Source organism: Microcebus murinus, chromosome 18, assembly GCF_040939455.1.
Source record: "Microcebus murinus isolate Inina chromosome 18, M.murinus_Inina_mat1.0, whole genome shotgun sequence".
NCBI classification, from domain to species: Eukaryota; Metazoa; Chordata; class Mammalia; order Primates; family Cheirogaleidae; genus Microcebus; species Microcebus murinus.
The window spans coordinates 38236548-38375003 of record NC_134121.1 but is presented as its reverse complement, the minus strand read 5'-3'; the positions used below and the strand labels follow the sequence as shown (position 1 = coordinate 38375003).

Genomic DNA, 138456 nt, shown 5'->3' with positions numbered 1-138456 from the left:
CATTGCCCTCTATGCTGGATTTCTGTCACTTGCAATCAAAAGAATCCTGACCATTCTGGAAGCATTGTGGGGGGAAAGAAATCATCTTTGCATTTTATTTTCATATCCATGTGCTTTACCATAAATGCTTTTAAGAATTCTAAACTATTTTAAGGTATGGCTTTTCCCCAAATTTTTGCTGGTTAATTCTTAATTAGGACATGCATTTAAAGATATACTTTCATCAGATGGTATACTTGTCAAATAGAGACAGAAAAATCAAGTAAATAAAAATTAACAAAAAAGTTTTTAAAAATACACTTTCGGTGGTTTATCATATTTTCTCTTTTCCACATAAAATGTCTGAATTGCTTATTGGTTAACGTGACTTGTTTAAAGAGTTAATTTTATGTTTTGTTCAGGTGATGTGTGGAGCATGACAGCCTGCCCACAGAAGCCAACTTCATACTGAATGGGGAAAACTTGAAAGCATTCCCCCTAAGAACTAGAGCAAGACAAGAGTGCCCATTGTCACCACTTCTATTCAACATAGTGCCGGAAGTCTTAGCCAGAGCAATCAGGCAAGAGAAAGGAATAAAGGGTATCCAAATAGGGAAAGAAGAGGTCAAACTACTGCTTTTCGTTGACGTGATGGTCTTGTATCTAGATCCCAGAAACTCCACCGAGAGACTTCTGGAATTGATAAATAAATTCAGCAAAGTCTCAGATTATAAAATCAATGTACACAAATCGGTAGCATTCCTATACACCACCAACAGCCAAGCTGAGAGTCAAATCAAAGACTCAATACCATTCACAATCGCTACAAAGAAAATAAAATACCTAGGAGTATACTTGCCCAAGGAGGTGAAAGATCTCCACAAGGAGAACTATGAAACACTGAGGAAATAAATGGCAGATGACACACAGCCTGGGCAACATACTAAGACCCTGTCTCTTAAAAAAAAAAAGAAAGAAAGAAAAAAGAAATATTGGCCACCTGTAGAATTTATGTCCTTGCCACTCGGACAAGCATGGGCTGCCCCAGTTCCCACAAGGAAAACTTCTTGCTTCGTCTGATGAACTTGCTTCTATAGTTTCATTTTAGCTTCAAGTATTTGTCTGAGCAAGCCTGTTTTTTCATGGATGGCTGGAAACACTTTACAAAGAGGTATACTTCACAAGCGTTAATAACAGAAAGCACTGTGTCAAAACCCACGACATAAATATAATTTAAATCATATTGTATTTCCTGTTGGTTGCCGAAGCAGACATTAAAAAAGTCTTATCTTCAATAGTACATTTAGAATTCCCTGTCATAGAAAATTATCTTTAAATGATAGCTCAGAAAAGAAATATAAAAAGCTCTCGTGTCATTTATTATTAATGTGATTTATGTAAAGTCTCTTGGCGGAATGCTGAAAATGTGCCAATAAATTAGTTCAAGAAATGATACAAAATTAAATATTAATGAAGCACTCAAACAAGCACCAGTTATACTGCAGTATAAGCTTGTAAATATTTCCATAAGTAATTCCCACTCCATATTCAGGTAGCACTGTGGACCAAGAAAAGAGCCATCATTAATGTATACAGAAATCTGTTTTACTAATAAATTTTCCAATTCACAAATTTAACCTTAGGTTCTGATTTTTAAAAAGGCAATAAACTGTTAGTGTTTGTACGTGGATACATGGATGTTCTTTATGTTGCAAGTGATAGAAGGCCAAGTCACACAGTTTAAACCAGGAGGAGAATTTGTCTGTATGCTTAAATGAAAAATGCAAATAAAAGCAGCTTTAGGTAAGGTTTCATCCAGCAGCAGAAAGCCCAACTCACATAGCTGAAACAAGGAGAATTTACCTACATGCTTAACTGAAAAGTACAATTGAAATGTGACTTCAGGCAAGGTTTTATCTAGCAGCTTAAAGGATGTCACCAAGAAACTAGTATCCTTCTGCCCTTCCTCTCGGGCTTATGCTGGGTCAGCCTCTTCCTCGGGGCAGTGGATACAGGAGTGCACTACCTCTCTCTCCCCTTTGGGACCAGCACTCATTCCTCCAGCTGTAGGGAGGATTGGCTGCTGATGGCTCACAGCTGAGCCTCCAGGCACAGTTTCATGTTCATAAATGCCCAGGCTTTATTTATTCTCATCCAGATACTATCCTCTGCCTGGCCTGGGGTTCCGCGGCCTCCCATGATTGGTCAGTGCAGGAGGATAAAGGACCACCTGAGCCCCAGCGCTGCCGGTAGGATCAGCTGAGGCCTTTGGTGCAACTGCTCAATCTGCTTCATGTGCACCTGCTAGGTATTGTTTCCGAGACCATTCATTTCCCAATACACTTCCAGCCTCTCCAACACAGAATCTGTTTCCCTGGCCTCAGGCCCAAGACAGTGGGGCCAGGAGGGATTTTAGGAAGCAGACGCTAAAATCTGGGTTTGGGGCTGGAAGGTGGAGCACCAGCAGCCCCTGGCATTCCAAAGTGGCGCGATTGTTGGAACTGTCACTGGGGGTGCACAGGAATGGGAAAGGTACAGGAATGGGAAAGGTACTGAGAGGTCTGAGGGAGCTAATAATATAAGGGCTGTGGGATCAGATGGCTGGAGGGCTGGCAATGCTAATTGCTAATTGCTAATGAAATGGCGATGCTCTCATCTCTGCAGCTGGAGGGCGGAAAAAGCTAAGGATCCAGCCTGAGACTTACTTCTAAGAGTCACAGCTCTGGAGAGGTTGGATTCTCAACCCATGGGAGTCTGCTCTGCCATCGTCATGTCCCCATTGCACACTCTTTTACCGCAGCAATAAAGAATGTTCTAGCGGAGGAGCTCTGGCATCATGAGAAGTTCACTGTCAGCTGTCCTCTGCAGGCCATGAGCTAGGGAGACACTGTCATGGAAGTGGGCTCCCCAGTAGTAACGGGGATAAGAGGACCCCAGACACCATTGGCCAAGTGGTGGCACCTCACTGTCAGAGGTGGACATGGTTCCCATGGTGAGTGGCAAGGTCGGGGAGGCAGCCAGAGCTCCTGAATGCAGACAGCTGGAGAAGTCTTCCCAGAACACGGCGTTTTGGGGAGCAAGAGAGATGGCAGCCAAAAGAGCATTGCTTAACCTATTTTTTTTTAATTAGCCACTCATCTTTTTATTTGGGGGAAGATGATAAAAAAATATTTTTTTTTTTTGAGACAGAGTCTCGCTTTGTTGCCCAGGCTAGAGTGAGTGCCATGGCATCAGCCTGGCTCACAGCAACCTCAAACTCCTGGGCTCGACCAATCCTACCGCCTCAGCCTCCTGAGTAGCTGGGACTACAGGCATGCACCGCCATGCCCGGCTAATTTTTCTATATATATTAGTTGGGCAATTAATTTCTTTCTATTTATAGTAGGGACGGGGGTCTTGCTCTTGCTCAGGCTGGTTTGGAACTCCTGACCTTGAGCAATCCTCCCGCCTCGGCCTCCCAGAGTGCTAGGATTACAGGCGTGAGCCACCGCGTCTGGCCAAAAAATAAAAATTTTTAAAAAATCAGCTACCCTAATAAAAAGTGACGGGCGCTTGTCCAGTTCCCAGCCTAAGGTAAGACCTAGCACCTACTGAGTAAAGAAGACCCTGCACCACCTGGCAAATGGATAGGGTCAGTCCCTCCAGCCCTTCCATGAGAAGAACGTGGGTGATGACTTGAGTAGCCATACGTTGGGGAAGGTGACCAGCCAGGCACTTTGAGAACTGTTGGACAGAGTCCAAGTCGACACTGATACCCAGGAACCTGCAGCGTTGTCACGGCCCCTTCCAGCGTGGGGGCCCATGGGGCCAAATAGCAAGTATAGTCCTAGCCCGTGACCAGCTTTACTGCTGGTCCACTAGGTCCACAGACCCCCACAGCAGTCATTTGGTCTCTTGATATAGAACTGGAATCAACACAGAGTGGGCAGAACCTCCCACTGGTCCCTTGGCCTGTGGGTTAAGAGCCATCACAGTGAGGCAGGTGAAGCAGAAGCTTCGCAAACTGCCTCCCAACCTGGCTAATCGAAAACCACATGGCATCCTGGGGCTGGCAGAGATGAATGCCACTGTAAAAACCTAAAGGATAGTCTCCATTGTTTCCTCTGTTTAATTCCCCAGTCTGGCTCCTACAAAAACCAGACAGATCCTAGAGGGTGACAGTAGACAGTCACCTAGAGGGTGACAGTAGACCACCACAAACTCAGTGAAGCAGTGGCCCGGGGCCATGGCCATGCTGGGTATCATCTTTGCTAGAGCAGATTAACGCTGACTCAGGTACACGGCACGTGGCTACTGATCTGGCAAGTGCTTTCTTTCTGTCCCTATCAACAAGGAGGATCAGGAGCTGTTTCATATTGCAGGGGACGGTCAATAGTACAGTCGTCCCTTGGCATACATGAGGGGTTGGTTCCAGAACCCCCCACGCCAAAATCCAAGGATGCTCAAGTCCCTTGTATAAAATGGTAGTATTTGCGTACAGCCTACACATCCTCCCATGTACTTTCCACCGTCTCTAGAGTACGTATACTACCTAATACAACGTAAATGCTATGTAAATAGCTATTATACTGTACATTTTTTTTTTTTTGAGACAGAGTCTCACTTGTTGCCCAGGCTAGAGTGAGTGCCGTGGCGTCAGCCTCGCTCACAGCAACCTCAAACTCCTGGGCTCAAGCGATCCTCCTGCCTCAGCCTCCCTAGTAGCTGGGACTACAGGCATGTGCCACCATGCCCGGCTAATTTTTTCTATATATATTAGTTGGCCAATTAATTTCTTTCTATTTTTAGTAGAGACGAGGTCTCACTCTTGCTCAGGCTGGTTTCGAACTCCTGACCTTGAGCAATCCGCCCGTCTCAGCCTCCCAGAGAGCTAGGATTACAGGCGTGAGCCACCGTGCCCGGCTCTGTACATTTTTTAATTGATGTTATTTTTGTTGTTGTTTTCTTTCTTGGGATTTTTTTCTGAATAACTTCAATCCTCAGATGCAGAACCTGCAGATATGGAGAGCCAACTGTATGCATTTACAGTCTTGTTCTAGGCCAGGTTAACTCTCCTACCATCTGGTTGTTTGTGTGTTTGTTTGTGTTTTGAGACTGGGTCTCACTCTGTTGCCCAGGACAGAGTGCAGTGGCGTCATCACAGCTCACTGCAGCCTGAAACTCCCGGGCTCAAGCGATCCTCCACCTTGGCCTCCCAGAGTGCTAGGATTATAGGTGTGAGCCACCATGCCCAGCCCCTCTGTTCTAATATAGTTCAAAGGGACCAGTATCTCTTGGACATTCTGCACATTGTATATACTCTACTATAGTGATCACATCATGTTAATCAAATAAAATGAATAAAATGTGGCAAATGTGTTCAAGCCCTGGGTAAAATATATGCTCTGGAGGGTGGGAGATGAACCCTACAAAGATTCAGGAAACTATGGCATCAGGGAAGCTCTTAGGGGTCCAGTGGGGCTATCCCTGTAAAGTAAAGGGGAACTTATTTCATCTTACACCTCCCATCATTAAGAAGGAAGCCCAGGGCCTGGTAGCCCTCTGCAAGTTCTGGCAGGACTTGGAATCAATCCTGTTCCAATCCAATTATTGAGTGAAATGGAAGAGTTCCCTCCGTCTTTGAGCAGGGCGCAAGGGGGAGGATGGTTTACAGCAAGTCCAGGCTGCAGTACGAGCAGCTTTGCCATTTGGGCCATAGGCCCCAAAGTACTCTGTGGTCCTGGAGGTATCTGTGGTAGGAAAAGATTCTGTGTGATGTTTATAGAAAGGACTAGTGGGACAATCACAACATAGGGATCCCTAGGGCTCTGGAGCAAGGCTATCCCTCCACAGTGGAGGATGCAACACCATCTAAAACCCAGCTCCCAGGACGCTGCTGGGCCTGGAGGCAGAGCCTCAGTATTAGCCGAGGCTCTCCAGAGAAAGAAACCAATAGGATATATAGACACAGGAGAGGAGATGTATTATGGGAACGGCTCATGCAGTTACGAAGGCTGAGAAGTCCCATGATATGCTGTCTGCAAGCTGGAGAACCAGGAAAGCTGGTGGTATAATTCAGTCCAGGTCCAAAGGCCTGAGAGCCAGGGGGCCCTGTGGTAGAACTCCTGCTGCAAGGCCACAGGACTGAGAACCAGGCAGGCCACTGCTGTGAGTCCTGGAATCCAAAGGCCCACGAGCCAGGAGCTGCAATCTTCAAGAGCAGAAGAAGACAGATGTCCCGGCTCTAGGAGAGAGAGAATTCCCCCTTCTCCCACCTTTTTGTTCTATTCAGGCCCTCAAAGAATTGGATGAGGGCCCCCCCCACACTGGGAAGGGTGGATCTATACTCAGCCTGCTGATTCAAATGCTAATCTCTTCTGGAAACACCCTCACAGAAAAAATGTTTTACCAGCTCCATGGGCATCCCTTAGCCCAGTCAATTTGACACATAAAATGAACCATCACAGCATCTGACCATGGGACGCTGAGTGACCATATGGCCAGAGCTGTCCTTGCGAGCTAGGTATGTCATGATAGCTACTGGCAGCCCAAGAGCAATCCGTTATACAGATGTAGTGCCCCCTCCAGGATGGGACATAGCAGGGCCAGCGGGCTCAAGTAGGCTGTGTGAGCAGGTGTCTAAGCCCCTCTGTCAGCCACCACTGTTGAATCTGTGCCTCCCCCTCAGATCACATCTGTAGCCACCTTGGAGTGGAGGGTGGGGGCCTAGAACCAGCTGACGGAGGAAGGAGACAAACCAAGTTTGGTTCATAGATGACTTGGCTGGGTAGGTGGGTGGAAGCCACCAGTGGGCTTCTGCGGTTCTACAGCTCCACTCCGGCCAGCCCTGAAGGTGCAGGAGGACGCCTCCCACAGGCAGGCACCTGGGCACCCACCTAGTGAGCAGAGAAGTGGCCTGAGATGAGAATGGACATGGACTCAGGGACAGTGGCACATGGCATGGCAGGGACCAAGAGGGAGACACATGGGACGATTAGAGAAGTCTGGCACAGGCCAGTGGATGGGCCCACAGTGATTTTGTGTCACATGTTCATGTGATCAGTGAGGACCACCTGGGGGCTGGAGTGAAGCCAACCCCACCCGGGCCAGAGAGAAATAAACAGTTTTGACAGAGGGATAAAGCGTGCTGGGAGTGAAAAGAGCAGATGTCCACTACAGTGACAAATTCATTCTTGGAACAAATGGGCAAGAAAAAATGTCCCTAGACCCTTACTTCCAGATAGAGTGAATCGGTCCAGTCTTTCACCGAAACGGAAATTAACCAGCCTCCATTCGAACACCTTCAAAACAGGATGCTCCTTGCCTGTCAAGACAACCTGTGTCCCTTTTAGGACATTTGCCATCGTTCCGTTCGGCAGCTTTTCCTTCTGTGGCAGGTTGGGGCTCTCTCTTCCTACCCCAGGGGATGCTCTTACCCCTGCCTGTCTCTGCGCTCATGCCTAGTGAGGACGGAGAAGAAGGTGTTCTGGGAAGATGAAAAGTGACAGACGCTCTGTTAGCAGAATAATCTAGTGCGTTATACTGCAACAAATGATCCACTTTTGTAAGAGAAAGAGTGGTTTGACTGGCGACTGTTTCATTCAGAGGGAGCTAAAATGTGCAGGACACCTCCACTTCCACTGAGAGAAAAAACAGAAAGAAGCCCTTGGCTGAGAGCCTGGGACAGGGAAGCAAAGGGATAAAATGCCGCAGGGACTGGGATGTGGGTGTGGTGTGGTGGGGCCCAGGGGAGGGGAGAAAACAAGGAGAAACGGGAGAGGGGATGCCCCATGCCCACCCAGTGGGGGTGATGACCCCCCCCCCCCCGCTTGAGGCAATGACCGCATGGCTGATTGTAGAGCCTTTGCTTTCCTATTCTTTTAAATGATAAGGGTTATACTTACCTTTGGCTTAAACCAGTCCTAATGACCTCTGAGCATAGCCCGGAGGTCTCTTGGGGCAGCCAGACTGAGAGGCGGGCCAGCACGGCTGCTGCCTGGGGTGCGTCCTTGGGATTAATCAGGAAGGTGACATCGGTTAACTCAGGTTTCCACCTGGGCTTCCTCTCATAACGGGCATGACGTGCACTGTCCCCACTCCTGCCAGAGTGGGCAATGCCCTCGAGTGAAAATCTTAAAATACTGCTTACCAGCCTCAAAAGATTTCTGCTGAGTGTTTTCACAGATGACATGTAAATCACAAAGAGCGGCGTGGACCTGGCAGCAACTTCCACCCAGCCAGTGTCGCTGCTGCGCTTCCCTGAAGTCAGCAGCTGCCGTCAGCTGAAATTACGAAACCAAATCACACAAGGGGAATACTGCTCACCCAGGAGGAGAGATTTATTTTGTTGTCTGATATTTAAACAGTTTAATATGCCTCCCAATAAATTGTCTGGTTCAGAGAAGCGCGTGTATCCAATACATGCAATAAATCCCTCGTTTTTAATGTAAGGGAACATATTTACAGTTTTTATTAACAGAGCATCTGTTTCTCTCCGTCTCCATTTAGTGTTTAAAGAATGTCGGTTTGAAGGGGCGGCCACGTCTCTCAGTCCCTCAGCCCGAGCCTCGGTGGCCTGTGGGTGCCAACGAGGCCACGTTGCCATTAATGCCCAAACCACAAAGCTCTTTGCAGCACCTCAGGTGCTGAGCTGTCCCCTCCCCTGCATCTCTGCATGGGCTTCCTTGTGCCCAACACCCTTCCCCGGCTGAGCCCCTCCCCAGCGGCCACAGCCACATGCTCCCCACAGGCAGCCCCGCCCTCTCCTGTGTTGCCCGGGCCAGCCTGCCCCTGCTGGTGGCACCCAGAGCCCTTGGACCACGGGAGCCGCCCTGGGCTGTGGAGGCCTGGAGGTGGAGGGGCAGAGGGAAACCGTCCTTGCAGCAGCTTCACACACACACCCCCCCCCCCCCCCCCCGTCACCTGGACTTCAAGGGACAAAGAGGTGTCCCGCATCCTCCAGCTTCCAGCCAGACACCTGTGCCCATGAAGGTTCTCAACCCATTGTTCAGGCTGGGCCAGGAGACCGCCCCTCCATTCCCTCCCGCCTCCTCTCCTGGATTTTCCTTCTTGCTAGCATGTGTGTGTGTGTGTGTGTGTGTGTGTGTGTTTGTATGTGCACACGCGTGAACACACACACACTAATGTAAGCTCCATGAGGTCAGGGGTTTTTTTGCACATTTTATTCACCGTTATTTCTTAGCACCCACAAGTGCCTAGCTCATAATAGATGCTCAATAAGGTTCGTAGAAGGATTGGGAAAAAAATAAAAGAAATCCTCGTGCCTCCTAGGCCAAGTCCCTACATGTATCATGTCAGACAAATAACCCACAGGGTGCCCAGCCCGCAGGCCTACAGGTTGGGCTCAGCTGGAAGCCCAGCTGCATGTGGTGTGGACACTGCTGTCACAGTCATGTTGTCGGCACGCCCTGGCCTCACCGGCCTGGGCCCACCCAGCCGGCATGAGTCCTGGGGCTCCAGTTCCTGTTCCACTATAGGGAGTCCTGCCTGCCTTCCCAGGTACTCCTGGGGCTCCCTGCGGACTGCTGACATGTTCCCTTATGTCGTCCTTGTGCCCACAGCTGCCTCACCCAGCATCATGACCCTGCCACTCCCTGCTCTGTCACAGCCCATGCCAGCCTCCTACGGGCCATTCCTCTCCGCCCTGGCGCTGGTTCAGACCCTTCCTGCAGTTCGCCACGATGGTAGGAGACGAGATTCCAACTGCTAAAGACACTGACGGTTTGAGGCGAGCGAAATAAATCAGAAGATGAACACTTCCCACTGCCTCTCAGTGAAACTGGGCTTGTTGTCCAGGGCCACCGACCCCTCCTGACCACGCCAGGCAGCCACATGGGCAGCGAGACTACCCCCAACTGCAGGAATTGACCTTTGCCCCCTTTCCCACCACCCTCCATGCCCATCAGTCTGCTGTCCCCTGAGCCCTTCTGCTCTGAGGATGCGCCAGCTCTCTCCCGCTGCAGGACTCGTGCTTGTTCTGGGACACACACCCCAGGACCTGTGCCTGGCTGGCTTCTTCTGGTCGTCACTTCCTGTCACACTGTTGCCCCAGGCAGCCTTGTCTGAGCACACTGTTGACAAAACCCACCAAGCCCTTCTCTATCGCCTCAGCCTGTTTTATTATCCTATATCCTCGTAGCACCTGTCACCAGCTGAATCGCTCTCATTCATTTACTTTTGCTCATTTATCATCAGTCTCTCTTCTGTAACCTCTTCTGTTCACCGCTGCATCCCAATGCTTAGATTGGTGCCTGGCACGTAGTACGTGCTCAGTTAAAATCCTCTGGGTGTGGAATGTTGAATATCCTCCCTACTTGGAGTCCTGGTCCAACAACTGTCAAGCCCAGAGAAAGGAAAGGTTTTCCCTCCTCCCAGCTTCAGGCTCACCTCCCAGGCTCCGATATTTCATGATGAGGTCTAGCTCTCCCCGGTGTGCCTGATGGTGGAACAGTTGATCCTTCCCGAGGGTTGACAGGGATGTGGCCCTTGGCCCCAGTCAACTCAACAGAATTCCCCAATGTCAGAACATTTCCTGGGGACGGTCATTTAGGGTCGAAGCCCACTCTGCAGAGGGCAGAGGTAGTCCAGTAAAAGCTAAGCCCTGCCAAATCCAGGCTAGTCTCTCTGTAGTGAGTCAAAGTGAAAACAGTCAGGTCCGTGTGGGCTTCTTCGAAGCCTCAGCGCCCCGATCTGTGAGTGTGTGAACAGAACACACACAGGAGACACAGACAATGGAAATCCATTCAGAGAGGCCGCTAAGTGTGTAGACTGGGGTCCATCCCCCACAAACGTGGCCCCATTAACATTTGGGAGCAGACTACTTACTTTGTCCCAGGATGACACAGGATGGTTGTGACTCGACCCAGGGGTCCTCCCCAGAGAAGACAGATGGGAACTTGCTTGCCGTCCTCGTAACTTGTCCCCTCCTGGTGTTTTGCCCAGAAAAGGAATCAACCCAGGCACAAAGACGAATTCAAAAGCCCACCACAACTGCTTTCACTTTTCACAAGGATTTTTCCCTGATGTACCTCAGACCCTCATGACACCCCGTTCCAGCACTGCCCTGGGCTTTCTGTCCTCTAAGAGCTTCCACCTGCGTCATCTCCGCTAATGCACGAGCGCTGGGGAGGCTTGATTAACTGGGAACGGCTTTCGCTGTGTTAGCCTCTTTATGGTAATTTTCAAAACGTTAAAAGCACAGAAGATGACTCTTTAAGTGTTTCACAGTCAGCAATCGAAGTGGAGGTAACCTTTTAAAATCAGAACAGACCAAGAGAGGAACACGTGCCCCAGGGGGTGGGGACACCTGGGCGGGAAGTGGGGGGCGGTAACGCACGGTCAGCCCTGCCCGGAGGAGCCGAGGGACCGCGAGCTGCACTCAAACGATGAGGTTGTGCTCACCAGGCAACAGCAGGCGAGCAGTTCAGAGGTTGCCCAGGTCTCTGACACCCGACATTATTTTTATGTAAAAGCCTCTGTCTTCACAGCCTTTCATCATCTAAAAATCATGTTACAGTAGCCAGGAAAAAAAAGAATCCAAAATTCGCAGAATGTAGTTAAGAATAGGAAGGGATTGAGTTTTCCTGTTTTCAAAGGTTCAAGTAGATGTGGTAATTGTGAACATGCGAGTCACATTTGGCTGGGCATTGTTTTAGGTCTCTACCCCGATTCCTGTTCCAACAAAACACCCCAGAAATGACCATCAGGAAAAGGGGAAGACTTGCAACACACTGTAAACTAGACATCCTCACTGAGGAAATGAGGAATTTCGGCCAGACTGTGCCTGCGGGGCCAAACAGAAGACATCATCAAGGGAAGGCAAGCCATCACCCCGTAGGACAGGACCACGCGCTCTGGACAAAGCCAGAGATGCCAGCCACCCAGGGGAGCCCCCCTCAGGGACTGGAAGCCAGGTGGCTCCAGGGATGATGGGCGAGGGTGTACCCCTAAGCTTCCCCACACCTCTGCATCCCTGCAGTTTCGAGACCACCCCAAGTGCACTGTGGGTGTCTGACTGGTCACACCTGCCCACAGCCACAGAAAAGTCCTGAGAAGTGGCTGGTGGCTCCATGCAACAGAAAAGCAATCCACCATCCAACCAGGCAGTCCCCCGAACCTTTTATTAACTTATTTGCAATTGTTATGTCTTCTTGAGAATTTAAAAATAATAAAATTCTATTTTTTTCCTTTTCTAAAAATGCCTCCATGGAGGAGGCGCTAAATCTCCCAGCAGTAGCTGCTCAGCTCCTGCTTTCTTCTCCTCCAGGGCTGTGCGAAGTCTGAAATGCTCACTGCCTGCTTTCTTTCCTGTCAATCGTCCTTGATCCCTTTGGTCTGAACCAGAATGACCCTCTGAGAAAGTTTCAGGCGGGAACTCTTCACAACCCCCCACTGAATGTAGCTCAGTTCCTTCTTGACTTGAAGTCCTTGTTAGACCAGCAACAAATGCTATCCCTTTCTTCCCCTCCCAAGTGCAAGGTCATTTGAGAAATAGGTCACAGGAATTAGGCAGCTGGAGATCAACCTGTCAGGTTTATCACTGATGAGGGAAATTGGAGAATGTGGCTTTAGCTCCTTAGACAAATGGGCTCCCTAAAGGTTTCACACCCAAATTAGGCAGACTTTTCCAGCAGCCCCTTGTATACTGCCTCCTGCTGGGCCAAGCCATATATTGCCAGTCAAAGCGCAGTCCAGAAAACACCCTTTTGGAAGAGAAGCTCAGCCATGTTCACCAATCAGATAAGACATGCATCTGAAGAGTGGGCGACAAAGAAGCCTGGAGAGTTTCTGTGGCCTCAGCCAGCACCCACTCTATCCCAGATCTCACCCCCGTGTGGAAAAATGAAACCAAAGAAATAAAGCTCTCGCTGGACACAGTGGCTCATGCCTGTAATCCTAGCACTCTGGGAGGCCAAGGCGGGAGGATTGCTCAAGATCAGGAGTTTGAGACCAGCTGCCTGAGCATCAGCAAGACCTCGTCTCTACTAAAAATAGAAAGAAATTACTTGGACAGCTAAAAAACACACGCATACATACATATACATATATACATATATACATATATACATATATATATATATATATATATATATATATATATATATTAGCCGGGCATGATGGCGCATGCCTATAGTCCCAGCTACTCAGGAGGCTGAGGCAGAAGGATTGCTCAAGCCCAGGAGTTGGTGGTTGCTGTGAGCTAGGCAGATGCCACAGCATTGTAGCCTGGGCAACAGACTGAGACTCTTGTCTCAAAAAAAAAAAAGGAAGGAAGGAAGGAAGGAAGAAGGAAGGAAGGAAGGAAGGAAGGAAGGAAGGAAGGAAGGAAGGAAGGAAGGAAGGAAGGAAGGAAGGAAGGAAGGAGGAAGGAGGGAGGGAGGGAAGGAAGGAAGGAAGGAAGGAAGGAAGGAAGGAAGGAAGGAAGGAAGGAAGGAAGGAAGGAAGGAAGGAAGGAAGGAAGGAAGGAAGGAAGGAAGGCAGGCAGGCAGGCAGGCAGGCAGGCAGGCAGGCAGGCTTCTATCCCAACAGCCATCTTCAGCAGGTTTAGACTTTTCTCTGTGAGGATGAATCAAAGCAAAGCTCACAGGCTCTGGGGGAAGATAAACATCCCCTGAAGGTTTTAAGGAAGCTGCCTGGAGGTGGGGGGCAGAGGAGATTTACTGCCGCACAAGTTTGTTTTCTTTTTTTTTTTAATCTGAATATCTGATTCAAATTCTCAATAAGATTCCATGGGGTGCTGGAAAAGATCTAGAAACTAGAAAAGATCATAATAAAGAGGGAGACATCTGAAAGCAGGAAGTGTAGCAAGGAGACAGAAACCATAATAGCCTGGCGAGAAACCATGACGTGGGCCGTAAATAGCAGGCCAGACGCTGGAGAAAATAAAATTAACATGGTCAAGGGTGAGATGATAAAAAGATGAAAAGGGAAGAGTCAGGCAGTCAGACACAGGGGATATAACCTGGGAATAATAGGAATTCTGGAGTGAACAAAATAGATACAGGAAAGCTGTAATCAAAGAAATAGGAGGGGGAAGAAAAAGAAAGAACTCAGTTGGAGACTGAGAGTCTGTTCTGACTTCCAAGCAAAGTTAATAAAAAGAAGGCCCCACTTGGACACACTGTGATGGAATTCTCAAAGTTAAAAAAGTAAAGAAAAATTCTGGAACACATATACTCACCCTTGGTACAGGAAACTGAAGGAGGAGAGAACTTTTACTTTTCTTTTTATACCTTCTGCTCTGTTGTTGTTGTGTTTTTTTTAATATCATGTACATATATTTCTTTTATAATTTTTAAAACAAGTTTAAATTGGGGGGTGGTAATAAATAAGGATCTAATGGACAAATGGGAAAAAAATAACCAAGAGCCTAAATTAAAATGATCTTATACTTCTCACAACATCCAAAAGAAGTAAACGTCAATTTTTTTTTACTTCAACTCATCATTAAAAATACATTTTACGTTGTAGACCATTTTATATATTTTCTTAAACAGGGTAAAGCATATAAAAAGAAAATTTAAATCTCCCTCTTACTGGATCTTCAGATATTCATGATATAATAATTGCCCTTTAATGCACTCTAATATTTTCTATTCTGGTCTATACCATTTTATGTTTTTAAAAATGCAATCATAGTCCATTAAATTGAATGGGTTGTGACCTGCAGTTTGAAATACATTGATCTAGAAAAACTGAAAAGAAAAGCCATGTTATCATTCATGAATGGAGACAAAAGACCTCAGGTGTGGAAGTTACTTAAAAAATAATCCCTCCTGAGTCATCTTCTTGAATAAATCACTTGAAGATGTATACTATACCAGGACACTAGAAAAAATCAGATGCAAAAACCCAAGAATGAGAAAAAAATCCAGCTTGAAGCACCTACTTGGAGATTTAGGGGAAGGAGAGTCTTCATGTGTTCTCAAAAAAATGTGAACTGCTAGCGCCCTTTTGCAAACCCATCTCACTCTAGGAAATCTGTTATACAAAAATAAAGATACTAGTATGGCAGACAATGGAACTAAGGTGCTTCTTGCAACCACATGTTTTGTGGCAAAATAAGTAGCAATGATCTAAATGTCCAATGACAGGTTTAATACATTATGGTGCATCTATAGTAAAGTAATAAACATCATGTAGCTATTTTTAAGAAATTAGCTATATATGTATTAACTTGAAAGAGTGTCCATGATAAAATAAACCTGGAAGAATGTCCACAATAAAATGGTGATTAAAAAAAGTAAGTGTGGGCCGGGCGCTGTGGCTCACGCCTGTAATCCTAGCACTCTGGGAGGCAGAGGCGGGAGGATGGCTCAAGGTCAGGAGTTCAAAACCAGCCTGAGCAAGAGCGAGACCCCATCTCTACTAAAAATAGAAAGAAATCAATTGGACAACTAAAAATATATAGAAAAAATTAGCTGGGCATGGTAGCACATGCCTGTAGTCCCAGCTACTCGGGAAGCTGAGGCAGAAGGATTGCTCAAGCCCAGGAGCTGGTGGTTGCTGTGAGCTAGGCTGACGCCACGCACTCTAACTCAGGCAATAAAGTGAGACGCTGTCTCAAAAAAAAAAAGAAATCAAGAAGGCTGGGTGCGGTGGCTCATGCCTGTAATCCTAGCACTCTGGGAGGCTGAGGTGAGAGGATCTCTGAGCCCAGGAGTTTAGGTTGCTGTGAGCTAAGCTGACACCACATACAGAGAGAGACACTGTCTAAAAAAAAAAAAAAAATAGCAACAATTTCTGTATGATTCTCCTTCTATAAAACATAGAGGAGGAACCTATTAATATTAAAGGATTTACATCTGCATATATTTAAATGAGCAAAGAGAAAATTGTGGAAGGAATAAAGCAAACTGTTAATGCCTGTTAATTCTAAGATGAGGAACAGAAGGGAAAGACAGGGAGAGGATTGGCTGTTCTGAAACACCTTTGAATGAAACACTTTTGAAAGAATTTGTTGCCTTATTTTTGAAATTTAAAATTACCTACTTGGCAAAGGGCATTAAGCAAGTTACTAGACATGCATTACTCTAAACGTTTGTTTTTAAAAAATAGTTTCAAAATTGAAGATTCAAAAAATGTATTTATTCCTTTAAAAGAGATTAGCTACGTTGCAAACAAAAATGGCGAAGTTCATAACCTCAGATGAAATTTTAAAAAGTGGGAATGAATGGGGAGAAACTAAATTTCTATGATGGGAAATAAAAATTCTAGTTCTACATGGCCTGTGATCATTGAATATCTTATCAAAAACATCCAAAAATCTTTAAAAAGATATTCTAATTCTTGCCCTCTAAATTATTGGGGAAACAGTCTATACAGCACTAAAAAGAAAATTAACAACAAAATGTGTGTAAGGCCTAAAACTCGACATTATATGCTCCCTTGACACGTGGTGAAATTGGGAGGGCCTTGAATGGCCTAACCACACGTTTTCTCCCCACTGTGCTCCCTCATAAGGTCCCCCGGCCAAACAACCCCTCTTATTACAGGGCCCGGGAACAACACTTCCTGCTTATTCCCCAGTCGCCGGTTTCAGTTTCCTGCTAGCTTGCAGCCTGCATAATTATTGAAATAAGCCAATCATATACCCCTGCACAAACTAAGGGACACCCTGTCCTCTTGATACTACAAAACCTGCCTCCACAGCCCTAGTTGTTCACTCTGTTCCTGAGTATAACCCTTCTGTGGCCCTACATGGTATGTGGTGTCCTCACTGCGCTGTAAGTATGTGTGACGAATAAACTGTCACCAATCTCATCCACCCAGAGTCAAATGTTGTGTGTTCACCCTTCTCCATAACCCTCCCTCACCAATGGGGTATGTAGGAGGTGATTAAAGCACAAGAAAATATTAAGCAGAAGGCATCAAATAAGTTAATAAAAGCAGTACCAATCCTGGTACTGCTGAGAGAAGGAAAACATATTTTATAAATTGAACAGAACATAGGAAAGGAGAAAAAGAGTGAAAAAAAAAAAAAAAGAATGATGAGCAGAAAATATAGAATAAGAGTAATAAATGTCCAAATAAAATCCAAACAAATCATTAATGGCAAGTGTAACTGATTAAATACACTTAGTAAGACATAGAGTATTAGACTGGGTAAAAAAAATCAAAATCCTATTGTATGTTACTTTTTTTTTTGAGACAGAGTCTCACTCTGTTGCCCAGGCTAGAGTGCCATGGCATCAGCCTAGCTCACAGCAACCTCTAACACCTGGGTTCAGGAGAGCCTCCTGCTTCAGCCTCCCAAGTAGCTATGACTACAAGCATGCACCACAATGCCTGGCTAATTTCTTTCTATTTTTTTTTAGTAGAAATGGAGTCTCACTCTTGCTCAGGCTGGTCTCAAATTCCTGAGCTCAAACAATCTGCCTGCCTTGGCCTCCCATAGTGCTAGGATTATAGGCATGAGCCACAGCGCCCAGCCCATATTGTATGTTACTTATGTTTTCCTTCAATTCTGAAATAATCTCAGCTATTCAGTTATCATGCCTTCAATATTATTTCCCTGCCATTTTATTTATTTTCTTCATCTGCAAATCCTATTAGACATATTTTGGAGTCTCTCAATCTATTCTCCTACTCTTCAAACTGTTCTCTTTTATTTTTTTATTTTTATTTTTTTTTTGTTCTCTTTTATTTTTAATATTTGCCTTGCTGTGCTGCCTTCTGTATAGATTCTTCAGCACTATCTTCCAATACGTTAATTTTATCTTCAACTACATCCAGTCTAAAGTTCAGCCAATCTTTTGAGATATTTTTTATTGCATGGCTATATTTTCATTTCTGAGATATACAACTGTTACATTTCATATCTATATGTTCATTTCATTTTCATCTGCATCTGTTTCACAATTTCTTGTTTGTCAAGCAGTTTCTTCATTTATCTCTTTGAGCATTTTTATTTTCAAGTCTTTGCCAAATGAGTCCAAGAAATGAATTTCATCTGGAATGAGTTCATATTCCAGCTGTTGAATTGGTTGGCTGCCATATTTAGCATTCAATTTCTTAATGTGCTTTGGAATTTTGGTTTACAGGCTCATTATGGCTGGGAGTTTTTGTTTTTGCTTTGTGCCTTGTTTTTTCTCTCTTCTTTTTTGTATGGTGGATTTAGTTTTGTGGTTGCATCCACTGTGCCCTCATCCAGAACTGGTCTTGTGATGATGGTTGGGAACTTCTGTTCTTCTTTAACGTTGGTAAACTGGCAGACCCAGCCTGCAAGTTAGAGAATGGCTTGACCCAATTCTTGGTTGTGAGGCTGTTTCTGTTCTGCTGCCTCCCCACAGTTTTGGCCATAGCTCCTGAGATCTGGTCAGCTGCCATTTTTTTTTCCAGCCTCCTTTCACAAGTAAGGTGGCTTCACTCCAGTCCATGGCTTCAGCCTGAGAGTCTGGTTCTATCCTCCATCCCCTCCACAATCTTTTAGTTCCCATTACCCCCAGGCCCTTGGCTTTGGTCCTACTCCCCACTTTTCTTTCCAGTTAATTCTTGTCCACTGAGATGTTTATCCCATTTTTTAGCCTGAATGTATCTTATTAATGCCTTTAAAGACATTATCTCTCATTGTTATGTGTTTGGAACATAGAAGGTATGTCAATACATGAACTTTCCAGCCTTCTTCTCATTAATGTGTAAGTCTCTTGGAGATGGAGTTTCTACTTCTCACAGTGGAATCTACTAGCCATTAGAGTCTGGGAGTGGAAGAGCTGAACATTGAGCTGCAACCCTGAGAGTCCAAGTGACAGGCATTTTGTCTGGGCTTGGCAGGCTGGTCAGGTAGGTGGATCAGACCAGTGAAAGCCCACCTGAGCAACTTCTAATTATGGCCCTGCTTCCTGTAGCGACCCCATGTGGGAGTAAGATGCTTTGCAGGAGCAGAATGTTCCACCCCTAGTGCTATTCTGCTTGGGGAATGGAAGCCCAGCTTGTTTATACAGCTCTTCTGAATTGCATGTGCCCATGACAGGCTTTTAGACAACTCAGAAGACCAAAAGAGGAAGCTAATACTGCATGTGGGCTCTCTGCTGGCTATATAGGAAAACAAAAGATATGTGACCCTTTCATTTTTGGAACAATTCATACTGTTGACATCCAATACAACAAAATAAATGCAAAAGAAAAATAAGAGAGATGGAATAGTGTTAAATTTTTCTCCAGAAAAACTAATAAATGACAATGTTGACTATGTTAAAAATTATAGGAGGCCATTGTTTTGGTTTTGTTGTTGTTTATGTTTTTGTTTTGTTTTTTCAGACAGGGTCTCACTCTTGTCACTCTGTGTAGAGTGCAGTGGCATCATCCTAGATCACTGCAACCTTAAATTCCTGGGCTCAAGGGATCCTCCTGCCTCAGCCTCCCGAATAGTTGGGACTAAAGGCCGCACCATGAAGCCAGGCTAATTTTTCTATTTTTAGTAGAGATAGGGTCTTGCTCTTGCTCAGGCTGGTCTTGAACTCCTGACCTCAATCCTCCCACCTTGGCCTCACAGAGTGCTAGGATTACAGACGTGAGCCACCATGCCCAGCCCAGAAATGTTTTAATATGTGGAAATTATTTTTGAAATAATTCATTATCTCAATAGAAAAACCACTTTAGAAAGCCACATTAGGAAACCCACATGATCTTTGCAATAGATGTCAGAACGTCCTGACAAACGGGCACCAGGAGATGGCTTGGGTGTGGGCAGGCAGAGTGCCCTGAAAGGTAGCATTCAGGGGTAAAGCCAGGATGAGGCCAGCAGACAGCCAAGTGTCACCTGGAAGGAACTGGCCAGATAAGCAGAAACCACATAAAGGCAGCAAGACAGAGCCCGAGGAGCCGCTTGGAGGCGCAGCCTGGAGCGTTCCTGCAGCGGCCTCCATGTCCTCTGGGGCTGAGCCAAGCTAGGACTCTTGCTGCTGAAGATGCATTTGAAAACATTCAGCGTCCTTGCCTCATAAAATAGCTCAGAAAGGAGAATTCCCTCACATGAGGAGGAATATATCATACAAGCAACCGACTTAACACTAAAGAATGCTTTCTTGGCTGGACGCGGTGGCTCAAGCCTGTAATCCTAGCACTCTGGGAGACCGAGGCGAGTGGATTGTTTGAACTCAGGAGTTCGAGACCAGCCTGAGCAAGAGCGAGACCCCATCTCTACTAAAAAATAGAAAGAAATTAGCTGGACAACTAAAAATACATAGAAAAAATTAGCAGGGCATGGTGGCGCATGCTTGTAGTCCCAGCTACTCAGGAGGCTGAGGCAGAAGGATCACTTGAGCCCAGAAGTTTGAGGTTGCTGTGAGCTAGGCTGATGCCACGGCACTCTAGCCCGGGTAACAGAGTGAGACTCTGTCTCAAAAAAAAAAAAAGAATGTTTTACCATTTTGATTTTCTGAGGAACCATTTTGTATTTTCAAGTTTTACAATGAAAGAAAAAAGCAGAATGGAAGTTAGAGGGGAATCTGAAAAGGGCACTGAGGGGACCAGCGAACCTTGCATTTTTATATAGTCAAATCTAAATTGATCTGTGCATGTTATACCTCAATAACAAATCTGTTGTGTAAAAATAATAAAATCCAAGTATTAACAGATACTGAGAGAAGCTTTATTTAGATACAAGCTAAATAAAGATTTCCAATACACGTTGTATGCCTACACATCACATGTACCCCATAATATGTACTAGTAAAGACTCCTGAACCCCTACTTCATACCATATGTAAAAGCAAATTCCAGATGGATTAAAGAGTTACATGAAAAAAAATACAAAATAAAAATTATAGGATAAAATATATGAAACCATATACATCATCAAGAACTAGGGAGATCTACTAAATTAAAACAGATAATGAAAAGCCATAAAACAAAAAGGAACATATTTGATTAGAAAAAAGTTAAAAATTTTAGAATGGCCTTAAGTCAAAGTGCAATGATAAATTGAGGAAAATTTTAAATAGATAAATACTCTTAAAAATTGATAAGAAAAAGACAATGCAATAGCCATAGGTTATTTGCAGAGAACATGAAGAGGCAACTGCCAAAGAGCAACCCAGTCAATAAAACTTTCCCTCACAAGGAGTTTGAGATAAAAAACAACAACAACAAAGCAAACAACAACAACAACAAGTCAATAAACCAATTACCAGACACTGCCCAGCAGAGGACTGTAAATTAAAAAACAATGAGGTCACTTCTCACCTATCAGATTAGCAAAAATTAAAAACAGAATAACACCTGCTACTGGAAAGGCTGCAGGAGAACAATAGCCTCACACACTGTTGGAAATGTGAATTGTCACAGCATCTTGGGAAAGCAATCTGGTAAATCTCTTCCTTTTTTTTTTTTAAGAGGGTCTCACTCTGTCACTTTTTTTAAGAGGCTCTCACTGTAGCCTTGAACTTCTGGGCTCAAGCGATCCTCCCACCTCAGCCTCAGAGTAGCTGGGACTACAGGTGCACCACCTCACCCAGCTCTTTTTTTTTTTTTCTTTCTTTCCTATCAAAATGAGTCTTACTATGTTGCCTAGGCCAGTCTCAAACTCCTGGCCTTAAGTGATCCTCCCACTTTGGCCTTCCAAAGTCCTAGGATTACAGGTGTGAGCCATCGTGCCCAGCTGGTGGCAGTACCTATTAAAACTAAAAATTCCCTTTCCCCCAGTAATCCCATTCCTGGGAAACTCTAACATAGAAGTAAAAGCATCAGTACACAGGGACAGGCATGGAAGCATGTTCATCATAGCTGTGTGGCAGTGGCAAAACCCTGGAAACCAAGCAAATACCCATTCCAGAAGGAAGCAGAATATTATACGGCCATTAAAAAGAATGAGTTACACCTGTCAGATCCAACTTGGGGAATTTCTACTATGTATTTATGGTTAAGGGAGAAAAGCAAGATACAGAAAAGTATATGTAATATTATTCAACATTTTAAATATAATAATACCCCCAATAGAAAAAAATTAAATTTAATATAGTGACTCCCTCCAAAAATAAAATGTGTGTGTGTGTGTTTAAGAATTGTTATGGAGAAAGGTGGAAGGTTGGTTAGGAAGGAAGCAAGCAAGCCAGACTCTTTTTTTTTTTTTTTTTTTTTGAGACAGAGTCTCGCTTTGTTGCCCAGGCTAGAGTGAGTGCCGTGGCGTCAGCCTAGCTCACAGCAACCTCAAACTCCTGGGCACGAGTGATCCTCCTGCCTCAGCCTCCCGAGTAGCTGGGACTACAGGCATGCGCCACCATGCCCAGCTAATTTTTTATATATATATCAGTTGGCCAATTAATTTCTTTCTATTTATAGTAGAGACGGGGTCTCGCTCTTGCTCAGGCTGGTTTTGAACTCCTGACCTTGAGCAATCCGCCCGCCTCGGCCTCCCAAGAGCTAGGATTACAGGCGTGAGCCACAGCGCCCGGCCTAAGCCAGACTCTTAACATGGAGTGGGAGGAGACAGAAATACTTAATAAGTTTCTATGTTTGCTGGGCGCGGCGGCTCATGCCTGTAATCCTAGCTCTCTGGGAGGCTGAGGCAGGCGGATCGTTTGAACTCAGGAGTTCGAAACCAACCTGAACAAGAGCGAGACCCCGTCTTTACTATAAATAGAAAGAAATTAATTGGCCAACTAATATATATAGAAAAAATGAGCTGGGCATGGTGGCGCATGCCTGTAGTCCCAGCTACTCGGGAGGCTGAGGCAGGAGGATTGCTTGAGCCCAGGAGTTTGAGGTTGCTGTGAGCTAGGCTGACGCCACGGCACTCACTCTAGCCTGGGCAACAAAGCGAGACTCTGTCTCAAAAAAAAAAAAAAAAAAAAAAATGATGTATATGATGTGACCCCATCCATGCAAAATTATGTACACATAAAGAGATAGGGGAAAGGACAGTCACCAAAATGTTGATTATCTCAGGGGGTGGGATTGCAGGTGACCTTTACTTTTTCCTCATTTTTTTAGGGTTTAAATGTTATATGAAAATATATTATATATATATATATATACATATATCAGTGAAAAATAAAGCTATTTTCATTGTTGGGGAGTAAGCATTGGCAGGTAGAGGTCCCTTGGGCACCTGATCTAATGAGCACATAAGATCAATATGTAATTATTAATAACATCAATTGCTTGCATGTCAACTGATGTTTTCCAAAATCCTTGAAGTGTAGGGTCTCTTAAGTAGCCAAACTGTCATCGGAAACATTGTTTACAATTCTCCCACTTAACAAACGCTGAGGAATGGAATGATTGCAAATGCCAAAGCCTCAGGAGATGATTAAAGCAGGTTTTATTTAAGTGCCATCAAATGACTGCATCTCCTGTACTCATCACAGTTTAGAATTTCCTCACCAACCTAATCTCCTGCCAACTTCCAAAATCCTCCATCACTGCCTTCAAACTTTCAAACTTTTTAAACCCATCTTGGTTTTGCTATTTTTATTACTTCCTTCCCACAGTGCTTGGCTTCACTGGCTGATAATTCGCCCTGCTCTAGTGGGCACTGCTCTACCTCTTCTCTCCTTCCTTCACTCCGTGGACCTGCCAGGTTCAGGGGAGGGTCACAGGTACTCAGACCTTGTCTAACGCGGTGCTTGACCATGCCAGGCTCTCAAAAAATGTTAGGGACGCGGGTTAGACAGGAAGTTGGGTTTCACTTGCTAAGCATTCAAAAGTGATTAAGGCATGATCCTAGAGAAATCACGACCAGATTAGTCATCAGTGCTCACTGTACTGGGCTGGGGAAGCACAGAAGATGCCATTGATGGGAGTGGGGGAGGGGGACCGCCATTAGGGCGCTGGGCCCCATAGGGGGATAGCATGCGCCAAAGTCCAGTGGTTCTCTGCAGCATCAGCATCACCTGGGAACTTGCTGAAAATGCTAATTCTGAGGCCCCACTCACGATCTACCAAAGCAGAAACTCTGGGGGGTGGGGACTAGAACCTGTTTCATCAAGCCCTCCATGTGATTCTGAAGCACGTTAGAGTTTGAAAACCACGACTCTGGCAGAGGCCTGAAGATGCTTAGGATGAGAGGGAGAGAGGAAAGGATTTGTGCAGGGCCTCGAATGCCAGTCAAGGGCTTAAGCTTTGCCCCATGGGCGCGGCCTTCAGGTTTTAAGCAGGGGCTATGCCACTCACACACCTCTCCCAACTCGTTTCGGGGCTCTAGCATTCCTGGGTCCCTGGAGCCGAGAGCATACCCCGCGCGGGGCGGAGTTCCCCGAGACTCTCGACACCAGGCAAGAGAGGTCGGGCCGCAGACCCTCCGCACCGCAGTGCAATGGGTTTGCCGTCCAGGAAGAGATGAGCACACCCGGGAGACCCGCTCGGACTGAGCCGCGGCCGGGGAGGCGAGTGCAGGAAGCGTGCGCGCAGCCCGGCGTCGGCGTCGGGGCGGGAGGCTCCGCCGGCCCAGCTCCGCCCCTAGCCGGCGGGGCGCGGCAGACCCCGCCCCGGAGGCCCCGCCCCGGCGCGCGCCCGGCCCTCCTCCCCGGCGGGGGGCTCGGCTGCGCGCCCGTGCGCGCGCCCGCGGCCGGGTTGCAGAGCTGGGCGCGCGCCCCGCGTCCCGGGCAGGAAGATGGTGGCGAGCGCGCGAGTGCAGAAGCTGGTGCGGCGCTACAAGCTGGCGATCGCCACGGCGCTGGCCATCCTGCTGCTGCAGGGCCTGGTGGTGTGGAGCTTCAGCGGCCTGGAGGAGGACGAGGCGGGCGAGGTGCTCCGACTGCCGGGCGGGCGGGCAGGCCGGGCGCGGGGGCGCGCGGGGTCCTGGCGGGGCTGCGGACGGCCCCGGCCAGGGAAGTGGGGCACGGGCCGCGTGCGTGCCCGGCGCTGGCGGTCACCTGAAGCGGGGCATCTGTCCCCCGGTGCCCTCTTCCCAGGCAGGCCTAGAGGGCTGCGCGCGGGGGCGGTGTGTGATCCGGAGACCCGGGCCGCGGGCAGACTGGGGGCTGGGGAGGGAGGAGCAGGTCATGGTGGGGTGGTCTCTGGTCCGGGAGCGATGAAGGTCAGGCGCGGGGAGCCAGGCTAGGAGGCGGGGCTGGGCCCGGGCCTGCACGGAGCTGGGGAGCCCCAGGCCAAACTTTCTGAAGTTGGGAAGGGGCGGGAGTGTGCGCGCCGTGGGCAGAGGAGTGGGGCCAAGGGACCCTGGGCATCCTTGCCCAGCTATGCCTGAGGGGCAGCGGCCAGTGAGGAAGTGGAGCTCTGTGGGGGAATACAAGCCTGGGACAAAGTGTGTACCCGGGAACTGAGGGAACAGGGAGTGACCCCGAGGGAGAGAACTGGAGGTGTGGCTTCTTCAGCCAGGGGTTTGAAGAACCTGGGTGGGTCTTCAGAAGGGGAGGAGAGGGGAAGTGAGCTGGTGAGTTGGCCTCAGGACATTAGGGAATTGGGGAGGGGGTCCCTCTGGCTCTAAGGGAATGAGGACAGCAGCAGCTGGTTTAGCAGAGCAACCACCATCCTGCTCAGTCCTAGGTCCTACCTAGCCTCAGTCCCCAAGTCCCAGTCTTGGCTGATGTGGTTTCTCCCAGAGGCCCAGATACTTTCTCCTCAATGTGGTTATGAAGGGTCCAGTGGGGTCCGAGTTCATCCTGGAAGGGCAGAGAGGACAGGCCAAACCATAAACCTAAGCCAGAGGCCAGAGTTTCCCTGGCTCCACCCCCTTGTTCTGGTGTCTTCAGGGCTCTGGGGCAGAGGTTCTGCTTGCCTTGTCCTCCTGGGCTTCTCACCTGGCAGGGTGAGGGCCAAGGGAGCCCCGATCCACTTCCGCTTCCTGCATCTTGGCAGTCTGGAAGGCCTAGTGTGGAGACTGGAAGAACTACCCTTGCCTTTTTTGGGAGAACCAAGAGGGTGGGATGGTGAGGGAAGCTGGAACGGAGTCACATGAGACCATAACTCCAAAAGGAGGTAGGGGCCAGGGAGGCTTGCTCTGTGACATCTGCTGGGAATGAGCTTGTTCTGTGTGGACCTAAGTAGGAGGAAGAGGAGGAGAGGGTTTCAGGCCTGGTTTAAGGAGATTCTTTGGGCAGATGGGACATTCTAAGACGGTACAGGCTGCCAAGGCGGTTTGGGAGCCCTCTGACCCTAGGGTATGTGAGTAGAGGCTGGTGACCACTCTAGGGAGGGGCACATCAAAGCGTCTGAGTCTTCTCCAAAATGAATGACCCTGTGTGGGATGGGTCTGTGAGTCTCTGAATGAACTGAGGTCCCTGCCGCCCTGCCCACAGCCTGGGTGGAGAACTGGGGCGGTGGAGTGGTTGGGATACTGTCCCCGACCCCCACCTCCTTCTGCAGCTGCCTGGCTGAAGCTGACAGGGGAATCCTGGAGTGGGATGGGAAAAGACTCCTGATGAACTGAAGGTTGTGCAGTCCAGGCAACCATTGATGCTTGGACCCCCTCAGCAACCATCTCACCAGGCAGCTTAACATAGTGCTTGGAAGGTGAGCACTGAATTGGACAGCCCACACACCATCCTCTTCTGCCTCTGCTACTGAGTAGACCACCAGCAAACGACCTCACCTCTTTCTGTATCCTCATGTGTCCTCCTCAAGACGGGGATAATAATAGCACCTCTCATGTTGGGTGATTATAGAGATAAAATGAAAGCAATGCCTGCGAAGCACTTGCAGGAGCTCCTGGCACATGCTAAGCTGTCAGTAAATGACTCTCATTATTATCTCAGCACTGCACATTGGGAATATGGATTCATTCATTCAATCATTCATTCAACAAATATTAAGTCCTACTTTGTATCTGGCACTGTGCTAACTCTGGGGATATAGAAATAAAATAGATGACAGCCCTGGCCTCGTGGGCAGGCAGTGTACAGGGAGAGCCAGACAGTGGAAAGGAAATGCAATAGGATAACAAGGGGCTGGTTGGGATCAGCTGGTGGGGAAGGCTTCTCGCAGGAAGAGGTGGGCAGCAGAGTGCAGGCAGAAGGCCCCGAAGAGTATGGGCTTAGCTGGGCACCCTTGAGGAATGGCCAGGAGGGTGTGGTGCTTTCCTTGGAAGAAGGTTGGATCCTGTGTGGCTGAAAGGACCACAGTGAGGGGCTCAGGTTTTACTCTAAGTGCAGTGGGAGAGAACAGACGTGTTTAAGCAGCAACAGGATCCAATGTGCTTTTAAGACGTGCACTCTGGAGGGGGCCACAGTGGATACCAGGGATGATCACTAACCTCCAAAGGGCCACTTGATAGTTTTCAAAGCTTTCACAAACACTGTCTGACCATTTATTTTAAATGCAGTCTGAGACGTCCAAAGAAGGTGGGGTGTGGGGTGAGCATTTCTGTGTTCACTGCGTGGCTCAAAGAAGGATTTCAAGAGCTACAGAGCCAGGAAGTGCAGAGGACTTGAAATGCCTCCTTAGTGGGGAGGAGGGGGCCTGTAAAGCCAGAATGTATCCAGGCTGGAGGCCTAGTCCCCACCCTCAGTAATCAGCCGGGTCCCTCATCTTGGGAGCTACTGGGGGCAGCTGTCAGGGGCACAAGCCTGGGGCCTGCTGGTGCCTGGGAGGATGAGGGGCAGAGGATGACCGCCCTCCAGAGCCTCTCTGATCCCTCCCTGCTGTCTCCTGGGCCCCCAGCCTCCTCTGGGATCGTCCTTCTCAGGGTCAGCCAGTTCCCTGCTGCAGTGCAGGGCACCACCATGCCCGTCTCCTCCCATATCCTGTCCCCTACCACAGCCAGCCTGGCCCTGTGCCCTGTGTCCTGCCCTCTCGACCAGCTTCCTGACTCACTGACACTGGCTTCCACCCTGAGAGCCCACAGCTCTCAGCCATCTCTACCCACCTAAGCTTGGGCATGTCCTTCTTTGCTTCCTGTGTGGCCAGGTCGGATGTTACCAGGCTGATACACACTTAGTCAGTGGGCTGCATTCACCCTTCCCAGGGGCTGTCCAGCCAAGGTGCCCTTCCCAGTGTGGGTACAGAATAGGGCCTGCTGCCACCTCTTGCAGGTATCTCTTCTCAGATGTGGTTGGACACCCTAGCTCTCTCTGGCCACCTCTCAAGAGATCAAAGGGCTAGCTGGGTGCTGGGCACAGAGGGGCTGGGGTCTAGGGTGTGGGGCTGGGACTCTGGCTGTAGGTGACTGTCAGCCTGCCAATGTGAGGTTCCTGCCATGCTGAGACAGGGGAGGGAAGGAAGGTCTTAGGGAGTGAGGAGCAGAGAGAGCCCAGTCCCCAGTGACGTCCATGGTATGAGGGTCTAGGACCTCTCTCTTGACTTCATAGTTGACTGTTTCCTCCTCCCCTTCCAGTAGTAATAATGACAAGGACAGCAGCATTTATTGAATGCTGCACCTATGCCAAGAGCTCTACATGCATTCATTCAGCAAACACTTACTGAGTGTCTACTATTGCCAGACACTCTCCCGAGCTGCAGGAACATTAATATGTCAGTGAGCAAAACAACAAAAATCCCTGCCCTTGTGCAGCGTACGATCTTGTGAGGGGACAGCACCAGAATAACACTGTATAGAATAAATGATAGAAGGCATAAAGTGCTACAGGGAAGATGAAGCAGAGGATGAGGGAGGGCTGGAGCTTTCACTGCAGTGGTCGGGGTGGGCTGACTGAGAAGGTGCCATCTGAACAAAGAACTGAAGGCGGTGAGGAATGAGCTGGGGTGGGGAGGGGATGCCAGGCACAGGGGCAGCGAGTGCAAAGGCCAGAGCCAAGAGTGCCAGTGGGATAGAGGGACATGGAGAAGGCCACTGCTGGTAGAGAAGAGTGACCATGAAAGGGTTCGTAGGAGATGAGGTTAGAAAGGACCAAGAGGCGAGAGGGGACAGGCAGACACAGCTCAGCTAGCCTCTGCAGGCTCTTGTAAGGGCTTTGGTTTTTATCCTAAAAGGCTGGGGAGATGGGACCTAAGTTTCAGCAGGACGCTGGAGGCTCCGATGAGAACAGACTGCAGCAGAAGGAGTAGGAGCTGGAAGTCCAGGAGTGCAGGCAGGAGCCAGCAAGGGGCAGTGAGGAGGGAGCAGAGTCCGAGTGTGTTCTGAAGGTCGCCCCCACAGGATGGCCTGATGGAGTGGAGGTGGGTATGAGGGAAGAAGAGTCAGAGATGACTCCCAGAAGTGTCTGGCCTGAGCAGCCTGTGGGGCAGCCTGAAGCAGGGGCAGGCTGGAGAGGAGGCACGGGAGTTGAGTGTTGGAGAGGGGATTGGAGGGGGCTGTGAGGTTCCCGAGGGGGCTGTCAGGGAGGCTGGTGGAAGCCAAATGCCTGGAGGTTCAAGGGAGCAACCCAAGCCAGAGGTGAATCTGGGAGTGTGGATGGAGCTTAGACAGAGAGACTGAAGAAGTCACTCAGGAAGCGAAGGAGCTGGGACAGGGAAAGGCCCCAGGGCATGCTGTGGGGGATGAGGAGGTACCAGGAAGACTGGCAGGGAGTGGAAGTAGAGACAGGTGAGAAGCCAGGCCGGTATCCCGGAAACCAAGTGAGAAGGGGGCTTCAAGGAAGACAGCGTGATCATTAAGTCATGCTGCTGAAAGGCCAAGAAAGGAGAGGACCTGGCATCGGAGAGCTTGTGGCGTGGTGGAGGGGAAGGCCCGTGGGAGAGGGTTTAGGGTGAACAGAGAGAAAGGAGTGAGGACGGCGGGCGGAGACGGCTCTGGGCCGCATTATCTCATGCTGTATCTCATGTGATACTCACAGCTGGGGGACTGTGCTCAGACAAGCTAGGGACTGCTAGTGAGTTGGCAGAGCTAGGCTTAGCACCCGCCCCAGAAACTCCAGTGCGTTCACTCGTGCCTCTTGCTTCTCCATCCCTTCCACATCTAACCCACAAGACACAGCCAGACGTCCCCTGTGTGCCAGCTGCTCTGCCAGGCCCTGGGAGACAGAGCTGACGTGCCTCTCCTCAAGGAGTTCACTGTCTGCTAGAGGAACATCCGGGTCCCCGGAGCTCAGCACACCCCACTGGGGCAGACGGGGTAGCTGCACACCAAAGGACTGGGAGCTGGACTGAAAGCATGGATGGGATTTGGTCAGGCAGGGAGAGCAAGGGAGGAGGTGGGTGGACATGCCGTTCAAGCCAGAGCAGGCCATCTAGGGAAGCAGGGGCCAAGGCTCGTACAGCCAGGAAGCAGGGGCATGGCAGCCAAGGAGCACATCACTGCAGAGTTCCCTTCAAAGGAGAACCTGTTGCAAGTGCGGTGAGGTGACAGCCTCCAGCTGCCGGCACCTTCAGGCCCTGTCTTGGTTGCAGCTGAGCATGGAGGCAGCACGAGGGCTCGAGTCTGCAGGCCGTGCTGTGCTGTCTTCCCACTGAGCTGGCCAGGACTTCCTCCGCGCTGCGCTGCAGGCTGAAGTTCCCCTGCCCCTCTCCTGGCATGGCTGTCTCCTTAGTGTTCTGAAGCCTTTCCCTGCCAGCTCCCGCCCTGCTCCCCCGTCATCCACAGGTGTACCCCAACAAATCTCTTGTCTTGATCTCTGCTTCCCAGAGGACCCAACCAATACTGAAGTCTCAGGTTTCACCTCTAGTCCTCCCTGCTGGACTAGAGGGCACCTCTAGTCCTCCCTCTTCACTCTGTTGTGGCCTCAGTATCCCCACATGGAAATGCCTTAGTCGATAGAATGCTTTGGCTTCATTTGGAAATTAGAGTCTACTGAGGAGCACTGTCTCTTCCCAGCCCCTGGTAGGAGTTCTGGGTCTTAGGTAGACACTCCTGTGTCCTCTGCAAGGGGGTCTCCACTCCCTTCCCTTGGGACACATGTGGATGTTCATTTTAACATCTGCTGAAAAAGAAAGTGGTATCTGAGTCCACAGCAAAAATAGAAGCACAGTGCCGTGTGATCTGAGAGCTGGTGGGGCACAGGAGGTGAGATGGCACAGTGGAGGGAAGGCCGATGCTTCCTCAGCTGCTGGTCAGGCAGGTGTCCCAGTGGCAGTGCTGTTTGCACAGAGTCCTCAGGTGAACAGAACTTGTCTCGGTAAAGGGTGGGCAGGAGCCTCTAGGTCTGAGGGTGCCCCTAGCCGAGATGGAGCTCAAGGAGCAGGAGGAGGTACGTGACTGCCCCAGTGATCTGTGTCTGCGCGTCTTTTACAGAAAGGAAGGCAGAAGAAGCCACGGCCGCTGGACCCTGGCGAGGGCTCCAAAGACACCGACAGTTCGGCAGGGCGGCGGGGCAGTGCGAGCAGAAGGCATGGGCGCTGGCGGGGCCGTGCTGAGAGCCCAGGCGTGCCCGTGGCCAAGGTGGTACGGGCAGTAACGAGCCGGCAGAGAGCCAGCCGACGTGTCCCGCCCGCCCCACCCCCGGAGGCCCCAGGCCGGCAGAACCTGAGTGGGGCAGCAGCTGGGGAGGCGCTGGTAGGGGCAGCTGGTTTCCCGCTACATGGAGATACAGGAAGTGTGGAGGGCGCCCCCCAGCCCACGGACAACGGCTTCACCCCTAAGTGCGAGATTGTGGGCAAGGATGCGCTGTCTGCACTGGCCCGGGCCAGCACCAAGCAGTGCCAGCAGGAGATTGCCAACGTGGTGTGCCTGCACCAGGCTGGAAGCCTCATGCCCAAGGCTGTGCCCCGGTACTGCCAGCTGTCTGGTGAGGGACAGGGATGCTCCAGTCCTTCCGAGGCCTGGGTGGGGAGGTGGCATGGCCCAGATCATCACCCCCATTTCTCAGAGAAGAAAGCTCAGAGTTTTCATGCCGTGTACCTAATAAGTGGCAGAGGTGAAGCAGGGACCCAGGAGCATCGGGCTCCAGTCCAGGCTTCTTCCTCTGGAAGGCAGGCAGCCCCCTCTTCCCTTCCCACCCCACCCTGTGACTTAGGCAGGGCCTCACCGATGCCCCTGTTGCCTATTCTCAGGGAAGATGAGTCCCGGCATCCAATGGGACGAGATGCGGGCCCAGCAGCCCGTGGATGGCCCCCCAATTCGGATTGCCTACATGCTGGTGGTCCACGGCCGCGCTATCCGCCAGCTGAAACGTCTCCTCAAGGCTGTCTACCATGAGCAGCACTTCTTTTATATCCATGTGGACAAGGTACTGTGGGTGGGGGAGGCCAGGGATCTGGGGTGAGCAGAGACAAGACACAGAAGGGCACAGACAGAGTCTCTGACCTGGCTTGGGTACCCTAGATATAGGGAGACTGAAGCCCAGAATCGGGGAGGGGCCAGTGTGGCTGGCACAGTGGTTAGGAGCTTTATCCATTTCATGTCACTTATACTCTGTCCTGGGGTGTGAGTGGGGGCAGTTACAATGCCCAGCTGCATCTGCCGAGTGTCTCCTCTCCCCAGCGTTCCAACTACCTGCACCGTGAGGTGGTGGAGCTAGCCCAGCTGTATGACAACGTGCGAGTGACACCCTGGCGCATGGTCACCATCTGGGGCGGGGCCAGCCTCCTGAGGATGTACCTGCGGAGCATGCAGGACCTGCTAGAGGTGCCTGGTTGGGCCTGGGACTTCTTCATCAACCTCAGTGCCACCGACTACCCAACCAGGTATGGAGTTGGGGCTCGGAATCCTCTGGATGGGAGGGGAGGCCTGTCTGGGCATTGGGTTAGAGGACCCTGATGGACTCCCTCCCCTACCCCAAGTCCATTCTGGGACCTGTACTGCCCAGACATGGCCCCAGCCATGTTCTAGGGAAGGGGTTGCTGCAGGATGATCTGAGAACTGAGAATGACAGGAGAAGGGCAGAAGGAGGAGCCAGAGGTCAGTACCTGGGGTGCCGGGTCAGGCGGCAGGGGGTAGAGGAAAGATGGGATGGTCTTCCTTAGGGGCCTCCAGTGCCCACCACCCCAGAGCAGCAGCTGGGGGTAGGCCACATGGCCAGACAGCTCTGAGGAAGGAAGGGCCAGGGTGGAGGTAGAGAGTACTGGGGTCTGCCCTGGGCCAGTGACTGAGCATCCCTCACACATGGCTGCCGGCCACCCATTCCTCACCAGGACCAATGAGGAGCTGGTGGCATTCCTGTCCAAGAACCGGGACAAGAATTTCCTCAAGTCCCATGGCCGGGACAATTCCAGGTGAGGGGGATGGGGAAGGAGGCCTTGGTGCTGGGGTCTCATCCCAACCTCTCCCACACAGTGGGGCTGAGGGGGGCTCTGTGGCCCCAGCCCTGGGTTACAGAGCCTCCAGCCAATCACAGATTGAGGAGTGCTGGTTGCCAGGTGGGTGAAAACTGAGGCCCCACCCTGCAGGACCCTCAGCTATTGCTCTTCTGCCACCCACAGGTTCATCAAGAAACAGGGCCTGGACCGGCTCTTCCATGAGTGTGACTCACACATGTGGCGCCTGGGTGAGCGGCAGATCCCAGCGGGCATCGTGGTGGATGGTGGCTCTGACTGGTTTGTGCTGACACGCAGCTTCGTAGAGTACGTGGTGTACACAGACGACCCGCTGGTGGCCCAGCTACGCCAGTTCTATACATACACACTGCTCCCAGCTGAGGTGGGTGATCAGACAGGCACGAAGGCCAGGGAGGGCATGGGCTGGGCGGCCCACAGCTCACCTTCCGCCCTCCCTTGCTACCTGCAGTCCTTCTTCCACACGGTGCTGGAGAACAGCCTGGCCTGTGAGACCCTCGTGGACAACAACCTGCGGGTCACCAACTGGAACCGCAAGCTGGGCTGCAAGTGCCAGTACAAGCACATCGTGGACTGGTGCGGCTGCTCCCCAAATGACTTCAAGCCACAGGACTTCCTACGGCTGCAGGTGCTTGTCTGTGGCCAGAGAGGCTGCCCTTTGCTAGGCCTACACCCAGCTTTCACTCTGAACTTCCCGAGGTCAGGAGGGCAGGGTAGGCCAGTCAGAGAATCAGGGGGGGCCTCCATCTGGGGCAGCCCTCGGGGATCTGGGGCTACAGCAGCAGCAGGAAAAGCTGCAGGAGGCTGATCTCCAGGCAGTGCTGTGAGGGGCCAGCCCCTGCTGTGCTCTCTGGCACCTCCAGAGCCCTTCACCTTCCTTGCCTCTCCCGCTCCAGCAAGTCTCCAGACCCACTTTCTTCGCCCGCAAGTTTGAGTCAACTGTGAACCAGGAGGTACTAGAAATCCTGGACTTCCACCTGTATGGCAGCTACCCCCCTGGCACGCCAGCCCTCAAGGCCTACTGGGAGAACATCTACGATGCGGCTGATGGCCCCAGTGGGCTCAGTGATGTCATGCTCACTGCTTACACTGCCTTCGCCCGCCTCAGCCTGCGCCATGCTGCCACTGCCACGCCCCCACTGGCTACCCAGCTCTGCAGGTGAGACCCCCCTCTGACATACAGCAGGTCCTCAAGGTTTGGTGCCCTATGGGAAAGCCAATCAGAGACCGACAACCCCAGCCCACAGTGAGCCCCCAGTCCGAGGTAGGGAAAAATGCAAATACAAAAAAAGAAGGCAAGAGCCAGGCACGTAGGTGCTGTGGGGTGTGAGATTTGGGGCAAAGGAAGTGGCTGGGGATGGGACTCCCCAGAGCCCCCTCTCTGGGACTCCAGGTCAAGTTGAGTGTGCTGATGGCATCTCCCTTTCTCCCTGCTGGAACCTTCTTAGGTTTGAGCCCAGGGGCTTGCCGTCCAGCGTGCACCTGTATTTCTATGACGACCATTTCCAGGGCTACCTGGTGACGCAGACGGTGCAGCCCTCAGCCCAGGGGCCAGCAGAGACGCTTGAGATGTGGCTGATGCCCCAGGGGTCGCTGAAGCTGTTGGGGCACAGTGACCAGGCCAGCCGGCTCCAGAGTTTGGAGGTGGGACAGGTCCCCCCCCCTTGTTTTCTCTTGACCCCTAGCAAGACTCAGGTTAGTGGGATGAAAGGGACAGACACCAAGGGAGGGGTAAGAACTTGGTTAGGCCTTTATGGACTGGGTTCACTGGGCTTTTTCCCAGCAATGGCAGCCTTGGTGATGCTCCATGTAGACATCCTGTGTCACCCCTGCATGTGCACTTTGAGGAGCAGCTCCCAGTTGGGAGGCCCAGACTATGCAGTAAGGAGGGAGGGAGGGTTCGTTCCACTACAGTACAAGCCTGGTTCACTGGGCTCTCCTAAACTATAGAGATTTCTTCTAGAGGGACTTGGACATTCAAGTTGGGCCAGATAATTAAGCTTTTGGGTGGCTCCCCAGTCTCTCTTAGAGGCTTTGGCTTCACGTGGAATGGTCTCTGGGTAGGGCCCATCTCTACCTTATGTCTGCACCACTGTGGAGCAATTCAGAATGGAAACTTAGATCTCAGAGTTGGCAGAGATATTAAAGATCTCCTAGTCTGACCCCTTCATTTTACAGATGGGGAAAGAAACTGAGGCCAAGAAAGAGACAGTGACTGTCCTGAGGTTACACAGTGAGAGGCAGCATCAGAGTAGAGAGAAAGACCTCTTCCCGGGCTCTTGCCCAGCTGCCTCCTTCCCTACAGGTTGGCACCGAGTGGGACCCCAAAGAACGTCTTTTCCGGAACTTTGGGGGGTTGCTGGGGCCGCTGGATGAGCCCGTGGCCATGCAGCGCTGGGCCCGGGGCCCCAACCTCACAGCTACCGTGGTCTGGATTGACCCAACTTATGTGGTAGCCATATCTTACGACATCACAGTAGATGCAGAGACTGAAGTCACGCAATACAAGCCTCCACTGAGCCGGCCCCTGCGGCCAGGGGCCTGGACTGTTCGACTGCTTCAGTTCTGGGAACCTCTGGGTGAGACCCGTTTCCTTGTGCTGCCCTTGACCTTCAACCGCAAACTACCTCTCAGGAAAGGTAAGGATGTAGTTCCCAAATGATGCCCCAAAGCCAGACAGAATAGGATTTGCCAGGGAGCTTACTCCCTAGAGTAAGGGACGGGGGAAAGGATGGGCCTTGAGCTTCTATCCCTTAGCATGCCAGGGTCCTGCCCTGTGTTATGGTAGAAAGGGAAGTTTTAGGGTCAGGCAGACCTGGGTCTGGAACATAGCTCCGACAGTTTAATTGGCCTTTTGTCCTTGGAAACCATTTGGCTTTCCTGGGCCTCTGTCTCATCACATGTAAAGTAGGAGTGGTACAATTAACGGAGACCTGGGTGCATGCAGCACAAATCCACCCAACCTAGCTCAAGTTAAAAAAGGGAAATTATTGGAAGAATGCAGAGCTCCCCTTCATAGAACCCAGGAAAGGTCTCAGGTCTCACCAGGAACCAGAGGTGCTTTCTCCATCTCTCTGGGGCCATCTTGTCCCTCATGCTGTCCTGTCTCTGCATATTGGCCTCAGGCTCTGGCTCTTTTTGCTTCTCCATATGTGGCTTATTAGTGCAACAGAGACTGGGCAGGGCCTCTTGGTCTCTAGGTTCCACATTCTTGGGATACCAACCTGATTGGCCATCCTAGTCCACTATGTGGCAGGTGGGCAGGGTCACGTGGCTCTCCACTCATTTGGCTAAGGCTATGGGAACAGGCTCTAAACAGAGGCATGGGCCGGGCAGACTCCTGCAAGGGAAGGCCTGATACAGGTAACCGTCCCTGGGAGATGTTAGGGACAAGTGTGTGGGGAGGAGTGGCTAGGTTGCAGCAGGTGCTCAATCAGTAGATGTTTCCTTCCAGCACATCCTATCACAAGAAGGTGTGTAAGAGCAGGGGTAGCCTAGAGGAGGGGGTGCTGGGGCTGCAGCAGATCCAGGGTGGGCAGGCTATGTCCTCTGTGCTCCTGGATCTCCCGGTCTAGGGAAGGACACAGAGGAAGGCCAGCTGCACAGCAGGTGGGGACTGGGGCTGAGCCTCAGAGAAGGAGAGGCATGCTCTAAGCCAAGGGGACAAAGTTGGCTGATGTCTGTGCATGAGGGGCCGAGGGCCTGAGTACAGGCTTCTGAGGGTTCTGGGAGCCACTGATGATGGTCCGGAAGGGGTACAGGTGACACAATCAGACTGTTACCTTATTTTCTACAGTGCCTTGGACCTACTGTTTTACTTAATCCTAAAGTTGGGAATCCAGGGATTACTGCCTTGGTTTTATAAAACTAACAGTTTTACAGGCACAGAAAATTCCTTGGGTTAGCCCAAGGCTGCTCAGCAAGCAGTGGCTTGGTGGTAGAACTGGGACAAGAACCAGGGTGCCCAGACCTGACTCCTGGGTCTGGCTCTGTGGAATCTGTTGGGTGGGGTGTGCTTACTACCTGATCTGCCCCCCAGATGATGCCAGCTGGATGCATGCAGGGCCACCCCACAATGAGTACACAGAGCAGAGTTTCCAGGGCCTGAGTGGGATCCTGAACCTGCCTCAGCCAGAGCTCATGGAGGAGGCCGCCCGGCAGCACGCGGAGCTCACTGGCCATGCACTCGAGGCCTGGACAGATGGGGAACTGAAGGGCTTCTGGTCTGTGGCTGGACTGTGTGCCATGGGCCCCTCTGCCTGCCCATCCCTGGAGCCCTGCAGACTGACCAGCTGGAGTTCTCTGTCCCCCGACCCCAAATCGGAGCTGGGGCCTGTCAAAGCAGATGGGCGACTCAGGTAGCAGGGCCCCAGCCAGCACCCCTGGAGGACCCGGGGAATTGCACCTTATGGACAACAGAGGGCTGTCCCCTCTCACAGGCAAGAACCAGAGGCCCAAGCAGCACATCCATTTCAGCCATCAAGAACCCACACAGACGGCAGGGAAGGTGGGCACAGCGTAACTATGGCGGCTGTCTCTGCTAGGGACCAGAGGGTTGGCGCGAACATGAGAAGGGCTCCAGCAGCGTTCCATGCCCAGCTCTTCCTCACCTTCCTCTCTAGTACTTTTTTTTTTTTTTAATTTAAAAAGGAAAGTGGGTGGTGGGGGCAGGAACTAGAAACAGAAGATGTGCAATAGGGCTCCGAGCAGCCCCAGGAAGTGGGCCATGGCTGTGGGAGCGGGGGCCTGCTGCACCCACGTGTTGTTGCTCTGAATGAGGCTGGGCCCGCTTTGCTCTCCAGGGCCTTATCCCCAGCCTGGGCCTGTGGTGCTCTTGGCTGAGGCTCTGCAGGGGTGCAGGTGCCCTGCCAGGCTCTCAGGCCCTGAGAACAGGTGATATGGGGGGCACTGCAGAGCTGGGCTCTAACAGGACAGTCTCTCCTCTTATGGCCAGGGGACCTAGAAGAGGGCTGAGGCTGGCTCCAGGACTTTCAAGCATACCCTGCCCTTTGATGGGACAGGAGGGCATGAAGGCCTGAGACCAGTGCAGAGTTTCCTGGGCCCTGGAAGGGTGAGCCCTCATGAGCAGCGTGCGAGAAGACCCTATCAGGGCTCTCAGGAGAACCTGGAGTAGCACTGTGCCTGAAGCTCAGCGTGAAGTCTGAAATATGCAACAGAAGAAATATATCTCTATCTCTCTAAGCTGAGCCTCTGTGTTTTTCCTCCTGGATGTCAGGGAAGCATCATAATTTGTTGGGTATTCTCCTAGAAGACTTAGCTGGTACTTTGGTACCATCCTCAAGAAGGCAAAGGTATCTTTCCTCCAGAGTGGGAACAGGTTAGAATCCATTCAAGAGCCAGAAGGGACTCAAGAACTCATCTAATCCAGCTCCCTGGTTTTCTGAAGTGCTAACAGGCCCAGAGAGGCTCAGAGACTTGCTTATTGCCACCCAGCAGGCCAGTGGACCAGCAGGACTCAAGCTTAGTTTGAGAGCCCTGACCTAGCACTCCTGCCCCCACCACCAGGCCCCGAGTCATGGTGGATGCTGGCTTCTCTGTGTTCACTGTCACCAGGGCCCATCCTAGAAGCCCAGCCCTGCCTTATGGAACACCCTCAAGAAGAAAGGCAATGCCAGGCATGGCCCCATGGTCACCATTGGAATTTTCCCTATAGGGGCAGGAACAGCAGAGACTTGGGTCCCTGGCCACTGCCCTAGGACCTGGGAGGGCCATTTGGAAAGGTCTGTTCATCCTCCCTGTTTCCCAAGCCCCCCTCTCCCTCCCCTTTCTTTGATAGCCAGGGCTCTGTCAGTCCTTCACACCTTATTTAATGTGGGAGGAGCAAGGGCGAAGGCTTCTAGACCTCTAAAATCACCCTATCAGCCAGCCACACTGATCTCATTAGTTCAGCTCAGGGACAAATTCCTGCCCAGGCTGCCACATGTCATGTTTCCTAGTTGCCAGGAGAGGGCACTCCTGACCAACAATAACAGCGTTTGGGTGGATTTGTTTTGTTTTCTTTTTTAGCCACGGTGCTGACCTTACATGCAGTTAGTTCTCCCACTTAATCCTCACAACCCTTGTAGGCAGGCACTTTTATTATCTTCATTTAACAGATCAGGACACTGAGGCTCAGAGCTGTGAAATGAAGAGCCCAGCTAGACTCATAGCTAGCTATTAGATGGTGGCAAGCAGGCTTCAGAGTGCTCAGTTGCAACAGTCTCCGCTCTCAGGAGAGCCTGGCTGGACAGGTAACTAGGAAGGAGCTAACAGCAAAAACTCAAAAGAAATGGTGTTTGGGTTCAGAGACTAAGATGATTATTTCTTCTGGCTCCTGTTTCTTTCTTTCTTTCTTTTTTTTTTGAGACAGAGTCTCACTGTGTTGCCCGGGCTAGAGTGCCATGGTGTCAGTCTAGCTCACAGCAACCTCAAACTCCTGGGCTCAAGCGATCCTCCTGCCTCAGCCTCCCGAGCATCTGGGACTACAGGCATGTGCCACCATGCCTGGCTAATTTTTTCTATATATTTTTAGTTGGCCAATTAATTTCTTTCTATTTTTAGTAGAGATGGACTCTCGATCTTGCTCAGGCTGGTTTGAATTCCTGACCTTGAGCGATCCGCCTGCTTCCCCCTCCCAGAGTGCTAAGGATTATCTGGCTCCTGTTTTAGTGAACATCTGAAGCTGTACTCTGGTTCTCTAGAATGTCGGGGTTTTTATTTCCCAACATCAAAAAATTAAGTTAGTTCAGCATATTAGGCACAGGCAGTAAATATCAGAATATTTAAACTCTGCTGGCCAAGAACTCACAAACCATCCTGTGGGTTTAACTCGGGCTGTGGCTGTTGAGTCCCCTGCCATTCTCCATCATATTATACGAGGTCCTAGTTATCATTGTCACCTGCTGTAAACATTTTGAGTTTGTGTTCCTTTTTAGCCCAGCAAATCCTCAGATCCTGGCTGAGGCTTCTGATTTAACTGGTCTGAGGTGGCAACCCAGCAATGGTATGCTTTTAAGGCTCCCCAGGTGGTTCTAACGCAGGCAGGCATGAGAACTGGGGAAGTCTAGCCCCACCCTAGCTGCTCTGATGGGCTTGTCTTGGCCCCACCGAGTTAGAAGCACAGCAGGACAAAGCAGCCAGGACTCCTGACAGGTTCAGAGGGCACCCTTGGGGACGCAGGCACATTCTCTTCCTTGTTCAGGTCACTGAGGCAAGTGTAAGCCGGCTTCTCCACCTGAGTTCCTGGCAGTGTTCCCCACCCCTCACCTTTCTGTAGGGGTAGCTTGGCCTGGAGGCTTGGGTTTTTTTAGGTTTCTTTGAAATCTTCCCCTGGCTGAGCCCCTGGGGTCAAGATTAGGATTCAGCCCAGGCAGGACATGGGGGTGGGGGCGGGGAGCAGGCTCAGGCAGGCTGGGCCCCCAGAGCTGCACAATAACTGCCTCGGAGGGAAGAGAGCCTGGGCAGAGAGGCTTTTGTATTTTGTGGCCCGCGTGCCCGGTTTCCAGGGCAACCGCGGACACCAGGGGAACCTTAGAGGTGGAAGCCAAGTCCAGAGGACAGCCAATTGGCACCCAGAGCCCAGTTACCTGGGCCAATGGGAAGTGGAGGTGGGCAGTCGGGCTGGGAGGGATCTGGGCGACTTGGAGCTTCCCTGTCAGGTTCAGCAGAAGCCAGGCCTGTTCCCGCCAACCTCTTCTCCAGAAGGTTGGAGAGGGACTCTCACAGCTAACAGGCATGCAGAGAGGACTGCCATCTACGGAACACTAGGCCATGGCACAGCATCAACCAGGACAAGGAGGGGCAAGAGAGGCTGAGAACCTGGAGAGCTGCTCACAGATGTCCCTGCTCTGAATGAAGTTAGTCCTCTGTGCCTGGGTTCCTCGGGAGGGGTGTGGCACCAGGGGGAAGGGCCAGCTCTGTGGCCCTGCTGGCTGCCCTCAAAGCCAATGCCATTTCTTGGCACCCTCTGCCACCGCTTCTCCATGTGCAGAGATCACCATGGACAACAGCCTCCTAGCCATAGTCGTGGCCACTGGTGAGTACTCACTGCCGTTCTGAGTCCCAGGGATGCGGCAGAAGCACTCTTCCATAAACTGGAAGCCCAGCCTTTTCTTCTATAGGGTAACCTAGAGCAATATCCCTCCCCGAGCCACTTGGGAAGAAGATCGTGTATGGTTTGTGTTTGATCCCTGAGGTCCCTTCCCTGTCAGTGCCAAGTTCTACCATATTCCACAGACTTTGATAAACAGGAGAGAGTCTGGGCACAAGGGAGTTCAGGCTCTTGGGTCCTCTCCTGCCATCTCAATCCACTGTTTCTAAGGGAATCTGCTCCTCCTTCCCTGAGTTTGTCCCTTTGTAAAACCTCCCTTACACACATCACTCCTTCCCTGGGCTGAAGGTGGAGACGGGATAAAGCTACTCTGCTCTCCCTCACAAATCTCTGCCCCAGGGAGGTGATGCGGTGGCAAAAAGGGAGCTGCCTGCAACTGAGTTTGCCTTGCGTGTTGAGCTGACACCAGACCAAGTGGGTCATTCCTGCACCAACTTCTGGAGCGGAATTCCAATCTGGGGAAGAGCTGGACCCATGCTTGCGGGGTCCAGGCTGCCCCCTGACTGTGCCTCTGGGGGGAGGGTAGTTTCATCCCTGGTGTTCATCATGGCCATCCTGCTGCTACTGCTGCATCAGCGCGACCTCCAGTGCTGCCAGGTCCTCTGCTCCTGCCACTTCTTTCGGAGTCCCAACCAACACGTAAGCACCCCTACCCACCAACCTCTTGCCGGTGCCCCTCCACCCCAATCCTAACCAAAGGGCACCTGTGCTCTGGCCAAGGAGAAGCAACTGTTTGTTCAGTATGGAAGGGGCCTTCGGAATCTCTTCTCTGATGAACTCAATTGCATCCGGCCTGGGTTTCAGGGCAGCAGTGTGGAAAGGGTTAATAAGATCCTGGCTAGGCCCCTCCCTAGCCATTGTCATAACAGGACTCAGTACAGGGAGCTGCTCAGTAAAGATAAGGGTCTTTTTCCAGCTCCCCAGGGAAAGCACAGAGCCCCGACTTCTGTGGGATGGGATAAATGGCAACTGCAGCACTGTCAGTCCTTTCCCCAGGGACAGGGAACCATATGGCATCATGCATAGAAAGCAAAAGAAATCTGAGCTGCACCCATCCCAGGCTCTGACACCCCAACTCTGGGGACCAGCCTGGGATGGAGAGAGAGGGCCAGGAGGCGGCTTTCTGACTCTCCCTCTAAAGGTCATCAGAGCTGACTACCAGATGATGAGAGTGAGCCAGTGCCCAGAAAGCAGAGGAACCTCTTTATACCCAAGTGCATTTCAGAAATGCCGAGGGTCCGTGCTTTGTGCCTTGGCCTCAGTGGAGAGGACTAAAGAGATGGAGAAAGGGACATGGGGGACAAGAAGGGGTTTGGGCTCTGCTCTCTTGCATGCTGACCTAAATCCTGAGCTTCACTGGAGCTGCCCTTCATGATCCTCAGGGCTTCCCCCCTCTGTACTTGAGCACCATGGGATGCTCCACCGTGGTCCAGCCAGTGGAAAGCAGCGGAGAGGCCCTGGGGATGCAGGTAAGGATCTTTGGGGCTGCCACCTGGGAGATGGAGAAAGGATATGCCTGGGTCCTGAAGGCAGGCAAGGAACCTAGTGTGGTTAGGTGGACTAAAAAGAATGCAGGGGAGGCGGGCGCGGTGGCTCACGCCTGTAATCCTAGCACTCTGGGAGGCTGAGGCGGGCGGATTGCTCGAGGTCAGGAGTTCGAAACCAGCCTGACCAAGAGCGAGACCCCGTCTCTACTATAAATAGGAAGAAATTAATTGGCCAACTAATATATATATAAAATTAGCCGGGTATGGTGGCGCATGCCTGTAGTCCCAGCTACTCGGGAGGCTGAGGCAGCAGGATTGCTTGAGCCCAGGAGTTTGAGGTTGCTGTGAGCTAGGCTGATGCCACAGCACTCACTCTAGCCTGGGCAACAAGCGAGACCTGTCTCAAAAAAAAAAAAAAAAAAAAAAAAAAGAATGCAGGGGAAAGGCTGGGGTGAAGCTTCAAGTGGCTTGTTGAAGAGGAGGAGACAGTGCAGTACACCTGAACTTAGGCTTAGTCTGGGAAAGAGGATCCAGATAAAAGCTGGATAATGGTGGTGCATTCCTCCCTGACTCCCTTGGCTTTTCTTGGTCACAGGGCCATCCTCAGAGGAACGAGATATTCTGTGTAGGGCTGCTCAGCAGCCACCAGCTACCCCTGTGGCAGCCAGCTCGCCTGCCCAGCTATGAGAGTGTTCGGAAGAAGGATCGGCAGCAGCAAATTCACCAGCTGATTGCACAGCGCTTCGGGCTCTGGGCCTGCAGAGAGGTGAAATTCCAGCCCTCCCAGCCTTGGGTGCCCTGGGTAACTGAGCTGTTCCCATAATATTCTTTTATACAAAATGCCCAATTAGAGCCCCTTGGGTCAAGACAAGGAAAGGGCCACTAGTGGAGAATCCCAAGATTTGGCTGGAGGCCCCACTGTACCTCTTTGTATAGAGGGAACAATGGCAGACCCCAGCCCAGGGAGGCCTTCCCAAAGGGGTTTCCATGAAGCCAACAGCTCTAGACCCATCCTGTTTCCTGGAAGGATCAGTCATTAGGGGAGAGGAGATATAGGAAGCAGCAGCCAAAAAAAGGGCAGTATGTATCTGGGGGGAGGGCACGGGAATAGCTAATGCCTTTGCTTTCCCATCCCTCCAGCCACCACCAAGCTATGAGGAAGCCCTAGGGTCACTGCCTGCAGCACCACCCAACCTTGGCTCTGCTCACCCTTCCCAGGAAGCAGCCATCTGCCTTGCTCAGGGAAACACCACTGTGTAGGAGGGAGCAACCACCCTTGTCATGCCTCTTCCCATTTCTCCAGGGGACTGGAAGGGACAGCACTGAGCTTATGGAGGCAGCCCCCAATCTCCCCTGCCTAAGAACTACCCCAGCTGGGCCGTGGTACCTGAGGCCCCCACACTGGATGCCAAAGTGAACCCCCACAAAGCCCAGGTCACCTTTGCCAAGGATCTGCAAGAGGTGAAGAATCTAGGGTCGTGCCCTGAGAGAATGAGGTAACAAGTTCAAGGCAGAATTTCAGCATTTGGAGGCTCTGTCCACAATCCCTGAGCTCCTGGGCAGAGGAGAGTCCCTGAAAGGAAGCCATGGGACTGCAGTCAACACCACCTACCTCCAACAGCCAGCAATGACTGTCCCCCTCAGCAAGATTTCCTTCCTGGGCCCTCTACTCAAAGCTAAGCCTCTAAAGATCATGGTTGGTATGACAATGAAGGTCTATCCCCAGCCCACTCTAGGCCCTCACTGAGATTCCTAAAGCCAGAGTCTTTGCTGCTGTTTATGGCTGGAAATAAATCAAGAACCAGAAAAAAATGTGGGCTTAGCGTGTCTAGCTCTTTGGGTGAGCAGGAAGAAGCCATTTGTTACCTACTCTGCCTTGCCACTAGAAGGTCCTAGGGATTTCAGGACAGATGGGGCCTGAATGAACCTCTGAGGAGGATCTCCTGCCATCCCACAAGCTCCCTCCCTACCCTGGACCTGCAGAATCAGGCAGGGGGCTACCACGTGGCCATCTCTGGGGCTACAGCCCGAGCTCCCTTTGCGTGTAGCTCCAAGAGAGGAAGATGACTGTGTTGTTTTGACTCCCTCCCACCCCTCCTCCTCCCAGGGCCCAGGCACTGGACTTTTATGGGATCCAAGAGGGGAAGTAGTAGTGACACCCTCAAGCACAAGCTCTCCTCTTCCTTCCTCTCTGGGGGATGGTACTGAAGCACTCCCCTCCTCCAAAGTCCTCTCTTTCTCATTTCTTCACTCTGATGGGCCTCTTGCCTGCTTTGAGGTCCCCTCTTGGTGTGCACTAGAGAAAGTAGGTAAGGGCCAATGAATCAGTAAGCAATTCCATCCAGATTTGTCCCCAAGTAGCACAGGCTCATGACTCCGGCTAACTTTATTTTTGGCCCCAGGTCAGGTCTCCCAAAGGGTTTCTCAGCAGTCACTTCACAGAGTCTCCCGCAAAGACTCCTTCACCAAGCACACATCTTCCTCGGGAGGCCTTATCATTACCTCAACCCTTGACTTCTGTCACCTGGGCTCCAGTATCTGTCCAATGGCCTCAAAGCATAGCGACCAGTTTGAAGGTGCCCTCAGGCTTGGTAGGAACTACGTGGACAAAAGTCTTATAGAGCACAGCGCCCTTGGGCAGCCTCGTAACCAGATCCACGGCTTCAGCGTTGCGGGGATGGGGCACGTAGGGCTCCTTAGTGTAGCGGACTATCCCCTCTTCCAGGGCGTACAGGCACTTCCTCTTCCCCAGCCCCACCTGCAACACACAGACCTGGTCAGCTGGACGGAGAGCCAGGTGGCCCATTGCAGGGCTTCAGACAGACTTCTCACATGGTTTCAGGCCCTGGGGCTGACGGGGAGGGTTCAGAGAGCTCTACCTCAAGTTCCCTTTCCCACTGCTTAGCTCTTCCTTGCTTTCTGCTTCTTTACTGACACATAACAAAGGATGGAAAAGAACACTCCAACAGCCAATCCTGGTCACTGCTCAGTCCCAGAGGGCTGATACTTGGAGCTATGTCTTTGCAAGTGGTCAGAGGTCACACTAAATAGATCCCAAAACCAGGCAGAGGAAGATGCCCCAAATCAAGGCCCCTTGAGCTTCACTTAGACTTCAAAAACACTAGAGTTAAAATATTAAACGCTAGTTTGATGTGCATTTTCATCTGTATAGTGATCTATAAAGTTTAGGCTCTATGGAGAGTATAGACCAAAGCTATATAGATAAAGCATATGCTAAAAAAATAATCGTACTGACATGAGCTAATACTGAAGCAAGCCCTTTTATCTGATCTCATTTAATCTTCACCTTGTGAAATAGGTATTATTTCCGACACTGTTTTTCAGATGAGAAATATGAAGCAAAGAGGTTAAATAAACTGTGTGTTGTATATACAGTTTTTAACCATATTGTTTTTTTGGTTTTTTTTTTAGCTTTTTTCTTTTAGAACTTCAGATAGGATGTGGGGTGATTTTTACCTAGGCAGTCTAGCACTATTCTCTGTCTCTCTAATTAAAAGAAAAGACTCTGGAGCCAGGATGCTTGCTTTAAATCCCAGCAATACTACTTATTCGTGTGGTCTTGGGCAAGCTACTTCACTGTGCCTCAGTATTTTTTCATCTGCAAAATGGGGATAATATTAACTACTTTACAGCGTCATCTTGAGGATTAAATGAGTTAATAATCATAACAAGCTTAGAACACTGCCCAGCTCAAAGCATGTTAGTTTTTATTGTTGTTATTGAGTTAACATAGCCACACACCCAATGTCTTAAGTTCTAAAAGATAAAGCTACTACATCTATTTTCAATTCACATAAAAAGTAGCATCTTTGAAATAAATATAGGTTATTATTAGCCTTTCTGTGTCCATTAAAATTATCAGAAAAGGGGTGAGGAGGGGAGAAATTGATTACAAAGGAAACTAAACTAATATTTAAAATAATGTGAAGGGTATAGTACAGTTCTGTCTTAACAAAGAACTTTCCTACCTCATAAAGTCATCCCAACTTGCTGACATGAAATCTCCATCTGTTAGAGACCTAACGTCTAACACACACTGAATTACATTTTATTAAATTCAAGCTATCTTTCAACCACCTACTAATAAGCTTATACAAAGGAAGAATTCTTAGAAATCATGAAAAATGAATAAATTAAAATTAGTTTCCCAAGACTCAAAAAATATCTTAAATCACTAGGCAGCTCATGCGCCAAGAACTAAGGGTTAGAAAGGAGAACCAAGAATACCAGCCTAACGCTATGCCAAGGCAAAACGTAAGTGATTTGGGAATTAGGCAGACCTGGTTCAAATCCTACCAGTCACTTGGTCTATAAGTTTCTGGCCTTTCACCTATAAAATGGAGATGATACTTACAACACAGGTATGTGGTAAAGATGAAATGAGATCATGTAGGCATAGGAAATCATCACAGTGCCTGCCATTTGGTAAGCACACAATGAATGCAACTGTTATTACTGTGCTCAGGAGCATGGAGATGTCTAGGAAAGACAAAAGGGGAGCCACAGAACAACTCACATGGGCACCTGGGTGCCAACGGAAATGGCGCTGAGTCCCAAGGATGTTGCCAGCATGAACATAGTGACCTAGAAGAGAAGTCCAAAAATGTACTGACTCCAGGCCCCAGTGATCTGGCAACACAGCAAACTGCCAAGAAAACATGATGGCCCAAATGTTGCACACCAACCTCTAAGCCTGCCCCTGGCCAAAAACAACTCCCAGATGGTTCAACACAAGCAGCACCTGGCATTCCACCCAACACAGGATCCTCCTGTCTTAAGGCTAAAGTTAACATCAACCCACTCCTCCTCAGCCCCTCCCCTTCTTCAGGTCTTATCTGCCCCATTAATGTAGAGAGCCAAATAATATGGTGGAGAGAACAGGGCCAGGTATTTGTAGGTGTGCTGTTCTCCTAAGGAACATCAGGGTACGGAACTGCTGGGAGATGGAAGCCAAGGCACATCCTCACCTTCCATTTTCTTGATGCCATAGCGTCTGCCTGATGACTTTCCACCAAGGTTTTTGGAGCTGCCACCTGTCTTCTTGGATGCATATCTGACAGCAAGAGCTGTAGCTGGAGGAGGGCTCAGCAGGGCTGTAAATGCAGAAAAAACAGAAACACTGCTCAGACAGAGAGGTTTGCAATCAGACTCTCTTTCTCTGCCTCAATGGGCCATTTGCTAAGCTGAGAGGTGGCAGGGGAGACAAGAAAGACATAATATGTGAGGGGAGCAGAAATACTACTTCTGAGTGGTTTTCAGGGAATACCTGGAAGTCCCTCGCCTTCTTCCACAGCAGGGGACAATTTATTCCTTGTATTGTCCAGGGTGTAAGCACTGTGCTGGGGATAGGGGTGGTAGGTGGTGGGGAGCAGTGAAATATAAATGAAAAATAAAATAACCATCATGTGCTCTGGGTCCTGACACATTCAGTCTGAATGTGCTGAAGAGAAACAAACACCACAGAAACAGAAGAAGCCAGCAAGTGGACACCACAGAACTGCCTGCTTCAGAGCTTCACTCATCCTCATGCTCCATGGAGGGGCCAGACTCTCTGAGCTCAGAGAGAGGCTTCTGCTTCAGCCTCACTCACCATTTTCTTAGCTATCCACTCATCTACCACCCACCAGATACTTGTAAACAAAAGGGGCAGGTGATCTGGGGGTGGCTCCCACAGAGTCCTGGCCATTTCAAAAGGCTGGGCCCTTTCTTCCCAAAGCCCATCAAGCAGAGGTCCATGACCAATACACTGCCCTTTGTTAATCTTACGTCTCCACACTCATTCTAAAGTGCTCAATGGCATTTATTTTAAAAAGGAAAATGAACCAAAGTTCATACTAAGATGGAAGTCCCTTGATATATATGACAAGCCTATGGATGGAAGTCCTTATCTTCAGGTCTCCAGACACAGCCATAGTTTAAGGACCATGCCAGGGTCTTTATAGAAGACCTTGCGGTCTCTGGAACCTATAAGTTCAGAGTTCCAGAAATCTAGTTTTCTGATATTTTCATGAGAACAGAGACTAGCTGGGGCAAAGGACCACAGATAAGGGCTTGGAGAGACAACACATTAAATGCCCAGCACCAGGATCTACCTACCTTTAAACATCTATTCATTCATTCACTCATACACTCATCAAGCTCAGGAACTGGGCTTTTGCTTTACCAACGTTATCTCATTCACAGATCTTTTTACTCTTCACTCTACTCCCTGTCCTCCTCAAAGTAAATGGTACCGCCATCTATCCAGTTGCTCAGGAAGAAACCAAAGAGTCAGTGAAGTTTCCTTCTCTTTGTTCACCTCACATATCCAGTTCACCAGCAAGCTCTGTGGCTTTTATCTCCAAAACAGATCTCAAATCCATCCATTTTCCTCCAGGTTCACTGCCACCAGTAACATCTTGGCTAAATCATCTCTGTCAGGACCAGTACAACTTCCCTCCCGATTTCACCCTATTATTCCTATTTTACAATACTACTCTCTTTAAACTTACATAAGAGCATTAGCCTGCTTCTCAAAATGTAAAATTGGATTAAGTCGCTCTCCTGCCCCTCATTCAACACAGGGCTAAGCCTCCTGTTATCCTTCCGCATGTGTCACGATTTACAACTGTTTAATTTACGTGTGTATTTACTGACTTATACACCAGAAAGAACCGTTCAGGGGCCAGAGATCATGTCTTCATGTTTTCTGCTGATTTTCCCAACATGTACACCTCAGTCTGTTAAATGAATAAATTAACTTTTTGAGCTTCAATGTGCCAATACTACTAATCCTAATCCTTTTATTTTTTTCTTTTCTTTTTTCCCCCAGATTGACCCATATAGACATAATAATCCTTTCTACAAATGAAGGGATCCACGCAAACCCTCAACTGCCAAGGAAACCGTCCACACACACCCCGAAACGCCCGGGAAGCAGACGGTGCAGCTGAGGCAAGGGAAGAAAACGAGCTACTCAAACTGTCTCCCTCGCAGCTCCGCCCAGGAATTGTCACATGATCATCAACTGCCCTCCCCTCAAACCTCGCGTCCCCTACACTTCCCCTCGTATCCGAGGTCCTTCGCGGGGACCGGTTTCCACTTCCCGGCCTCCCTGCTGGATCCGCACTCTGCTTTTACCCCTCGCCTCGCTATGGCTACGGTGTTAGTTACCTGCTGCCCGCGTCCTCAGCGCCAGTATCGTCGACGCCATGTTTGCCTTACACCCGCTTCCGGCCTCGGAAAGGTTCTGCTTCCGCTACCGGGAGATCTACTTCCGGGTCTTGCCTGGCAGTTGAAACAGTAGCGCGAGAAATCGGAGGTGAGCGCGCTGGGTCGCGGGCCGCTTGGCTGGTCAGAGTTTCCGTCGTGAGCACCGCTTTGTAGGGTCTTGATGGCCAGGGAGTCTGGGGGCGTCTGCAACGGACTGCAGACCTGAGAGGCGCGGAGCTTCCCCGGCCGAGGCCTGCTTGTCCGCCTCCCTTATTTTACAGTAGTTAGCCGAGGCTCAGCGAGAGGTCAGGGATGAGGCCCCCTCCCTTGTCTTCAACTTACTTTAGTTAACCAGATAACTGTGTGCCAGATAAACTGAGCTACAGTAGATGCGATATTTCATTTAATTCTCACAGCCTACAGAATTGGTATTGTTATCACTATCGCGCTAAAGAGGAAACAGAGGCCCAGGAAGGTTACGTTACTCATCCAGGGTCATACCTACAGTGCCCGTAAAAGTTCAGGCAATCAGTCTTGCATGTGACCTAGCAGTTCCACTCCTGGGTGTATACGTGCAAGAGAATTGAAAACATGCCCCCACAAGAACTTTTACATGAATGTACATAGCAATATTTATAATAGCAAAAAAAGGGGGGGGACAAACCAAATGTCCATCGTGTGATGAATGGATAAACTAAATATGGCATATCCATACAATAAAATATTATTCAGCTATAAAAAGCAATGAAGTACTGATGCATGCTACAACCTTGAACCTTGAAAACATTATGCTAAGTGAAAAAGACAGGTCACAAAAAGGCACATATTGTATGATTCCATTTAAATGAAATGTCCAGAATGGGCAAATCCATGAAGACAGAGTAGATATGTGGTTGGTAGGGGTGGGAGGGCGGGGGAGAAATGGGAAGTGACTGCTTAATGGCTATGGGATTTTTTTTTTGAGGTGATGAAAATGTTTTGGAAATAGTGGTGATAGTTGCACAACATTGGGAACTATACACTTTTAAAATGATGAATATTATGGATTACAAATTATATTTTAATTTTTAAAAAGGATGATTTTTGGCATCTCCATTTCAAATGCAGAGATCAACAAGGGGGTGGTGTTGAACCTTGTTACCACCCCCATTAAAATTTTGTAATAATGACTCTACTTTGTTTATACCTCACCTTGACCTAGAAGGATTTGGGGAGGATTCCTGTTAGACGACAGATTGAATGTGCTGGGGCCATGTCCTATATCTCTTTTCTCTGTATCTCCTATTTATCTTCATAAAGCTTGGCTATAGACTACATCTAGTGGACTGAATTGAATGCTCCAGTCTGTGTCTCATCTGTCTTTTCCTTTCAGGGAATTAATTTGATAGCACGTATTGATGGCTCTGAAGAAGTCATCATTCTCACTGGATTCCAGTGAGAGTGACTCTGAGGAGTTGCCAACATTTGCCTTTCTGAAGAAGGAATCATCTTCAACAAACAGGAGACAGCCTCAGAGGGAGGAGACGATTGTAGTGGTTGACATCTCAGATTCTGAGGCCTCCTGTCCTCTATCACCAGGATTGAAAGATTCACTGCTTGTCCCAGACACAGCTGAAACTGTCACACAAACAGAGCCAGTCAAGGTGCTAAGCAGTGAAAGTGAGGATGAAGTGGAACTTCTTCCCCTGGCTGAGAGGCTTGCATGTAAGTTTTTGACACACAAGCAGCTGAGCCCTGAGGACTCTAGCTCCCCAGTTAAAAGTGTTTTGGACCATCAAAATAATGAAGGAACATCAAGTGACTGGAAAAAGCAGCCCTTTCCAAAGATCCCTGAAGTTCCCCTGCATGATACGCCAGAGAGGAGTGCATCAGATAACAAGGACCCTATCTTAGACAATCCGTGCCATCAGCTTCCAGCCTATGAGTCTACCTGCCCTGTCCAGAGCAACAGCTTGACAGCAGCCAAAACAAATTCTGACATCCTCCCACCTCAGAAGAAAACCAAGCATAGTCAGAAGGTCCAGGGAAGAGGCTCACAGGGATGCCAGCAGCAGGGACAAGAAAGCCAGAAGGAAAGCACCCTGAGACAACAGGAAAGAAAGAAGAAGGCAGCACTGGCTAACAGGCTGAAATCCCAGAGGCCAGAGGAATGCTTGAAACACATCATTGTGGTGCTGGATCCAGGTCCTCCTAGCATCTGTCTTCACCCTTTGCTGAGTGATCTGCTTTCTGGACCACCCACTGACAGTCCCTTTCCCATCTGTTGCAGTGCTTTTACAGATGGAAGGTGGGGGCCAGCTCCTCGGAGCGTTGCAGTCCATGGGGTGCTGCTGTGTGATTGAGGCGCAGGCTGTGCCTTGCAGTATCACTTGGAGGAGGAGGACTGGGCCATCTGAGGTAGGGGGTTTCTGGCTGACATCTCTCCTCCCCTTAGACTTACAGGATAAATATGTTTTGGAAAGAATATATATCAGTCAGGGCCCCAGCAGAAAACAGATGGCACATTCCACCTAGGATAATTTGAGGAAGATTTAGTAAAGGGACTGTTTTCCAAGGCATGGGTAGGGTACGAGGAAACTATAAGGGACAGCCCAGTACCTCAGGGTAATAACAGCATAATTCAGGGTTTCTTGACCTCAGTACTATTAACATTTTAATTCTTTGTTGTGGGGGCTGTACTGTGATTCACAATGTCAACATTATATTGTGATTCACAATATCACAGTATCAACAATTCACAACAGCATCCCTGGCCTCTACCTGCTGGATGCCAATAGCACTCCTCTTGGTCATGACAATCAAAAATGTCTCCAGGCCGGGCGAGGTGGCTCACGCCTGTAATCCTAGCACTCTAGGAGGCCGAGGCGGGCGGATTGCTCAAGGTCAGGAGTTCGAAACCACCCTGAGCAAGAGCGAGACCCCGTCTCTACTATAAATAGAAACAAATTAATTGGCCAACTAATATATATAGAAAAAATTAGCTGGGCATGGTGGTACATGCCTGTAGTCCCAGCTACTCGGGAGGCTGAGGCAGGAGGATTGCTTGAGCCCAGGAGTTTGAGGTTGCTGTGAGCTAGGCTGATGCCATGGCACTCACTCTAGCCTGGGCAACAAAGCGAGACTCTGTCTCAAAAAAAAAAAAAAAAAAAAAAATGTCTCCAGACATTGCCAATGTCGTTTGTGGGGAAAAATTGCCCCTGGTTGAGAACCACTGACATAACTGTTACCATCCCTTTGCCCGAAGGGATAAAGGGAAGGAGTGATTAGCAGAGTCCAGGAGGAGGGAGAAATACAGATAGGGCCACCTTGAGAGAAGACTTGACCTCCAGTAGAGGGGTACAGTAAACCCTAGGTGACCCCTTTGGGAGGAAACCAGGGGAAAAAATATCCTGATTTCACTCTCCTCCTTCCCTCCAATCCCCTACTGAGGTTTCCCACTGGTCACACCCAGCTGGGAGCCAGAAGACATATGGACCTTTTAATGTCTGGAGAGATCACCTCCTCAGGCAGAGAGCAGAGTGGGCAGAGGGGAGATAATCTACACAGGATTCCTAGTTCTTTAGCTAGGCTGTGGGAATGGGGAGGCTTGTGTTTGAATCCCAATTCTGTGGCTCTATTGCTTTATTGTAATAACCCTGGGCCAGTTATTACAAATCTTTGGGCTTCAGTTGACTCATGTATAAAATTCTTATTGTGTGGCCGGGCGCGGTGGCTCACGCCTGTAATCCTAGCACTCTGGGAGGCTGAGGCAGGCGGATTGCTCAAGATCAGGAGTTCAAAACCAGCCTGAGCAAGAGTGAGACCCGTCTCTACTATAAATAGAAAGAAATTAATTGGACAACTAATATATAGAGAGAAAAAAAAATTAGCCGGGCATGGTGGCTCATGCCTGTAGTCCCAGCTACTCGGAAGGCTGAGGCAGCAGGATTGCTTGAGCCCAGGAGTTTGAGGTTGCTGTGAGCTAGGCTGATGCCACGGCACTCACTCTAGCCTGGGCAACAAAGTGAGACTCTGTCTCAAAAAAAAAGTTTATAGATGATACATTAACATTTTTTCCCTCTTTTTCAGATCTTAAAACTTTCACAGTAATTTGGGACATTTACCCACACTTTTTATTTTAGAGTTGTTAGCAAACTTTTGTATTCATAGAGCAAAGCACTGCCACATTCTGTTTGTGTTTCAGTTGCACTTATCCTATAAGGTAGAAATACTCCGCACATCACAGGTAGGGCAACGGGGGCTTAGCGAAGTTAAAAGCCTAGTTAAGGATCACAGCCAGAACTGGAACTCAAGAAAGAGCTCCTCCCTCCTGTGCTTTGCTGCAGTAAGAGTCTTGCTTTTGCAGATAGAGACCCAATCAGAAAACTTCCTGCTCCCCAGTTACTCCGTGATACCATCTGCTGTAGGATTCTTGGCCTTCAGGCAGCCTTGGCTTTGTGTGATAACGCCCTAGCTATGATAAAGAGGAGGTGCTTTCACAGAGGAAGTTTCCCTTTTGATTCTTAGCTTTGCCACACAAAACCTGTATGTTAGGAAGGGGCACTCAGCTCACAGCATCTGCCTTCAAAGCATTTGAAGTCATTTACTTGGACTAATCCTTTGGAGGAGTTTCCTGTCCCTCCACTTCCCTATTCAAAATGCATAGAAGAAATTAGCAGTTACTTCTCAGTCCCTTTCAACTTGCTGATGTTCCTTCTTACTCACCATCTGTGAGATGCAGGCCACCAGGTTAAACAATTGAGGACTGGGAAAAGACAGGATCATGGGTGGTTGTTTCTTGCCTCCATGACTTCATTCTAGAAGAAAAGGGATAATGCACGAGGGGGAGGGGCGGGAGTGAGCTCATTCACCCAGAAGACCTGGGCCACACTCACAGGTGCTCACCACCTGCTGACCTCCCTCCCTGTGCTGTGTTCCGGGCCCTTTGGCAGGATGGTGAGGACTGGGTGGAGGAGCCAATGGTCCTGGTATTGCTTCTGGCAGAGGCGTTTGTATCCATGATCTACAACTTAAAACAGGTGGGCAGAGCCAGAGGGGTGGGGGCTGAGGCATGGAACAGAGTGCCGACTCTTGCTAGGGAGCAAGTATTAATGCAGTTTCTGCTCCTTCGTGCAGGGAAGTCTGGGCAACACTGAGAAAGGGAAGGAAACACTTCAGGGCTTTGTAACTGACACCACAGCAAGAACAGCCGGGAAAGCTCTGTCACTGGTGATTGTGGATCCGGAGAAGTGCTTCAGGTTTGGATTTGCCCTGGGGATTTAGTGTTAGAAGGGGCAGCTCTTGGGCCAACTGGGTTGAGTTTGTTCATCCCAGATGTGGATCACTCTGCAAGGCAGCACCCCTGGCAAGCCTTGTGGGATGCACTGATCCAGTCTTCTTGCAGCACTTCTGTCTGAGCTCAACCTGGAGCTGCTGTCCTTTCATTTCCTCCCCTGCTCCAGTGCTCAGAATCCCCCAAGGAGAAGGAAACAGGGAGTGGCAAACAAACAGGCCAAGCAGAAGCAGCAACAGAGACAACCAAAGGCTACCTTGGGGTCTGTGGTGTCCAGGGTAGATGTGGAAGAGGTAAGAACTTCCTGTTGCCTGAGTCAGGCTGGGTACCCACTGGTCATCTAACCAGATTTGCTATTGATAGAGAATAAAATGCCCATTGCACACTGCTTTCTGCCTTTGCACCAAGTAGGAGAGAAGGGGCCCAACAGGGATCCAAGGGGCTGGGGTGTGGTTTCAGTGAACAGTAACACTTCCAGCTAGTCTCTCTCTACTCTTACAATCCATTATTGCTTTTGGGTTTCCAGGCATTGGTGGATCTGCAGCTACACACAGAAGCCCAGGCTCAAATTGTGCAGAGCTGGAAAGAACTGGCCGACTTCACATGCTCATTCACAAAGGCTGTGGCAGAGGCACCCTTCAAGTGAGCACCCCCAGCAAGTCCAGCCTCCATGCTGGGCCTTGTCCTTTACAACGGTTAACAGCCAAAGAAAATGTCCCTTTCCCCTAATCTTTGCAGTCAGCCCATTGTTTCTCAAGCTTGAGACAGAAGGAGCTGACCTGATGCTGTAGATTTTTAGGAAGAGCCCCCAGGCCCAGTCCCTTTTAAAATACTCTCCTCTAGCTTATGTGTAACTATGTGTTCTGCAGTTTGGCACTGGGTTACCAGTCGGCCAAGTTCCTAGGATTGATGACAGATCAGATCATAATGTAGTAATCCCTAGTAAAGGAAATTTTTAGCCTACTTAAGTTGAGTGTTCATGGTCACAATTTAAAATTAACAAAGGACCTCTAAGAATTTAAAATTAAATTTGGATCTTGTGTGAGTGTGAGTGTGAGTATGTGTGTGTGGGTGTGTGTAAAAAAAAAATTGAAAAAAAAATAAATAAAATTAAATTTGTTAAATTTTAAATTAGCAGAATTTAAAATTAACAAAGGACAATCCAGTCCAAGTCCGTTGAGGGGATGAAGGCCTGAAGAGGTTGACTTGTCTAGGCTCCTAGCAAGTTAGAACAACCAGAAACAGACTCCAGGTTGCCAGATATCCAGTCCTTTGTGCTTACCCTGTGCACGCTGCCTTCCTGAGCAACACAACCTCATCTCAACATAAGCAAAAGAATCTGGTACCTCCTCTAATGCAGAGAACTAGATGCAGTTTTTAAGGGAATCACTAACTGGCACTATGCTTGGGAACAAAGTGAACACTCAAATTGTTGAAGGCTTAAATAGGCCACACACATCACGTCCAGGAGGGTTTTTCAGTTCCCAGTTTAGGGAAAGGTACAGGTGAGCAACAGGTAACTCACAGCTCTCTAACTGTGCCATCTGCAGGAAGCTCCGAGATCAAACTAGCTTCTCCTTCTACGTGGAGAGTGACTGGGCTGGAGGGGCGAAGGTGGATCGCGCTGGCAGGGGACTTGCACTGGTCTGGAGAAGACAGATTCAGCAGCTAAACCGAGTCAGCCTGGACATGGCCAGTGCTGTTGTGGATGTCTATCCCTCCCCACAACTCCTGGTACAGGTATGCTGCTCCAGGGTCACCGCCCAGCACCCTGTGGTCTCAGCAGGACCCCAGATGATTTCCACAGACAGCACTATTGAAGGCCCAAGGAGGTTTTGTAGGTCAGCAGTGCAGGTCTGCTAAGATCAGAATTGTTAACGCTGACCCAGCCAGGAAGGACAGGTTCTCATCCCCCAACCCAGACTTAGCACCCTCCTTGCTCATAGACAAGAGATGAACATGGATGGTACAGTATTAAGAGGTCATTTACCCCTTTCAGGCTTATCAGCAGTGTTTTTCGGAGCAAGAACGCCAGAATTTGCTTGCAAACATACAAGTGCGCCGTGGGGAAGGTGTGACGTCTACCTCCCGCCGTGTTGGACCAGAGCTGTCCAGGCGTATCTACCTTCAAATGACCACTTTACAACCAGATCTCTCTTTAGACAGTGCTGATGGATGCTAGCACTCAGGGACAAGGGTGAAAAGCTGGAGATTTCCACCTCCCCAACCTCAGAGCCAGACTGCAGCGAGGGAGACTGGCAGTCCCTCCTGGAGCACAAGCCTGGCCGAGGCCCACAAGTCTTTTGTGGGTTTCATTACTTGTCAAAGTCTCCCTTCCTGTCAACTTGGGGAGAAGACTGAGGTCCTTACATCTACAGCATTTAATGTGCCTGTCCTAGCAAAAATCAGTTGTGATGGACAAACCATGTTACCCCTGTCCCAGCCAGCCCTCAAAATACAAAGGAACAAAGACGGACCACTCAGACATATATTTAATAATTGTAGAAATCCAAAAGAATCATCATCAAATCTTGAAGTCATGAGTGAACTATCGCCTGTGGGTTGGCGTCGTGACTAGGCTCAGCCACTGAGATGCCTCAACCAGCCAAGGAGCAGGGTATGATGGTTATGCTGACTTCTATATTGTCTTAATCTCATCTTATGTATTATGTATTTAGTTTCAATAAAGCATTTATATCAATGGCTCTGGAGCTTGGAGGAAGACTAAAGGAATGTGTAGTGATTTCTGAGTAAGGTATGGACATAGGCAGCAGAACTATCCTTGGGGGAGAAGATTAACAAAGTCCTTTCTTCCAGTATCAGGACGGTCATGAGTACTCAGCAGGCCTAGCCAAAGGGGCCACTAGGGCTAAATGGCTGGACCCTGCTCTCTTTGTCTCTGAACTATGACAGGTTCTTGCTCCTTCCAGGGAGAGGCAAGGAGCTTGCAACTGGGAGTTTTCAGTGAATGAGCACCAAGACACAATCATGTCTGATCCCTCCATCCAGCTGTTGTCAAAAAATGAGGAAAAGGAAGCAAGGAAATGCTTAATCTAGCAGACAGGAGGATGGCCAGTACTGCCCTTACTTGTGCTGATGCACTGCTTTTCAGCTCCATGATACTACTTGTCTCCCTTCATTCACTCCCCTCAGTTATTGTCTAGAATCAAATAATTCTGAACCTCAGTGTCTGTGAAGCAACCAGCTGATACTTCAAATCCTGCAAAAGCAGGATGCCTTTGACGTATTTAGTCACACCAAGTACTAACAGAGCTGTCAGACAATGTGGCTTTGCAGAGATCCACCTCCCAGCTTACTGGCAATATGGGATTAATGCTCTAAAATTGAGGCAAGGTGCCTGGACTGCTGCCATTCTATGGAAGCCACATAAGTTGAGGCAGGACTCCATAGGAGCTGCCTTACCCTGGTGGCATGAGATTTCTACTTGTGAGTCTTGAGTCTATCTACCATGAAAGATTCTATACTTTGGCTGAGACATATTCAATTCTGGTGTGAGTTCTGTTCTCAGGACATCATAAAGGTGGCATAATGATGTAAAGGAAAGAAAGAATATCAGAGTGGGATCTAGTTCTGCCTGAAACTAGCTGGGAGACTATAGGCAAGTCATGGAAGGCCTCCATTTTTCTGTCTGCAAATGTTATATTGGACTGGATGGCCGTGAAGTCCCTTTGACAGCCAGATATTTTCTGTGGTTCTTAAAATGTTTAAGTTTCTGAAGTCCTTCAGAAAATAGGTATACCCTCCCCCCAATTTACGCTGGATTTGCTGAGTGTGGTGTACCCCCAGTCCCCAGTAACACTTCCTCCTGATCTGCCCTGGTTACCCAGGGAGGAATGAAAGGGTTTGTGACATACAAAAGTATAAATGTAGTAACAGCTGACCATTTAGTAGAAACGAGCCTTGCCTTTACACAGCTTTGTATAACAACTAGAAAAGGCTATGTTTTCTCTCTCCCCATCCCCAAGCCTATTCCTTTAGGCATGCAGATAACTGTTCCCCCCACCTCCCATTTCTCCTCATTCCACCAGGGAACCCTGACTAAGGAACAGAGAAGTCCTACGAAGAGGAGGTCTCAAGTACCAATCAGCAGCCATTTGATGGTGGCAGGTAGGTCTGATGCTAAAAAGAGGTTGTGTCCAGCAGAACCCAATTCCATAGGAATCCAAGCTCCAAGGCTGGGAGGCAGCAGGTACTGAGGACAAGCTCACTGCTGAGAGTCGGTCTGGAGGACCCACTGGAAGATCTCATGGCGGCGTAGACCCTGGACGGCGTTGTCATAGATGGTGTTCACACTGGTGCAGAGGGGCTGTTGCTGTAGCTCTGTCACCCGACAAGCAACCAGCCCACCTGCCACACATAACAGCAGCAGCGGCAGCAGCAGCTTCAGCACGGCCCAGGATCGAGTGTGCTTCCGGGGAGGTGGCTTGCGGGGACGGGAGCCAGACTTAGATTCTGGAGGGCCAAAATCACAGTAGAGAAAACAAGATCGGTCAGTTTAAGGAGAGCCATTCTACCAATCTCTGTGTGTGCCCTCCATGCACATCCACTTACATCCCCTCCTCAAGCCAAGATGCCCCAGATCCAGAAGAGAAAAGTGTTTTAAGAATGTCTGGGCCGGGCGCGGTGGCTCAAGCCTGTAATCCTAGCACTCTGGGAGGCCGAGGCGGGTGGATTGCTCGAGGTCAGGAGTTCAAAACCAGCCTGAGCAAGAGCAAGACCCCGTCTCTACTATAAATAGAAAGAAATTAATTGGCCAACTAATATATATATATAAAATTAGCCGGGCGTAGTGGCGCATGCCTGTAGTCCCAGCTACTCGGGAGGCTGAGGCAGAAGGATTGCTTGAGCCCAGGAGTTTGAGGTTGCTGTGAGCTAGGCTGACGCCACGGCACTCACTCTAGCCTGTGCAACAAAGCGAGACTCTGTCTCAAAAAAAAAAAAAAAAAAAGAATGTCTGGCCAGGTGCAGTGGCCCAGGCCTATAATCCTAGCACTCTGGGAGGCCAAGGCAGGAGGATCACTCCAGGTCAGGAGTTCGAAACCAGCCTGAGCAAGAGCTAGACCCCCATCTCTACTAAAAATAGAAAGAAATTAATTGGCCAACTAAAAATATATAGAAAAAATTAGCCAGGCATGGTGGTGCATGCCTGCCTGTAGTCCCAGCTACTCGGGAGGCTGAGGCAGGAAGATCACTTGAGCCCAGGAGTTTGAGGTTGCTGTGAGCTAAGCTGACGCCACAGCATTCTAGCCTGGGCAACAGTGAGACTCTGTCTCAAAAAAAAAAAAAAAAAAAAAAGAATATGACTTCTTAAAACTTTGCTGTCCAGAGACTGGAACAGAACGCCTTTTCCCTTGAATCTCAAGGGAGTACATTCGAAACTGGGACTCATTCTGCAAGTCTCAGGTAGCTCACAGTCCCTAGCGTCCTAAGTTCTCCTTGGTAACAGGTGATGACTCAGGCCTCTTGGGAACACCGAGGGGGGGAGGGGGGCCTTATCAGGAGGTATCAAGCATGGACAGAGTGCTGCATACTTGGGGAAATGGAGATTTATCATTAATGCCACTATTATGTAATACATATATAAAAAGAAAGCCTGGACAGTAATACAACATACTGTAAATGGGGATTTTTGCTAGGAATAGGGATTACAGGCAATTGCTATTTCCTGATATATATGTGTTTTCTAAATTCTATGCAATGAACATACATTACATTTTTAATTAGAAAAAAACTGGCTTTGGCCAGGCATGGTGGCTCACGCCTGTAATCCTAGCACTCTGGGAGGCCGAGGCGGGCAGATAGCTCCAGGTCAGGAATTTGAAACCAGCCTGAGCAAGAAGCGAGACCCTGTCTCTACTATAAATAGGAAGAAATTAATTGGACAACTAATATATATATAGAAAAAATTAGATGGGCATGGTGGCACATGCCTGTAGTCCCAGCTACTCAGGAGGCTGAGGCAGTAGGATTGCTTGAGCCCAGGAGTTTGAGGTTGCTGTGAGCTAGGCTGATGCCAAGGCACTCACTCTAGCCTGGGCAATAAAGCGAGACTCTGTCTCAGAAAAAAAAAGATAATAAAATAAAATAAATAGAAAAAAACTGGCTTTGAGATTTTTGGGCAAAATTTTTAAAAACTTGACTGAGCATCTACAATGCCAGGAACTGCATGATCCTGTTTGCTCATTTAACCCTATCACTACCCTGTAATTATGATCTTCATTTTCAACAAGGAAATAAAAAAGTGAGATTTAGCAACTTGCTCAAGGCAAGGGTGAGCGGGAGAGGGACAAAGTTTCCACCATCTATACAGAGTTCCCAACCCTCACATGACTCCCTCAGATGGTCCCTTTTGACCCAGAGGGTATACAACCCTCCCTAGTATTTAGCCACATCACTACATGAATTCAATTGGACATATTCAGGCAAAACACAAAAATGTTTTTCTATACATTGTGGCTCCCTGAATACAGACCAAATGATTCCTCTGGTGTTCAAGCAGAGAGAGTGACCTGTTTTGACTTGGGGGAAAAAACACAGACACTGCTGGTTTTACAGAGACTATACCATATACTCAAAACACCCAGTATACTTCAGAAATGATATGAGGGACTGACTTTTTTTTTTAAAGACAGTGTCTTACTATGTTGCCCAGACTGGTCTCAAATTCCTGGGTTCAAGCCATCCTCCCGCCTCAGCCCTCAGCCTCCCAAGAAGCTGGGACTACAGGCACATGCCAATGTACTGTGCTATGAGAGACTTTTTTTTTTTTTTTTGACACAGAGTCTCGCTTTGTTGCCCAGGCTAGAGTGAGTGCCATGGCATCAGCCTAGCTCACAGCAACCTCAAACTCCTGGGCTCAAGCGATCCTTCTGCCTCAGCCTCCCAAGTAGCTGGGACTACAGGCATGCACCACCATGCCCGGCCAATTTTTTCTATATATATTAGTTGTCCAATTAATTTCTTTCTATTTATAGTAGAGACGGGGTCTTGCTCTTGCTCAGGTTGGTTTCGAACTCCTGACCTCGAGCAATCTGCCCTCTCGGCCTCCCAGAGAGCTAGGATTACAGGCGTGAGCCACCGTGCCCAGCCTATGAGAGACTTTTAAAAGTAACTTGACCATGTGTGACCTTTGCCTATATCAGTGACTTTAGAACCTCACCCCTGTTGAGACTCCCTGTTCTGGGAATGCTCCAAGACACGCTTGACCAAAATATCTGAACAGAAATATGTGGGCACTGGGGAAACAAACCAGCTGGGTACTATCTCCCCACGAGAGTCCCCATTCCCTGTAACCAAACTCCCAGGCCTCGTTTCCTTCACACTCTCCCATGCTACTCCAAGGCTTTACAGTTTATCTAAGGTTTGCAGGCTCGCTCCTCGCTCATCTAGGCCTGAAAACAAGCGAGTCTCTCCACTGCACCCCTCCTGGAAACTTACAACAGAAAGAAAACTTACTCGGGGCCTGATTTGTTTCCTTCTTAGGTTTCTTCTCCTGCTCCCGCTTGGCTGCTTTGAGGGCATCATACTCCTTTCTCCGACGCTCCTTCTCTTCTGCCTTCTCCCGCTTCCGCAGTTCCCGTTCCTGAGCTTCCTTAGCTCGCTGCTTGGCCTCACGCTTCTTTTCTGCCTCTACAACAAAATATACCGAAAGGTGACCTCTATCCCTAAAACCCTCCAGCAGTTTGTTTTCCCAAGTGATTAAAAATATAGATTCAGCTGCCTTTTCCCTTGTGCCATGGGTCATGTAAGAAATAGTCAAAGAAAACAGCCACCTTTCTGCTTTCCAGGAAGTAACCCTCCCTAAAATACAATAAGCTGCTCTCAGGGTTTGGTGAGTGTATTCTTATGGAGGAGTCCCGGGCCCCAGACAGCAGAGATTAGGGCACAATAACAAGGGGGAACCTACAAAAGACATGAGTGATACATAGGCTCCTCTAGAATTCAGTACTAACTCAGAAGGCACAGTAATTGACAGCCTTCTAGAACTTAGCTGTGAAGAGAAGAAACCATGGCAGTGCTGAATCTATGGGATTCCTATCTTCTCAAGCTTCAGAAATGAATATGGTATAAGGAAGGCAAGTGAAAAGACAGAATGAGCACTCAAGTTTAGGGTTAGAGACAATGGCAACGTTGTTCTAAAACAGTGAGACTAATACTTCATTAATCTCTAGACTCGAACTCAGGAATCTGAGACTTGAACTCAAGAACACATTCAGATTTACTTAACAGCCCAAGTATGTTTACAAACTTCCAAATTACAACTTCCAAATTATTGGGTTCTAAAAATGCACTTCCAAATTAGTTATTTAGAAATCTGAAATACATTTTTCCAAAGCCAGAATGCCACAAATGGCAGTTAAATGTCCTTTTAGGGCTTAAAAGACTATGTGAACCATAATATAGCTGAATAGTAGTACTGTAAGTACTGTAGCTTTCCACTGCTTCTCTATGTACAAACACGCTCCAATTTCCAGCTGGGCACTGAGAATGCCAAGAGCACGCTACACCCAGCCTCTAGGGAACATGTGCTGTCAGGAAGTGAAAGCAGCAGGGGTCAGAGTAAATATGGGCAAGTCTTGCCACCGTGGCCATGCACAATAAAGGACAGCTGTAACTTGGCATCTTGATCTCAGGGACTGCCTGTAATCAGAACTGTACACATCTATCTCTTCTCTGACCACAGTAGTCCTCCACTAAGGGGGCTCAGAAATCTGCCAGCCAGTCAACTGAGCCCCTGCTATGTGCTAGGAGTTGTTTCTCTTATACAGACACTGTCTCATCGCATTGCCCTGCCTGGCCTCAAACTCCTGGTTTCACAAGATCTTCTCGTCTTAGCCTACCAAAGTGCTGGGATTATAGGTGTGAGCCACCATGCCAGGCCAGGAATTATTCTAAGTGCTCAAGATGCAGCAGTGGAGAAGACAGGTCAGATTCTAGTGCCTATGTTATTTACTAGTCAGGAAGACAGACAATAAACAAATGAACAGAGTCAAGATGACAGTTATCTGTGCTATAAAGAAAACAGCAGAGGGTATGTGGTGAGTGATAGGTAGGATAGCCATTCTAGTGAGGGTGGTTCTGATAGGGTTAAGGTTAACCCAAGGCAACGTTTCAGCAGAGACAAGGGATTACAGGAAGCCAGACACTGCAGGAAGAGGAAACCAAGCAGAGCCCCTGAAGTGGGATTAGCATTGGTGTGTTCAAGCAGCAGCAGAGGCTCACTCGTGTGGCTGAAGTTAATGGCAAGGCCGGAAAGTAGGTGAGCAGGCTTCGGCCAAGATGGGTCTTATTGGCCATGTCAACAAGTTTGGATTTCATTCTAAGTTAAATGGGACACCATTAGAGGGTTTTAAGCAATTATGTGTAACTGATTTATGTTTTACAGAGATCTCCAAGCTGCTATGTAGAGAATGGGTTTATGGCGATGGTGCTATCATGGAGACATGTTGGGTGGCACTCTGGTAGTCCTCAGTAGGGCAGGCTGGTTACAGACGTGGCACTGGAAGTGCAGAAACTGTCCCATACAAGACTTGCTGACAGACTGGATATGGGAATTACAAAAGAAAGGAATCATGGATACCTTTCCTATTTCAGGCTTGAAATAACTTCCTATTATGGGGGAATGCTGGGAGGGAGTGAAGGGGGGGGGGGCCAGGAGTCTGTTTTAGCCACATTCAATGTGAGATGCCTATTAACTCTCCAAGCAGAGACCAACACAAACAGTTGAACACGATGCTGGAGCTCAGCAGAGAAGGCAGGACTGGAGAGAGATTCGTCTGATAAAGAGGATGCCATCTACTACCACGCTGTCCCCCTCTCCTCACAACTGCTCTTCATGACTCTTCACTGGATCTCAGCTCCCAAAGCCCAAGAATCTGCTGGGTGGGATAAGGACTTGGAAGACACTGGAAGAGGGATGGCCACCCACCTCGTTCCACTTCCAGCCGCCGCTGCCTCTCTCGCTCCTGATCCGCCTGCACGGCCTTCATGTGCTGTAACACCTGCAAAGGGAGAGGACGGCTCTCAACTACTCAAAGTAATCGTCTTCACAGCTCACTTCTGCTCAGGGCAGTCTCAAAAAAGAGACTATATTCAGGATCCTAGATTACCACAGGTCCCCGGTAGCAATGCAGAACTAATAGAGTTAATCCTCTCTTTGTATCATAAGTTATTATGCCAGCCTTAATTGGAGAAGAATCACATAAGCCCAGTTCATTAAAGTTGTCAGAAAAAAATCTGTGAAACATGATGCCAGCTTAAATCTGTAAAAAGTTCTTCCATTTACAATCATTCTCACGTTTGATTTCATAGAATCCTCCCAGCAAAAACTTGGGATTGGCATTTCCTCCAACTCACTTTCCTGACCTCCCCTCCTTTGGCTACTTTAGGTACCACCTCCCACCCCTATGGAATTCATACAGGATACTGCAATTAACTTGCTACCCAGCTGTCTCAGTCATAAGACTGCAAGCTCCTTAAGGGCTGAACTGTTGTCCTATCCGTAGGTGCCCCAGGTGGGCATAGCTAGCACAGATCTCAGCTAATCATAGGCATTCAATACATGTATGATGAATGACTGGATTCTTATTTCCAAAGGAAGAAAACCAAGATGGATAGGGTGATTTGTCCACTGCACATGGCTAGAAAGTAGCACAGCTAAGACCTGGGTGCAGATTCCTAGAACAGAGCTTGTTGTACTCACTGCCACCAAAGGCACAGGGGAGGAAAGCTCTAAGAGAAAGGCCCAAACATGACGCCCTTCTACTTGGCACCCTGAGCTCCCTCAACAACTCACTCAACAACTCAATCACGGATGACCTCTGACTAATGCCACAAAGATTCTCACCATGGACAAGGTTGTGGGAGGACGCAAAAAAAATCTTTTCTGTTTGTATTTTTTTGAAGGTGGTCTTCCTTAGATGGAAGGGACAGAGTATAAGCTTGGAGCCCCCTGCAAATCCTGACTACCACTTACTATGTGACCTTGGTAAGTGACTTAACCTTTTTGAGCCAGTTTTCTCATCTGGAAAACAGAGATAAGATACCCTTCTCTCTTGCCTGTTGTGAAGATTAAATAAGGTAACTCGTACTGGATGCCTAGCAAAATCCCAGGGATTATATGTGCTCAAGAAATACTGCTGCTTATCTTCTTTACCCCATGAATGAAAAAAGAAGAAAATCTGTACTATTCTAAGATAGCAAAAGGGTCTTATTTCACTACTGCACTAAACCACCTACAGGACAGACGTGTATTCAAACATAATTCTTTTTATTTCTTGGAATCTTCAGACCACAAACAGCCATCATAAGAGGGACTCAGAAGCAGGCCTGCAAAAGGATCTCCCTTCAAGAGCCTGGTCTGAAGCCACCAGGAACCCTGTCCTGAGTAATCTAAGACTTGAACTTGCTGGTACCTCTCCCTGTGGAGTCATGCTAACAAAAATGGCTGCTCAACAAGGAGTTGCAGGATCTGGAGAAGGTTAAGTATGATGGTGAAAGGCAGCCCTAGCTCAAAGTCCCTGTCTCTGAACTCTGAATATTAAATAAGCATTAACCATTCCGTTGGGTTTAGGGGTATACAGCTGGCTAAGAGACATCCCTTTTTACCTTGGCTACAAGTGCTACCTACCATCTGAGTTAATTATCTGAAAATACAGGCAGTTCAGAAATGGGAGAGACTCTCCTAGTCTAGACTATGAGCTCCTGGAGGGTATATTTTATCTACCTACCCTGGTTCACAGCACACAGTAAGCACTTGATGAGTACTGTTGAACAAATTAGTTTTAAAAAGTGCTTTAATACATACTAAGCTGATGACTAACTAACCCATAACCCACACACCAGGTCAGAGCTGATAAGGTCTAAACTAATTTTTGGAGACAAGTGACCTCATTCTGACTGGCCCAAGCCCCTTCCCTACAAAGCCTAAAGGTGTGCGGCAGCTCTGAAGCAGCAGTGCCAGGGACCATAGCTTTAGTGACCACATCCACGCTATGGTGCCTGGAGCTTTGTATGGAAGGTACATACAAACACAAAAGACCTTTGCACTCAAAAATTATTTTCATATGTCAAAAAATGTGGGATATCATCAATTTCATATGGTTCCACATATTATCTACTGAATAAATAAATGTATTAATGAAAGGTGTGTACATGCTGAGAGTTTCTTGTGTCAGAAAAATGAAAATAATACCTACTTCTCAGGGTTCTGAGGATTATGAGATGACAGATGTAAAACAGCTAGGACAAACAAAGCGTAATCAACAGTAGCTACTGTTAGTCTTCAAAAGAGACATCATTCCAAAGGCAACACGGTTTTTCTTGCTGGCTAGAGTACAGTGGCTTCATCATAGTTCACTAAAACTCCTGGGCTCAAGTGATACTCCTGCCTCAGCCTCCTGAGTAGCTAGGACTACAGGCACCTGCCACCATGCCCAGCTAATTTTTCAATTTTTTGTAGAGACAGGGTCTTGCTCTTGCTCAGGCTGGTCCCAAATTCCTGGCCTCAAGTGATCCTCCCACCTCAGCCTCCCAGGATGCTAAGATTACAGGTATAAGCCACTGTACCCTGCCCCAAACAGGATTTCACTGAACACTTATACTATTCTCATCTAAGGGAAACCTGTTGTCTTGTTAGCTACTTGGTTGTGTGCTTAATTTTGTGCTTAACTTTGTGCTTAATTTTTTGTAATAATGAGTGACACAGATGATGAGATTATATAAGAAGCTCTGAGCTAATAAGGAAAATAAAGCTATTACTTTTGAGATTCACAGTGGAGACTCATCATACACACATTAAACTTACTAAATTCTTACTAAATACTTACTAAAACACATTAAACTAAACTAAATTCTAGTATTTAAAGTCTTTTGTTCAACATGCCCCCTAAACATAGCCAAGTTAAGTCATCTGGTGCTCAACTGAAGCAGCAGCAATCTGTTCCAAAGCTAGAAGAAAAAAATGACTATAGTTGGTGTTACTGAGAGATGGGTACACTGCTGTTCTTAATGAGCAGGGTAAGGTATCTTCAAGGTTACTGGCCACTGGCAACGTCAGCCTTGCATGCTGCCTTTCGTTCCTCACTCCTACGTCAGATGACTCAATTGTTATCAAATGCCAGGTCTGTCCAGGATGCATCTGTTGAAAACTTATAAATATTAACTCCATTATTATCAAAATTCTTACATTAACTGCCTCAGAAAGGCCACAGCCCCTAACACTCGTGCCATTAAAACAAGATGTCGGCTGGGTGCCGTGGCTCACACCTGTAATCCTAGCACTCTGGGAAGCCGAGGTGGGAGGATCCTTTGAGCTCAGGAGTTCGAGACCAGCCTGAGAAAGAGCGGAACCCTGTCTCTACTAAAAATAGAAATTAACTGGACAACTAAAAATTATATAGAAAAAATTAGCCAGGCATTGTGGCACATGCCTGTAGTCCCAGCTACTCGGGAGGCTGAGGCAGGAGGATTGCTTGAGCCCAGGAGTTTGAGGTTGCTGTGAGCTAGGCTGATGCCACGGCACTCACTCTAGCCTGGGCAACTGAGTGAGAAGCCGGCTCAAAAAAAACAACTGTCAACCACAGTGCAATGTTGGATCATGCAAGGTCCTGGTTTCTTTTTTGTTTTTTAGAGACATGGGTCTCCCTATGATGTTAAGGCTGGGCTTAAACACTTGAGCTCAAGTCATCCTCCTACCTCAGCGTCCCAAATAGTAGCTGGAACTACAGGCATGTACCACTGTGTGTGGCTTTTTTTGCTCCTGGTTTCCTAAGAAAGGAAGTACTGCAGCAAAGCAGAAGCCAGTCTTGTTATTCTGCTACTTGCAAAGTAAATGTACAAACAAAGGTCCCTGCTTGACAGGCTTACAGTAAATATATTTCACCCAGATTAGCGCTTTAATCAACACAGTTACAGGTGCCCTGTGAAGCAAACACAAGATGAGAGGCAAGTCCTGGGGGAGTGCGAGGAGACACCTGGGAGCGTCGTGCTTACCTTGTTTGCACACTGCTTACACTGCTTCTCATCCAAGCAGTCGCCTGCCACCTTGGCCAGGACAGGATCCAGGGGGTTATCCTTCAGGTCTAGCCACTTCAGGTTCTAAAGAGATGGGCAAAGAGGCTGGCTAAGCCCGAGCTCACATATACAGTCCCTCAAGGTGGAACAAAACGAGCAGGGAAAAAGCTCCTCTGTGTTCCACCTACAGGGAAGGCCATCTAAGGCAGGACCAACAAGGAGGTATTCCTGTCAGCCTTTCTCATGGCCATGCTCCATCGATCCTCAAGGTCTTTGCCATACCTGGCCATGAAACACTGGTTTATGAATGGTTACCTTGAGTTGAGCAAAGCTGACAGGGAGGGTGACCAGCCTGTTCTTGAGAAGATCCAAGTGCTGGAGGTTTACCAGACGGCCAAAGTCTGCTGGCAGCTGCTGCAGCTTGTTCTTACTCAGGTCTAGCTTCACCAGGTGTGTGAGGCCACAGAAATCCGACTAGGACCCAAAGAGAGAACACTTAAACCTTGGGCTCACACATTTTGGTGTAACAGTTTGGGAGCCCCCAAGTCAGAGGTTCCTCTATACAAATCCTAACTTTTCCTTTACCAGCTCTTCAAATGAAAATGGAGAGAACGCCTGCCACTCCTGGTGCTGGTTACCGAGATGTGCACATACAAGGGCTTAGTACAGAGCAGGCACAAAGTACATGTGTATTCCTTCGTTCTCAGCTCTCCCTCCATCCTGTCCTTCACACTGCTCCTGGAGTGGTTAGGGACCCATTCTGTCCTCTTATGGTACCCTATGCTCACCTTCCATAAGATCTGTCAAAACAGTGTACCTGGCCTGGAGCAGTGGCTCACGCCCATAATCCTAGCACTCTGGGAGGCCGAGGTGGGCAGATTGCTCGAGGTCAGGAGTTCGAAACCAGCCTGAACAAGAGCTAGACCCCGTCTCCACTATAAATAGAAAGAAATTAATTGGCCAATTAATATATATATGGAAAAAATTAGCCAGGCATGGTGGCGCATGCCTGTAGTCCCAGCTACTCAGGAGGCTGAGGCAGCAGGATTGCTTGAGCCAAGGAGTTTGAGGTTGCTGTGAGCTAGGCTGATGCCATGACACTCACTCTTGCCTGGGCAACAAAGCGAGACTCTGTCTCAAAAACAAAACAAAACAAAAAAAACAGTGTGCCTATCCATTTTCGTAAAAAGATCAGGTGCTCTTTGAGTACTCATTCTTACTTTTTTGTTATTTGCAGCATCTAGCATGGTACTTAGCATAGGTGCTCCATGAGTGTTCTTGGGATAACTGACTGAAAGGGCTGGGGCCCATTCTACCCATATCCTGACTCTTCTTCAGCACAGGCCAAAGCATCTCCCTGACATTAAAGCTTTGCTAAGTGCCCATCTGAAAGTGATGGCACTAACTCAGCTAATGAGGCACTATTCATACTCTCTGGGGACTTGTAAACGCCAGTGGATCTGCACTGCAGAGTGAAATGAAAGTTGTTAGTACACACAACAGAACAAAGTCAGATTGAAAAGTGCACTTGGAGTGTGCCGAATGCCTTCCTGGCAAAGTGTACAGCAGGTGTGTAGCTGCAAGGAATTGCTACCTATGTTTAATTAAACACAAAATACTTCCTGGAAGAAGTGGGATGTCAGATGCTTTTTGAATGTTAGAAACAGTTTTTGATGAGCTGTGGGAAGATGCTATAGTATTCCCAGGAGAATACTGAAAAGGGAATGGACCAATGATCCAATGAAGAAACTGCCAACTTCTGGACTCAATCCCGGAGCCAGAGCCCAATCCCACTTCTTCCAGGAAGTATTTTGTGTCTAATTAAAGATAGTTAGTAATTCCTTGCAGCTGCACACCTGCTGTATACTTTGCCAGGAAGTTATTCAGCACACTCCAATAGGAAGCTACCCTAGAGTATAGCAAGGAGTGGCATGGCCAGAGCGATGGGTGGAAGAGGCAACAATGACAACTTCGGCGTGCCCATGCAGAAGCACTGCCGTGGAGGAGAGACCTGCTATTACTCAGGGAGCCTGAGGGGGTGAATGAATCCAGTGCCTATACAGTGCAAAAGGAGAACTAGGAGAACTGCGAGAAATCCAAAAGATCTGACCACAGATTGGATGTGCTGAACAAAAAAGCAGCAAATCTCTAGTCATTCAAGTCCTTGTTTGGGAAGGATGATAAGGTAGTCCCATTAAAATCACATTCTTCCTTGTCAAAGATGCCCAAGGAAGCTGTTCACAGCTTTCTCCCTGGAATGCAGAGCAACTTATAAAATGGTCTCTAGCTTCTTCTATGAAATAGGAAGATAAACTATTTTCATAGGAATAAAATAAGGCAGAAAAAAGATGAGCCTAGTAACTGACTCAGCCAACATCCTGTTGACTTTAGTTTTCTGTGGCCTGACTTTCCCACTGCTCTAAAGAATGAGGCCTCTAGCTCGATTCCCTTCCCACTGAGCCTAACCACCCTACTCCACCCCGCCCCCCAACACCACGCTCAGATTTAGCTGTAGCCTGCTCTAGGCCTATCTTGAAATTATGCCTTATGACATCCACCCACCCCCCACCCACCCCAGAAACAGGAAGGAGATGCATCCAGGGCTCCAGAAGGAGTCATGGCTGCTTGCCAATCTTACCGGTAGAGTACTCAGTTTATTGCAAGACAGATCCAGTATGGTGGCCTTTGGAAGGGCAGCCTAGGAAAGGGGATGAGAAAAACATGTCAAACCAACACCTGGCACAATTCAGTGACATCTGCTAATGAAGCATTTTCCAGAGAAAGTTCCCACAATTAGGAAAAGCCCTTAAAAAATGGCACCAAAGTATAATGTTCCTGAGGATAAGAGAAGAAAAGTGACTCAGTCAACCACGATATAGGGAAGAATGCAAAGATCAGGGGATTGGCCATGGAGCATCCAAGAAAGGAAAACTTGGCTTTTTAGAAATTCTTTCCTAGCACTTTCAAAATATTATCTAGCAATCCCCCTCCATTAGGTTCAGGGCAGGGACTGAGTCTTTATTTTGCAATTTCCATATTCCCCAGTTTAGGGCCTTTCTCAGACTCAATATACATACGTGTTGGCTGAATCATGAATGAATTATTGAGTGAATGCCAGAGTGAAAATGAGGCCCTCACAGCCCAACTCTATTTTCCAACGGTATCCAGGCCTTGAGAGGCTCAGCAAAACTGACCCTTCTTTCTCCCTAGGGGCAATGCTGTGCTGACCAGATGCCTGGAGTAAATGGTTTCAGACACCAGTCCTACAGCCAGGCTGAAACAAGGCTGGCCATCTTCCAGGGCTGGGAAAGCAGACAAACATTCAGCAAAGAGTCCTACGCCAACCTGCACTTTCTGTCAGAAAGTCTTAAGAGTGAACTCTGACCACCTAAAAAAAGTTTTGGATACAGCCATGGAAAGAATGTCATGATAACAGCAACATGTGTCAGCATTTGCTACCTTCCAAGCATTTTATGTTACAATTTTATTTAATCTCATGCTAAGTGTTAAGATAAGGAAAGTATTATGACTGTTTTATAAATGAGGAAATCTAAGAATAAAGGCTAACTAGCTTGCCAAGGGCACTCATCTATTAAGCAATAGAGCTGGGAGGAGCTGGGAACCCCATTCTAACCACTCTACTATACGTTCACAGTGGAGGGAAGGTGAGACCAAATGTAATTTGTCAAAGGCAATAAGCAAAGTGTGCATCATCCAATGTGAAGATAGTGTGTGGGTTGGGGAACACAGTGGGAAAAGCAGGATTGTGGGACCTAGCTCCACGTTGACAACAAACTAGATGTGTAATCTCCCTGGAGCCTCATGCCTCAGTTTAACTGGGGTGGGGGCCCATCAGTAGCATCGCGGGATTCCTGCCAGTTTCAGTGGAATTGGGACCAGACCTTGCAAACCAAGCCAGGAGACTTTAGTCTCTCCAAGGAAGGCCGCCTCAGGGCTGGGGCTGCCAGCTGAGATTGCTGGCTTCCTAGAAAAGCCCAGTTCTGGGCCACACCCAAGTCTACCAGGAGGCCTACTCCCGGACCGAGTCATTCATTCTCGTATGCATCCACCAACCGCTCCGTGGGCTCCTACTCTGGCTTAGGCATGGAGCAGGGCGCTGTGAAAGCCCCCAAAACGAGGCAGATTCGCTTTTTGGCCTGTAAACAGGCCAGGGCCGGACAAGCAGATCTTCCCTGTCTTCTGGAACTGCGCCAAAGTGACACGTGTACATCCCGGGAAGAACCCTGGGGCTAGACGCGGCCTCCCTGGAGACTTAGGTCCATCCGACCGTCCTTCGTTTTAAAGACGGGGAAACTGATGCTTGGGAAAAGTGGCCCACGTAGAGACCAGCGCCAGGCGCAGGTGGGCGCCCGGGCCTGGTGGGACTGTACTGACCAGCTCCTTGACGGGGACCTCATTCAAGTCGCTGAGGCTCAGGTCCAGTTCGTTGCCGTCCAGCTTGTCGCGGAGGTTCCCGCCCTTGCTACCGGCCTTGGTCATGGTGACGCCGGCTGAGCGGGCCCCGGCTCCGGGGTTCCGACGGGCAGGGAAAGGAGCTAAAAAAGCCGCTTGTCGGTTCAGCGTACTCTCACCCAACCGACAGTGCCTGCGCTCTCCGCCGTAGCCGGTGCGAGACCGCCGCCGCCCGTCCGCCCGCTGGCCGCACTCGGAGCCCCGCGCCTCGCTCCCACCGGTGCCGCCGCGACGACGACCACTTCCGTGTCCACGTCACCTTCCGCAGCCACTGAGATGGGCTGGGCCAGAGCGACCCGAGCGTGTTCGGGAGCGCCTCCTAGCGCCCAGGACGGTGCACTGCGCGACACCGCCACAGCCAGAGGCGCGGGGTGGAAGGCTCTGAACTCTGTTCCCCAGTGACCCTGGGCGCACATCCGCTGCATCGTAGCTAGCAGCGCCAGGAGGCGAAAGGGCACCTACTGGACGCCAGAAAACCTGGGTTCACATCGAAAACTGACCTCGTCAGATCACTCCCATCACCCTGGATTAGGAGCCGAAGCTGGGTGTCCTCAAATATTGCTTCCTGTCGTCTAATCACCACCAAATCACCGTCATCCGGAAAACTCGACTTTCTGAATTTCCCTTCTTGCCTCTTCACTGTTTCAGCGGTTATCTCTCTCGTTCCCATCCACCTTCACCCAGCTCCCCCGTGATCTTCCTAAAAAAAAGTCTGGCCAAGTCTCTCCTCTGCTTAAAACTCTTCAAACCTCTAGCTACCTCTAGAATATGGACCACTCTCCTCTCTAGGCTGGGTCCTGCCTGCTTCTGCAGCATCCTCACCTGCTGCAGCCCTAGCCTGGACTGGATGCTGTGTAGACTTCCAGTAGGTAGCTCCACGCCTTGCCGTCTCCTGTAATGGCCCTGCCCTTCCCACTCACTTTCTCTACCTACCTAATTCCTGGTCCTTCAGGAAATTTCTCTTGACCATTGTGATCACCTGGCTGAGTTAGGGGTCCGTCCTTAGGGCTCTGGCAATGTCCTGTGTGCCACCTGTTATCAGAGATGGTGGAGCTTCATGGTTAACTGGGACCTCTGGCATTACACCAACTGGGTGTTAATTCTGGCTCTGCCACTTGCTCCTTATTAAACCTTAGACAAGGCCGGGCGCTGTGGCTCACGCCTGTAATCCTAGCTCTCTGGGAGGCCAAGGCGGGCAGATTGCTCCAGGTCAGGAGTTTGAAACCAGCCTGAGCAACAGCAAGACCCTGTCTCTACTATAAATAGAAAGAAGTCAATTGGCTAACTAATATATATAGAAAAAAAATTATCCGGGCATGATGGCACATGCCTGTAGTCCCAGCTACTTGGGAGGCTGAGGCAGTAGCATTACTTGAGCCCAGGAGTTTGAAGTTGCTGTGAGCTAGGCTGACGCCATGGCACTCACTGTAGCCTGGGCAACAAAGTGAGACCCTGTCTCAAAAAAAAAATCATCTTAAAATGCATAAACAAGGATATGATGACAATTTTATTTTTTAAATAAATATTTTTAAGAAAAAATGCATATAGAGGGAAATATCAAGTTCATATGGAAAGATAGATATACAAAAATTGCCATGAACACTTCATGAAATAAAGAAATAGCAAGAAGTGTTCTGCCATGCCAGGTATTAGGTCTTATAATGAAAGTCAAAACAGTATGGCATTGTCATAGGCAGGTAGATCAATGGAACAAAATAGACTGAAAAGAGATACAAACATATATAAGCCTTTAATATATAATTAAGATTGTATTTAAAGTCAAGCCAATCAAAAGAGGAGTGGTTAAATAAATTAGGATGTATTTATACAATGAAACGTTAAGCAGCTGTTAAAGAGAATGAGTAGGAACTATATGTGTTCACCTGGAAAAAAATGTCTGTTGCATATGGCTAAGTAAAAAAACCGTAAGTCATGATGGCCGGGCGCGGTGGCTCACGCCTGTAATCCTAGCACTCAGGGAGGCCGAGGCGGGCGGATCCTTTGAGCTCAGGAGTTCGAGACCAGACTGAGCAAGAGCGAGACCTGTCTCTACCAAAAATAGAAGTTAATTGGCCAGCTAAAAATATACAGAAAAAATTAGCCAGGCATGGTGGCACATGCCTGTAGTCCCAGCTACTCGGGAGACTGAGGCAGCAGGATCACATGAGCCCAGGAGTTTGAGGTTGCTGTGAGCTAGGCTGACGCCACGGCACTCTAGTCTGGGCAACAAAGTGAGACTCTGTCTCAAAAAATAAACAAATAAAATGCAAGTCACTGAATAAGATGCATGGCATGATCTCGTTTTGTTTTTAAATTTCATCTTGACATTATTTCAAATTTACAGAAAAGTTGCAAGAATAGAAGGAAGAATTCCTGGATATTCTGGATTTTCCATTTTACTACAGTTGCTTTTAACCTTCTCTCTCTCCCTCTTTCTCTCTGTCTCTCCCTACATAAACACACACACACATATTTCTGAACTGTTTAAGAGTATGCTTACAGAAATGATACCCCTTCTTTTTTTTTAATCAAAGCAAGCTGGAGTCCATGATGCCCCTTTATCCCTAAATATATTGAAGTGTTTTTCCCAAGTATTAATACAAGGAAATTTCTTATATAACTACAGGACAATTATAAAAGCCAACAAATTACAACTGATCAATACAACTATCTAATCTATGGACTTTATTCTGATTTCATTGAATGTCCAACATAATCTCATGTTTTGGTAAAAATATCTAAAGGAGATAGAGAAAGACATAAATGTGTCTACATATTTGTATGAGTCTAGGAAAAGGTATAGATGAACGTCCACAATTTTAACCTTGTTTACCTTAAAGATTTATTGCAACGAAACTTATTACTTTTTTTTTTTTTTTTTTTTTTTGAGACAGAGTCTCACTTTATTGCCCAGGCTAGAGTGAGTGCCGTGGCATCAGCCTAGCTCACAGCAACCTCAATCTCCTGGGCTCAAGCAATCCTACTGCCTCAGCCTCCTCATGCCCGGCTAATTTTTTCTATATATATTAGTTGGCCAATTAATTTCTTTCTATTTATAGTAGAGATAGGGTCTCGCTTTTGCTCAGGCTGGTTTCGAACTCCTGACCTCGAGCAATCCACCCACTTCGGCCTCCCAGAGTGCTAGGATTACAGGAGTGAGCCACAGCTTCCAGCCGAACCTTATTACATTTGTAATAAATTATGAAATAGAAAAGTTCAATATAAGTAGATAAGCAATGAATAAATGACTGAATGAAATCATATGTTGGGACAGATCTGAGATCAAATCTGATTATACCAATTTAGGACACATTATTTAATCTCTCTAAGCCTGGATTTTGTCAATCATAAATCTCCATCTGTAGGAACTAGGCAATGTGTCTCTCGCCTGTAATCTCAGCTATTCGGGAGACTGAGGTGGGAGGATCCCTTGAGCCCAGGAGTTTGAGGCTACAGGGAACTATGATCATATCACTGCACTCCAGCCTGGGAGACAGAGTGAGACCTCTTTAAAAAAACCAACAAAACAAAACAAACAAACAAACTCCATTTATAGAAGAGGCTATTTTTTTTTTTTTTTTTTTTGAGACAGAGTCTCACTTTGTTGCCCAGGCTAGAGTGAGTGCCGTGGCGTCAGCCTGGCTCACAGCAACCTCAATCTCCAGGGCTCAGCGATCCTTCTGCCTCAGCCTCCCGAGTAGCTGGGACTACAGGCATGTGCCACCATGCCCAGCTAATTTTTTTTTTTGTATATATATTTTTAGTTGGTCAATTAATTTCTTTCTATTTTTGGTAGAGACGGGGTCTTGCTCAGGCTGGTTTCGAACTCCTGACCTTGAGCAATCCGCCCGCCTTGGCCTCCCAAAGTGCTAGGATTACAGGCGTGAGCCACAGCGCCCGGCCCTTTTTTTTTTTTTTTTTTTTTTGAGACAGAGTCTCACTTTGTTGCCCAGGCTAGAGTGAGTGCCGTGGCATCAGCCTAGCTCACAGCAACCTCAGACTCCTGGGCTCAAGCGATTCTCCTGCCTCAGTCTCCTGAGTAGCTGGGACTACAGGCATGCACCACCATGCCCGGCTAATTTTATATATATATTTTTTTTTTTTTTAAGTTGGCCAATTAATTTCTTTCTATTTTTAGAAGAGATGGGGTCTCCCTGTTGCTCAGGCTGGTATTGAACTCCTGAGCTCAAACGATCCACCCACCTCAGCCTCCCAGAGTACTAGGATTACAGGTGTGAGCCACCATGCCCGGCCAAGAAGCCGGGCATATATATTTTTAAGAACAATTAAATGAAACAATATACAAAGTTCTCAGTCCCTAAAAGGCACTCAAAAAATCAGTCTTGTAAAACTGTTCAACCTATCTCTTCTTCTGCGTTACCACCTCCTCCCCTCTATCCATTCTGTTCAGCTTCAAATGCCCTCTGCTCTCTTTCCATGGTCACCATCCTTTTCAGTCTTCAAGGTCCAATGCAGATGCCACCTTCTCCAGGAAGACTTACCTGATCACCTTGACCAAAAGTGAGCTATTTCTGCTGATGCCCTACAGAGCTTTTGACTACACCGTGGCCCACAGCACTGTGTCCTGCCTTGCATCGGGGTTGTTGGCATGCTAACAGTGATGGCAATGGAACCTGAGGGGAGTCTGTTGAGGGGCTCCAGAGAAAGGACAACCTTGCTAATCAAATGCTGCCAAGCTTCTTTCCTGGTTGTGCCTGCATGTGATGCCTGGAACTGCCATCCTGAGATTCTGAGGGAAGAAGACACTTGCCTACACATTGCAAATGGCACAATGGCTAGATGGATTAGCTTGGGTTCTGTTACCAGCATCTGCAAGCCACCTGACAACACCTCCAGGCCTGAAAAGCCTCATCTCTTGGTCACAGGGCTTGGACCTCACCAAATGGAGATCCTTTTTACATTTTTTTTTTTTTGAGATAGTCTTGCTTTGTTGCCCAGGCTAGACTGAGTGCTGTGGCGTCAGCCTAGCTCACAGCAACCTCAAACTCCTGGGTTCAAGCAATCCTCCTGCCTCAGCCTCCCGAGTAGCTGGGACTACAGGCATGTGCCACCATGCCCGGCTAATTTTTTCTATATATATTAGTTGGCCAATTAATTTCTTTCTATTTATAGTAGAGACGGGGTCTTGCTGTTGCTCAGGCTGGTTTCGAACTCCTGACCTAGAGCAATCCGCCTGCCTCGCCCTCCCAGAGTGCTAGGATTACAGGCGTGAGCCACTCCGCCTGGCCCCTTTTTACATTTATATCGCCAAGAAATGTACAGTAGGCACTCTGTGAATGTTATTTCTTTGCCACTTATTCTACTCAAGTCGCCCAAGGTGTATTGAGTACCTACCATATATACCACGCACTAGCCAAGGGCTTGCTAGGAGTAAAACCCATAATCATTATATTAATAACATGGGCACTGCCTATCTTACTCATAAGGCCATGCCTTATTTTTCTGTACCCCCAAATAAATACTCTTTGCTCCCATAACAAAACCGCTAGAAATTTCCAGAACTTATATGCTCTCTTCCTTCACGTACACTTTCCCCTTACACTCACAACATCCCATTGGCTGTCCATGGTTACCCCTGAAAATCCTGTCTGTGGTGGGCTACAGGATGGCTCCCAAAGATACCCACATCCTAATCCATGGAAACTGTGAGTGCTACTTTATATGGCAAAAAAGACTTTTCAGATGTGATTAAATTAAGGATTTTGAGATGGAGCTACTATCCTGGATTATCCAAGTGATCCCTAAATATGGTCACAAGCTTCTTTATAAGAAAGGCAGAGGTTAGCTGGGTGTGGTGGTACGCACCCATAATCCCAGCTATTTGGGAGGCTGGGGTGGGAAGATCGCTTGAACCCAGGAGTTTGAGGTTACAGAGACCTGAGATTGTATCACTACACTCCAGTCTGGGCAACAAAGCAAAACTCTGTCTCCAAAAAAAAAGAAAAAGAAAAAAAGGCACAGGGAGATAAGACAAAGAAGAGGAGGCAATGTGGCAATGTGGCAATGTGACCAGAGACCACAGAAGCAGAGATTAGAATAGTCATGTAGCTACACAAGCCAAAGAACACCTGGAGCTACCAGAAGCTGGAAGGGACAAGAAATGGATTCTCCTCCGGTGCCTCTCAAAGGGACCAGCTCTGCTAACACCTTGATTTTAGTCCTGTAAGACTCACTTCAGACTTCTGGTCTCCAGAATTGTAAGAAAATAAATTTCTGTTGTTTTAAGCCACTAAATAAATATGTGCAACTTGTTCCCACAGCAATAGGAAACTAACACGCTGCTCATTTCTCAGAACTCAGATCAAACCTCCAGGAGAGCTTCCGCGACATGCCCAGGGCAGGTGCCTCTCCCCGTCCCCCTTCATACAGCACTGTCCACACCGTAGGCCATCATCAGTCTCAGGGTTGGTGTTCCTTGACTGTGAGCCCCCATTCATATCTCATTCATATCTCCAGCTGCAGGGTCCAGCATAACGCCTGTCACCACGTGGGGACTCGTGAATGTCTGTTGAACCAATGAACGACTATAGGAAGGTATTGGTCTGATAACACCGGGTTTTTATCCAAGACATCACAGTTGACTTTAGCTCTCGACTTTGACCTAAGAAAAGTAAAATATTACACAATCCAAAGAAAGATTTTTGTGTCCCTTCCTCTTTACAAAAGCAAGGCTTTCACAACGTTTGGCAATTGCTGGGATTACGGCTTATTTAGTTTTTCAATTTCGGACTGTCAGCAAGAGAACACTGATCATTTAAGATCACATCTGCCTGTGTCTGCCATCAACTGTGATCAAGATAATTTTAGTCTACACAGTAGTTCAGAGCAAGTTCCTTATTTTCATTTTGTTTGAAAACCAGAAACATTTATTTTTAGAACAATTTTTATTAGCCTTGTTTTTTGGTTTTGGGTGTTTTTCATTTTTTTTTTTTTTTTTTTTGAGACAGAGTCTGTTGCCCAGGCTAGAGTGAGTGCCGTGGCGTCAGCCTAGCTCACAGCAACCTCAAACTCCTGGGCTCAAGCAATCCTCCTGCCTCAGCCTCCCAAGTAGCTGGGACTACAGGCATTCGCCACCATGCCCGGCTAATTTTTTGTATATATGTTAGTTGGCCAATTAATTTCTTTCTATTTATAGTAGAGACAGGGTCTCGCTCTTGCTCAGGCTGGTTTCTAACTCCTGACCTTGAGCAATCCGCCCGCCTAGGCCTCCCAGAGAGCTAGGATTACAGGCGTGAGCCACCGCCACTGCGCCCGGCCGTTTTTCATTTTTGTTGTTTGTTTTTGTTTTGTTTTGTTTTGTTTTTGTATTGGCTATAGGATCTAATTGGCTTGATTGGCAGAGTATAAGCATTATATTCCAGATCATTTTATTCTCTTCCTTGAAAATGAAAACTCCCTTTCTCATCCTCCTCCCCGTTCTTTCCGTGGCCAGTAGAGCCTCTCCTTTTTTCCCACATGTCCTTCATGATCACTGCACTTCTTAGCTCCCTTTTCAGACATGCAGTGAAGGAAATTCTTTAAAAGGGCCATTTTTCATATACTACTTGGAAACAGTCAATTAAAACAGAGAGCTATGAAAAATTATACCCGAGAAAAGAGATCTGCTCAAGGTCATGGACAGAAAATGCAGCAGGGCTGGATTCTTTCCAGGGCTGACGCCAAAGCTGACTTCAAGCCTAAGTAACCCCTTTGCATTCATTTTTTACAGTGAAAACATCATCGAACACATTAGTCCTTATAACTTTTCTTTCTGCAGCCTTGAACTCCTGGCTCAAGTAATCCTCCTGCCTCGGGCTCCCAGTGCTGGGATTACAGGCATGTGCCACCATGCCTAGCCCCTGTAACTGTTTGATGGCATTAGTTAGGAAACCTTTCTCAGGCCTGTTAATAAAAAATATATATATGAGGATAAAACATATATCTAATTTATATAATACTTGGATATGAAAAATAAAAATATATATCCCACCTTAGAAAATAAAACAGTCACGGTGGCCCACGCCTGTCATTCTAGCACTCTGGGAGGCCAAAGTGGGAGGATTGCTTGAACTCAGGAGTTTGAGACCAGCCTGAGCAAGAGCAAGACCCAGTCTCTACTAAAAATAGAAAAAAATTAGCCGGGCGTGGTGGCGCATCTGTGTAGTCCCAGCTACTCAGGAGGCTGAGGCAGTAGGATCGCTTGAGCCCAGAGGTTTGAGGTTGCTGTGAGCTAGGCTGATGCCATGGCACTCTATTCAGGGGAACAGAGTGAGACTGTGTCTCAAAAAATAAAAAAAATAAAAAATAAAATAAGAGAAAAAAAAGAAAAGAAAACAAGAAAACAGCTTTGTAACAAAAAGCAGAAGTTCTCTTCTTCCTGGTCTTATGCTCTAAAGAGAAGTTTTTTGTTTTTTTTTTTGTTGTTTTTTTGAGTCAGAGTTTACTCTTTTGCCGGGGCTAGAGTGCCGTGGGGTCAGCCTAGCTCACAGCAACCTCCAACTCCTGGGCTCAAGTGATTCTCCTGCCTCAGCCTCCCAAATAGCTGGGACTACAGGCATGCGCCACCATGCCCGGCTAATTTTTTCTATATATTTTTAGTTGACCAATTAATTTCTTTCTATTTTAAGTAGAGACTGGGTCTCGCTCTTGCTCAGGCCATTCTCAAACTCCTGACCTCGAGCAATCCGCTCACCTCGGCCTCCCAGAGTGCTAGGATTATAGGCGTGAGCCACCGCGCCCGGCTAGATATTTTTTTTTTTTTTTTTTTGAGACAGAGTCTCGCTTTCTTGCCTAGGCTAGAGTGAGTGCCGTGGCGTCAGCCTAGCTCACAGCAACCTCAAACTCCTGGGCTCAAGCGATCCTTCTGTCTCAGCCTCCCGGGTAGCTGGGACTACAGGCATGCGCCACCATGCCCGGCTAATTTTTTCTGTATATATTAGTTGGCCAATTAGTTTCTTTCTATTTATAGTAGAGACGGGGTCTCACTCTTGCTCAGGCTGGTTTCGAACTCCCGACCTCGAGCAATCCGCCCGCCTCGGCCTCCCAGAGAGCTAGGATTACAGGCGTGAGCCACTGCGCCCGGCCTTAGATATTTTTTTTAATTGTGGTAAAACAAATATAAATAAAATTACCTTTTAACCACTTTTAGGTGTACAGTTCACTGGCATTAAATACATTCACATTGTTATGCAACCATCACCACCATCCATCACCAAAACTTTTTTATCTTCTTTTTTTTTTTTTGAGACAGAGTCTCACTTTGTTGCCCAGGCTAGAGTGAGTGCCGTGGCGTCAGCCTAGCTCACAGCAACCTCAAACTCCTGGGCTCAGCGATCCTGCTGCCTCAGCCTCCCGAGTAGCTGGGACTACAGGCATGCGCCACCATGCCCGGCTAATTTTTTGTATATATATTTTTAGTTGGTCAATTAATTTCTTTCTATTTTTGGTAGAGACGGGGTCTCACTCAGGCTGGTTTCGAACTCCTGACCTTGAGCGATCCGCCCGCCTCGGCCTCCCAAAGTGCTAGGATTACAGGCGTGAGCCACCGCGCCCGGCCTATCTTCTTTAAACAGACTAAAACTCTATACCCATTAAACAATAGCTCCCATTTCCCCATTCCCCAGCCTCTGGCAAACACCATTCTACTTGTCTCTGTGAATTTAACTATTCTAGTTATCTTATCTCAGTAGAATCACATAGTTTTTATTTCTTTGGCTTATTTCACTTAGCATAATGTCTTCAAGATACATCTATGTTGTAGCATGTGTCATAATTTCCTTCTTTTTTAAGGCCGAATAACATATTCTATTGTATGAATATACACATTTTGTTTATCGCTTTACTCATTGATGGGCAATTAGGTTGTTTCTGCTTTTTGACTATTATGAATAATTCTGTTATGAACATTGGTGTATAAATGTTTGTTCAAGTCCCTATTTTCAATTCTTTTGGGTATATAGCCAGAAGTTGAATTGCTGGATCACATGGTAATTTTTTTTTTTTTTTGAGACAGTCTCACTTTGTTGCCCAGGCTAGAGTGAGTGTCGTGGCGTCAGCCTACCTCACAGCAACCTCAAACTCCTGGCTCAAGCAATCCTCCTGCCTCAGCCTCGCAAGTAGCTGGGACTACAGGCATGTGCCACCATGCCCGGCTAATTTTTTCTATATATATTAGTTGTCCAATTAATTTCTTTCTATTTATAGTAGAGACGAGGGTCTCACTCTTGCTCAGGCTGGTTTCTAACTCCTGACCTCGAGCAATCCGCCCGCTTCAGCCTCCCAGAGTGCGAGGATTACAGGCGTGAGCCACCACGCCTGGCCCACATGGTAATTCTTATTTTTAATTTTTTGAGGAACTACCATACTGTTTCCCAAAGTGGCTGCACCATTTTACATTCCCACCAGCAATGCACAATGGTTATAATTTCTCCACATCCTTACCAATACTTACTATTATCTGGGGTTTTTTTTAATAGTAGCCATCCTAATGGGTGTGAGGTGCTAGCTCATGGTTTTGATTTGCATTTCCCTAATGACTAGTGATGTTGAGCATCTTTTTATGTGCTTATTGGCCATCTGTATATCTTCTTTGGAGAAATGGCTGTTTAAGTGCAAAGGTAATCATTTGAACTATTCTAACCATTTCTGTTTTATCTTCTGCTATTAATCTCTAAACAATGGCCTGGCTCATCCTAGCACTCTGGGAGTCTGAAGTGGACCAGCCTGAGAGAGAGCAAGACCCCATATCTAAAAAAAATATAGAAAAAATTAGCCAAGCATCATTGTGCTCTTCTGCAGTCCCAGCTACTCGGGAGGCTGAGGCAAGAGGATCGCTCAAGCCCAGGAGTCTGAAGTTGCTGTGAGCTAGACTGACACCACAGCACTCTAGCCCAGGCAAGAGAGTGAGACTTTGTCTCAAAAAAAAAAAAAAGAAAGAAAAACCCAATATATTTATTCTACTATTTCTTGATTTTCTGTTTGATAGGTGAGGATTTGCCCCCCCATCTTCTCCCTAAGTCCTCCTAATATAATTGTATTATTATTTTTGTGCTTAATAACATACTCATTTATTTCATGTTCCATCATCAATAGACAGGATCTCTTGACACCTGAATATATAAGGCAAGAATATTTGCCTCTACCTCTCTCCGCTGCCCCATACTTCTCAACTATTATCAGGTGTAACTTCCAAGGTCGGTAACATAGGTAACATATTCTGTTCCCTAATTGTGATTAAGTCTTCTGGACTTTACTCATAGGTTGATACTATGAATTTTAAAAAAATCAATAAATGGTGTTTACATTTTGAGCCTGTTTTTGAAGCATGGAAGGAAAGGATATTGCCAAGGAGGAGGGAATAAGAGCTTTCTCAGGGTAGCCAATGGCATGAGCAAAATCACATGGACCATAAATCATGCAAATCATGTGTACCATGCACAGCAGATGTGCTGGCTCAGGTATAAAGCCCCTTGGGGGGCAATAGGGAATTTAGTTGAAGGGAGGGTAAGGGAAGTTGGAGGGCCTGGATGGTCTATATGCCAGGTTCTCCACTTCCTATACTATCCCAAGAATGCTGAGTCAACATGTTCCTGGTACCATGACTCAGGGACTCCCACATCAGCCATCTTGACTTCTCCTTCCCAGCCCCTCCTCCCCATCCATAGTGCCTACCAGGGCTTCGCAGAATAAGTCCTCCTCCTAAAAAAGCTACGCAATTCCTAACACAGAGGAAGGTCTCAGAGTGAAGACAAGAGAACGGATGGAGAAAGAAACAATCACTGAAAACTGGCTAACTGCCAGTTCTGTGCCACCTACTAAACCCTTACCCCATTACATTATCCCCATTTACAGATAATGACTGAGGCTGGAGAGGCCCTGCGCTTGCCCACAGCCACAGGGCAAGTATGGGCAGACCCTTGGCCCGTGCTTAAGAGGCTGAAGCTCTCAGGGACTCAGTTTCTTCATCCATAAGGCATATTCCAAGGCATGCCTGTTCCTTGCACGGTGTCTCCTTGAAGATCCTGGCATGTGGGAGATATACCAAAACTGGTGGCTGTGATTCCGTGGCATGTTTGCCTGGGAAGAGTCAGGAAGGCCTAGTGTTGGAAAGCCAAGGCCGGAGTAAAGTTGAAGGAGGAACTCATTTCTCTCTCCCCCCAGGACTGACCCTCAAACTAGCAAGGAAGAGTGGAGGGACCTACAAGATCAGTATCTATCCCTCACCTCACAGGCCCAGAGAGGGGCAGCGATTTACCCAGCATCACCCAGCAAGCTGATGGCTGAGTCTGCCAGGCAGGGCCGGGACCCCAGACCTGGGATACTCCCCAGCACCCCACATTCCCTGGACCAGCTATAGAAGACAGTCTAATCAGGAAGGCACGTACTTGCAATCCCAGCTTCTCATGATCTTTTTGTTCCTATGTCTTCCTTCCTGCCCCAACCCATAGGAGCCTAAAGCATGGGGCTCCTCCCCAAGAGCCAGGGTAACAGGAGGATTTGAGGTCACTGTCAAGATCATTAAGAGGAGCAGCGGTGGAAACCTCCTCACAACCCACCGTCAAGGAGCCAAAGTTTCAGATAAGGGCAAAGGTCTCCTCAGGCCAGGCTCCACCCTCAGCCAGGGTTACTTCACACCCTCCAGGTCAAGAGAGGGGAGGTCAGCCTGCCTGGCCTTCCCTCCCCCTCTGCCCCCCTCTCCCCTCCCTTCTCTGGAGGAAGGGTCAAGGCTGGGCCAAAGCAGTGTGGACCTGGAACCTGCAGAAATGGTGCCACTCTTTGGGGCCCAGCGCCACCTTTCCCAGCCAGGACCAGAGATGGCAGTCACCTTCTCCCTGTCCTTCAGCTCTGCCCAGGTCTCAGCACCTCACCTGCATCTGGACCTCAGGGGACCCTAAGGAGGGGCTGGAGAGAGAGCGAGAAGGGTCATGGGCTGAGCCATAAGGTTGCTTTCCACCCACGCAGGGGGCAGCACAGGGGATTGCGCCTTAGTCCCAAAGGTAGGACCTGCAGATGAGGGGTGAAATACACGTCCCCGTCCCTGAGGCCATCTTACTCGGCGCATAGGGGGGGAGGGATGGGAGGATGCTGACTGTGAGTTGGGGGTACTAACTGGCGTCTGTTCCGAAGTTGACATCTGGCCTCAGCCGGCCTCTGTGCCAGAGGACCCAGAGGGGCTCACGCGAGCCACCCTTTGTCCTGTCCGCCTCCCCACCCCCCGCGGGCCCTCTTCTCCACCTGGCATGACTCAGGGGCTCCTTTGGCCTCCGGCTCACAAGCGGGGGGGGGGGGGGGGGGCGGGAGGGGGCACGTGACCCGCGCGCTAAACCCAGCGCACTGGATGGACAGGTCTTGGCCTTGCCATCTGGCCTGGCAGGGCGCCGCTGGCTCCCCCTCTGTGAAATCAACAAACTTTTGAGCTCTCAACGTCCAGGCCCCTGAGGGTTGGGAGGGAGGGCAGCCCGCCTCTGGATCCAGAAGGAAACCAGGCCAATTCTTCGAGGGTGGGAGGGGAAAGGCCTCGGGGTCGATGGGAAGGTGGCCCCGCTCAGAGCCGCCACCTCCGCGCCTCGCCCCGCCCCGCCCGGACCAAGCCCTCCGCCCGGCTACCCTCCCCGCCTCCCCGCCCGCTCCGCGCGCGCCCCGCCCGGCTCACATTAAAAGTTTACTCGGGCGGGGACGCAGGGCAAAGCGAGCCATGGCTGTCTACGTCGGGATGCTGCGCCTGGGGAGTCTGTGCGTCGGGAGCCGGGGGGTGCTGGGGGCCCGGGCCGCCGTCTTTCGGACCTGGCAGGAAGCGAAGTTGCAGAGTGTCCGCCCGCTCAGGTACGCGGCCCCGGGAAGAGAGGGGGCGGGAAGTCCCTCCGGAGAGGATCTTGGGGGTCCTGCAGAGCTTCCCTGGGGACCCATTCAAGAAGGCTCGCGGCTGCCCCATCTCTGTGTGGCGCGCAGTGGGGAGTAGGTACCCGCACCCCACACCCCCACCCCACCCGCACCCGAGCACCTAGGCAACAGGAAAAGCTCGCCTGGCCTGTGTGGATGGAGGTTTTGACTGGTGGCTGCAGCGACCCTGTGCCGACTCTGAGTTCTGGGCCAGGACTCTAAATTGTTCTTCCCTTATGGGCACGCACACAGAGGGCCAGGAGTGCCTATCCTGATAGGGGGGCACAAGGGCCGAGCCCCGGGCTCTGTCCCCAGGTCCCTGCCTCTGAGCTGGGACCCCTTTGAGGATAAACTCCAGTCTCCGCAACCCAGGCCATTAAACTTAGCAGTCTCCCTCTGTCATCAGCTGACAAGCACTGCTTTCGCGCCTTGCTGCCTGCTCTTGGGCCCATTTGCTTCTGTCTTCTTTGCAAGGGGTGGAATGGAGGCTGGCAGGCAGAGGGGTGCCTGTTTCCTGGAGCTTTGCTGCCTCTGTAGCAGCACAGCAAGTAAAGCTGCTTTCCTGGTGTCCCCCAGCCCTGGGGAGGACCCGGTGAGATTGCAAATGTGAAGTGTGTGCTTCCTTGCATAGAGCTGGCTCCCACTCGTGCTGTCGCGTGTGTTAGCTTCCGGGCGTGGGGGTGGGTGGTGGAACGGAAAGGGGGGGGCCGCTGAGCCTGCCCTGCCCCCTAACCAGGCGAGGTTCTAAGCCTGTGGTCAGGACAGTGTTCTTGACTTCAGATGGGGTGGGACCCTGGGCACGGAAAAGGGAGAAAAAACCTGAGCAGGGCTGTCTCTGGAAGGAGATGCAAATTCTTTTTTGGCTAGGATGCCACCATCACACCTTTTGATCTTGCTGGTTCCTGAAACCTAGAAAGTATGCAGTGCTTTTACATCACTCCGCCCAATTTCCTGAGAAAAGGCTGACCAGTAGATGCGATTGGGATGAAAAGAGCTGGGTCCTCTTCCATCTCTGTCACTTGCTACTTCCTAGGCAAGTTCAGCTCTCCTCCCACCCCGGCCTCCAAGCCCCTCCTCTGGACCCCTGAGTGTCCCCTCAGGCTGGGAGGACTCTAAGGAAAGTTACTTCCCAAAGTGTACACATTTTATAAACCTAACTCAGGCCATATGGCAACATTTCTGACCTTTGACTTTTTTTGTGTATAAACAAAACAAGTCACTTACCTGCTACAGGCCTGTGACCTCTGGGTGGGGGCGGGGGTCCCACAAGGCTTCAGAGAAATTCTGTGTCTGTACCAGGAAGAGACCCATTTATCCAAAGAGATGATTTCCTGAGCACTTGGCCTAAGCCCTCCCCTTCCCTTCCCCTTCCTGACCTTGCATCCTTAACAGCTGACCATGGTGGTTTTGCTAGGTTTCTCTCCTACTTTCCCCATCAGAAAAGCAGGGTTCAAACATGCAGCAAGCTTTGCTCAGAACAGATGCTGTGTCGTGCACCTAGTGGGTGCTGTGGATATAGAAGCCAGAGTACTCAGTCTTCTGCCTTCTAGAAACTTGGAGTGCAGTGGGAGGAAAAGATAAATCCAAGGGGATCTTGATTCGGTGTTCCAAGCGCCAGAGTAAAGAATGTTCCTGCACTTCTGTCCTCTGCTTTTTCTGATCTGGTCATCCACAGCCTGTCTGGCTGCTGCCCAACACCCATACCTGTTACTTATTAGATCCCTGCTTTTGCATGGTAGGGAAGAGCAAGGACTTTGAAGCCAGACCTAGCTGGGTGACAGCTTTGGCTCCTCCACCTGCTGGCTGTTACCTAACCTCTGAGCCTGGTTAGTTTGTCCTTAATATTACCTACTTGTTACATTGTTGGGCTGATGAACACAAGGTTATTCTTTGCCGCAACCTTTCCAGAGAGGCAGGTCTGGTCCCTGAAAACCTTCGCATGGTGTCGGGGTGGGATTTAAGACTGACTTGAAAGTATGAGAGTACTCCCTCCTCAGTGACCTCTTTCTTGGACCTGATTCTTTCTCCTGGCCAGTTGCAGTTGCCAAGACGGTGGCTTCTGCCCGAACACAAGTCCAGTCCTTGGATCTGCTGGACATCCGCCTCGTGCATCCAAGGCAGGGCTGTCCAGAGCCTTTTTCCCTGGAAGGAAAGAAGAAGCTGTCCATTGCTTTCCATAGCTTCTCACCACTCACTCCTCCACCCTGTCCACTCAGCTGCTTCCCCAAGGAAGGTGGATGGGCTACTCTGGGGCTTCAGTTGGGAGCCTCCAGAGAGGAATTCAAAGAGACACCTGGGATGAGCAGGCTTCCTCCAGCAACCCCCTAAAGCTGTCCTGGGGCTGCCTATGGCACAGCTGCATGGGGCTGTCGGGAACATTCAGAGCTGGGAAGGGCAGAGAGAATGGTGGCTTAAGCCTCCCCAAATTGGGGGTGCTGCTCAGGCTGGGGATCCACTCATTTGGTGGTGGGTATGGAGGGGTGAGTGGGCTTCAAGGACCACCCTCCAGAGCTATCATCATGGGGCTCTCTCAACCTAAAGGAAAAAAACTGAGGCAAAATTAACATAAGTGGAGAGGTTATTTAAGCCCAAGTTTGAGGACTGCAGCCAGGGAGCATAGGTCCAAGTGAAATGCTTCGATTGAGTTTTTTTTTTTTTTTTAATTATTTTTTTTTATTTTGGCATATTATGGGGGTACAGATTTTAAGGTTTCAACAAATGCCCATTCGATTGAGTTTTTAAAGGAAAAGTAGAGGCAGTTCCTAGGTGGTTTACCAAGAATTCACATTAAAATAACATGAGCTATCGGGCGGGTGTGGTGGCTCACACCTATAACCCTAGCACTCTGGGAGGCCAAGGCAGGTGGATCGCTCAAGGTCAGGAATTCGAAACCAGCCTGCACAAGAGCAAGACCCTGTCTCTACTAAAAATAGAAATTAATTGGCCAACTAAAAATACATAGAAAAAATTAGCTGGGAATGGTGGCACATGCCTGTAGTCCCAGCTACTTGGGAGGCTGAGGCAGGAGGATCGCTTGAGCCCAGGAGTTTGAGGTTGCTGCAAGCTAGGCTGACGCCACGGCACTCTAGCCGGGGCAACAGAGACTCTGTCTCTAAAAATAAATAAATAAACATGAGCTATCGATTGGCTATACATTGTTCTTTATAACACAAAGTCCTAGAAGGGGAAGATTGTGGGTGAGGCCTCTAGTTAGGAACAAAATGCCTTTAAACAGTTGCTCCCAGACATGGGGGTAGGTGGGGCAGCATATCTCTCCGAGACTGATAAATTTTGCATACCTCACAAAGCTCAGACTACTCTGAGCTATTTTTCTTTTCTGAAGATTTAGAACTTAACTATAAAATGCTGTTTCTATATGAGGAGCTCGTATTAAGCATGGAAATGTTTTGGGTGGTAACCCGAAATAGAAAAAAATACTTTTCTCATAATTCCCAAAAGACGATTTACAAATGATTTGATAATGACATTCCTACATCCCATTTCAAACCTTCAATCTACGTAGACAATAGAAACATAACAATAGAACATAAACTATGGTAGCTTCAATGAAATACTTCTTAGAAAAGAAAAAAACTATGGTATTTGCTTTAGCACATATACTAAAATTGGAACAATACAGAGAAGATTAACATGGCCTCTTAAAAAAAAATCAGCCTGAGCAAGAGTGAGACCCCGTCTTTATTTATTTATTTGTTTATTTTTTTTGAGATAGAGCCTCACTTTGTTGCCCAGGCTAGAGTGAGTGCCGTGGCATCAGCCTGGCTCACAGCAACCTCAATCTCCGGGGCTCAGCGATCCTACTGCCTCAGCCTCCCGAGTAGCTGGGACTACAGGCATGTGCCACCATGCCCGGCTAATTTTTGTATATATATTTTTAGTTGGTCAATTAATTTATTTCTATTTTTGGTAGGAACGGGGTCTTGCTCAGGCTGGTTTCGAACTCCTGACCTTGAGCAATCCGCCCACCTCGGCCTCCCAAAGTGCTAGGATTACAGGCGTGAGCCACCACGCCCGGCTCGTCTTTATTAAAAATAGAAAGATTGCGGCCGGTCGTGGTGGCTCATGCCTGTAATCCTAGAACTCTGGGAGGCCGAGGTGGGCGGATCGCTCAAGGTCAGGAGTTTGAGACCAGCCTGAGCAAGAGCGAGACCCCGTCTCTACTAAAAATAGAAAGAAATTAACTGGCCAACTAAAAATACATAGAAAAAACTAGTTGGGCATGGTGGCTCGTGCCTGTAGTCCCAGCTGCTGGGAGGCTGAGGCAGGAGGATCGCCTGAGCCCAGGAGTTTGAGGTTGCTGTGAGCTAGGCTGACACCACGGCACTCTAGCCAGGGCAACAGAGTGAGACATTGTTTCAAAAAAAAAAAAAAAGATTGCACCAGTAATCCTAGCTACTCGGGAGGCTGAGGCAGGAGGATCGCTTGAGCCCAGGAGTTTGAGGTTGCTGTGAGCTAGGCTGACGCCATGGCACTCTAACCCAGGTGACAGAGCAAGACTCCGTCTCAAAATAAATAAGTAAACTATGAACTTGGCTATTGCAAGCATTGAAGGAGATACATCTGTTTCATTACCCTCCCCTCCTTTGCACACAGTAGGTTGCAGTTTACTGGGGAGAGTGTAGCAGGGAATACAAAGATGAATGAGCTTGTTTTCACTGGGCCTACAGGGGAGGGCCATTGACACACTGATTCGAGGCAGAAAGTGTATAGAACTGTTAAGGATATCAGTCAAAGCCAGAAGACTGGGCGGTAGGAATTGAAGGGAAGACTTCCTGAAGAGGCTGGGATTTCAGCCTGATCCTTGGAATGACAGGGCTGCAGTGACGTGTGTAGCCTTCGTACTTTTGTGAAATGTCACTTGTGCTTGAATCACCCTGAACCCTGAGTCTGAAGTCCACCTAACCTCCCTCACATCATTTTACTTATTCAATCTACAGATGGAAACATTGGAGCCAGACAGATCTGGATTCAAATGAACCACTTTCTAGCTGAGTAGTTTTTGACTTAAGTTGAACTTAGTTTTTCTCATGTATAAGTAGTGTTCTTGTAAGGATTAAATGAGGTCACATAAGAAAATGCTTAACAAAGCCTTTTTTTTTTTTTTTTTTTAGACAGAGTCTTACTCTGTTGCCCAGGCTAGAGTGCCATGGCATCAGACTAGCTCACAGCAACTTCAAACTCCTGGGCTCAAGCAATCCTCCTGCCTCAGCCTCCCTAATAGCTGGGAACATAGGCATATGCCACCACGCCTGCCAAATTTTTCTATTTTTAGCAGAGATGGGGTCTTGATCTTGCTTAGGATGGTCTCAACTCCTGACCTCAAGGGATCCTCCTGCCTTGGCCTCCCAGAGTGCTAGGATTACAAGTGTGAGCCACCACACCCACCCAACACAGCCCTGACATCAAGGACAAGTTTAGCTTGTTGCAGTGGTGAGCTGTTTTACCTTGGTGCCTGTATAACAAAGCCTTTGCACGTTCTTGCAGTGACCCTACGGTCCACAGTTTAGCAACTGTGTCTGGAGAGTAGGAGGGAGAAGGCTCCAGCAGGGGAACTGCCTAAGCAAAGGTGTGGCTGCTCAGGATATGTTGACAGATCTGTGCTTATGCTGAGCATTGGGATAAAGGTGATCATATGTTCAACAAGCCAACGTGCAAGCTGTAATTTCATCTTTGGAGTTGGGTTTGCCATGGGAGTGTCCTGATAATGACGGGTACCAACAATTCTGCCAGTGCCTCTCCCTCCAGAACTAAACATACTGGGTTTCTAGCTTACCAGTTGTGTTTTGTAAACCTTGGTGGTGTGCACGTGTTCCTCGATTTGGGAGTGCTATAACAGGAAAGCCAATCCCAGCCCTGCCACTTCTAGCTCAGTGTGTCTTTAAGCAACTTACTCAGCCGCCGTGCATCTTCGTTTCTTTGTCACATAGGCCGCTGGGACAAGATGCACTCAATATTTCTGTAGACATTCTGTGATTTCTAAAGAGGCTGGGGTTTGGGCCTCATCCCTGAAACCAACAGGGCTGTGATGTGGAGTATGCAGCCTTCATACTCGTATGAAATTTCACTTGGGCTTGATCCTTTATGAATCCCGAGGATGAAGCTCTGAACCTCCTGATATTCTGTGATTCTGTAGCTCTCTGTGGGAACAGAAAACATCAAGGGTCTTTTTTTTTTAAATAATTTTATAAAAAATTTTTAATTTTCATTTGCCTGCTAACACAACATATATCAAGGGTTTTTTTTTGTTTGTTTTTTGTTTTGAGACAGAGTCTCGCTTTGTTGCCCAGGCTAGAGTGAGTGCCCTGGCATCAGCTTAGCTCACAGCAACCTCAAACTCCTGGGTTCAAGCAATCCTGCTGCCTCAGCCTCCCGAGTAGCTGGGACTACAGGCATGTACCACCATGCTCGGCTGATTTTTTTCTATATATATTAGTTGGCCAATTAATTTCTTTCTATTTATAGTAGAGACGGGGTCTCGCTCTTGCTCAGGCTGGTTTTGAACTCCTGACATTGAGCAATCCGCCCGCCTCGGCCTCCCAGAGTGCTAGGATTACAGGCGTGAGCCACCACGCCCGGCCACATGAAGGGTTTTGATGCTAAGAAGCCAAGATCTAGGCCTTGAATGGACCTTAGTAATCCCATTAAGGGACAAGTGTCCTGAGTCAGCCCCCAACTTCTGGACACTCTTCCCCTGGGGGCTCTGTACAAGCATCCCAAGGGAAGACCTACAGCATGGAAGCCTGATCCTAAGTATTTTAGGCTTTCAGAAATATGCCCTGTCTTCTTGAGAGAGTTTGCTAAGACCCAAATTATAACTTCCTATGTGCTTTTTCTACATAACCCTCAAACACACACACACTAGTGGTTCCATTCAAGATGCTGAAAGTAGAAGCTTCTTCCGCCAATATAGAGTATCTTGTTCAAAATCTTTATTGCAGCTCTTACTTCTCAGGAGTTCTTTGTAGTCTGTGTCCTTCATGGGTCATTTACTACCTCAGGGAGGTTCTGTTGGGTGGTAAAAAGATCATGGGTCTTTATAGTATAATTACAGACAGGAAACTGCACAGATCTTAAGTGTATATATAGTACAATAAATTTAAACAAATGTATACACCTATTACTCAACACCCCAAGATATAGAACTTGTTCATCACTCTAAAATAGTACTACCTACTGTTCAGTGGAAATATAACGTGAGCCACTATAATTTTAAGCTTCCTAGTAGCCATCTTGAGAAAGTAAAAGGAGACATTAATTTTAATGATGTATTTTCTTTAGCCCAGTATAGCCAAAATATCATCTCAACATGGAATCAATCTTTTAAAACTTGCTAATGAGTATTTTAATTCTTTTCTTTCATGAAGTCTTCCAAATTGGATATGTATTGAATACACCACACCTTAATTCAACTAGCCACATTTTAAGTGCTCAATAGCCCACATGTGACTAGGGCTACCGTATAGATGCACAGCTCTAGAAATTTCTTTTATGCCCCTTTTTAGTCAACTGCCTTCCTCAGCCAGAGGCAACCACTATTCTGATTTTTATCTCCATAGATTTTTTGGCTGCTCTTTAATTCTAGAGTATGTACTGGATAAACTTTTGTGTCTGGCTTCTTTTTTTTATTTCAAAATATTGAGGGGGGGGGTACAAAAGTTTGTTTTTTTTTCCCACAAGGATATGCTCTGTAATGCTGAAGCAAGGGTTTTAGCATGTCGGACACCAGGGCAGAGTTCACTGTACTCAGTAGGTAAGTTTTTACCGCTCCCCCGCCCCCAACCTCCCTCTGCCTCTGGCTTCTTTTGCTCAAAAGCCAAGGAGTGCTTTTAGGATGAGCAGTCTACTAACCTTGACAGCGCAATGTTTCAGCGTTCTTTTATTTATTTATTTATTTATTTATTTATTTATTTAATTTATTTTTCCGCCTCCGCCCCCCCCCCTTTTTTTTTGAGACAGAGTCTCTGTTGCCCAGGCTAGAGTGAGTGCAGTGGCATCAGCCTAGCTCACAGCAACCTCAATCTCCTGGGCTCAAGCGATCCTTCTTCCTCAGCCTCCCGAGCAGCTGGGACTACAGTCACGAGCCACCATACCCGGCTAATTTTTTTCTATGTATTTTTACTTGGCCAATTAATTTCTTTCTATTTTTAGTAGAGACAGGGTCTCATTCTTGCTCAGGTTGGTTTTGAACTCCTGACCTTGAGCGATCCTCCCACCTTGGCCTCCCAGAGTGCTAGGATTACAGGCTTGAGCCACCACACCTGGCCTATTTTTTTTTTTTTTTTTTTGAGGCAGGGTCTCACTCTCTTGCCTGGGCTAGAGTGAGTGCCTTGGCGTCAGCCTCGCCCACAGCAACCTCAAACTCCTGGGCTCAAGCGATCCTCCTCCCTCAGCCTCCCAGGTAGCTGGGACTACAGGCATGAGCCATCATGCCCGACTAATTTTTTCTATATATATTAGTTGGCCAATTAATTTCTTTCTACCTATAGTAGAGACGGGGGTCTCGCTGTTCCTCAGGCTAGTTTTGAACTCCTGACCTCGAGCAATCCGCCTGCCTCGGCCTCCCAGAGTGCTAGGATTACAGGTGTGACCCACCATGCCCGGCCTACACTTTTAATATGTCTCTGAATCCACAGATAGTAGAGTGGTCCCTCAGTATCCGTGAGGGATTGATTCCAGGATATCTCTTGGATACCAAAGTATACTAAAATCCTCAGATGCTCAAGTCCCCTATATAAAATGAGGTAGTATTTGCATATATATGCACATCTTCCCATATACTTTAAATCATCTCTAGACTACTTATAATACCTAATACTATGTCTACATTTCACTCTATTTATGTGGATTCAACATAGAGCTCGGCACACAGCAAGTTCAAGTTTTGCTTTTTGGAACTTTGTCAAATTTTTTCTGTGTTTTTTTTGTTTGTTTGTTTGTTTGTTTGTTTGAAACAGAGTCTTGCTCTGTCACCCGGGCTAGAGTCCCGTGGCATCAGCCTAGCTCACAGCAACCTCAAACTCCTGGGCTCAAGCAATCCTCCTGCCTCAGCCCCCAAGTAGCTGGAACTACAGGGATGTGCCACCCCGCCTGGCTAATTTTTTTCTGTTTTTAGTAGAGACGGGTTCTCGCTCTTGTTCAGGCTGGTCTCAAACTCCTGAGCTTAAATGATCCTCCTGCCTTGGCCTCCCAAAGTGCTAGGATTGCAAGTGTGAGCCACCATGCCGGGCCTAAAGTTTACGTTTGTTAAAACATGTAAAGCACTTAAAATCATGCCATGTGAGTAATAAGTGCACTTAGTTTTGGCTGTTTTTGGTTTCCATAAACAATATGTATTATGCTCTTATAATTTCAGCAAAAATAATATTATAATTCCCCTCTTTTTTTCACTCTGTAATGCGTGTTTTTGAGACCTATCCATCTCAAGGTGATGTGAATGGAGACCTCTAGACTGAAGTTACTGTTCTCCCTGCAGTGTCATAGTCCATCAGGTGACTGTAACTCTAGTAGTAGGATTCCCGTGATGAAGAGTTGACATTTTTTTTTTTTTTGAGACAGTCTCACTCTTTTGCCCGGGCTAGAGTGCCGAGGTGTGAGTCTAGCTCACGGCAACCTCCAACTCCTGGGCTCAAGCGATCCTCCTGCCTCAGGCTCCGAAGTAGCTGGGACTACAGGCATGCACCACCATGCCCGGCTAATTATATATATATATATTTTTTTAGTTGTCCAGCTAATTTCTTTCTATTTTTTTAGTAGAGATGGGGTCTAGCTCTTGGTCAGGCTGGTGTCGAACTCCTGAGCTCAAACAATCCTCTCAACTTGGCCTCCTAGAGTGTTAGGATTATAGGCGTGACCACTAGCAGCAACTAAGTTTCTCTGTTTTCCTATATCCCTGTCAATACATAGTATTACTGGAGTTTATGATGTTTGCCACTCTGGTCAGGGTGAAAGGGTGTCTCCTTGTGATTTTAATTTCCATTTCTCTGATTACCAGCAAGATTGAACACCTTGTGAAATGTTTATTGTTGATGTCTTCTGTGAGTCCTCTGTTCATAGTCTTTGTCCATTTGTTATGTTAGATTGTCCTTATTGATTTGCAGAATTTTTAAAAAAGATACAGGCTAAATATTAATCCCTTGTCTCTTATATATGAAATAAAATTTACAAACGCTTCTAGCCTTGATGATGCGTGCTTCTCTGAGGACCTAGGGGCCGGCCTCACATCAAATGCCTGGGGAAGGGATAGGAGCAGAGGCCAGTTCATTACTTGGAACAAGACAGGATATTGCTTTCAATTTCATCTTGAAAACCTTGCTGGTGGCTGGCATGACACCCTCCCCAGGAACCAGAGGTCGGCCTCAGCTTGGTAGGTGTTCTTGCAGTTCTGTGGGCCCCTCTCAATAAGTCATGGTCGTGAGTCCACTGATCCTTCCTCGGCAGTGGTTTCTGAAAGGATTAAGGGGCCTTGCCCAGGGCCTGAGACAATTTCAGTCCCTGGCAGCGGTACCTGTCTATCTGTCTACCTCGAGCTCCAGTTCCAGGAACCTCCACCCAGCAGGTAATATGTAACAGGAAGCAAAACAAACAGCTTCTCCCCTTCGACTCTGGATTGCGGACTTGTTCTCTCACACAGGCACGTGCAAGCCCTCCATCGCGCCCAGCTCTGCCTGTGGCCTCTACCTAACCCTCTCGGAACTGTGTCATCCTTTGTGCCCACCCACAGTCACCTCCAGCCCCCCGACTTTGGTTGCTAGCACTGGGATGTCACGGAAGCCACAGCCATTCCACCTGCAGGTCCCTGAGCCAGCTTGCCCTTGTTTTCTGTCCAGTTCCTGCTGGTCGGCAAGGCCGGACTAGGTGGGGCTGGTGCCAGGGCCCCAGGCTTTCCAGGTTAGTCCAGCCAGGGGGCTGTGCAGGTGGGGTGCAAAGCCACTGTGGGTGGGTGCCAGGAAAGGTGAGCTGGAACCACGAGAACAGAGCAGTGAGACAAGAGGCGGCGAAGAGCACGAATCGGGCACCAAACTAAATCATGGAATAGTCCGTGTGTGCTTGAATTCTGCCAGGCATGAGTTCCAGTGCCGGGCAGCTGCTGAAGGGGCTGTCTCTGGAGGGGTTCTCTGTGGGCCTGTGCCACTGAGAGGGCCCTGTCTGCCCGCTAGGGTCCCCCAGGGAAGCTGTGGACAGGCTGCGGGAGAAAGAGCAATGCGCTTGGAAAGGGGTCCAGATTTACCACCAACCAGGGTCAGAACCTGAAGAAAATGAACGTTTTGCTGCTTCGTTCATAAAAACAAATGGTCCCGGACCACGTGAGAATCAGAGACACACGCAGAAGTCCTTTTTAAACCATAAGGCTTGGGAGAACATTCCAGGCAGAGGGCAGGCACCGAGGCAAAGTATTTTAAACCACAAGAGATGGCTGAACAGAATTGCCCACAGGTTATAGTATCGCCATCACAGGAGTCATAGTTAAATAGCAATAGCCCAAAGCCACGATATGTGACAACCCAGTGACCGGAGCCTGGCTGCTGAAAACCTCCCTTTAAAAAAGCCCTGTTTGTCTACTTAAAGACAGGATGGTGGTCTTTGAAACACTAGTCCACTGCCCTCCTCATTTGCCGGCAAATCAGTCAACTTCTCTTTCCTTTTCCTAAAAATGAAATAAATAAAAATAAACCATAAGGCTCCACAAAGATTCATTTTGTATTGTATCGAGGCCTTGGAGGCCAGACAGTCCTTTGAATCCCAGCTTGGCGCTTCTGGGTCTGTGGCTTTGCGTGAAGCGCTGCATTTCTTTGAGTCTCATTCCCTCTCTGTAAAATGGCTATGTGTCTTCAGCAGTTATGAAGATCCCAGAGATCCTGTATGCGGAGGGTTTAGAAGAGAGCTGGCATGAGGACACACCAATAAACGTCGACTCCCAATGTTCTGAAATATGCTTTTTCACCTAAAATATATTATACATTTTCCATATCATTAAATGTAGAGTATCTTCATTTTTTTAATGGCTTAGTGTTCCATTGTATATATGCTCTATAATTTAGTTATCTATTCCCATACTCATAGGAATAAAGGTGTTTTTTTTCCTAATTCTTTGCTAAGTGGAAATTAATGTCCTTATTCATACCTTTCTTTCTCTCTCTCTTTCTTTCTCTCTCTTTCTTTCTTTCTTTCTTTCTTTCTTTCTTTCTTTCTTTCTTTCTTTCTTTCTTTCTTTCTTTCTTTCTTTCTTTCTTTCTTTCTTTCTTTCTTTCTTTCTTTCTTTCTTTCTTTCTTTCTTTCTTTCTTTTTTGTCTGTTTTTTGTTTCTTAGGATAGATTCCTAAAAGTAGAATTGCTGGGTCAAAAGGTAGGCATATTCAAAATGTTAATAGATACTAAATCAGAACAGATCCAGATTTACAGGTTCTGCAGCTTGCATGATTTGGGGGTTACTCTTTCTGAAAAAGAATGTGAAACTATAGATAACAAATTTAGTGCAAATCGAAGATTCATTTAGAATAAGAGTAGAATTTGCTACAAATTGCTAGCAATGTGAAGGTTCTTTCTTTGAGATCTCTTTAAGCAATATGTTGATTTGCAACCATCTTCCCTTCTCCAGTTTCCAGGAACTCCCAGCACTAGGGTGGTGGACAGAAGCCAGTTTGGGCTGAAGCATAAATTTCATAGGCTTCATGGCATTTGTACTCTTTGTCCTCTAAAAATCTTGTACCAATTTACGCTCTGGTATGTTTCTATATCCTTGCCAACATTCTGTATTATTCATCATTCTTGCTTTTATGTCAAAATTCATAGCCATTTTATTAATCGCCTCTAGTTGGGGAGCTTTATTTAGGCACTACTGAATACAGCATTATAATCTAGTGCCGTAGCTTATCCTGGGATAACCTTTCCTACTGACTGCATGAAGCCAACAAGAACACAGACTGACTCGGGTTGCAAGGATGAACTCTTATTTAGCTGAAACTGCTTTCTAGTACTGCCTATGGGTACTCTTTGATGAGGATACCTGTCATGGAATTTTGAAATTAAATATTGACTCCTCTAGCAATCTTTGGGCAGAGGATTACTGATTGGTTATATTTTCTCCTCTAGTAACTTTTCATTTATTACCATCTCAGACAGGTTGAATTACTTTCAATATATGTACATATGAGATTTTTGGAACATCTTTCTGGGCCCAGTGGCATAATAATTCTGATGAATTTTTGAAAGGATTGAGTTTGAGCTGCTAAAGGACCAGAGACTAAGTCTCTCTCTTAGACCCTATACATTCTTTCTCTGCAAACACACACATACACACACACACATACATACACACACACACACACACACACACACATGCCTTTGCCACCATTTGAAAATAAGTTGCAGACATCATAATATCAATTGTTTTAATCTTTTTTTTTTTTTGAGACAGAGACTCATTCTGTTGCCTGGGCTAGAGTGCCATGGCGTCAGCCTAGCTCACAGCAACCTCAAACTCCTGGGCTCACGCAATCCTACTGCCTTAACCTCCCGAGTAGCTGGGACTACAGGCATGCGCCACTATGCCCGGCTAATTTTTTCTATATATTTTTAGTTGGCCAATTACTTTCTTTCTATTTTTAGTAGAGACGGGGTCTCACTCTTGCTCAGGCTAGTTTTGAACTCCTGACCTTGAACGATCTGCCCTGCCTTGGCCTCCCAGAGTTATAAGGTTACAGGTGTGGGTCACCACGCCCGGCCAATTTTTTTATCTTTGCTCCTGTCTTGGGGAACAAATGCCTTGTGGTTGTTTTGCTTTGATTTGTGACATGGGCACCTTCTCCTATGCTTAGGGCCATTTGTCTTCCATCTTCTGTGACTCTGTGGCAGATTTGGTCAGCATTGTGTTCCATGTGTTAGTGTCACTTTGTTTTAGTGGAGAGCTGTTTGCAATCAGTCGATGAGACTGTTTTCACCAACTTTTTTGGTAGCATGTTTGACAGGTTGCTTAACTTTTCTCCAGACTTGTCTCAGTTTTCTCCATTTGTAAAACAGATAAAAAGCATTTACTTCCCCAGAGTTGTTGGGACAATTTGCCTAGAAGACCTGTGTGACAGCATTACAGAGGAGGTACTCAATGTTCCCTTGCTCTCTTCTGTTTATGTATCCTGTAGAGTTGCCCATCTCTGCCTTCTCATCCAAGAGTGCTTATCTTTTTCATAAAGCAGAATCGTCACAGTCTCGTCTCGTCTTGTCATTAAAAATCTCTGCAGCTGGGCATGGTGGCTCACACCTTTCATCCCAGCTACTTATGAGGTTGAAGCAGGAGGATCACTTGAGCCCAGGAGTTTGAATCTAGCCTGTGCAACAAAGCAAGACCCCTGCTCTTGAACACCTGGCCTAGAGCAATCCTCCTTCCTCAGCCTCCCAAAATGCTGGGATTTCAGGTCTGAGCCACTGCACCCAGCCTCTACAAACATTCTTGAAAATTACATTGTAAAGCAGGTAGTTTTCAGGCAGGGTCTAGTTTCCTGATAGAGCAGTCTCCCATCTAGGGGGTGGCTTCTGGACCTTACTAGAACCTTGCATGCGGTAAACCATATTCTAAGTGAGCAACATGTCATGAACTTCTTTGTGCCCCTGAACTTGGAGAACTTGCATCCATGCATGAAACTGGTTGTTAGGGCTAATAGTCATGAACTGTACGGAGACTGTCTAAACTACTTTATTATTTACTGAAATTCTCAGGAAGGAAAATCCCATCACATTCAAAATTGGGATTATTTCTTTTCTTAATTTCTAAGACAGAGATCACAAACAGATGTGTTTTCTCTGCTTGCCCAGCATAACAAGATCCCCATCTCTAAACACAGCATTGTTAATGTGTGTATCTATTTTGCACAGAAGTGCTATGTGATACTTTTATTTTTCTGACAGACTGTTAAATAGATACTATAATCTGTGCCTAAATGTATTTTATTAATTATGACTATAATAACACTAGCTTGAGCACTAGAAGGTTTTTTTTTTTTTTTAGAGACAGAGTCTCACTCTGTTGCCCAGGTTAGAGTGCCGTGGCGTCAGCCTAGCTCATAGCAACCTCAAACTTCTGGGCTCAAGCGATCCTTCTGCCTCAGCCTCCCGAGTAGCTGGGACTACAGGCATGTGCCACCATGCCTGGCTAATTTTTTCTGTATATTTTTAGTTGGCCAATTAATTTCTTTCTATTTTTACTAGACAGGGTCTCACTCTTGCTAAGGCTGGTTTTGAACTCCTGACCTTGAGCAATCCGCCCACCTCAGCCTCCCAGAGTGCTAGGATTGCAGGCATGAGCCACCTCGCCCAGCCTGGAAGGTTTTTTTTTTTAAAAAACTTTGTATTTATGTATATGATAGATTCAGAAAAATATACATATTTTAAGTGCTTGCTGAATGAATTTTTTTTTTTAATTATTTTTTTTATTTTGGCATATTATGGGGGTACAGATTTTAAGGTTTCAATAAATGCCCGTTTCCCCCCCTCCCCCCAAAAGTCTGAGTCTCCATCATGACCATCCCCCAGATGGTGCACATCTCACTCACTATGTATGTATATACCCGCCCCCCTCCCCCCTCCCACCTGCCCAATACCCTATTACTGTAGCACCTATGTGTCCACTTAGGTGCTACTCAGTTAATACCAGTTTGCTGGAGAATATATCTGGTGCTTGTTTTTCCATTCTTGGGATACTTCACTTAGTAGTATGGGTTCCAGCTCTAACCAGGAAAATATAAGGTGTGCTATATCACCATTGTTTCTTAGAGCTGAATAGTACTCCATGGTGTACATATACCACATTTTATTAATCCATTTTTTTTTTTTTTTTTTTTGAGACAGTCTCACTTTGTTGCCCAGGCTAGAGTGAGTGCCGTGGCGTCAGCCTGGCTCACAGCAACCTCAATCTCCGGGGCTCAGTGATCCTACTGCCTCAGCCTCCCAAGTAGCTGGGACTACAGGCATGCGCCACCATGCCCGGCTAATTTTTTGTATATATATTTTTTAGTTGGTCAATTAATTTATTTCTATTTTTGGTAGAGACGGGGTCTCGCTCAGGCTGGTTTCGAACTCCTGACCTTGAGCAATCCGCCCGCCTTGGCCTCCCAAAGTGCTAGGATTACAGGCGTGAGCCACCGCGCCCGGCCTTGAATGAATTTTTAATAGACAGATTGTACCCATTTAACCAGCACTCAGATCAAGAGACAGAACATGACCAGAGGCCGGGCACGGTGGCTCACACCTGTAATCCTAGCACTCTGGGAGTCGGAGGCGGGCGGATTGCTCGAGGTCAGGAGTTCAAAACCAGCCTGAGCAAGACCCCGTCTCTACTAAAAATAGAAAGAAATTAATTGACCAACTAAAATATATATATACAAAAAATTAGCCGGGCATGGTGGCCCATTCCTGTAGTCCCAGCTACTCGGAAGGCTGAGGCAGTAGGATCGCTTGAGCCCAGGAGTTTGAGGTTGCTGTGGGCTAGGCTGATGCCACGGCACTCACTCTAACCTGGGCAACAAAGTGAGACTGTGTCTCAAAAAAAAAAAAAAGAACATGACCAGAAACCAGGAGCTCGATCATGACTTCTTTGAGGTCATCAGCCCCTACCCACTAGCCACTGTCCTGACTTCTAACAGCATAGATTAATTTTGCCTGTTTTATACATGGAAGTGGAATCAGACAGTATACCTTTTTTTCTCTGGCTTCTTTCATTGAACATTATTTTTATGAGATTCATTTGAATTGTTGAGTGTAGTCTTAGTTCCTTTGCTCTCATTGCTGCATAAAATTGCAAATAATAAGTCTTCATTTATCTATTCTACTGTTGATGGGCATTTGGGTAGTTTCCATATTGGAAATGATACAAATATCCTAATCCTTATATTTTGCTGAGCATATGTGTGATTTCTATTGGATATATACTTAGGAGTGGAATTATGCACATGACTTTTTTAGTTCAATAGAGTTCAGTATATTTACAGACATGTGTAACCATCACCACAGTCAATTTTAGAACATTTTTATCACTTCATAGAGAAGCCCCATACCTCTCTATCCTCCCATCCCTCCCAGCCCAAAGCAACCACTAAATCTACTTTCTGTCTCTATGGAATTTCCTATTCTGGACGTTTCATTATAGATGGAATCATATCTGTTTTGTATGGTTAAAAAGCAGGAGATAAGCCAAGTGCAGCATCACACGCCTGTAATCCTAACTACTCAGGATGCTGAGGCTTCAGCCCAGGAGTTCAAAGCCAGCCTGGGCAACATAACAAGATCCCCATCTCTAAAAAAAAAATAATAAGAAGAAGAAGATGATCAAAGTAGATTTCACGAATCACATGGTTTATTGCCATAGAAAGAGATTTAAAAAAATTTTTTTTTAATTTTTTTTTCTTTAGGCTGGTACATTCAGAGATTTTTAAAAAATTTTTATTCACAGTTTTTTTTATTATTATTATTTTTATTTTGGCATATTATGGGAGTACAGATTTTAAGGTTTCAATAAATGCCCATTTCCCCGCTCCCCCCACAAGTCTGAGTCTCCAGCATGACCATCCCCCAGATGGTGCACATCTCACCATTATATATGTATATACCCGCCCCCCTCCCCCCTCCCCCCCCTCCCCAATACCCTATTACTGCAGTACCTATGTGACCACTTAGGTGGTGTTCAGTTAATACCAATTTGCTGGTGAGTATATGTGGTGCTTGTTTTTCCATTCTTGGGAAACTTCACTTAATATGGGTTCCAGCTCTAAAGTGAGAGAGAACAAGAGAACCAATCTCATAAGAAATACACTCAATAGAAGTGCTACCTTAGCCACATACTGAGTTCCGATTTTGTTAGTCTAGTTATTAAACTCCAGTTGCTCAACTAGGATGAAAGCAGGCCTCTGTGGAAAGCAAAGGCTAACTGAAGTTTGAGACGCAGCTTTAGACGGGGGATGCTCGGGTAGATGGCTTGACTAACACAGCAGAGATCCCCAAGGACACTGAGGTTACTCCACGCTGGAGGACCGTGCCAGAGGTGGTGGCAATGAGTTTAGGAAACTAGCTCAAAGGCTATCAGGGTGTGGTCCTGGCTCAGCCTGAGCTTTCAATCTGCAGAGACTTGGCCAGGCAGCATGACCCTAGCACAGCCTAAGGTCTCAAAGTGTCTGTCCAACTCTTGGGTTTCTATGTAGTCATGCATTGCTTAACAATGGGGATACAGTCTGAGAAATGTGTCATTAGGCAATGTGGGGTGTATGTGTGTGTGAGTGTGTATTCAGGGAGGCAGAGGAAGACAATGGTTTTTAAAGATAAAATGTTGTCTGGGCACGGTGCCTCACACCTGTAATCCCAGGACTTTAAGAGGCCAAAGTGGGAGGATTGCTCGTGCCTAGGGGTTTGAGGTCGCAGTGATTAATGATTGTTACGTAGTTGCTTTAAGACAATTATGCTTGGCTCTAAGGATCCGTGTTGGATGGCTGGTTGCTGGGCAAATGTCTCCAAGAACTATTTTTTGTGTAAGGTTGTGGTAGCCTTTGTGCAAGGTTGTGGTTTTGGCAGTCTTTTGTGATAGTTCTTGCTATCGGGCAATCGTGTGTGCGAATCCCCTCCCTTCACTGTTTTCCCCAGCTCCATTTTGTCAAGGTTTGACAACAGAGCTCCATTTTGATTCTGACAACTTTTACATAGCTATGTATGTTTTGGGAATCATTTCAAAGCTCCATGACACATATAATATATGGTCTTTTGTTCCTGGCTTCTTTCACTTAACATAGTGTTTTCAAGTTCATCCATAAGGTAGCATGTGTCAGCATTACATCCCTCCTTATGGCCAAATAATATATTGAACCGTATGGATGGACATGCCACATTTTGTTTATCCAGTCATCTGTTGCTGGGCATTTGGGTTGTTTCCACTTTTCGGCTATTGTGAATAGTGCTGTTGTAGACATTCATGCACAAGGTTTTCTTTGAACACCTGTTTTCAGTTCTTTGGGGTTTATTCTAGGAGAGGAATTTCTGAGTCAAATGGTAATTCTATGTTTAACTTTTTGAAGAACCACCACACTGTTTTCCACAGCGGCGGAACCATTTTACATTCCCGCCAGCAATGTATGAGGATTCCAATGTCTCCCCATGCTTGCCAACACTTGTTATTTTGTTTTCTTGCCTTCCTAGTGGGTGTGCAGTGGTACCTTATTGTGGTTTTAATTGGCATTTCAAATGCTTGTTGGCCATTCATAGATAATCTCTGGAAAGATGTCTATTCAAGTCCTTTGCCTATTTTTTTAATCAAGTCATTATGTGCATTATTTTTAATTCAGTCATTTGGTCTTTCATTAGAGCACCTCTTATGTTCCCAGCACTGGGGATAAAGCAGTGAACACAGTAGTTGCCAACACTGAAAAGTCAAGTGACCTCTAAAACAAATAAGATCAAATTCCTTGTTCCTTACCTCTCTTAAGAGGTCTTAGGCCTGAATTCTCAGGGGCTGGCCTTCTGAGGGCACCTTTAGGTGAGGCTGTGCCTTGTCTCATCACAGCCCTTATCTGGCTTCAGTTCTACCTGGCTCCTGAGAGCTTGGATTTTACAATACCCAATCTAATGTTTACTTTAGTTCTTTGAGTTGAGAACAACTTGAACTGCTAGTTTTTCTCTAACTCCCTAAGCCTCTCATTCTAAATTAAAAAAAATAATAATAATTTCTTAAAACCAAATCTCTTTAACAATAGGAAAAGAAGTGACCAACCACCCTGCCACTCCTAGTAGGCATTTGGGGTGTGGGGAGGAAGGAGAATCCATTTGTGCTTGGGCTTTTGAAATGATGGGTGGTTCCTGTGTTTATGAGCAAATTGCATTGATACGAGTTTCTAGAACCTTTTAATTTCTTGGAGGAGCCTCCTGTCTCCACCTCAACCCTGCCCTACCCCAGGCCTCGTTTCCTGGGATCAGTTAGTAAAAATTGTGGAAAAATAAAATTGAGGTTAGATCATCTCTGATGATCAGATTGGCGATAAATCCCAAACCAGAAGGAAGTGCCTGTGCCTGCTCTTTTCGGATCTAGGGTGGACGTGGGCAGACATAGCTGTAACACTGAGGTGGTTGCGCTGGATTCTATGCTTCTGTTTATCAGCCAGGTGGGCCACTTGATGTCTTTGCACTTCAGCTTCTTTCCTTGTAGAATGGGAGTTCATATTGCTCACCTGCATTTTTTTAGCATCAGATTATTATGTATCAAAGTAACCCAAACTGAGAGTGACTTAAAGCAAATGAAAGTTGCTTTTCTGGGAGACAGCCAGTCTGTGGATGGTTTTGTACCCCCTGCTTTCAAGGCTCCAGGCTCCTTCTGGCTTGTTGCTCTGTGGCGCCCAAGATCACCATGTGGTCTAAAATGCTACTGTTCCTTTGCTGTCACAGGCAGCATTCCAGCCAGAGGAAGGAAAAAGAGAAGTCCCTTCCCTTTAAGGATTCTTCCCTGAAAGATGCACACACTACCTCTCCTTAAACCCCACTGGGGCTGAATGCAATGGCTCACAGCTGTAATCCCAGCACTTTGGGAGGCCAAGGTGGAAGGATCATTTGAAGCCAGGAGTTCAAGATCAGCCTGGGGAACATAGCGAGACCTTATCTCTATTTTTAAAAGAACAAAAAACAAAACAAAAATAAACCCCATTGGCCAGAACCTCACCATTTGGCCAGACCAACTGCTGGGGAAGCTTGGAAACATGGTCTTTCTTCCGCACAGCTTGGCCAGCTAAACACCTGAGGGGTTGTTATTACAGAAGAAGAGGTTACTGGAGCTCTCTGTCACGCCACCTATCAGAGCTGCTGCGAAGTTGAAGAAGATAACGCATGTGCCAATTGAACTGTTTTTTTTTTTTTTTTTTTTTTTTTTAGACAGAGTCTCACTTTGTTGCCCAGGCTAGAGTGAGTGCCGTGGCGTCAGCCTGGCTCACAGCAACCTCAGTCTCCGGGGCTCAGCGATCCTACTGCCTCAGCCTCCCGAGTAGCTGGGACTACAGGCATGCGCCACTATGCCCGGCTAATTTTTTATATATATATCAGTTGGCCAATTAATTTCTTTCTATTTATAGTAGAGACGGGGTCTCGCTCTTGCTCAGGCTGGTTTTGAACTCCTGACCTTGAGCAATCCGCCCGCCTCGGCCTCCCAAGAGCTAGGATTACAGGCGTGAGCCACAGCGCCCGGCCCGAACTGTGTTTTTTAAACCTATAAATCAGCCTGTTGATTTCTCAAGTAGATTTTCCAGAAGGCCACTGTTGGGTCTAAAAACCATTGTGAATGAGTAGAAAATTAAGTTCCAAACCAGCTAGGACTCCTGATGGTCGGGAGACTAGGAAGACGCTTGTTGTGAGGCAGAACCCCCACCTTTCAATGCCTTGTTGACAACGACACCAGGAAAGTGGCCGAGGTCAGTTTGCGCTTTGCTGTGCAGTCCAGGTGCTGTGCTGTGGGAGGTGGGCTGCCAGGCCGTGAGGGCACCGGTCATCCACCGAACGGGGAAAGTGTAGGTAGATTCAGGATTCATCAATTGTAAGCAATAGAAACCCAACTCAAATGGGCTTAAATTTAAGGAGGGAATTTATTGGCTTTTGAAAGTGAAAAGTCTGGAGGGAGGTAGATGTCACAAGTACCTGGATCTGGGGATTCAGACACCTCAAGATTAAGTCTTGAGGTGGCTGCCAGAAGCTACCTCATCAGTTCGTTAGGTCTGTAGGTGCAGGGCTAGCAGGGAGTGGGGGCTGATAGGACCTCAGAGTCCCTTGAATCTGGGATGTTTTCTGCCCCTGCATACCTGAGGGCACCACTTGGCTTAGGTGGCTCTCTTCTCACCCTTTGAAAAGATTCCCCAGATAATCCCTTTTCACTTGAGAATAATCACTGGTCCAGACTTTAGGGAAGCTGAGGCCTAGAAAGGAGAAATCCCGTGTCTTCATTTGGATTCCCCTGAGAACAGGGACTTGGGAGCTGGTCGTTTATTTTGGAGAGGAGCCCTAGGAATCGGGAGGGAGGAGAGAGCAAGGTGGGGGGCAGGGAGTGGGGGAGTAGGCGGGGAAGAAAAGCCACTGTGGGTGTGTCATTGAGGTCAGTGCCCTGGGCAACCAGGCTTCATCCACCAGGCCCTCTGAGAAGGAGCAGATGCCTCCCCCGAAAGGGCAGACTTGGGGCTCCCATCCCGCTGCCTCCAGAGGTGCTAGCCTCTCTGCTCTTCCAGGCTGCCTTGGCCTGAAGGACCAGGGCTCCCACACTGGGCAAGTCCCTGAGCAGGCAGCAGATGACTCTTGAGGAACTATCCTGGCCCCTGTAACTGAAGTCAAGGGTGGGCTGAGGACATGTGACATGAGACACCAAAAGCTCTCAGCCAGCAGCACACCTGGGATGAGACCTCAAGATCCCAGTGCCCAAGGGCTGGGCGTGGCGACGCGGGGCCCAGGCTCCGAGCTTCAGCAGTGCCCCCCACGGGATGCTCCCCCGTCAGATCTGCCCTCCATCAGCCTCTGGCGAGGGGGCGGTGGTCTCCCCACTTTTGCTCCCTCCTGCCCTGCATACTCTATTCGTCCCAGAAATTGTCTCCCACAAGGCATGAGCAGTCAATCAACAGAAGATATACGGGGTCTTCCTAGCACGACAGCCGCAGAAAGAGCTGTTGAGAGCCCCGTCAGGAGCCCCGAATGGCTTCCGCCTTCTCTTCTCTAGAAACGGTCTGACACTGCCCTTTCCCCAGGAATCATTATCTGTTTACCTTAGGGGTTGCCTCACCCTTGGGAGATCCAAGCCCCAAGGCTGACTTCCTGCCCTTCACTGGGGAGAAGGGTCTTGTCCCCGGGCTACTCTTCAGCTCCTACTCAGGGCCAGTGGCCTGGAGCCCTGGCGCAGAAAGCCTGGGAAGGGCAGCAGGTAAATCTCACTGTGCAGACAAAACCAAGGAGGGGGGGACTGCCTCACCCTGCACGCCACGCCCTCCTGATAAAACCCATAGAATAGCACAACACAATGAGTAACCCTTATGGAGACTACTGACTCTAGTCCATATTGGTTCACTAATTGTAACAAACGTACCACCCTAATGCTGAGAGGTTAGTAATCGAGGGAATGGTGCCTGGGGTGGGTGGGGTAGGTCTGTGGAACTCTACGTCCTATCTGCTCAGTTCCATCAACTCTAACACTTTACTAAAAGGGCCAGATATGGTGGTGCTCACCCATAATCCCAGCTACTCAGGAGGCTGCGGTGGAAGGATTGCATGAGTTCAGGAATTTGAGACCAGACTGAGCAACTTAGCAAGACCCCTTCTCAGAAAAAAAAAAAAAATTAAAGAAAACTATATTGAAAAAGTTTATTATTTAAAACAAAACATAACAAAATACCATAGAATAAAAAAAAAAAAAAAAAAAGACCCCTGGGCAGTCCAACTGTCACATGGCCTGCTTAGGACTACTGTGTGTCCTTACTTGCCAGCCCTAGGTCACAGTTGCTGACCTCCTACCCAGACCTAGGTGACAGTGTAAACAGGCCTCAAATTCTGTTCCCATCAAAGGTACCCCAGCTTCCAGGCCGTCATTGGGTGTGTGGTAGGCAATCTCTGGCTGGACTCCAGATAGAATTTCCAGGGGCCAGCTGGGCTGAGGACCACCTCCTTGGTGGCCCACCCTGGCTGGGAGGGTGAGGAGGTTTGGAGGCACATGCAGGATCTCCCTTTGGCAGGACGGGTGGGAAGAGTACTGCTTGGCAGGTCTCAGCCGTGAGTGGCCCTGAGGGTCCACAGACTGCAGGGACATGTGGAATTGGGCGAAACGACAAGGGGAGAAGCAGGTAGAACTCAGGTTGGTAGTTGTTGAAGGGGGGGGCGGGGCGGGGGGACGTGGGAGGAAGAAACACAAGATCTGTCCCATGTACCCCTAGGGGAGAGTAGATTATCTTCCTTTTGTTCCCTTCCTTGCTCAGTAGTCTTTATCCATGAGTCCAAATGATTTGTTTATATCCTTCCTTCTCCTACCACACTGTGACCACGCAGAAGGCCAGGACCAGTGTCTTATACCTCTGTCTATGCCTAGCACCTGGCACAGGGTGGCACATAGCAGGTGCTCACTAACGCTTGCTTGATTAAATGAGTCAAAGGCAGGTTGGGGTGGCTTGGATTGCCAGGAGGGTTGTTGTTAAAGTGTGGTCCATGAATCCTCCCCCACTCCCACATCAGGATCACGTGGGAGTCTTAACAATGCAGGTTGCCCTGGTCTAATCCCCAGAAGTTCTGAAAGAGCAGGCACTGGAGGGGCCCAGGAATTTGTATTCTTTATAAGCTTCTGAGATGATTCTGATGCAGCTGCCCATGGACCATATCTTAAAAAGCTGTCACCTGGAATGGGGAGAGAGTGACACTGGTTGAGAAAGTTCCCTCTGATGCCCCTGGAGGATGGAGGGAGGTGGGAGAGATCAGTCCATAAACACAGACCCTGGTATTAACATCCATCCATCCGTCTTCAAATTGTAAATGATGTGGGTCCACTTGGGCTGGTGGGTAGAGAAAGTCTTTAACCCAGGACCTAGAGTTTCTGGGCCCACCTCATTCTGCTGGGCTCTGCGTTCCCTGATCTGGACGCTGTGGTTTCAGCTGCCTTCATGTTCCAGTCACCCCTCGCCGCCCGCCCCCCCCAGTCCATCAGCAGGTCAGTCCCTTCTATGGCAAAGGCCTGTGTGGTCTGGCCCTGCCCACCTCTCACAGCAGTCCCTCTTTCTCTCTGTGCTAGCCACAGGGCCTTTGCACAAGCTCTCCTCTTCTGGAAATGCTCCCCACCACCTTCTCTGCTAGTTAACACTTCCTCAACCTTCAGCTCTCAGCTTAGGCAAAATCTTCCTTAAGAGAGCTGGTCCTTGAACCCCAGATTCCCTTTTACAGGTGCTTCTAGGTCCACGGGCCGTTCCATATTTCAGTTTTATAAACATGCATTCATTATTACTAAGCTTGATTGCACTCTCCCTCTTTCTTACCAGTCTCTTAGCTCTGCAAGAATGGGGACTATATTTGGCTTTGTTCATTTTTTAGCACTGGGCCTAATGTGTGACGGGTGTTTCCTAAATACTTGTTGGAGGAATGAATTTTACTCTTCAGAGCTGAGGAGGCCGTAGTGTGAGTGGCCCCGGGGCCCAGGTCTAAGAGAGACTGCCCTAACCCAGCTCAGATGGGACAGACGACAGGCAGATCCTGAGAGCCTGAGCCTCTGCCTCAGATGCAACAGGGTGGGGGGCAGGCTTCACTCTACCGTCTGCCTGTTGGCTGCCATTTCCTGATTTACCTGGCTGTCCCCGCCAACGGGGAACTGATATATCTAACCCCCCACCCCCAGGGATGGTGAGCTTCTTAGGAGAGGGACTGTGGCTGATTCTATCTCTGGTCCTAGCACAGTACTTGGCACATAGGAGTGCTCAATGAGCGTTTCAAATGAATGAATGAATGAATGGTCAACACATGCACGGACAGATGGTTAAATGCCTGTGGACCAGAGAGCACTTCACCATTCCCAAGATACCTGGCACCTGGCACCTGGCAGCCTGTGGAAGAACAGGAGCCTCCCAGCTGCCTCTCCTAGTGCCTCCATGTGCCCTCTCAAATCCCTTTCCTATTCTGTCTTTGACCTTCAAGCCTGGAGGAGAGACGCTGGCCCACCAAGGAGCCCAGAAACCTAAGGCCTTGACTCTGGGTCCAGGCATGGCTTTATTGGTTCCTCAGGAAGGACCCCAATGACCTCTTAATTCTCTAACAGGCAGGGGTAGAGGGTGAGGGAGGGCCCCTTGCCCCCGGCTTGGGGTAAGCTTGCCCTGTCCTATTGCCTTGGGGTTAGGCTTGAGGTCGGGAGGGGAGGGGGGAGTCTAGGTTAGCACGAGGATCTGGGGAAACCTAGCAGTCTTCAAAATGTTGTTAGCATTCTAGGCGCAGCTGGGTGTACCCTGTTCCAGGGAGGCCCATCTGGTACAGCGCAGCCCATAGCTCCTCTCCCTGCAGTTCCAGAGAGGCGGATCGCACCTCCCCACTGCCCATTGGTGGCCTCAGCTATATTCAGGGCCGCACCAGAATTCGTCTTGTCAGCAAGACTGTGGGCCGGTGCCTGGATGCCACAGCACAGAGGATCCCAGACCAAGAGGCCTTGGTGGTCCTCCATGAAAACATCAGGTTGACCTTTGCCCAGCTCAAGGAGGAGGTAGGTCCTAACCTTGAACCCTCAAAGTGGGCAGGTATGAGTCCCCAGGCTGCTTTAGCTGGGCAGAGCCAGGAGCTGGCTAAGGGGCAGTGTGCTGGGGCTGCCTGAGCACCCCAAGGGAGTGGCAGGACGAGGGGACCAGGCTGAGGCAGAGGTGGCCTGGATGCCTCCTGCATCAGCAGCTCCTGGGACACTTACTACCCATGTGTACTCCAGGCTCTGCATACCCACGGAGCCCTGGGACTCTGCCTGTCCCTTTGCTCTCAGTGATTCTGATGTGAACCCCTGAGCTTCACACGGAGGGTGGGCATCATGGCCCTGTCCTGTGTGCCCCAATCTCACCCCTTGTGGCCATCTGTCTCCACCAGGTGGACAAAGCTGCTTCTGGCCTCCTGAGCATTGGCCTCTGCAAGGGCGACCGGCTGGGCATGTGGGGCCCCAACTCCTACGCATGGGTGCTCATGCAGTTGGCCACCGCCCAAGCGGGCATCATCCTGGTAAGGAGGGGCCTGCTGGGCACGGCTGGGGGGACATCATTCCAGGAAGCCCCTCAGCCCCTCTGCCCCTTGGCCCCAGAGCCAAACCAGTGCCTGGCTAGTTTTAGACCAGGTAGAACTTTCTCCTGAGGTCAACCGAGGAGGCCTTTAGGGGTAGGGGGATGTAGAGTGCTACCCCTCTGCCTCCTGAGGGGAGACGGGCTGCAGGAGGGACAGCAGCAGGTTCACTGAGCCACCATGGCTCAGAGCAGGTGTCGTACTCATCATACATACCCTTACTGTTTGCACCAGGTGTCTGTGAACCCAGCCTACCAGGCTATGGAACTGGAGTATGTCCTCAAGAAGGTAGGACCGGTTCCTGGGGGAGGGGCCCAGCTGGGGCCTGACACAAGGGGCTTCCAGTTGTCACAGAGGCTGACGGGGGTGAGGGAAAGCATGCACAGTGGGTGACATGCAGAGTGTCCTTCCTTGGGCTGTATGTGGTTGGAAGGAGGTCTCAACTCCACTAAGAGAGTGGTTGGTCAGACACAAAGCCAGCGTGAGTATTGGGGTGGCACGTGTGAGTCAGGGCAGTAATGTGTGTGTGTGTGAGTGTGAGTATGTTTGTGTCTTGGTATGTGACGTATGTGTCTCATGGTGTGGTGCACGCATGCTTGGGGCTGGTGTGTGTAGGTGCCTGTGTGTGGGAGGTGCGTGTGTGTAAGAGCGTGGTGCAGGCGTGCGTCAGGGTAACGGTGCATGCATGTGAAAGAACATAATTGATCAGCAAGGACTGCCCCGCAGCCCCGGTCTGGGGCTTCCTGCTGACTGCAGGTGGGGGACTCCCCTTTCACAGGTGGGCTGCAAAGCCCTCGTGTTCCCCAAGCAATTCAAGACGCAGCAGTACTACAACATCCTGAAGCAGATCTGTCCAGAGCTGGAGAATGCCCAGCCGGGGGCCTTGAAGAGTCAGCGGTGTGTCCCGGGTTAGGGGCGCAGTGTGTTGCGCTCCTGACTCCCTCACCCCCTACCCACCCCCAGGGACAGGGCTGGCGTCTCCCTGCACCCTTCCTTAGCCCCTGCCTCTCACCATTCTCCTATCCCCAGGCTTCCAGATCTGACCACAGTCATCTCAGCGGATGTCCCTTTGCCGGGCACCCTGCTCCTGGATGAAGTGGTGGCGGCAGGCAGCACAGAGCAGCATCTGGACCGGCTCCGGTACAACCAGCAGTTCCTGTCCTGCCATGACCCCATCAACATCCAGTTCACCTCGGTAGGTCAGAGGTCTCCAGGCACCAAGCCCAGGCTGACACATGACCCCTGCCCCTGTGCCCCGTCCACAGGAATGAGAGACAGCAAAGGAGGTCAGGAGAACAGGCACTCTCCCGAGACCGGCCAATAGCTGTCCTCTCTGCCCTAGGAAACATCAGCAACTGGTGTCCTTGTTACATGCTTCTCACCCCAGCCCTCTCACTCCCAGGACAGTGGCAGATTCTCTGAGCCACCACGGGTCCAAGCAGGTGGAGCCTGCCTCTCATTTAGCCAGTGGGGAATCCAAGGCCCAGAGAGGGAATTTTTCCAAGCCCACACAGCTTGAGGGCAGCAGAGTCCTCTGAGCCATGTTGTGATGGGCACAAGGACAGACACTTTATCTTCTGCATTTCTGGACCCTGACACCTGGCACCGTGTTGGGCCTTTTGCCTATATACAGAATGGACAGGTGGATCCGGGACAATAGTCCTGGTCTGCTGACTCCAAGTCCAGTGCTCTTCCAGACAGTGGCTCAGGGTGGGAAGGACATGGGGAGAAGAGAGACCAAGCTGTCACCTGCTTGTCTTGTCAGGGGACAACAGGCAGCCCCAAGGGGGCCACCCTCTCCCACTACAACATTGTCAACAACTCCAACATGATAGGGGAGCGCCTGAAACTGCATCAGAAGGTGAGGCGGTGCTGGGCTCAGGGCAAGGCTGCAGGGAGGGGGAGGCTCGTGCAGGAGTGGGGGCCTTGCTGGGACCCTGTCGCAGCTAGAGGAACTAGTGTCTGGGGCTTCTGACTCCATGGCAGACCCAGCCTCCTGTCTCCATCTCCAGAAGCCAGAGGAGTTGCGAGTGATCCTGCCCAGCCCCCTGTACCACTGCCTGGGTTCCGTGGGGGGAACAATGGTGTGTATTATGCACGGTGCCACCCTCATCTTGTCCTCTCCGATCTTCAATGGCAAGAAAGCGCTGGAGGCCGTCAGCAGAGAGAGGTGGGCATCGGTGGACAGGCTGCCCTCGGGCTCGTGACACCCTCCTATTCCTCACTCCTGTGCTGACGCCTTGCCAAGGTGTCTCCTCCCCCCAGCCAGCAGACTGGGGCATGTGGGTAGTGGGGGCCAGTCCTGCCTCAAGGGCTTCTCCTGCCTGCCCCCCACAGCTTCAGCCGTGGCCCTTGCTGCAGGTTCCTGGCAGGGTGGGTGAGAAGAGGGAGTTCCTTTCTACTTCCCAGCCTAATTTTGAGAACCACCCCCCTACAGAGGCACCATCCTGTACGGCACCCCCACCATGTTCGTGGACATTCTGAACCAGCCAGACTTCTCCAGTTATGACATCTCGTCCATGTGTGGAGGTGGGGTGGGGCTGCGTCCCCCCAAGGAAGCTGGGTGAGCCAGACAGGCACCCAGACTTTTATTAGGGGGCAGCAAGGGCACTATAGGAACATGGGTGGGAGGGAGGCAAATCCCCAGTGTCCCCGGACACCAGCCCAAGGCCAGCTGCCGGGTGTAGGAAAGGCTCAGAGTCCAGGGGAGATGAATGCCCTTCCCCTGAATGAGCTGTAGGTAGAGGGGCTCCACTGGGGCTGGAGAGCTGTGTCAGCCCTTTCTCTGATTCAGGCGTGATCGCTGGATCCCCTGCACCCCCAGAGCTGGTCCGAGCCATCATCAACGAGATGAATATGAAGGAGCTGGTGGTGAGTGGTGGCCGGGCTGGGCAGAGGGCAGGCCTGGCCTGGGGTGCGGACAGACTGACAGGCACAGGGACTAGCCCAGGCCCCATCTCCAAGGGAGACCCTCTCAGCCAGCCCTCCTTCCAGGAGCAGATGTGAGACAAGACAGTCTGACCTCATCAGCACCTGGCGAGTCAGGGACATAGGTGGCAGTGCAGTAAATATCATACATACATAAATTTATATTTATAGAAATTTGGGGAAGAAATGCAGCACGGGGGGATGGGCAGCAAAGCACCGGTGTCCTGCTAGAACGTCCTGGCAGGCGGGGGTGGCAAAATTGGGGTATGGGCTTACAACCCTTTCTGGAAGCAAGGGCTGGGCAAGGATCTGGTGTTTGTTTTCACATGACAGGGAAAGAGGAGCAGCGGAAGGACGATTCTAGAAGGGTGGCCATCCTGATGACCACTCTGTTCTGATTCCAATGGACTTGGGGGTCTCAGCAACAGCTTCTCTGAGAGGAGCCGGGGAGGCATGATGGCTGGGGAGGGGCTCTGTGTCCTCCCCAGGACACTGTCGGGTGGAGCTGGTTGGTGGGGGAGTGCCCGCAGCCCCCTGCCAGGACGTGTCTAGGTGCAGGCAGCTCTGTGCATCAGCAGAGGCTGTGGGGAGACGGGGGCCGTGGAGGCGGGAAGGTCAGTAGTCTCTCTGGCAGAAGGCAGAGGCCAGTCACCAGGACTGGCTGGGTCAGGACCTGCAATGAGGCAAGGGTCGATGTCAGGACCCCAACAATCCAGATGATGGTTGGAGAGACAGTGGAGTATCCTTTCCTCCCTTAGAGGGGGCCCAGTCCTGCCTGTCCCTCCAGGAGAAGTGGGCATCCCGGGAGACACCAGCTCACTTGCTGGAATCTCCAGAGAGGGAATGGGGGACCTGTCCACCTGGCCCCCACCTGTTTAATGGCGGCCGGCTTTCTTGGATCTCTTGGTGGGGAACTTGCAGCTGCGGAAGGCGTCTGTATCACGGATGTGCTGACCCTTGAACTTGGCAGGGGAGGCACAGGTGGCATCTGGGCGGGAGGCCTTGGCTTCCAGCCACCTAAAGAGACAGAGAGTTGCTGGGGTTGGGGGAAAGATGTGAGAGTGCTGGGGCAAGGAACAGTGAGCTATGAGGTCAGAAGTGATTTGGCCCCAGGATAGTCTGGAGCTGTCATCTTCATTTTACAAATGGGGAAACTGAGGCTCCTGGGGTCCCATGCCTATTAGGTAGCAGATCTAGGATATATGCCCAGGATGTCTTAGTGCAGGGCCAGTGTGTCTCCGCTCCATCATGTGAGGGCGGGCTCTGGGGGTGACGTGGGGGTGTTCTTACCGCCGAAGGCCCCGCAGCTGGCAGGTACACTTCCAGGGGTTGTTGGTGAGGGTGAGGGTCTCCAGGTTGTCAAAGGGGAAGTTGGAGGGCAACTGGTTCAAACGGTTGTTCTCCAGATGGACATGTTTCAGCGTGGTCACACCCAGGAAGGCACCATCTGAAAACTGGGGAGCAAGGTGGCATAAGTGAGCACCCTAGCCCTAGTGTCCAGGCTCAATCACCTTGGAGGTGCAGGTCCTTCCCTAGATATGAGCAATGGCATCTTGAGGAGTTTCCCAGTTTTCAAAGCAGTATGACCAAGTGGTCTCAGACGATCTAATCCACATAATCCCTTTTGAGATAGGTGGTGTTATTTCCAGTATGTAGATGGGAAAGTGGAAAAAGTTCAGTCCTTTGCCCAGGGTCATACTAGCACATAGACAGTAGCCGCAGGACCACACCCAGGCCCTCAGCCGCTGGCATCACTGGCCCCACACTCCCTGCACAAACACTGGGGCTGCTGAGGCAGCCCGAGTTTGGCCTCAGCAGCCAACTGGTACACAGTGAACCCAGTCGGTGTTTGGTGGAGTGGGCAGTGGGCCCGGGCTCCCCACAACCTCAGGGTCCTGGGACTTCCCCCAGCTCTGTCCTCATTGCTCCCGTACTGCCTGCCAGATGCTATTTGTGAAGCCATCTTGGTGGAGACTTTGGCCAGGTTGGACGGCTCCAGAGGAAATGTTCTATTGGTGCCCACATCTTGGCCCAGGCGCCACAGTTCCTGTCTGGCCCCCCCTACCCCAAATCAGCCCCTGATTCGCTGCTCTGCTGCCCACTGGAAGACCACTCTGGCATTGGTGGGCTACAGGGAGATCCGATTCAGCTGGGGAGGGGCCAGGCTCCATCCACTCAGACAAAGGTCGGCTGTTGCCCAGGTAGGATTCTACCCACATCTCCATGTCTGTGCCCTCTCCTGTGGCCCAGGTTGGGGTGTGAAGTTCTCTAGTAACCAGACTGTCCTCTACCCAGACCTCCTGGCTGAAGTCCCTGTAACCCTGGTCCCACCCAAACCTCTTGGCTGAAGCCCCAAGAGGATAATCACCAGAGTGATTTTCCAGTCCCATGGAAGGGATTCCACTCCGATCCAAATAGCCCTAGCTGGCCAGACACCAGCATCCCAGGGGAGGAAGGACTGAGTGAGGATGCACACAAGAGAGGGGTCTGGTGACTAAGGAGGACAAAGGGAAGTCAGCAGTGTGGGGGACATTGAGGCACAGCCAGTCCTCCCTGTGGGGAGACAACTGGGGCCTTGTTGCTCCTGTCTTTGCCCCCCCTGGAGCCCATGGGCACCATGCCTGCAGCCTGGGGGAGCCCTTGGACCCCATGCCTTCACCTCCCTATTCAGTTAAAATGGACCTGAGGATGCAGTGGCTTGTGTGTGTGTGGACCAGGGGGGCCATCCACCTATGGGGCATGGAGGAGGTCTTCCTCAGATATTTGCTCCCCCTCGCTCCCCAGCCTCCCCACTCTACCTGCGCATACACGCACAGCCCCCACCACGAACAGGGTCTCTTTGTGGGCCTGATTTGCTCAGCGCCTCTGGAAGGCTCCTCAATAAACAAACCTTCCTTTATGGGGTGGTAGATTTACTGGAGACGGAAAAACAGCAGAGGAGGGGCGGAAGGCCCAACAGGAGGAGGTGGCTGCTGCTCACAGCAGGGGGTTTGGGAGCACCGGAGATGCCTCCTAGGGGGCTATTTGTGGGGCCAGGGCACACACTCCTATTACAAGTAGGCATCCTAAAAGGGCAGTGGCTGAGATTAGCAGAGATTAGGGTGGGGATGTGACAAGGTGAGGAACAGAGGTGGCAGAGCTCCTTGCCTTGCAGATAGCCAGAGGGACAGGGAATCTGGGGCTAGGGGATGGTGCAGGCTGTGGCCCTGGCTCCCAGGGCCTCCAGGGAGGGAAGGTGGAGCCAGGGCAGAGCTACCACCCAGGAGCTCACCTTCTCCAAGTTGGTGTTGTCCAGCCAGAGGGTCTCCAGGTATCTGCCAAAGGACTGGAAGGCATTGTCAGGGATGCTTTTCAGGGGGTTGTGGGACAGCTTCAGCTCCTCCACCACCCGCAGCTTGTTCAGAGCAGCAGAGGGGTAGCTGGACAGCTGGTTCCTGTCCACGTGGAATTTGGCCAGGTTCTCCACATCATCCAGGGCCCCGGGCTGCAGGGAACTGAGGGCATTTTCGGACAGGTAGAGCCAGCGCAGGTCCTTGGCGCCCTGGAAGGCCCCTGAGCGCAGCTCACGGATCTTGTTGTTGTTGAGCTGCAAGATGAAGAGGTTGACCAGGGGGGAGAGCAGCCCCCGGGGCAGCTCGGTCACCTTGTTGTGGTCCAGGTAGAGGTAGGTGAGTTCGGTAAGGTCGTCGAAGGCACCGGGGCGCAGCACGCGGATGTCGTTGTGGGACAGGTACAGGTAGATGAGCTGCTTGAGGCCGCGGAAGGCGCCGGCGGCCACTTCACGGATCTGGCAGTGCTGCAGGTGCAGTGACACGAGGTTCGGCATGGCCCGAAACGAGTTGGCGGCCAGCACCGGGAAGTTGTTGCGCTGTAAGTTGAGCAGCTTGGTCTTCTCTGACACCTTGGGGATCTTCTGCAGCCCCACCTTGTCGCAGATGACGTGCTGCAGGTCGCCGTGGCAGTGGCAGTTCTGGGGGCAGGCGGCCAGCGCCGGCAGCAGGCCGGCCAGGAGGCCGAGGCTGAGCAAGAGCATTGGGCGGGCCATGGCCGGGACGCCCGGGGCCGGGGCTGGGGGCAGCGACGGCAGCGGGACGCGGGCAGCGGCAAGTCCTGGGAGCTCGGGTCTCCTGCCCTATTTATACGGTGGCCCTGACCACAGCCGGCGGCCTGAGCCAGCTCCTACGTGGAGCATCGAGGCCACCGGGCTTAACTCCCTCGTGTCCAGAGATGCGCTCCCGCCCTCGACGGGGCAGGGGGCGGGAGGCTTTCCCCCATCCGGCGACCGTGCGTGGGGGCCTGGGACCGTGGCCCCCCGCCCGCGCCCTTTGCTCTCTGCTCTCAGATGCGGCTTCTCGGCCCACCGCCCTTCCCCAGGCTTTCCTTAGGGGGCGGGGGTGGCAATGGGTGTGTCTGGAGCCCCGCGTATACACGGGAGAGGGAGAGAGGGAGGCGTTCCCTGAACTTATTTGTTTGCTCAAGTTTGAGCCTCCACGCATCTCGCCCCCCCTCGGCCAGGTGCCCTGGGCGCGCGGCGGGAGGAAGCGGGGCTGGACGGCCGGAGGCGTGTCTCGCCGCGGCCCGCCAGCTGGCGGCGCTTTAATGGGGCTCTTGTGCTGCGCCGGCCGAGCGTGCGAGCCGCTGTGGCGTCGGGCTCCCCCTTCTGACTGGACACTCCCAAGCCAAGCCTCCGTCCCCACGCCTGGGCTCAACCCCTCGCCGCTCTCCCCAGCCTGTGCTTGCGTTTCTGTCCCCTGCGCCCCATCCCCTTGCGTTTCTGTCCCCTGCGCCCCATCCCCTTTTTCCACGGCTGAAGGCTAAGCAGGAAAGTGGGAGATGGGTGGGCAGTGGTCCACAGGAACGGCAAACGCACCTGGAGGCCGCAGGCCACTGAACAAGCACAGTCGCACCATGACCCCCTCCCGAATCTCCCCCAAATATTCCCATCCCCTCATCCCCAACCCCAGTGGTCAGGACCCACCCCTGAGGGGTCTCAGGGTGGCGGCTGAGTGGCGCCAAGGTGTACTTGGCAAAGGCCACACTTGGGCAGTCACCCCAGGACTGTGAGGACGGGTGAGGGGGGCCAGAACTAGGGGGTGAGGTCGAGGGACAAGGCCTGGACAGCGCAGGCTGCCAGACTCTAGGTTTTGTGGGCAGCCCCGCCCCAGCAGCCAGATTTCTGTGTGCCCGTTCGCCAGCCACGATGTCCGGATTCCTGTGGAAAGGGGCTGGTGAGCAGGCAGGGTCACAGCTCAGGCCCCAGGGTGAGCTGCAGGCTGTCTGGCACAGGGTATTGTCCGTGTGTGTGTAGGGGGGACCAGACCCCAGGTTGAACCAAACCCCACCTGTGCCAGAGCCATGCCAGCTCTGCGGTGTCAGGGGCAGTTCCGCGGGGGCAGGGGGATGGAGAAAGGTCCAGTGTCTTTGCTGGCTGGAGGGGACTGGAATGCAGGGTAGCTAGCCCCTCTCCCCTGACCCAGTACCCAGGTGTGGGGGCCTGGTCTCCAGGGCTCGCCCCTCTTCCAAATCCCTGTTGCCTCTTGCCTCTAGAGTAGGGTTCATACTTGGCCTAGAACATTCCCTGCTGCTCTTTAGGCTCCTCCAAGGCTGGTTCTGGTTTTTCTGTTGTGCAGGATGTTCCAACCACTGGACGTGCAAGGAGGGGTGGCATGCTACTGGCTTTTGAAACCCCTGCTTTGGCTGTATTTTTATTTTGATGGAAATAAATTCAAAGGAAATTCTCCAGAGCTTGAGGGGCACCTACCCCAAGGCCAGGCACTTGTCCCGGGTTTGGGGGGGGGGTAGTCTGTGCCACTCCCAGCTGGGCCAAGGCAGGCTGGCTTTCTCATCAAGTTTATGGGGACTTTGGCTTGGCAGCGGGGCCGGGGGGATGTTGTGGCTTGAAATCAGGAAGGTGGGGCTAAGGCAGCCTGGGGATATGGGACAGAAGTCTGGGGTGTTGCTAATGCCGGGAGCCACAGGCCAGACATGTGGCTGCTCCAGGGAGACAGGATTGAGAGAGCCGAGCTAGCAGAGAATGGCTCCCCTGCTCTCAATTTTATTTCAGATCTGGCGCCCCTGCAGAGACCCTGCCATCCAGCTGCCCTCCACTTTCCCCTATCTCTTATGGGTTCCTTCCCATGCCCCCAGCGTAGCTCACCCCTTCCCTCTGCAGTCACCCAGCTCCCACCTAACTCCCCTTCCGGACCCTCCAGGTTGCTTACGGAACCACAGAGAACAGTCCTGTGACCTTCATGAACTTCCCTGACGACACTGTGGAGCAGAAGTCAGAAAGTGTGGGCAGAATTATGCCTCACACGGAGGTGAGCCCCGACCGAGACCCCGTCCCACCTCCCAGCACTCAACTGGGCACACCCGCCTGGGACATCTGCCGCTTCCGGTTAGAGACCGACAAGCAGGGTGCCGAGAGCCTCCCAGCAGCAGGGGCCGCCCCGCTTTCTCTGTGGGCTGCAGCAGGAAAGGGGAAGAGCTGAAACGGTGGCCATGAGCAGCTGCCAGCTGAACTTCTCCACAGCCTCCCTTCCTGTCTGAGGTGTGTTTTTGCCAAGCCCACTGTCTGTTTCGGGCAGCCACAGTTGCCTCAAAGAGGAGCCAGAGCACAGAGATTTTTCCTACACAACTCTTCTTCCCTCAGACGCCCCTGTGCCTCTCACTTTGGCAGAGTTCCTCTTTTTGCTAGGCGTAAACACTTCGTTTTCCAAGCAGTCTGTCCCTTTGGGGGAGTGGTCCCTTGCCCCTCAGAGGCTGTCCCAGAGCACATCCCAATCTCAAATTCCCAGCCATCACCCCTTTCCTGCTCCAACGCTGGTGGTTTATGCCAGCCAGCACCTGGTTTCCCCTGCCCCCTTGCCCCTGTGGGTTCACTGCCCATGTGCCCAAGTAGCTGCTTCCTCTGGGGCTGACCTCTATCCTGGTGGGGATCTCCCGTGCCCTCCCCCCTGGAGCAGTCCTGCACAGAGTGAGTGAGCACGGATGTGAGCCCCCTTCAAGGTGTCCAACAGGCTCATTGGCACTTTCACTGGGATGCCCCCCCGGAAGGTGAACAGGGCCAGGCATAGTTCCACCCATTTCACAGATGCAGACACTGAGGCACACAGAGGCTCAGCTTTCCTTGGCACAGTGGCTACAGGTCATTTCCCTACTAGGCTTTCAGATACTGCCTGTCCCGTTCACATGATGCTGCCACACTGCCTTCTTTGGCTTCTTTATTTGCTGCTTAATGGGAAGTAAGAGGACACTCCCTTCTCTTCTGCACAGTTTACAGTTCTTTTTTTTTTTTTTTTTTTTTTTTTTTTGAGATAGTGTCTCAGTCTGTTGCCCGGGCTAGAGTGCCATGGCGTCAGCCTAGCTCACAGCAACCTCAAACTCCTGGGCTCAAGCGATCCTCCTGCCTCAGCCTCCCGAGTAGCTGGGACTACAGGCATGTGCCCCCATGCCCAGCTAATTCTTTCTATATATTTTTAGTTGGCCAATTAATTTCTTTCTACTTTTAGTAGAGATTGGGTCTCGCTCTTGCTCGGGCTGGTCTCGAACTCCTGACTTTGAGCGATCCTCCCGCCTCAGCTTCCCATAGTGCTAGGATTACAGGCGTGAGCCACTACACCTGGCCTAGTTTACAATTCTTTAGCCGGCCTTGCCCTCCACAGATGCCTTTCTCTACGGCAGCTCCCTGCCCACTCCGTTTCCTCGGCACCCCTGGCCTGGGCCTCAACTGTTCTCTGACTGGTGACGGGTCTACCCTAGCCTTTTTCTCTCACCCCTGGGCTGGGATAGGCAGAGCCAGGGGCCTCAGTATTGGGGGGAGGGAAGGCAAAGCTCTCCCCCTTTCCCAAGGGCCACCTGTCCGGAAGCAAGGGTGTAGGAGGCCCCACACTGAAGCTGGCTTGTCTCAGGCCCAGATCTTGAGCATGGAGGCGGGGACGCTGGCGGCGCTGAACACTCCCGGGGAGCTGTGCATCCGAGGGTACTGCGTCATGCTGGGCTACTGGGGCGAGCCTCAGAAGACGGAGGAAGTGGTTGGTCAGGACAAGTGGTACCGGACAGGGTGAGAGGGCAGGACGGGGCAGAGGGGAGGCTGGGGCTCCTGAGCTTGAGCTAGGGACGTTAAACTAGCACGGGGAGGACATGGGTGTCCAAATGGCCGCTCACATCCTGGAGACTTAATTTCCAAAATGTGTACAATGGGGATAATCCTACACAGTATGGAAGAAAGCGACAAGGACAGTGCACCACACTAGCGTTCACAGTCTGAGCCCAGACTCAATCACTCATTTGTTTTTTGTTTTTGTTTTTGTGTTTTGAGGCAGAGTCTCACTCTGTTGCCCTGGCATCAGCCTAGCTCACAGCAACCTCAAACTCCTGGGCTCAAGCAATCCTGCTGCCTCAGCCTCCCGAGCAGCTGGGACTACAGGCATGCGCCACCATGCCCGGCTAATTTGTTCTATTTTTAGTTGTTTGGCTAATTTCTTTCTATTTATAGTAGAGATGGGGGTCTTGCTCTTGCTGGGGCTGGTCTCGAAATCCTGACCTCGAGCAATCCGCCCGCCTCGGCCTCCCAGAGTGCTAGGATTACAGGCGTGAGCCACCGCGCCCGGCCTCAGTCACTCACTTGTCAGCTCAGCAGAGTCTTGCTGTGCACCCACTGTGTGCCAGCACTGCTCTCCACACTGGTGGGGCCTGGAGAGCTTCTACTTCCCACACGTCTGGTGAAGGAGGACAGATAATTTCCAACATCAATAAGCACCACAAAGAAAATAAAATCAGGTTATAGGAGACAGCGTAGCTGTAGTGGGGAGGGGTGGTCAGAGAAGGCTTCTGGAAACATTTGAGCCGAGACCCAAATGACAAAAACTAAGCCAGCCATGAGAAGCATATGTGCAGATACGTTGAGAGAGAGAGAATGTTACAGGTGTTGGTTTCTTTTTGTCTGCCTTGCCCACTAGACTGTAAGTTCCAGGGACTGTGTCTTGTTCCTGCCGTGTCTCCCAGCGTCTAGAGCAGTGGAAGACACATAGTAGGTGCTTGATAAATGCTTGGTGAGTGAGCAAAGGAGTGAGTGAGCAGATGGGGCAGAGATGAGAGGCCATTCCTGGGCTTCCCTTACAGAGACATCGCCATGATGGACGAGCAGGGCTTCTGCAAGATCGTGGGCCGCTCCAAGGATATGATCATCCGGGGTGGTGAGAACATCTACCCCGCAGAGCTGGAGGATTTCTTTCACACACACCCGCAGGTGCAGGAAGTGCAGGTGAGGCGCCCAGCCCAGGTGAGACCCCAGGAGCAGGAAACATGCGTGAAGATGGTGAAGTCTGATATTTGTCTCTGTCCCTGGAAGGTGGTGGGAGTGAAGGACAGCCGGATGGGGGAGGAAATTTGTGCATGCATTCGGCTGAAGAACGGGGAGCAGACCACGGCCGAGGAGATCAAAGCTTTCTGCAAAGGGAAGGTAGGAGCCTCAGCCCACCCCAACTGACGCTGCTCGGTTCTTCACCCACCTCCCCCTGCCAGCCTGCCCACGGTGGGGGGTGCTCTGCCCTTGATAAACCTGATTCCCTGGCCAGGCCAGCCCTTGGTCCTCTACCCCCGACCCCATGACCTTGCCCTCAGCCTCACACCTTACCTCCCTTTGCTCTGCAGATCGCCCACTTCAAGATTCCCCGATACGTCGTGTTTGTCACAAACTACCCCCTCACCATCTCAGGAAAGGTATGTAAGGTGGGGACTAGGAGGGGCAGGGCAGGCCTGGGTGTGGGGACCAGATGCAGAAAAGGCCAGGTGGCCCCACCTACACCTCCCTCAGCAATGGGCAAGAGAGTCCGTGGAGAGGCTGGCAGTAGGGAGACCGAGTCACCTCATCCCGGTCTTCCCCAGACTTTCTTGGTTTTAGCACTAACAGCCTGGGAAACTTCTCAGTCCCAGGCAAACGAAGACAGCTGTCACCCTAGCAGAGGCCCCAAGCCTGACTCTCATACCTTTGTCTTTCCTCTAGATCCAGAAATTCAAACTTCGAGAGCAGATGGAACGACATTTAAATCTGTGAATAAAGGGGGCAAAGGGGTCCTCCCAGGCCCTCCTCCTGCCCCTCCCCAGATCCCCTTGTCTGTCTTTGTGATTTGGCATAAAGAGCTTCTCTGTTTTCTTTGGTCTCTAGCTGGTGTGCTGTCTTGGCAGCTACTATGGGATGGAGAAGGGAAGAGAACGAAGGGAAACTAGCACTTTCAGACCTCCTGTTCCTTGTCAGTGGTGATGCATAGCACTTTGATATGGGTTATCTACTTAATTTAACCCCTACCCTTGGTATCCCTTTGAGATAACAATCCAATTTAAAATTTTTAGGCTATACTAATTTAATTCTTTTTCACATTGTTGCCAGGGTAGCCCAGCAAGAAGTATTCTTTTTTTCTAACAGCTTGATTGAGATATAATTCAAATACCATCCTAGCCCATTTAAAGTGGACAATTCAGTGGGTTTTTTTATTTGTTTGTTTTTGGGACAGAGTCTTGCTCTGTTGCCTGGGCTAGAGTGCTGTGGCATCAGCCTAGTTCATAGCAACCTCAAACTCCTGGGCTTAAATAATCCTTTTGCTTCAGCCTCCCAAGTAGCTGGGACTACAGGCATGTGCTACCATGCCTGGCTAATTTTTTCTATATATTTTTAGTTGTCCAGCTAATTTCTTTCTATTTTTAGTAGAGATAGGGGAGAGAGGGGTCTTACTCTTGCTGAGGCTGGTCTTGAACTTCTGATTTTGAGGGCTCTTCCCACCTTGGCCTCCCAGAATGCTAGGATTACAGGCGTAAGCCACCACGCCTGGCCAATTCAGTGGTTTTTAGTATATTCACAGATAGGTGTGACGACCACCACAGTCAATTTTAAACATTATCATCACCCCAAAAAAGAAACTCCATGCCCTTTAACTATCACCACTCATCCCCCTGTTCCCTAGTGCTCCTCCACCAGCCCAATTTTTATTATTTATTTATTTTTTGGACCAACGAACCGGGGGCTTCCGGGATGGGCAGGGCCAGGAGAAGCAGGTTGTAACCCAAGAAGTAAAAACAGCTGGGTTCCAAACGGCACACAGGTCCCCAGTTTGCAGGTATGGAAAATTTCTTCCTGCCTGCACCCTTACCTTCCAGCATGCCTGCCCACTGCAGCGGCCACTGCCTCTTTAGTTTTAAAGAAACGAACGTAAGTTTAGGTACTCTAAGGGCCAGGCACTCTGCTAGGTGCTTTCACGTACATTATCTCCCCAAATCTTCCCACCAACCCTGTCAGGTAAGCACTGGCTCCACTTCACAAATGATGAAACTGAAACTCAGGGAGGTTCAGTGTCATGCTCAAGGTCACACAGCTGAGATTAGAACCCAGCTGTCTCTGAAGCAGTTTCACTGTGCACTGGTTACCAACTTGTCTGAGTCTGGTGAGGCAGACCACCCACACACAAGGGACATCCAGCAGGTTAATTGCTTACAGATAGCCACCCACCCCACCCCCCACCCCCCGCCCCAGGCTCAGGAAAGCTACTGAGGCCAGTGAAGTCTCATCTGCGTATGCCCCACTTGCACTGCAGCTGAGGGACCCCAGAAATCAGCCCATCCTGGGTTTTATACCCTGGGGCCACATAACATGTTGGGCTAAAGCATTGAAGTTCATCCTCTTTCTAGAGGGAACTGGACCAGAGAGCCACGCTGTTCCGGCCGGTCGGTTCCCATGTCAGGATGATGCATTCCCAACACTTTCTATAGTTATTCTTTTTTTTTTTTTTTTTTTTTTTTTTTTGAGACAGAGAGAGTCTCACTTTGTTGCCCAGGCTAGAGTGAGTGCCGTGGCGTCAGCCTAGCTCACAGCAACCTCAGACTCCGGGGCTCAGCGATCCTACTGCCTCAGCCTCCCGAGTAGCTGGGACTACAGGCATGCGCCACCATGCCCGGCTGATTTTTTTTTTTTTCGTATATATATTTTTAGTTGGTCAATTAATTTCTTTCTATTTTTGGTAGAGACGGGGTCTCGCTCAGGCTGGTTTCCAACTCCTGACCTTGAGCAATCCGCCCGCCTTGGCCTCCCAAAGTGCTAGGATTATAGGCGTGAGCCACCACGCCCAGCCTCTATAGTTATTCTTGAGAGCTACAAGCTGGAAGCGGAGATGGCAGGAGGTTGAGAACTGGGTTGGTCCCAGGCCACTGGGATAAGTCCTGTATTGTCCATGATCTTTCCACTTCGTGGGACACTTCTTCGGGAGCCTTCTTTTCCAGCCCTTCATGGGCACCCTGTCTCTCCTCCATACACCATCTCTGACTCTCCCCCCAGCATGTGCTCTCCCCCCAGGTAGGGGGTTGGCCACTATCGTGGCCAAGCCAATTTCCCCTGGGATTTTCTGCTCCTTCAAGATCCAGCCCAAGTGCCCTCTTCCCCGGCACCGACTCCCACACTCTCATCACAGACTCCGGCTCTGAGCACGCCGGCCTGGTGTCCCGCAGGCACTGAATTATTAGTAACAGTGTTGCCTGTCCTGGCGGGTTAGTTTGCTCTCTCCGGTCAGACTGCAGCCTGGTCTTAGGCACCTACATGTCCCCAGCGCCCAGCTCTGAGCCAGGCACATGAAATGTGAAGGAACTGACTGAACGAACGAAGAGCTCCTGGATGGGTCACGGAACTCGCTTTGGCACAGCCAAAAGGCCGGCACCCGCCGCACGTCCCCGGGAAAGGACCGACAGGCGGCGGTCGGTGCCCGGCAGGTGGCGCCACAGGCCCGCGGTCGCGGACGGGCCCTCTCTGCGCGTCGCCGGGCGCCGCGCGCGGTCACGCAGCCCCGCTTCCTTCCGCTGGGCCCGCACTGCACACGGCGGCGCGTCCTGGGCGCGCCTCCGGCTCGGACCCCTGCCCCGCGCCGCGTTGGGCGCCATGGCTGTCCCCGGGGCCCGGGCCCGCGGCTGGGCGGCGGCGGCCAGGGCGGCCCAGCGGCGCCGCCGCGAGGAGCGCACGGGAGGACCCGCGCGTCCCGAGCCCGCGAGCCGGCGCGCCGCGCTTTACGTGCACGTGAGTGGGGCGGGCCCGCGGGGTGCAGCCGTGGCGTCCAAAATCCAAGTGGCGGTTTGTCACGCTGGAACCCACCTGCCGTCTTTTCCCATCGCCAGGCGACCGGTGCCCTGGCAGGGAAATGGCTTGGTCCAGAAACCCCGTCTCTGGTACCGTGACCTTGACCAAGTGATTTCCCTTAGGAGCCTGTTTTCTCACATTGAAGTGGGCATAATAATCCCAGTGCGACCTACTGTGGGGAATTGTGTGGCTTAGATGCCGTAGCCACTGTTGATGGACCTCGGGATGGGGATGGGGATGTGTGTGCCTGAGCCCTGGAAGTGGCCAGGACGGCCGGAGTCACCCCTCACCGCGCACATACACCCCCGCCCCCAGTGGCCCTACTGCGAGAAGCGCTGCAGTTACTGCAACTTCAACAAGTACATCCCCCGCGGCGTGGAGGAGGCTGCCATGCGGAAGTGTCTGGTGACTGAGGCTCAGACGCTGCTGCGGCTCAGCGGGGTGCGACGGTCTGTACTGGGGGCTATAGGCAGGGTCTTGGGAATTATTTGGGGGAGTGAACAGGACAGGGGCAGGCATCCCAGAGGGCTCCTCCAAGGTCTCGTCTTCTCCATCCTCTTTCTCCAGGGTGGAATCTGTGTTCTTTGGTGGGGGGACGCCCAGTCTGGCCAGTCCCCACACCGTGGCTGCTGTCCTGGAGGCTGTGGCACAGGCAACCTACCTGCCTGCAGACTCCGAAGTCACATTGGAGGCTAATCCCACTTCAGCCCCTGGCTCCAGGCTGGCAGCATTCGGGGCAGCAGGGGTCAACAGATTGTCCATTGGCCTCCAGGTAACCCATCTCACCCTCCCCATCCAGTGTGCCCAGACTTTCAGTGCTGTCCCCTTTTAGTCGTGTTCATCCATTGGGCAAATATTTATTGAGCTCCTTCTGGGTGCCAGGGCCCAGTACACAGTAGGCCCTGTGGTGACACTTTTGTAACTACTTAATTGTCTGCTGCTGTCCTAGACCATGAGCTCCATGAGGAAGTGATCAGGCATGACTTTGTGTATTCCAAGCACCTGCCATATGCCTGGCAACATAGTAGGTGCTCAAAAAAGATTTGCTACACAGTTGAAGATGGGGAGGCAGTGACATAGTCAGATCTTTGCAGCACGGTAAATGCTTCCTACAAAGGGTGTCTCTGCAAAACTCTTTCAGAGCATAGCCTGAAGGGCAGCTCAGTTGGATGAAATCACAGAAACCTTCCTGGAGGAGGTGATGTTTGAATGAGTAGGATGAGTTTACCAGGAGAGAGGGTGTGGGAGGAAAAGACACAGGATATGGAAGAACCTTGCATGTTTTGGGAGAGCTGTGAGTCATTCCTTGTGACTGGAGAGGATGGAAACAAGGCAGCAAGGTAGGGCCCAAAACCTCCAGTTTCTACTAAGGAGTTTGGCTTTTTCCCTAGTAGCGATAGGGCAGCCATTGAAGGTTTTTAAGGAGGGAGAAACCTACTCCTCTCAGGTTGACCTCTGATACTTCCTTTGGGTTTTAGGGCCGTGGGCTTTGTCCTGATGGGAAATACTGACAGGGACACATCATTTCTAAGATATTCTTGCCCAAAATGCATATCTTGAATCTGATTGTGAGGAAACATCAGGAAAGCCTATGTTAAGAGACTTTTTCAAAAAATTTTTTTGTGATAAGAACAGAGAGCATGAGATCTACCCTCTTAAATTTTTAGATGTACAGTATTGTTAACTATAAGCAGTGTTACACAGCCAATCTCTAGAACTTATTCTTTTAAAAAAAACATTCCCAGGTGTGATATAAAAATAAAATAAAATAAAAAAATAAAAAAACAACTGACCTGTATTCTTCAAAAATGTCAATGACATGAAAGGCTGGAATCTAAAGTAGATTAAAAGAGACAGGTGAAGGCCATGTGTGGGCCCTGATGGGGTAGAAGGAGGAAATTGCTACAGTAGAAATTATCAGGCCAGTTGGCCAAATTTGAATATGACTCTGTATTAGGTAATGGTATCAATGTTAAATTTCCTGAACTCTATAATTGGATTGTGGTTATGTAAGAGAATGTCTTGTTCTTAAGAAATACACACTTAAGTATTTAGGGGTTGAAAAGTATAATATCTATAACTGCCGTTCAATACATAGCTACTAGCCACATGCTAGTGAGCACTTGAAATGTGGTTTAAGTTGAATTTAAATAGCCACATGTGGCTAGTACCTACCGTACTGGACAGCACAGATATAGAACATTTCCCTCATCGCAGAAAATTCTTTTGGGCAGTTCTGGTCTATAACTTACTCTGAAATAATTTAACATTACAACATTAATATTTAGAGAGACAAAGTGAATGTGGGCAAATGTTGGTGAATCTAGATGAAGGTGTTTATTGTGCTTTTCCTTCGACCTTTCTTTAGGTTTAAATTATTTCAAAATAAAAAGTAAAGTAAAAAAAGACTGTTGGCTTTGAAGTTTGGAGTCAGTCCTAAATTCCAGGTCTAACTTTGCAACTGTATGCCCTGGGGCAAGTTACTTAACTCCTCTGAACCTCAGTTTTCTCATCTGTAAGATGGAGCTCATATTGGAGAGTTATAAGGATTCAGTCAGACACGGTGTAAAAGCGCTTGGCATGTGGTGACCCTTCAGTGAATAGCAGCTGTTGGTACTGGCTTGTCTGTCGCCCTTCCACCTCCCAGCTGCCGGCCATGCGCTGTGTACCCTGTATCTGCGCCTACTCCAGTGAAGTGGAGCGTTCCCATCTGGCTCTGAGCCGGCCAGTGTGCTCACGCTGACCCTGTCTCCCCAGTCCCTAGACGACGCAGAGCTCCGGCTGCTGGGGCGGACACACTCGGCCGGCGACGCTCTGCGGACGCTGGCAGCGGCCCGGCGCCTCTTTCCCGGGCGCGTGTCGGTGGACTTGATGCTGGGGCTGCCGGCACAGCACGTGGGGCCGTGGCTTGGGCAGCTGCAGGAACTGCTGCGCCGCTGTGACGACCACGTCTCCCTCTACCAGCTGTCCCTGGAGCGGGGCACCGCACTCTTCGCGCAGGTGCAGCAAGGCGCCCTTCCTGCCCCCGACCCCGAGCTCGCCGCTGAGATGTACCAGGCGGGCCGGGAAGCCCTTCGCGAGGCTGGCTTCCGCCAGTATGAGGTCTCCAACTTCGCCCGGAACGTGAGTCCTGCGGCTGATGGCTGGACATGGAGAATGGGTGGACTGAGGTGTGGCCAGGGAATGGTGGCCCTCCGAAGAGAAGGCTCCCTGCTGGGTGCCCTCAGGCCGGAGTTGGTGGGACGCTCTAACCAGGTGCCCTTCACCTGAGCGGAAATGGGCCCACCGCCTTCAGTCTGCAGCCTTTCCTCCCTCCCCACAGGGGGCGCTCAGCACCCACAATTGGACATACTGGCAGTGCGGTCAGTACCTCGGCGTCGGGCCTGGTGAGTACCCAGAGGAAGGCATGATTCAGGAGAGGAATGTCAGGGCTGTGCGAACTTGGGCCACTTATTGGACCTCTCCAAGCCTCTGTTTCCTCATATGCAGAATGCTGCACAAAATACCAATCTTGTAGAACTGTTGAGCCTGTATTTTAAGGTGCTTGACACAGTGCCAGGCACTGCAGTTCTCAAACTTTAGCATGTATCAATCCCTTGGAAGGCTTCTTAAAATCCAAAGTGCTGTGCCCCACCTCCAGAATTTTTGATCGGAGGGGCTGGAGTAAGGCCCAAAGATTTACGTTTCTAGCATGTTCGATGCAGTTGGTCCAGGGACTGCACTTTGAGAACCACCGGTTTAAATCTGGTAAGCACACAGCGTTAGCTGCTATTAATGCGGGGCTGGTTGTTGATGCTGTTAGGAGCCCATGGACGATTTGTACCCCAGGGGGCCGGGAGCAACACCCGGGAGGCTCGAATCCAGACCCTGGAGCCTGACAACTGGATGAAGGAGGTGATGCTGTTTGGTCATGGTACCCGGAAGCGCACCCCCCTGGGCAGGCTGGAGATGTGAGTATCCATGGGCACGGGGCTCTTCACCCAGGGTCCCTCAGAGCCCCAGAACCACTTCCACCATGTGCACATCTTTATTTCCCACCTTGCCCCACCCCTCGCCCTGCCACATACTGCATGAGCCCCATTACCCCTCGTGAACACGTCCCAGCCTAGGGCCTGAAGAGCAGGAGAGGCACAGGTCTCCTCTCCAAGATCCCTTGGGGATTTTTCTTTCAGGCTGGAGGAAGTTTTGGCCATGGGGCTGCGCACTGATGTGGGGATCACTCACCAGGTAAGGGGTCAGGGTTTCTTGCACACTGTTCCCTCCTAAGTCTTGCAGAATCAATCTCTCTCTTGTTCTCTCTCACACGCACGCACACACACACACACACATACACACACCCTCTGATTCCTCTGAAGTTGGCAGCTGGAACTGGGGCCTAGGTCCAGCTGAGGCCTGCTGGGCAGAACCAGTGGGCAATGTGGTACATAGGTAAGAACCCTAGCCTAGGGCTGCAGAGACGCAGGTTCTAGTCCCGGTCCTACTGCAACCTTGGGCACAGATCCTTTGCCTCTCTGAACCTCAGTGTTCTCAGCTGTGTGTGAAGGAGTAGACTAGATAAAGGGTTTCCAGGTGTTTTAAGCAGCGTTGAAACCTCACATAGAAAACATAAGACATAATGATCGATCAAACTCAGAGCTGCTCTGGATGAAATCAGGGCCATAAAGCCCTGGCTCAGGCTGGCCTTGGGGAAGGGGGGCAGGGGGAGTAGGAAGGCCTGGCTTAGCTGGGAGCTGGGCTTCAGCTTGAATGTGGGATGGGAGTGAAGGTGCCCGCCTTCCTGCTGGCCCTTTGGCCTGGTTCTGCTGTTCATGAGCCTCAGCTGCTGAGATCCCAGTGCTGGACTGGACCCTCCTGACTCCTCACTGCACCCTAGCCACGTTTCTCAGAGTAAGCCGGGCAGCCCCCACCTCTGACCTTCTGGTTTCCCCAGCACTGGCAGCGATTTGGTCCCCAGCTGACCCTGTGGGATGTGTTTGGAACAAGCAAGGAGGTGAAGGAGCTGCTGGAGCGGGGCCTGCTGCTGCTGGATCACAGGTGTGTTGGGGACAGTGGGCAGAGGCTTAGGTGTCCCACAGAGCCCCAAGTACAGATCCACAGACCCGGGAGACGTGAGGAGCACTGGTGGGGGATGCGCATGAAATCGGTAAGGTCACATCCAGGCCTCTTGGTTTTCCAGAGGTCTTCGGTGTTCCTGGGAGGGTCTGCCTGTGCTGGACTCTCTGTTGCTGACCCTTCTGCCTCAACTCCAAGAGGCCTGGCAGCAGAGAACCCCTTCCCTTGTGCCGGGAGGATGATCAGATGCTCCTGAATCCCAAAGTACCAGGTGGGCTCAGGCTGAGCCGGTACTGCAGACATCTCTGCTGTCCAGTGCCGTCTCTGCTCTGTGTGGTCACTGCCCGGCCCTGGCGTCCATGGAGTGGCTACAGTGAGGTGGATGGGAGGACATTCCTGGTCTGAGAACTGGCATCCCATTCAGCATCTCAGGACTCACAGACCAGCACGTGTTCCATGGCTGGGAATTATTCATCAGCCACATCAGCTTCTTTTGCCTTCTTGGTACCAAATAGCAAACAGTGTTTGGAAATCTCCCTACAGAGAATTACCTCCAGAAGAGAAGCCTTCCTCACTCTGGAGTGAGGTCCTGAGAAAGCTACGTGAGTTAGGAAAACCATATCCCTTCTAGGTATTTTAAGCAGGAAGGGATTTAATATAGGAATGAAGTATTTACAAAACCATTGAAAGGTGTGGAGAAATGACAATTGGAGAAAGCCACCATCCACTGTCAGGAAATCAGAACACTGTAGGAGGCACAGGAAACTCCTGCTGATGGTCTCAGCGGCCAGCAGCATAAAAGCAGGTGATTTATAGGAAAATGCCCAGAAGACGCTACAAAACCTCATGCTTACTGTCTGCCACTGCTGGAGAAGGAGTAATGGTTTCCACAAGTGCCTCTCATTAGTGGACTCCAAAGCAAATCCTGGCTGGCAGGAGATTCTGAGGAATATATTTCTCAGGTTTCCAGCCCCTGCAATACAAGAAAGAGCATAGAACGGCTGTTGTATGCTAGTGGTCTCATGTGTGTGTCCAGCGTGGTGGCTTGCTGGACTCTGAGAACAGTGAGAAAGGTCAGAGCAAGGCTTGCCCCTTCCCCTCTGCCAGCCAAGGTACGTTTCAGGTGGCAAAAGCCACAGTCTCTCCTGAGTCTACTCCTCCACCTCCCTCCCTCCCTGTAGCCTTTCTGTCAAGAGAGTGAAGGTGGGAGGACCCAGAGCATTTGTGATTCTCTTTTGTCTTTTACCTGCAGAAATGTCTCCATGGTTCTATTCAAATAGCCTAATAACCCCATCTGAAGCCTGCCTTGGCTCCGGCCCCTCCTTTGTCCCAGCTCCTTCCCCGTGTATGAGATTCTGATTTGGGGACTAGGGCTGAGATTTCTTCCCCCACTCCCTATATTTTATTTTGAAAGATTTCAAACCTATAGAAAAAGATGAAAGAACAGTTCGATGTAAACCATATAGCCTTCCTCTGCAGTGTTCCTGGAAAGCCTGGAAATAGGCAGATATTCATAATGTCGTCAAGGACATCTTCCGGCTATAAAAGAATAAGATAGCCATGTTCCCAGACTTTATGGTCATCCTATAGATTCATCATTTGTTCATTTTGGCCACAATTACTTCATCTTTAGATAGATTAGAGAGATAGATGTGTCTACATTTTTTTTTCCTGAATCATATGAAAATTTTAGATATTAAGCATCTCCTAGAAAAAAGTACACTCTTTATAGCCGCAATACTGTTTGCAGCCTAAGAAAGTTAATATAATGCAATAATATGCAGGTCGTTTTAAAATTTCCCCAAATATCTTCAAAACATCTTAAAGCTCTTTGACTCATTGGGAGGGAGGGGGACTTCCAATAAAGTTTTATGCTTTATTTTTGGCTATTATGTCTCTTTAGTCTCTTTTAAAACAGCCCCCTTCCTTTCTGTTTGTTTTGAAACAATGGCACTGAATTTTTCAGCATCAAGGCCACTTGTCTGGACATTTTGGGTGTGTCTGATTGTTTCCCAATGATTGGATCAGATTAAATATTTTTTGCAAGAACACTATGTGGATGTTCTATACCACAAGGAATGTAAAGCCAGCTCATCCCACTATCAATAATGGCTAATTTTGATCACTTGATTAAGGTGATGGGTGCCCAGTCTCTCCATTGTACAGGGATATTTTTTTACTTGAAATTAAGCAGATTATCATCTGGCGTGATGCCTTGAGACCAGGAAAATGCCTTATTCCCTGACAGTCATTTGCCCAGTGGTGTTGGCATCCATTGATGATCCTTGCCCAAATCAATTCTTAAATGAGGGGTAGGGGAGTGGGAGTTAATTTTGCAATTAACGTTGCAAAAATGTTAATTTCTGACTCTATCATTCCTTCTACATTCATTACCTGACATTTATCTGTTTATTCCTGTTTTTTGAAGGCCTGATACTCTTAACCTGGAAAGTGTGTGTGAGAGAAAGAGAGTAAGAGAAAGAGGAGGGCATTTTCCTGGAAAGAGGCTCGATAACTTTCATACCTTATGTCGCTGGGTGCCATGATGCCAAAGTAATCTAGTACTGCTGCAGATCGAGGCATGCTAGGCTCAGCCTCTGGCTGGGTGACAAGGGTGGGGTTCCCCCCACCCCCTGCTTCTCAGAGGTGAGCACGTGCATTTCCCGTGTGCCCAGTGGGTGTGAATATCAGTCCTTCTTTGACCCTGTGGTAACATGGTAAGTTTTACCACCTCTCCTTTATTCATGAAATATTCAGCAAGCACGAATGATGTGCCAGGCACCGCGCCAGGCACACAGGAACAAGACCTGTCCCAGCCCTCGAGGAACTCTCTGCTGTGTCGATAGATGTGTACCAAGATCAATTCCAGGCATGTCAGTCAAGGCGTGCAGGCGCAGGCAGGCCGTGGGAGCCTGGAGCACTTTCAGTTCGGAGGGGTTAGGAGCTAGACTGGGGAATACAATTTTCTTATCACCTCCTTTGGCCCTGGTGACCTGGAAATCCTGGCCCTGGGGCAGCTTGCTGGGTGACCTGTGCTGTTTAGGGAAGCCTCTTCCTGAGCCTTCCCTGGTCTTGACATTGAAGAAGTGAGCACAGGGCTGAGGCGGGTGCGCCATCAGATAACCTGGGCCCACTCAGGT

At 49.4% G+C, this 138456-nt stretch overlaps 7 protein-coding genes and 1 non-coding gene across 15 annotated transcripts; 5 read left to right on the top strand and 3 right to left on the bottom strand.

Annotated features, from left to right (window-relative positions):
* Positions 1-24488: 24488 nt before the first annotated feature.
* Positions 24489-41723, top strand: XYLT2 (xylosyltransferase 2). 5 transcript variants are annotated; one of them, XR_012913073.1, is made up of 13 exons: positions 24489-24664; positions 31001-31493; positions 31759-31934; positions 32189-32391; positions 32839-32919; positions 33127-33343; positions 33431-33607; positions 33876-34138; positions 34428-34623; positions 35285-35618; positions 37019-37486; positions 40638-40835; positions 40970-41723. XR_012913073.1 is itself a non-coding variant. In XM_012789751.3 (11 exons), exons 1-11 carry the CDS (start codon positions 24530-24532, stop codon positions 37339-37341), a joined length of 2598 nt encoding a protein of 865 aa, XP_012645205.2. In that variant the 5' UTR covers positions 24489-24529; the 3' UTR covers positions 37342-38181. The 5 variants fall into 5 exon arrangements, 1 of the variants encoding a protein (XP_012645205.2); XR_012913071.1 differs by having other exon boundaries at positions 40638-41014; positions 41616-41668; XR_001160494.3 differs by having other exon boundaries at positions 40638-41723.
* Positions 41724-44947: 3224 nt separating this feature from the next.
* Positions 44948-49827, bottom strand: MRPL27 (mitochondrial ribosomal protein L27). The gene is made up of 4 exons (XM_012789759.2): positions 49750-49827; positions 47565-47690; positions 47114-47181; positions 44948-45334 (listed from the first exon to the last, which is right to left on the bottom strand). Exons 1-4 carry the CDS (start codon positions 49787-49789, stop codon positions 45128-45130), a joined length of 441 nt encoding a protein of 146 aa, XP_012645213.1. The 5' UTR covers positions 49790-49827; the 3' UTR covers positions 44948-45127.
* On the top strand, positions 49820-57409 carry EME1 (essential meiotic structure-specific endonuclease 1). Of its 4 annotated transcripts, none has more exons than XM_012789754.3 (9): positions 49820-49897; positions 51161-51972; positions 52058-52185; positions 54720-54806; positions 54904-55025; positions 55230-55353; positions 55587-55702; positions 56611-56800; positions 57060-57409. In XM_012789754.3, exons 2-9 carry the CDS (start codon positions 51186-51188, stop codon positions 57240-57242), a joined length of 1737 nt encoding a protein of 578 aa, XP_012645208.1. In that variant the 5' UTR covers positions 49820-49897; positions 51161-51185; the 3' UTR covers positions 57243-57409. The 4 variants fall into 4 exon arrangements, with proteins under 4 accessions (XP_012645208.1, XP_020136881.1, XP_012645209.1 ...); XM_012789755.3 differs by lacking the exon at positions 49820-49897 and adding an exon at positions 49921-50093; XM_020281292.2 differs by lacking the exon at positions 54720-54806.
* A 125-nt stretch (positions 57410-57534) lies between these two features.
* LRRC59 (leucine rich repeat containing 59) lies at positions 57535-73848 on the bottom strand. Its single transcript, XM_012789758.2, has 7 exons — positions 73490-73848; positions 71733-71792; positions 69410-69568; positions 69074-69178; positions 65010-65082; positions 62537-62710; positions 57535-59533 (listed from the first exon to the last, which is right to left on the bottom strand). The coding sequence occupies exons 1-7, from the start codon at positions 73592-73594 to the stop codon at positions 59286-59288; spliced, it is 924 nt and encodes a 307-aa protein (XP_012645212.1). The 5' UTR covers positions 73595-73848; the 3' UTR covers positions 57535-59285.
* Positions 73849-87189: 13341 nt separating this feature from the next.
* ACSF2 (acyl-CoA synthetase family member 2) lies at positions 87190-127306 on the top strand. Its single transcript, XM_012789760.2, has 16 exons — positions 87190-87388; positions 113473-113668; positions 114037-114165; positions 114457-114510; positions 115001-115119; positions 115252-115417; positions 115988-116083; positions 116235-116392; positions 116660-116751; positions 117017-117093; positions 123363-123470; positions 125061-125212; positions 126274-126415; positions 126503-126613; positions 126805-126873; positions 127157-127306. The coding sequence occupies exons 1-16, from the start codon at positions 87261-87263 to the stop codon at positions 127205-127207; spliced, it is 1848 nt and encodes a 615-aa protein (XP_012645214.1). The 5' UTR covers positions 87190-87260; the 3' UTR covers positions 127208-127306.
* LOC142862283 (U6 spliceosomal RNA) lies at positions 91045-91150 on the top strand. The gene has a single exon (XR_012913352.1). It is a non-coding gene; the product is annotated as a U6 spliceosomal RNA (small nuclear RNA).
* Positions 118026-121243, bottom strand: CHAD (chondroadherin). The gene is made up of 3 exons (XM_012789762.2): positions 120422-121243; positions 118441-118604; positions 118026-118167 (listed from the first exon to the last, which is right to left on the bottom strand). The coding sequence occupies exons 1-3, from the start codon at positions 121193-121195 to the stop codon at positions 118026-118028; spliced, it is 1080 nt and encodes a 359-aa protein (XP_012645216.1). The 5' UTR covers positions 121196-121243.
* Positions 127307-129971: 2665 nt separating the features above from the next.
* RSAD1 (radical S-adenosyl methionine domain containing 1) lies at positions 129972-137195 on the top strand. Its single transcript, XM_012789764.2, has 9 exons — positions 129972-130204; positions 130580-130713; positions 130832-131036; positions 133022-133387; positions 133587-133650; positions 134067-134214; positions 134437-134491; positions 135195-135298; positions 135441-137195. The coding sequence occupies exons 1-9, from the start codon at positions 130070-130072 to the stop codon at positions 135556-135558; spliced, it is 1329 nt and encodes a 442-aa protein (XP_012645218.2). The 5' UTR covers positions 129972-130069; the 3' UTR covers positions 135559-137195.
* The last annotated feature ends 1261 nt before the right edge of the window (positions 137196-138456 follow it).

Excerpts from the sequence above, each read along its gene's own strand:
- MRPL27 (XM_012789759.2), bottom strand. The coding sequence starts at position 49,789 with ATGGCGTCGACGATACTGGCGCTGAGGACGCGGGCAGCAG. Across the intron at positions 47,691-49,749 it reads GCTGAGGACGCGGGCAGCAG|CCCTGCTGAGCCCTCCTCCA; the intron begins GTAACTAACACC and ends CTGCATTTACAG. Across the intron at positions 47,182-47,564 it reads TGGCATCAAGAAAATGGAAG|GTCACTATGTTCATGCTGGC; the intron begins GTGAGGATGTGC and ends CTTCTCTTCTAG.
- LRRC59 (XM_012789758.2), bottom strand. The coding sequence starts at position 73,594 with ATGACCAAGGCCGGTAGCAAGGGCGGGAACCTCCGCGACAAGCTGGAC. Across the intron at positions 69,179-69,409 it reads TCAGCTTTGCTCAACTCAAG|AACCTGAAGTGGCTAGACCT; the intron begins GTAACCATTCAT and ends CCATCTCTTTAG. Across the intron at positions 59,534-62,536 it reads GGAAACAAATCAGGCCCCGA|AATCTAAGTCTGGCTCCCGT; the intron begins GTAAGTTTTCTT and ends TTGGCCCTCCAG.
- CHAD (XM_012789762.2), bottom strand. The coding sequence starts at position 121,195 with ATGGCCCGCCCAATGCTCTTGCTCAGCCTCGGCCTCCTGGCCGGCCTG. Across the intron at positions 118,605-120,421 it reads ACAACACCAACTTGGAGAAG|TTTTCAGATGGTGCCTTCCT; the intron begins GTGAGCTCCTGG and ends CTTGCTCCCCAG. Across the intron at positions 118,168-118,440 it reads CAGCTGCGGGGCCTTCGGCG|GTGGCTGGAAGCCAAGGCCT; the intron begins GTAAGAACACCC and ends CTGTCTCTTTAG.
- RSAD1 (XM_012789764.2), top strand. The coding sequence starts at position 130,070 with ATGGCTGTCCCCGGGGCCCGGGCCCGCGGCTGGGCGGCGGCGGCCAGG. Across the intron at positions 131,037-133,021 it reads GATTGTCCATTGGCCTCCAG|TCCCTAGACGACGCAGAGCT; the intron begins GTAACCCATCTC and ends CTGTCTCCCCAG. Across the intron at positions 135,299-135,440 it reads CTGCTGCTGCTGGATCACAG|AGGTCTTCGGTGTTCCTGGG; the intron begins GTGTGTTGGGGA and ends TTGGTTTTCCAG.
- EME1 (XM_012789754.3), top strand. The coding sequence starts at position 51,186 with ATGGCTCTGAAGAAGTCATCATTCTCACTGGATTCCAGTGAGAGTGAC. Across the intron at positions 54,807-54,903 it reads TGATCTACAACTTAAAACAG|GGAAGTCTGGGCAACACTGA; the intron begins GTGGGCAGAGCC and ends TCCTTCGTGCAG. Across the intron at positions 56,801-57,059 it reads CCCCACAACTCCTGGTACAG|GCTTATCAGCAGTGTTTTTC; the intron begins GTATGCTGCTCC and ends TACCCCTTTCAG.
- XYLT2 (XM_012789751.3), top strand. The coding sequence starts at position 24,530 with ATGGTGGCGAGCGCGCGAGTGCAGAAGCTGGTGCGGCGCTACAAGCTG. Across the intron at positions 31,494-31,758 it reads CCGGTACTGCCAGCTGTCTG|GGAAGATGAGTCCCGGCATC; the intron begins GTGAGGGACAGG and ends GCCTATTCTCAG. Across the intron at positions 32,920-33,126 it reads CATGGCCGGGACAATTCCAG|GTTCATCAAGAAACAGGGCC; the intron begins GTGAGGGGGATG and ends TGCCACCCACAG.
- ACSF2 (XM_012789760.2), top strand. The coding sequence starts at position 87,261 with ATGGCTGTCTACGTCGGGATGCTGCGCCTGGGGAGTCTGTGCGTCGGG. Across the intron at positions 115,120-115,251 it reads GGGGCCTTGAAGAGTCAGCG|GCTTCCAGATCTGACCACAG; the intron begins GTGTGTCCCGGG and ends TCCTATCCCCAG. Across the intron at positions 115,418-115,987 it reads TCAACATCCAGTTCACCTCG|GGGACAACAGGCAGCCCCAA; the intron begins GTAGGTCAGAGG and ends TTGTCTTGTCAG.